Source organism: Rattus norvegicus, chromosome 3, assembly GCF_021556685.1.
Source record: "Rattus norvegicus strain SHRSP/BbbUtx chromosome 3, alternate assembly SHRSP_T2T, whole genome shotgun sequence".
Lineage (NCBI taxonomy): Eukaryota > Metazoa > Chordata > Mammalia > Rodentia > Muridae > Rattus > Rattus norvegicus.
Window position 1 is genome coordinate 136796164 of NC_141536.1, and position 118870 is coordinate 136915033.

Consider the following 118870-nt stretch of genomic DNA (forward strand, 5'->3'; position numbering starts at 1 on the left):
AGGTGTTCCTTCAGCCTCTGTTCAAAACTTTGTGCCCCTATTCCCTCCCAAGGGTATTCTCTTTCCCTTTTAAAGAAGGAGTGAAGCATTCGCATTTTGGTCATCCCTCTTGAGTTTCATGTGTTCTGCGTATCTAGGGCAATTCAAGAATTTGGGCTAATAGCCACTTATCAATGAGTGCATACCATGTGTGTTTTTCTGTGATTGGGTTACCTCACACCAGGATGATATTTTCCACTTCCATCCATTTGCCTATGAATTTCATAAAGTAATTTTTTTGATAGCTGAGTAATATTCCATTGTGTAGATGTACCACATTTTCTGTATCCATTCCTCTGTTGAAGGGCATTTGGGTTCTTTACAGCTTCTGGCTATTATTAATAAGGCTGTTATGAACATAGTGGAACATGAGTCTTTGTTATATCTTGGGGCATCTTTTGGGTATATTCCCAAGAAATGTACAGCTGGGTCCTCAGGTAGTTCAACGTCCAATTTTCTGAGCAACCTCCAGACTGATTTCCTGAATTGTACCAGTCTGCAATCCCAGCAACAATGGCAGAGAGTTCCTCTTTCTCTACATCTTCACCAGCATCTGCTGTCTCCAGAGATTTTGATCTTAGCAATTCTGACTGGTGTGAGGTAGAATCTCAGGGTTGTTTTGGTTTGCACTTCCCTTATGACTAAAGATATTGAACATTCCTTAGGTGCTTCTCAGCCATTCTGTATTCATCAGATTTGAATTCTTTGTTTAGCTCTGAATCCTATTTTTAATACCATTATTTGTCTCTCTACAGTTTAATTTTGTGAGTTCTTTGTATATTTTGGATATAAACCCTCTATCAGTTGTAGGACTAGTAAATATCTTTTCACAATCTGTTGGTTTTCATTTTACCCCAACAACAGTTTCCTTTGTCTTACAGAATCTTTGCAGATTTATGAGATCCCATTTGTCGATTCTTTTTCTTTTTTATCTTTATTAAGTTGAGTTTTTCTTATTTACATTCTGTTTGTTATTCTCTTTTCAGGTTTCCGGGCCAACATCCCCCTAAGCCCTTCCCTCCCTTCCATATGGGTGTTCCCCTCCCTATCCTCGCCCCATTACCGTGCTCCCCTCAACAATTTCGTTCACTGGGGGTTCAGTCTTGGCAGGACCAAGGACTTCCCCTTCCACTGGTGCTCTTGGTAGGTTATTCATTGCTACTTATGAGGTTGGAGCACAGGGTCAGTCCATGTATAGTTTTTGGGTAGTGGATTAGTCCCTGGAAGCTCTGGTTGCTTGGCATTGTTGTTCATATGGGGTCTCAAGCCCCTTCAAGCTCTTCCAGTCCTTTCTCGGATTCCTTCAATGGGGGGCACCATTCTCCATTCAGTGGTTTGCTGCTGGCATTTGCCAATGCATTTGCTGTATTCTGGCTGTGTCCCTCAGGAGAGATCTACATATGGTTCCTATTGGCCTGCACTTCTTTGCTTCATCCATCTTATCAAATTGGGTGGCTGTATAAATATGGGCCACATGTGGGGCAGGCTCTGAATGGGTGTTCCTTCTGCCTCTGTTTTAAACTTTGCCTCCCTATTCCCCCCCAAGGGTATTCTGTGCCCCTTTAAAAAGAAGGAGTGAAGCATTAGCATTCTGGTCATCCCTCTTGAGTTTCATGTGTTCTGTGTATATAGGGCAATTCAAGCATTTGGGCTAATAGCCACTTATCATTGAGTACATACCATGTGTGTTTTTCTATGATTGGGTTACCTCACTCAGGATGATATTTTCCAGTTTCATCCATTTGCCTATGAATTTCATAAAGTCATTGTTTTTGATAGCTGAGTAATATTCCATTGTGTAGATATACCACACTTTCTGTATCCATTCCTCTGTTGAAGGGCATCTGGGTTCTTTTCAGCTTCTGGCTATTATTAATAAGGCTGCTATGAACATAGGGGAACATGGTCTTTGTTATTTTGTGGCATCTTTTGGGTATATACCCAAGAGAGGTATAGCTGGGTCCTCAGGTAGTTTAATGTCCAATTTTCTGAGGAACCTCCACACTGTATTCCAGAATGGTTGGACCAGTCTGCAATCCCAGCAACAATTTAGGAGTGTTCCTCTTTCTTCACATCCTTGTCAGCATTCGCTGTCACCTGAGTTTTTGATCTTAGCCATTCTCACTGGTCTGAGGTGAAATCTCAGTGTTGTTTTGATTTGCATTTCCCTTATGACTAAAGATGTTGAACATTTCTTTAGGTGTTTCTCAGCCATTCGACATTCCTCAGCTCTGAATTCTTAGTTTAGATCTGAACTCCATTTTAATAGGATTATTTTTCTCCCTGCAGTCTAACTTCTTGAGTTCTTTGTATATTTTGGATAAAAGCCCTCTATCTGTTGTAGGGATCCCAATCTGTTGGTTGTCATTTTGTCCTAACAACAGTGTCCTTTGCCTTACAGAAGTTTTGTAGTTTTATGAGATCCCATTTGTTGATTCTTGATCTTAGAGCATAATCCATTGGTGTTTTGTTCAGGAAATTTTCTCCAGTGTCCATGGGTTTGAGATGCTTCCCACTTTTTTTTCTATTAGTTTGAGTGTATCTGTTCTGATGTGGAGGCCCTTGATCCACTTGGACTTAAGCTTTGTACAGGGTGATAAGCATGGATCAGTCTGCATTCTTCTACATGCTGACCTGCGGTTGAACCAGTACCATTTGCTGAGAATGCTATCTTTTTTCCATTGGATGTCAAAAATCACATGAGAATATGTGTGTGGGAGTTTCTTCTTTCTTAATTTAATTATATTTTTACTTATTTAATTTACATTCCACTGTCTGCCCCTGTCCCTCAGAGTTGTTTTGATTTTCAATTTCCTGAAGACTAAGGATATTGAACATTTCTTCAGATGCTACTTGGCCATTCCATATTCCTGAGTAGAGAATTCTTTCTTTAGTTTTCTACCCCATTTTTAAAAGTGTTATTTGATGACCCGAGTATTGCAAATCAAAATGACCCAGAGAGTCCACCCTACACCTGTCAGAAGGACTTAGGTCAAAACCTCAGGTGACAACACATTTTGGCAAGGATGTGGAGAAAGGGGAAGACACCTACAGTGCTGTTGGGATTTTAAACTGGTACCACCAGTATGGAAATCAATTTGGAGATTCCTCAAAAAATTGGAAAGAGACCTACCTAAAGACGAAAACATTCATTCTTGGGATTATACCGAAAAGATTCCTCAGCATTCCACAGGGGCACATGTTCGACTATGTTCATAATGGCCTTGTTTGTGATAGACAGAAACAGTATTACAACAGAAGAATAGATATAGAAAATGTTCATTTACACAATGGAATCCTACTCAGGTATTAAGAAAGAGGACATTCTGTGATTTGCAGGCAAATGGATGGATCTAGAAAATATCCTGAGTTTGGCGACTCAGGCCCAAAAGGACATGCATGTTACGTTCTCCCCAATGAGTGGATATTAACCAATAAAAAAAAAAATACCGAGCAATAGCTCCCTGCTCCCAAACCCCGTGGGAGGGAGACCTCACCTCCTAGACAGGTGTGCACTCCTGAGACTGCAGAGAGGGACAGACCACCAATACTGGCCACCCCTGCCCACATCCCTGGCCCAAAAGGAAAATAAGTAGGGCCGCTGAGAACAGGAAGATAGGGGCACTAAAACGGCTGGTCCCCTGTGGGAAAGACACCACCCGGATGTAAAGGGACCTGGTCAACAGCTTCCTGCACTCAAATCCCTTGGGAGGAAGAGCTAAACCTTCAGAGGGGCAGACATGCCTGGGAAGCCATAAGAGACTACATTCTGCCCACATTTCTGACTCCAGAGGAAAACACCTAATGCCATCTGGGACCCCGGTGCATCAGGGCCTCGTTAAAAGGCAAGTCAGGCCCTTCTGGTTGCTGCCCTCAGGGAGAGCTCAAAAACAGTCTGCCAGGAGCAACTTCAGCACCAGGATCAGAGGTAAGACCAACTATTCCCCTCCAAGTGACCTGACTGGTGGACTCAGGACATACACTCATAGGAACAGCTGAAGACCAGTAGACAGGAAAGACTACACGCCCGAAAGCAGAATGCTCTGTTCCCATAACTGGCTGAAAGAAAACAGGAAAACAGTTATACAGCACTCCAGACACACAGGCTTATAGGATGGTCTAACCACTGCCAGAAGTAACAGAACAAGGTAACACCAGAGACAACCTGAGAGTGAGAGGCAAGCTCAGGAACCCAAGCAACAGAAACAAAGACTATATGGCATCATCAGAGCCCAATTCTCCTATCAAAGCGAACACTGAATATCCAAACACAGCAGAAATGCAAGATCTTGATTTAAAATCACATTTGATCATGATGATGGAGGACTTCAAGAAAGACATAAAGATCTCCCTTAGAGAAATGCAGGAAAACATAAATAAACAAGTAGAAGCCTATAGAGAGGAATCACAAAAATCCCTGAAAGAATTCCAGGAAAACACAATCAAACGGGTGAAGGAAATCAAAATGGAGATAGAAGCAACAAAGAAAGAACAAAGGGAAACAACCCTGGATATAGAAAACCAAAGGAAGAGACAAGGAGCCGTAGATACAAGCATCACCAACAGAATACAAGAGGTAGAAGAGAGAATCTCAGGAGCAGAAGATTCCATAGAAATCATCGACACAACTGTCAAAGATAAGGTAAATCAGAAAAAGCTACTGGTCCAAAACATACAGGAAATCCAGTATTCAGGGAGAAAATCAAACCTAAGGATAATAGGTATAGAAGAGAGTGAGGACTCCCAGCTCAAAGGACCAGTAAATATCTTCAACAAAATCATAGAAGAAAACTTCCCGAACCTAAAGAAAGACATGCCCATAAACATACAGGAAGCCTCCAAATAGATTGGACCAGAAAAGAAACACCTCCCATCACATAATAGTCAAAACACCAAATGCACAAAATAAATAAAGAATATTAAAAGCAGTAAGGGAAAATGGTCAAGTAATATATAAAGGCAGACCTATCAAAATTACACCAGACTTCTCACCAGAGACTAAGAAGGCCAGAAGATCCTGAACAGATGTCATACAGACCCTAAGAGAACACAAATGCCAGCCCAGGTTACTATATCGAGCAAAACTCTCTACTAACATAGATGGAGAAACCAAGATATTCCATGACAAAACCAAATTTAAACAATATCTTTCTAAAATACAGCCCTACAAAGGATAATAAATGGTAAAGCCCAACATAAAGAGGCAAGTTATACCCTACAAAAAGCAAGAAGCTAATTGTCTTCTCAACAAAACAAAGAAAAGCACACAAACATAATATCACATCCAAATACGAATATAACAGGAAGCAACAATCAGTATTCCTTAATATCTCTCAACATCAATGAACTCAACACCTCAATAAAAAGATATAGATAAACTAACTGGACACACAATGAGGACCCTGCATTCTGCTGCCTACAGGAAACACACCTCAGAGACAAGGACAGACACTACCTCAGATTGAAAGGCTGGAAAACAACGTTCTAAGCAAATGGTCTGAAGAAGCCAGCTGAAATAGCCATTCTAATATCGAATAAAATCGATTTCCAGGGAAGTCCCACACCCGCGGATCCCGGCCCACAGCAGCTCTCTGCCCCCAGACCCTGGGAGAGAGAGACCCAACCGCCTGGTCAGGTGGGCACTCCTGAGGCTGCAGAGCGGAAGAGACCACCAACACTGCTCACCCCTGCCCACATCCCTGGCCCAAGAGGAAACTGTATAAGGCCTCTGGGCTCCCGTTGGGGAGGGCCCAGGAGCGGCAGGACCCCTGCCTGAGACACCACCAGAACCTGAAGGAAACAGACCGGATAAACAGTTCTCTGCACCCAAATCCCGTGGGAGGGAGAGCTGAACCTTCAGAGAGGCAGACAAGCCTGGGAAACCAGAAGAGACTGCTCTCTGCACACACATCTCGGACGCCAGAGGAAAAAGCCAAAGACCATCTGGAACCCTGGTGCACTGAAGCTCCTGGAAACGGCGCCACAAGTCTTCCTGGTTGCTGCCACTGCAGAGAGCCCGTGAGCAGCACCCCACGAGCGAACTTGAGCCTCGGGACCACAGGTAAGACCAAATTTTCTGCTGTAAGAAAGCTGCCTGGTGAACTCAAGACACAGGCCCACAGGAACAGCTGAAGACCTGTAGAGAGGAAAAACTACACGCCGGAAAGCAGAACACTCTGTCCCCATAACTGACTGAAAGAGAGGAAAACAGGTCTACAGCACTCCTGACACACAGGCTTATAGGACAGTCTAGCCACTGTCAGAAATAGCAGAACAAAGTAACACTAGAGATAATCTGATGGCGAGAGGCAAGTGCAGGAACCCAAGCAACAGAAACCAAGACTACATGGCACCATCGGAGCCCAATTCTCCCATCAAAACAAACATGGAATATCCAAACACACCAGAAAAGCAAGATCTAGTTTCAAAATCATTTTTGATCATGATGCTGGAGGACTTCAAGAAAGACGTGAAGAACTCCCTTAGAGAACAAGTAGAAGCCTACAGAGAGGAATCGCAAAAATGCCTGAAAGAATCGCAAAAATCCCTGAAAGAATTCCAGGAAAACATAAATAAACAAGTAGAAGCCCATAGAGAGGAGACACAAAAATCCCTGAAAGAATTCCAGGAAAACATAAATAAACAAGTAGAAGCCCATAGAGAGGAGACACAAAAATCCCTGAAAGAATTCCAGGAAAACACAATCAAACAGTTGAAGGAATTAAAAATGGAAATAGAAGCAATCAAGGAAGAACACATGGAAACAACCCTGGATATAGAAAACCAAAAGAAGAGACAAGGAGCTGTAGATAGAAGCTTCACCAACAGAATACAAGAGATGGAAGAGAGAATCTCAGGAGCAGAAGATTCCATAGAAATAATAGACTCAACTGTCAAAGATAATGTAAAGCGGAAAAAGCTACTGGTCCAAAACATACAGGAAATCCAGGACTCAATGAGAAGATCAAACCTAAGGATAATAGGTAGAGAAGAGAGTGAAAACTCCCAGCTCAAAGGACCAGTAAATATCTTCAACAAAATCATAGAAGAAAACTTCCCTAACCTAAAAAAAGAGATACCCATAGACATACAAGAAGCCTACAGAACTCCAAATAGATTGGACCAGAAAAGAAACACCTCCCGTCACATAATTGTCAAAACACCAAACGCACAAAATAAAGAAAGAATATTAAAAGCAGTAAGGGAAAAAGGTCAAGTAACATATAAAGGGAGACCTATCAGAATCACACCAGACTTCTCGCCAGAAACTATGAAGGCCAGAAGATCCTGGACTGATGTCATACAGACCCTAAGAGAACACAAATGCCAGCCCAGGTTACTGTATCCAGCAAAACTCTCAATTAACATTGATGGAGAAACCAAGATCTTCCATGACAAAACCAAATTTACACAATATATTTCTACAAATCCAGCACTACAAAGGATAATAAATGGTAAAGCCCAACATAAGGAGGCAAGCTATACCCTAGAAGAAGCAAGAAACTAATCGTCTTGGCAACAAAACAAAGAGAATGAAAGCACACAAACATAACCTCACATCCAAATATGAATATAACGGGAAGCAATAATCACTATTCCTTAATATCTCTCAATATCAATGGCCTCAACTCCCCAATAAAAAGACATAGATTAACAAACTGGATACGCAACGAGGACCCTGCATTCTGCTGCCTACAGGAAACACACCTCAGAGACAAAGACAGACACTACCTCAGAGTGAAAGGCTGGAAAACAACTTTCCAAGCAAATGGTCAGAAGAAGCAAGCTGGAGTAGCCATTCTAATATCAAATAAAATCAATTTCCAACTAAAAGTCATCAAAAAAGATAAGGAAGGACACTTCATATTCATCAAAGGAAAAATCCACCAAGATGAACTCTCAATCCTAAATATCTATGCCCCAAATACAAGGGCACCTACATACGTAAAAGAAACCTTACTAAAGCTCAAAACACACATTGCACCTCACACAATAATAGTGGGAGATTTCAACACCCCACTCTCATCAATGGACAGATCATGGAAACAGAAATTAAACAGTGATGTCGACAGACTAAGAGAAGTCATGAGCCAAATGGACTTAACGGATATTTATAGAACATTCTATCCTAAAGCAAAAGGATATATCTTCTTCTCAGCTCCTCATGGTACTTTCTCCAAAATTGACCATATAATTGGTCAAAAAACGGGCCTCAACAGGTACAGAAAGATAGAAATAAACCCATGCGTGCTATCGGACCACCACGGCCTAAAACTGGTCTTCAATCACAATAAGGGAAGAATGCCCACATATACGTGGAAATTGAACAACGCTCTACTCAATGATAACCTGGTCAAGGAAGAAATAAAGAAAGAAATTAAAGACTTTTTAGAATTTAATGAAAATGAAGGTATAACATACCCAAACTTATGGGGCACAATGAAAGCTGTGCTAAGAAGAAAACTCATAGCGCTGAGTGCCTGCAGAAAGAAACAGGAAAGAGCATATGTCAGCAGCTTGACAGCACACCTAAAAGCTCTAGAACAAAAAGAAGCAAATACACCCAGGAGGAGTAGAAGGCAGGAAATAATCAAACTCAGAGCTGAAATCAACCAAGTAGAAACAAAAAGGACCATAGAAAGAATCAACAGAACCAAAAGTTGGTTCTTTGAGAAAATCAACAAGATAGATAAACCCTTATCCAGACTAATGAGAGGACACAGAGAGTGCGTCCAAATTAACAAAATCAGAAATGAAAAGGGAGACATAACTACAGATTCAGAGGAAATTCAAAAAATCATCAGATATTACTATAAAAGCCTATATTCAACAAAACTTGAAAATGTTCAGGAAATGGACAATTTCCTAGACAGATACCAGGTATCGAAGTTAAATCAGGAACAGATAAACCAGTTAAACAACCCCATAACTCCTAAGGAAATAGAAGCAGTCATTAAAGGTCTCCCAACCAAAAAGAGCCCAGGTCCACACGGGTTTAGTGCAGAATTCTATCAAACCTTCATAGAAGACCTCATACCAATATTATCCAAACTATTCCACAAAATTGAAACAGATGGAGCACTACCGAATTCCTTCTACGAAGCCACAATTACTCTTATACCTAAACCACACAAAGACACAACAAAGAAAGAGAACTTCAGACCAATTTCCCTTATGAATATCGACGCAAAAATACTCAATAAAATTCTGGCAAACCGAATCCAAGAGCACATCAAAACAATCATCCAACATGATCAAGTAGGCTTCATCCCAGGCATGCAGGGATGGTTTAATATAAGGAAAACCATCAACGTGATCCATTATATAAACAAACTGAAAGAACAGAACCACATGATAATTTCATTAGATGCTGAGAAAGCATTTGACAAAATTCAACACCCCTTCATGATAAAAGACCTGGAAAGAATAGGAATTTAAGGCCCATACCTAAACATAGTAAAAGCCATATACAGCAAATCAGTTGCTAACATTAAACTAAATGGAGAGAAACTTGAAGCAATCCCACTAAAATCAGGGACTAGACAAGGCTGCCCACTCTCTCCCTACTCATTCAATATAGTTCTTGAAGTTCTAGCCAGAGCAATCAGACAACAAAAGGAGATCAAGGGGATACAGATCGGAAAAGAAGAAGTCAAAATATCACTATTTGCAGATGACATGATAGTATATTTAAGTGATCCCAAAAGTTCCACCAGAGAACTACTAAAGCTGATAAACAACTTCACCAAAGTGGCTGGGTATAAAATTAACTCAAATAAATCATTTGCCTTCCTCTATACAAAAGAGAAACACGCTGAGAAAGAAATTAGAGAAATGACACCCTTCATAATAGACCCAAATAATATAAAGTACCTCGGTGTGACTTTAACCAAGCAAGTAAAAGATCTGTACAATAAGAACTTCAAGACACTGAGGAAAGAAATTGAAGAAGACCTCCGAAGATGGAAAGATCTCCCATGCTCATGGATTGGCAGGATTAATATAGTAAAAATGGCCATTTTACCAAAAGCAATCTACAGATTCAATGCAATCCCCATCAAAATACCAATCCAATTCTTCAAAGAGTTAGACAGATCAATTTGCAAATTCATCTGGAATAACAAAAAACCCAGGATAGCTAAAGCTATCCTCAACAATAAAAGGACTTCAGGGGGAATCACTATCCCTGAACTCAAGCAGTATTACAGAGCAATAGTGATAAAAACTGCATGGTATTGGTACAGAGACAGACAGATAGACCAATGGAATAGAATTGAAGACCCAGAAATGAACCCACATACCTATGGTCACTTGATTTTTGACAAAGGAGCCAAAACCATCCAATGGAAAAAAGATAGCATTTTCAGCAAATGGTGCTGGTTCAACTGGAGGGCAACATGTAGAAGAATGCAGATCGATCCATCCTTATCACCCTGTACAAAGCTTAAGTCCAAGTGGATCAAGGACCTCCACATCAAACCAGACACACTCAAACTAATAGAAGAAAAACTAGGGAAGCATCTGGAACACATGGGCACTGGAAAAAATTTCCTGAACAAAACACCAATGGCTTATGCTCTAAGATCAAGAATCGACAAATGGGATCTCATAAAACTGCAAAGCTTCTGTAAGGCAAAGGACACGGTGGTTAGGACAAAACGGCAACCAACAGATTGGGAAAAGATCTTTACCAATCCTACAACAGATAGAGGCCTTATATCCAAAATATACAAAGAACTCAAGAAGTTAGACCGCAGGGAAACAAATAACCCTATTAAAAAATGGGGCTCAGAGATAAACAAAGAATTCACAGCTGAGGAATGCCGAATGGCTGAGAAACACCTAAAGAAATGTTCAACATCTTTAGTCATAAGGGAAATGCAAATCAAAACAACCCTGAGATTTCACCTCACACCAGTGAGAATGGCTAAGATCAAAAACTCAGGTGACAGCAGATGCTGGCGAGGATGTGGAGAAAGAGGAACACTCCTCCATTGTTGGTGGGATTGCAGACTGGTAAAACCATTCTGGAAATCAGTCTGGAGGTTCCTCAGAAAATTGGACATTGAACTGCCTGAGGATCCAGCTATACCTCTCTTGGGCATATACCCAAAAGGTGCCTCAACATATAAAAGAGACACGTGCTCCACTATGTTCATCGCAGCCTTATTTATAATAGCCAGAAAATGGAAAGAACCCAGATGCCCTTCAACAGAGGAATGGATACAGAAAATGTGTTACTTCTACACAATGGAATATTACTCAGCTATCAAAAACAACGAGGTTATGAAATTTGTAGGCAAATGGTTGGAACTGGAAAATATCATCCTGAGTGAGCTAACCCAATCACAGAAAGACATACATGGTATGCACTCATTGATAAGTGGCTTTTAGCTCAAATGGTTGAATTACCCTAGATCCCTAGAACAAATGAAACTCAAGACGGATGATCAAAATGTGAATGCTTCACTCCTTCTTTAAATGACGAAAAAGAATACCCTTGGCAGGGAAGGGAGAGGCAAAGATTAAAACAGAGACTGAAGGAACACCCATTTGGAGCCTGCCCCACATGTGGCCCATACATATACAGCCACCCAATTAGACAAGATGGATGAAGCAAAGAAGTGCAGACCGACAGGAGCCGGATGTAGATCGCTCCTGAGAGACACAGCCAGAATACAGCAAATACAGAGGCGAATGCCAGCAGCAAACCACTGAACTGAGAATAGGTCCCCCGTTGAAGGAATCAGAGAAAGAACTGGAAGAGCTTGAAGGGGCTCGAGACCCCAAAAGTACAACAATGTCAAGCAACCAGAGCTTCCAGGGACTAAGCCACTACCTAAATACTATACATGGACTGACCCTGGACTCTGACCCCATAGGTAGCAATGAATATTCTAGTAAGAGCACCAGTGGAAGGGGAAGCCCTGGGTCCTGCTAAGACTGAACCCCCAGTGAACTAGACTATGGGGGGAGGGCGGCAATGGGGGGAGGGTTGGGAGGGGAACACCCATAAGGAAGGGGAGGGGGGAGGGGGATGTTTGCCCGGAAACCGGGAAAGGGAATAACACTTGAAATGTATATAAGAAATACTCAAGTTAATAAAAAAAAAAAAAAAAAAAAAAAAAAAAAACACACCCGGCAAAGAGCAGCTCAAAAAAAAAATCGATTTCCAACCAAAAGTCATCAAAAAAGATAAGGAAAGACACTTCATATTCATTAAAGGACAAATCCACCAAGATGAAATCTCAATCCTAATTGTCTATGCTCCAAATACAAGGGCACCTACATATATAAAAGAAACCTTACTAAATATCAATGCACACATTGCACCTCACAGAATAATGGTAGGAGATTTCAACACCCAACTCTCATCAATGGACAGAACATGGAAACAAAAATTAAACAGAGACATAGGCAGACTAAGAGAAGTCATGAACCAAATGGACTTAACAGATAATTATAGAACATTCTATCCTAAAACAAAAGGATATACATTCTTCTCAGCACCTCATTGTACTTTCTCCAAAATTGACCATATAATTAGTCATAAAACAAGCCTCAATAGATACAGAAAGATTGAAATAATGCAATGTGTCCTATCTCTCCACCACGTGCTAAAGCTGATCTTCGATAACAATAAGGGAAGAACACCCACATATGCATGGAAGTTGAACAACGCACTACTCAATGATAACCTGGTCAGGGAAGAAATAAGGAAAGAAATTAAAGATGTCTTAGAATTTAATGAAAATGAAGGTATGAAATACCCAAATTTATGGGACACAATGAAAGCTGTGCTAAGAAGAACACTCATAGCTCTGAGTGCCTGCATAAAGAAACAGGAGAGAGCACATAACAACAGCTTGACATCACACCTAAAAGTACTAGAACAAAAAGAAGCAAATGCACCCAGGAGGAGTAGAAGGCAGGAAATAATCAAACTCAGAGCTGAAATCAACCAAGTAGAAACAAAACGGACTATACAAAGAAACAAAGGAACCAAGAGTTGGTTCTTTGAGAAAATCAACAAGATAGATAAACACTTAGCCAGACTAATGAGAGGACACAGAGAGTTTGTCCAAATTAACAAAATCAGAATGAAAAGGTAGATATAACTACAGGATCAGAGGATATTCAAAAAATCATTAGATCCTACTACAAAACCTATATTCAACAAAACTTGAAAATCTGCAGGAAATGGACAATTTTTTAGACAGATACCAGGTACCAAAGTTAAATTAGGAACAGATAAACAATTTAAACAACCCCATAACTCCTAAAGAAATAGAAGCAGTCACTAAAGATCTCCCAACCACAAAAAGCCCAGGTCCAGATAGGTTCAGGGCAGAATTCTTTCAGACCTTCATAGAAGACTTCATACCAATACTATCCAAACTATTCCACAAAATTGAAACAGATGGAGAGCTACCAAATTCCTTCTATGAAGCTACAATTACTGCTATGCACACAGAGACCCAACAAAGAAAGAGACTTCAGACAAATTTCTCTTATTAATATCGTTGCAAATATACTCAATAAAATTCTTGCAAACCGAATCCAAGAGCATATCAAAACAATCATTGACCATGATCAAGTATGCTTCATCCCACGTATGCAGGGATGGTTTAATATATGGAATACCATCAACGTTACCCAATTTAAAAGAAACTGAAAGATTAAAACCACATGGTCATTTCATTAGATGCTGAGAAAGAATTTGACACAATTCAACGCCCCTGCATGATAAAAGTCCTGGAAAGAATAGGAATTAAAAGCCCATACATAAACATAGTAAAAGCCATATGCAGCAAACCAGTAGCTAATCCAAAACCAAATGGAAAGAAACTTCAAGCAATCCCGCTAAAATCAGGGACTAGACAAGGCTTCCCACTCTCTCCCTACTTATTCAATATAGTTCTTGAAGTTCTAGCCAGTGCAATCAGACAACAGAAGGAGATCAAATGGGTACAATTGGAAAAGAAGAAGTCAAAATATCAATATTCGCAGATGATGTGATAGTTTATTTAAGTGATCCCAAAAGTTCCACCAGAGAACTACTAAATTTGATAAACACCTTCAGCAAAGTGGCAGGGTATAAAATTAAATCAAATAAATCAGTAGCCTTCCTCTGTACAAAAGAGAAACAGGCCGAAAAGAAATTAGTGAAACAACACCCTTCATAATAGTCCCAAATAATGTAAAATACCTCAGAGTGACTCTAACCAAGCAAGTGAAATATCTGTATGATAAGAACTTCAAGCCTCTGAAGAAATTGAAGAAGATCTCAGAAGATGGAAAGATTTCCCATGCTCATGGATTTGTAGGATTAATATAGTAAAAATGGCCATTTCACCAAAAGCGATGTACAGATTCAATGAACTCCCCATCAAAATACCAATCCAATTCTTAAGAGAGTTAGACAGAACAATTTGCAAATTCATCTGGAATAACAAAAAACCTATGATAGCTACAACTATCCTCAACAATAAAAGGACTTCCTGGGGAATCACTAACCCTGAACACAAGCAATATCACAGAGCAATAGTGATAAAAAACTGCATGGTATTGGTACTGAGACAGACAGATAGAGTAGTGGATTAGAATTGAAGACCCAGAAATGAACTCACACACCTATGGTCACTCGATTTTTTACAAAGGAGCCAAAACCGTACAAAGTAAAAAAGATATCTTTTTCAGCAAATGGTGCTGTTTCAACAGAAGATCAGCATGTAGAAGAATGAAGATCAATCCATGCTTATCACCCTGTACAAAGCTTAAGTCCAAGTTGATCAAGGACCTCCACATCAAACCAGATAACTAATAAAAGGAAAAGTGAGGAAGAATCTGGAACACATGGGCACTGGAGAAAATTTCCTGAACAAAACACCAATGGCTCATGCTCTAAGATCAAGAATCTACAAATGGGATCAAATAAAACTGCAAAGCTTCTGTAAGGCAAAGGACACTGTTGTTAGGACAAAACAGCAACCAACAGATTGGGAAAAGATCTTTACTAATCCTATAATTGATAGAGGGCTTATATCCAAAATATACAAAGATCTCATGAAGTTAGACTGCAGGGAGACAAATAACCCTATTAAAAATGGGGTGCAGAACTAAATAAAGAATAAACAGCAGAGGAATGCAGAATGACTGAGAAGGACCTAAAGAAATGTTCAACATCCTTAGTCACAAGGGAAATGCAAACTGAAACAACCCTGAGATTTTACCTCATACTACTGGGAATGGATAAGATCAAAAACTCCTGAGACTGCAAATGCTGGGGAGGATGTGGAGAAAGAGGTACATTCCTCCATTGTTGGTGGGATTGCAGACTGGTACAACCATTCTAGAAAGCAGACTGGAGGGTCCTCAGAAAATTGGACATTGAACTACCTGAGGACCCAGCTATACCTCTCTTTGGCATATACCCAGTAGATGCCCCAAAATAAAACAAAGCACATGGTCCACTATGTTCATTGCAGCTTTATTTATAACAAACAGAACTGGAAAGAACCCAGATGCCCTTCAACAGAGGAATTGATAAAGAAAATGTGGTACATCTACACAATGGAATATTACTCAGCTATCAAAAAATGACTTTATGAAATTCATAGTCAAATGGATGGAACTGGAAAATATCATCCTGGTGTGAGGTAAACTAATCACAGAAAAACACATATGGTATACACTCATTGATAAGTGGATATTAGCCCAAATGCTCTAATCACCCTAATGCACAGAACACATGGAACTCAAGAAGGATGACGAAAATGGGAATGCTTCACTCCTTCTTTAAAAGTGGAACAAGAATACCCTTGTGAGGGAATAGGGAGGCAAAGTTTAGAACAGAGGCAAAAGGAACGCCCATTCAGAGGCTACCCTGCATGTAGCCCATAAATATACAGCCACCACACTAGATAAGATGGATTGCGCAAAGAAGCACAGTTTGACAGGAACTGGATGTAGATCTCTCCTGAGAGACACAGGCAGAGTACAGCAAATACATAGGCAAATGCCATCATTAAACTACTGAACTGAGAACGGGACCCCCGTTGAAGGAAAATAGAAAGGACTGAAAGAGCTTGAAGGGGCGTGAGACCTCATATGAACAACAATGTCAACCAACCAGAGCTTCCAGGGACTAAGCCAGTACCCAAAGCATATACCTGGAGTGACCCTGGGCTGCAACCTCATAGGTATCAATGAATAGTCTAGTAAGAGCACCAGTAGAAGGGGAAGCCCTTGATCTTGCCAAGACTGAACCCCCAGTGAACGTGATTGTTGGGGGGAGGATTGTAATGGGTGGAGGATGGGGAGTGGAACACCCGAAGAGAAGGGGAGTCGGAGGATTAGGGGGATGTTGGCCCGGAAACCAGAAAAGTGAATAAAAATCGAAATAAGAAATACCCAAATTAATAAAGATGAAAAATATACAGAATATTCCAGATATAGTACAAGCTTGCAATCCCACGAACAATGGAGGAGTGTTCCTCTTTCTCCACATCCTCACCAGCATCTTTTCTCACCTGAGTTTTTTATCTTAACCATCATGATTGGTGTGAGGTGTAATCCCAGGTTTCTATTGATTTGCATTTCCCTGATAAATAAGGATGTTGAACAATTCTTTAGGTGCTTTTTGGCCATTGGATATTCTTTGGTTGAAAATTCTTTGTTTAGGTCATCCCCCATTTTTAATAGGTTGATTTGATTGTCTGGAATGTGACCTCTTGTGTTCCTTGTATATATCGGATGTTAGTCTTCTATTGGATGTAGGATTGGTTAAGATATTTTCCTAATCTGTTGGTTGCCATTTTGTCCTAATGACAGTGTACTTTGCCTTATAGAAGCTGTGCAATTTTATGAAGTTCCATTTGTTTATTTTTGATCTAAGAGCATAAGCCATCGGTGTTCTCTTTGGGAATTTTCTCCAGTGCCCAAGTGTTCAAGATTCTTCCCCACTTTTTCTTCTATTAGTTTGAGTGTATCTGGTTTTATTTGGATGTCCTTGATGCATGTGGACTTGAGATTTGTACTGCATGGTTTTAGCACATTTGTGAAAGATCAACTGACTGTAGGTTTGTGAACTCATTTCTGGGCCTTAAATTTCTTTTCTTGTCCAATCTATTTGGAGTTCTGTTGGCTTTTTGTATGTTTGTGGGAATTACTTTCTTTAGCTTAGGGAAGTTTTCTTCTATAATTTTGTTGAACATATTTTTCTGTCCCTTTAATATGGGAGTCTTCTCTCTTTTCTTTACCACTTATCCTATTGTTTGATCTTCTCATTGTGTCCTGGATTTCCTTTTTGTTTTGGGTAATGTGCTTTTTAACTTTTACATTTTCTTTGCCAGTTGTTTCAATGTTTTCTCTGGTTTCTTTTGCCTCTGAGATTCTCTGTTCTATCTCTTGTATTCTGTTGTTAATGGTTGTATCTATGACTCCTGATCTCTTTCCTAGTTTTTCTAATTCCAAGGTTGTCTGTCTATGTGATTTCTTTATTGTTTCTATTTCCATTTTTGATTCCTGGACTGTTTGTTCAGTTCCTTCATGTTTTTTGATTGGGTTTGTGTTTTGTCCTTAAGATGTTATTATGTGTTCTCTTTAAGGATTTCATTTGTTTACCTATGTTCCCCTGTATTTCTTAGAGGGGACTATTTATGTCCTTCTTACAGTCCTCTATCATCCTCATGAGATGTGAATATAAACACAAATCTTGGTTTTCTTGTTGTATTGGGATATACAGCATTTGGTTTAGTTGGAGAACTGGTCTCTGATGGTGCCAAGTAGCCTTGGTTTTGTTACTTAGGTTCCTACTCTGACCTCTCAGCATCTCGTTATATCTGGTGTTAGCTGTTCTTGCTGTTTCTGACAGTTGCTTGACCCTCCTGTAAGCCTGTGTGTGAGCACTCTTGGAGACCACCTTTCTTCCAGTGGCATCCGGGTACAGAGAGCTCTGTCACAGGGTCAACGTTGTCAGAAGCAGAAAGTTCTCCCTCACTGGATCTGGGTACAGAAAGCTGTGGAAATGGGTGAGTTCCAGGCAGAGGCAGAAAACATAAGGCTCCACAATCTCTTCTTTTAGCATCAGTGTATCTGGTTTTATGTGGAGGTCTTTGAGCCACTTGGTCTTAAGCTTTGTACAAAGCAATAAAAATGGATCAATTTGCAGTATTCTACATGTTTAGTTCTAGTTGAAACACTCCATTTGTTAAATGCTGTCTTTTCCTCACTGGATGCATTTAGCTCCTTTTTTGTTGTCTATATGCTCTTTCTAGAAATTTGAGCCCTATATTGGGTAAGTAGGGAGAGAGGGGGAATCCTTGTCTACTCCCTGATTTTAGTGGATTCCTTCAAGTTTCTCTTCATTTAGTTTGGTGTGGGCTACTGTTTTGGTGTATATTGCTTTTACTATATTTAGATATGGGCTTGCGTTACTGTTCTTTCCAAAACTTTGATCATGAATGGGTGTTGAATTTTATCAAATGCTTTCTCAGCATCTAATGAGAGGAGTATTTAGTTTTTTTACTAAGAGTTTGTTTATATAGTGGATAGTGTTGATGGATTTCCACATGTAGAATCATCCCTACATCCCTGGGAAGAAGCTTAATTGATCGTTATGTATGTTCTCAGAATAGGTTTTTTAGAACTTTATTGAATATTTTTTGCATTGATATTCATATGAAAAATTGGTCTGTAGTTCTTCTTCTTTGTTGGTTCTTGTGTATTTATGGTGACATCATGAATTGAACTGGGTATTGTTCCCTATCTTTCTATTTTGTGGACTAGTTTGATATATATTGGTATTCTTTGAAGGTCTGATAGAATTCTTTATCACATCTGACTGGTCCTTGGATTTTTTTGGTTAGGAGACTTTTCATTACTGCTTCTATTTCTTTAGGGCTTGTGTGAATATTTAGATTGTTTATCTGTTCTGTTTTAACTTTGGTACTTGGTATCTGTTTACAAAATTGTGCATTCATCCAGATTTTCTTATTTTGTTCAGTATAGGCTTTTATCTATTATCGGAAAGTTAATTTGTGGAGTTAGAAAAAAAACATGCTTAAAGAGATTTAGGTAATATTCAATTTACAGCCATCTATATCTAGGTTCTTTATAGGGAAGGGTATTTTCTTAATATTAGTAACCATTTGAGTTACTTTATTGGTATATATGCTCAAATTAATGTCCTTGTTCAACAGTTAGGTCAGATACTCAGCTGTGCCTTCAATGTAGTTTTCGGAAACATTTCTAAAGGCCAGATTCATTCCATCATGATGAACCTGCCCTTTCCTACACTTTTATGTGAAGATAGTTGTGTTGCTGTTCACAGAGAAGGATCTGTTTTGATAAGTGACATATAAAAATATCAATACTGCTTGTAAGGTTGCTATACGATCCAATCCATTATAAAAAACCAAAAGATGTCTTAATATATTTATTCATATGCAGATATCATACCATTTTTGAAAGTACTGGTCTTTCTACTGACATTTAAAGTCTTGGCTCATCAATAAATATTGCAGAGGCATCATGGTTAATATACTTGGGTGTATTTATGTATGTGTATTTGTGGGTGTTTCCCTTGTTTTCCATGGTATGGAGTTGCTTATTTCCTGTGTTTCCTTGAATCTCTGCGTCACGGAAAAACAAAGAAAGAAATTAAGTCTTTCTAGAACTCACTGAAAAGGAAGGCACAACATACCCAATTTTATGGGGCACAGTAATAGTAGTACTAAGAGGAAGTTCCTAAAATTAGTTGCCTTCTTAAAGAAATTGTCTTCCTTGGGTTGTACTTTTTTCTAATTTTTATGTGGGACTTGGATTGTGGATAGTTATTGTTTGAATTTGTACTTGTCTTTAAATTTCTCATTTTCTCCATCTATGGTGATTGAGAATTTGATTAGGAATATTAGTCTCTGTGGCATCTGTGTTTTTGTTTTGTTTTGTTTTGTATTGTATTAAGAGGATGTAAGGTGTCTGACCAGACCCTTTAGCATTTAGAATATTTGTAAAATTAGCTGTAATTCTTATTGGCCTCCTTTTTGATGTTACTTTAAAATTATCCCTCACTTCTTTTAATATTCTTTCTTTTTTCCTCAGATTTTCCATTTTGATTATGATGTGGCAGAAGGATTTTCTTTTCTGACCCAGTCTAAACGTGTTTGTATGCTTATGGGCATTTTTCTTTATATTGAGAAACTTTTCTTGTATGGTTTTGTTGAAAACATTTTCTGTGCCTTGCGACTGGAATACTTCACTTTTGCCAACTTCTATCACTTTTAAGTTAGGTCTTTCCATGGTATTCCAGACTTCCTGCTTAGTTTGTGTAATGGCTTTTAGATTCAACATTTATAGGTTTTTTCTATTTTATCTTCTATGCCTGAATATCTCTCTTCCATCTATTGTATTATATTCCTGAAAGCTTGCATTTTTTGTTCCTGTTCAATTCCCTAGGATTGCTGTCATTAGGATTCCCTCAGTTTTTGTTTTCATTATTGCTTCTATTTTCATTTTCACATCGCTTACAGTTTCATGCACTTATTTCCTTTTTATTGTTTCTCCTATATATATTTAAGGGCTTCGTGTGTTGCTTTTCAAAGACTTTTACAAGCTCCTCAATTTCTTTAAGGGATTAATACATCTGCTTTTAAGAGGCATATATCATCTTTGTTGGATTGCATTTAATGTCATTTTCTTTTGCTTCAGTTGTATTAGGTTATTCAGGGAGGCTGCAGTAGAATAGCTTTGCACTGAAGTAATTATATTGCCATAGTTGTTACAGATTGTCTTGTTTTCAGGGCTTTTTGCCATATATATCACTGTTGTCGCTGAATGTTCCTATTGTAGTAGGTATTGGGAGGGGAGTTAGCCCAGTAGTCCAAGTGTGACCTTCCTCAGATGGATATCCTAACACTGTGTCATTCCTAAATACCATGTTTCTATGGTTTAGATTCTGCCTGTCTGATGAAATTGTTCATAGCAATGGTTGCAGAAAGAAAGAAAGTCCTACTTGGAGAGTAGACTACTCAGAGCCACTTAGGGTGTACCAGAAGCCTGAAAGGAAAAGATAGCCTTGTGATGAAAGAAAAGCTACCATCAAAAGTTAAGCCTCCCAGATCTGATAAAGGTTGAGTGGTGATAAGAGGAACATGGATGTTTACAGGTGTCAGCAGACTGCTGAAGGCAACTTGGAGAGTACAAAATTATTCAGAGAGCAGGTGAGATGGGTGGTAGAAGGGAAGATAATCTGTATGAGTCAGAATCACATATCACATGTTTAATGAATGAGGAATGAGATGTGGCTGGAGAATGAAGGTTCTGCCGAGATATCAGGCTTCTCAGGGAAACTTGGCATTTCCTAATGATTTCAGTGAGTAGTTATTATGAATGAGGAAAGGGAAGCTTTTCTATATGTTTCAGGATCTTCATATCTGATCAAGTTTGTTGGTGAGAGAACTGAAATCCAGCAAGCAGAATATAGCAGATTGCTGAGGACAGATTCTACATTAATTTAATAATAACAGGAATGGCATATAAACAGGAGGAATCAAATTAGAAAATGTAATTTCTTGATCCATTCCAGGAAAATTGCATTCTTCATAGCCAGCATTCCTTTGTGAAAGTATGTCAGGAAAATCACCTGCTAGCCTTTTCCTCTCCTAGATTGCCCTTGACAATTTACTTTCTCATGTGTTACAGATTATACTTAAGAGGTTATGTTCAGTAACATCTGAATTTCTTTTCCTTCACCATCTTACATTTACCATGTGTACCAATTTGCATATTTTTATTGAGTCTTTTCTCTAGATATAATATGGGCACTTTTTCATGTTTAGCCTTTTTCTATAGAAAATGACAATTGTTTGTCAAGATGATTGGTACTTCTGGGTAAATCATGCTAATTATTGGCTAGTTTTCTTCAGTGTGTTTTCTTAGTCTTATATTTTTGATACACCAGTCACTGTGGTCTAGAGAATAGCCTGATTTTCTCCTGTATCCTGGCTTTTCTCAGTACTGGTATTCATGGGTCTATATTATTCAGTTCTGGCTGCAAAATTTCAAAGCCAGAGCAAGGCATCCAACAATAACAGTGATATTCGCAGTATTTTTGTCATAATTTGCACACACAGCTGGAGCTTCAGTAGAACAACAGACTGAAGGTCCAAGAAAAGCAAGAATGGTCATTCTGTACCAGATCCTGCTGGGCAAGCCTGGCTCCATCCTGCAAATATACTTTTCTTTCTTGTTCTCCTACATTGTGTCTTTATTTTTTCTACATATCCATCAGTATCCAAAGAACCCTTCCTTTAAAGTTGTTCCTTGGAATATTCCTGGATTTTTTTTCTGATTCCTCAGTTTAGGCTTTCCTGTAAATATTAAGTCTATTCTCAATATGCCATTGTCAAGTAACTGGGCTTCCTAAAACATGACAACTTTATTTTTTCCACAAATACTTATAACTTTGCTGTGTGTTCCTCCTGAAAACATATGCCCAGAGTTATCTTTATTGTGTAGGTTCCTGAATTTTTAGATTTGACATCTGACTCTGGCTTTAAGATAACCTGTCTCACAGTGCAGTTATTTTGTGCTGGGGGAGTTCCAGTCTCCATTGTCACAGAAATTTCCTTTTCAAATCAACTGAGATCATCTATGGTAGAAAAAGACACCATGTTCCACTTTCATGCATCATGAGCAATGTTCAATCCATTCAGTCAAAACTTCTCAGTGTTTGTCTAGACTATAATCCTAAGAAATTGCAGATGGAGAATAAGTATTTGTGCTTCAAATAACGTTCTATCAGTAAAAAAATATAGATTTTACCTGAAACAATATGTACTTAAATATTTACCGGCATGCAATGAACATTTCAAACTCTCAGCTACTTAAATACTGTAAGTTTGTAATGACATTGGTAAAAGTTTATCACTAATATTAAATGCCAGATAAAGCTCTCAATATTGCTTATCCTTAGATATTTCCCAATGCTTGTCAATACAATGTGAATTTTTGCCAAATATTTTGCTGATGGAAGAAGTCACATATTAGTGAATCTTATTTTTTTGGTGCTTGGTCTAACCTACATAGAGAGGAACCAATAATCATCTAAATGGCAGATACAAATTCTGTCTAATCTACATGATGAAATGATGATCATGGGAGAAAACCTCTTTTTATGTTTCTGATTTTGCTTTTTTTAACCATAGTTAGGAATTTTTGGCCTTTTCTTCACATATTAATAACAGTCTTCTAGGCTCTCTAGTTTATCTATTTAATTCCTCTCTGAAATAACACCAAAATATTTGAGTTGTATATCTTTCATGTCTTTATAGCTAGCAACACTTGTGCTTTCTCCTCTCTGACTCTTTGGGTCAAAGCGGCAGTATTATCTCTGTTCTTTGGCTCTGAATCATTGGAAATATTTTTGTAGGTATTTGTTTGAGAAAGAAACCTATGCAGCTGAATTCCCAGTTTCACCTCTTTCATCTCTATCATTTCTAAGACATGCACACTTTCCCCATTAAAGTCCTTGTTTAGTGAGTCCTCTGAAAAGCTAGCATGGATCCAGCTGCAGATTATGGCGTTTTGTTGGAGTACTTGTCACTTATCTTTGAGAACACGCTTTGATTATACATTACCACACTCTTGAAAATTTCAAACAAAAGCACAAATCATCTCATATTTTATGGTTCAACCTCTTCTAGTTGCTTCTCAGTGTAGAATTCAAGGATAATGGTGACAGACAAATACCATGCTACAGAATTAATGCTGTTTTATAGGAACATTTTCTCTGCCTAACACATTAATTCATTACGTGTAATATCAATTTCTTTAAAGTTCCTAGGACCTAGAAAAATGGAGCAATATTTTTTGTCAGAATATTCCTGCCATTGTGGCCTCTAAAATATTTCTCAATATTAGCCTGTTTGTGCTTTGATATTCTGTGAGCCAGTCTTAAACTGTTTATAATTGTCTGACAAGTCAGATTTTACAAAGTGCTTCCAGGATGAACTATATAGTTCACCTTACAACATCTGAGGGCTTTTCTATTCTTCAGCTCAAAACTCCTTCAGATATCGTCAATAGACAACATTTTAAAGACTGAGAATCAAGTACTCATATTTATCATTCCAATGTAACTACAACTTCTATCTCACTATTTATTTTCTACCTTAGTTTCTTCCCTCATTGTTAAGACAAAATCACAGAGAAATTAGAGAAGGAAATGCTTATTATTACCTTCAGGTACAGGTCTTAGTTGTCAATAGATGAAAATTACATAAATGTCATACTGTATCTGACTGACCATTTCATATAAGAGTATAAATGAAACAATATGGAGTGTTCATGGAAAACATATGCATATTATTGTTCCAGAGTTGTAAAGTCTGAAAATCTTTCCTGTGTTGTTAATTCCATCTTATATTTTGATGTACATTGCAGATAAGTTTGCCTCTAGACTCTGTAAGCAAATTTATTTTACAAGTAACCCTAAATTTACTCTGGAGATTTCAAGACACACACTCACAAGCAGAAATCTTTCCATTTATTCATATAATCAGGTCTTGGATATGGAAAATTTTCTCAAATCAATTTTTTCTCTCACAATTATCTTCATGTATGTTTATTATTCATGTATGTTTATTACTCATGTTCTTCCATTTTTCAAAAAATTAATTGAATTCTATTTATGATTGTTTCTCTTTCTAGTACATGATTCAAGGTACTATTAGTAGGTTAAACCATAATCTTTAAATTACTCTGTATTAAGGTTCTATGTGAACTGTATCCTTTCTTACATCTGAGATTCTCTATCTGAACACTCTGATTTTCCTCATGGAATTTAGCCACAGATCAAATAAAGGCTATCATTTATTTGTGGGTTCTCAACCAAATCAAATGTAAAGCTTGTGCTGCCATCTCATCATTGATTTTATTTAATTTAATTGCAAATCAGAGGTTAAATTAACATATTCTGCTCTATGATTTTTTTCTCACAATGCTTCCTATTTTTACAGAAGCAAGATTGTTCAGAGCAACTTACCAGCTTATATTGAATATCTCGAGTCATAGAATTTTGTTATGCCTTAAATCTAAGCCCCCTGCTACCTTTGAGATTATCATGTTAGTGTGTGTGTGTGTGTGTGTGTGTGTGTGTGTGTATGTGTGTGTGTGTGTGTGTGTGTGTGATGTGTGTTGGGGCATTTGTTTAATCAGTATAGCTGAGCCAGATAGTTAGCAAAATATGAACTCCACATATCCCATGGAGATACACTAGTAAACAACATATTTTTAATAAAAGAGAAAGAAAATATCATGTGTTCAGAAGTTTCCATGAAGTTTGACACTCAAGCATCAGTGTAAGGGGACTAAAAATTTGTGCTAAAGGAAGAAGGTTTTAAATATAAGCTCAGAAAGATCTTTCTGGATCTGTCTCTTGATTTTCATCTCACACATGGGATGAATTATGACAAAATTCTCACATTCAGGAGCTAAGTGTCATAAACTGAATTTACGAATGTAATGTGTGTTTGACCAGATGGCTGGCAAACCCCAACAGACTCCTCTTATAACTTGCCTAAATTATGTGTGTATTATTTTAATATATTTTTGTTGGCAAGATAAAACAAAGTAAAATAGAACAAACCAAACCACACCAGGAAACCAAACAACGAAACAAGAACAAGGAAAAGAAGTACAACAAACAAATGAACAAAGAACAACAACAACAACAACAACAATAAACTTGCCATGATCTACAGAATGCTCTCCAACTTCTCTTCCTGGCATTTGTGCACAGTTCTAATTTTTATGTGAATCCGGGTGCTACTGGTAACAATTCTGCCCTATATCTTGCTGGACAACATAGCTACATTTTCTAAATGCACTACTCTTACATGTCCTATTCTCACTTCTTTACATATGCTTCCATATGTAAAGAAATAATCAAATCAAGTAATCTATCATCTTATGTCCACCTCCTTCTGAATTCTGACAATTTTTCCATTTCCTCTTCTCAGAACCTGCCTTGCATAAACGGGTCATTTTTTCCTTGCCAAGTTCTGGTCACCTTGACTTTTTTATTTTTAACATGGCAAACATATCTTTTACCCATACATCTAACTTCACTCTTTTCCTCGAAAATCATATGAAGAGTGAGCATTAATGCCTAGGGTCCTCCTTGTCCAGAATTGAGGTTTGCACATGGTTCATTATCTGGAGTCCTTCACATTTTATTATATCATTTGATGGAGAGAATTCCATGCAGCATTTCCTGAGAAGTTTATTTGGCAAATTTAAGAGGTGAGACTTTATTCTGAAAAAGATACAGTATTCCATTTTCAGGACCCATGAACACAGTACAACAATTCTCTCAACACTTTCCAGAATTATTTGTTGGTTTAATCCCCAGGACCTTGAGAAACAGAACAGGTGAAGATATCTACAGTAACATTGAAACTGAGAGGTGATCATATGTAGTTCTTGAAAGCTTTTTTGTATTAAAATATATTAATACACTCTTAGCATTCCAAAAGCATTCAATTGTTTTAATATTTTGCACTGGATATGGGCATCAATGATGTTGGTAATATTTTACTCTTAATAGTGAATGTCAGCAATACCTCTGGCTCTTGATTATTTTGTTGAAAAAATTTAATGCTTTTCATTAAGTTCTGGTGTTTCCAGAAATGTACCATGTGCTAATGAGTAAACATATGTTGGATCTCCTTTTCAGAGCTTCGTCTACAATTGATAGGTAAATAGACAAATCCATATAGGATAAAGGGACTAATCCTTCACATCTGCACTAATATGACATGAAGAATTTGTTTTCTGTTTCTGACTTGTCCTTGCATCACAGGTAGGAACTATTTAATGAACATTTTTAGTCTTATTCATCCTAACTTTGAAGAGTTTTTCATTTCATAGATTACCAAGAAAATGTTCTTCACTTTCCATGAGGGAATATTTGTACCAAAAAATCTAAAAGTCATATCCTCTGTTGAAGAAGAGAGTTCTTATAGATCCTCATAGGCTGTGTGTCTGCTGCTATACTTAGAGCGATACGCAACCTAGGTTCATAATTCTGCTGGAGTGATTTTGCTTGTGTAAGGTTTCCAGTGGGTCACCAAAGGTTCCTGATTTCAAGAGAGGAGTGTGTCCAACATGCACCAAATAAGGAATTCTATAGTTATTTTAATCCATCACTATGTATCTTTTTATCCGGTGGGTTTCCTATCAACAACCTATTAGTTTTCTGTGTCTGCTTTATTTAATGAAGCCCAACATCAGGTAACATTTGACACCCCAAGGTAGTAAAGTTGTCTGAGTATACTCTGAGATTTCAAAATGTTCCTATAGTAGCAAATCACTATATTCCATGACAAAGGAAGAGAGCAGACTGAGTTCATATTGAGAACAATCGGAACCCCTGTTAGCATATCTACCCTATCTATCAACATCCAGACATATACATCAAAGTAGGCTTTCTGATAGTAATATGAAACCAAGAGAAACAGTTTCCATTATCTCCTATTTCTACAAATATATTTGAAGAACAGATGGTCAGGCCTAGCAATCTAAATACTACATAAACTGACTTTTGTGTATTATTGTTTTTTAACTTCTCTTCAACTTCAAATTCCTGTCACCATTCTAACCTATATACAAGTCAACATTCATGGATTTTTCTTATTATTCATATATGCTTAGCCTTTTACTTTGATTGTCTTATCATTAACAGGTTACAGTTTATTCATTGAAACTAGGTGGGGCTTACTTGATAGACACACAATCAAACTCCATCTGTATCTCTCACAAGAATCTGACAATTACCCCAAGAAAGGATAAAATAGTATGGTCATTGAGCCTATCTGCAATTAATTAATAATTAAGAAAACTCTTGTATGGTGGCCTCGGCTTGTGAGGCTGTGTTAGACATCCTTGTCACATCTGATCATTCCCTTCTTCACCATCTGACTTTGCTAATTGGTTTCAAGTTGTCCCCTATCTCCAGGATCAGAATCAGAAGTCCTTCGCAGGGCTTTCATATCTGGCCTGAAGCGAGTTACCACTGACCTTTTCTGAGATGGATCTTTGTCAAATATACAGAATGACCCTATGCTGTGGAAAAGAAGACAAGATGTTCCCTTTTTGGAATGAAGAGAACTAGTTAATCTATTCAGTCAACCAACCACCCAGAGATTATTCCAGGCCTAACACCCAGATTTGGAAATAGAGAATAAATGAATGGGTATTGAGTGAAATTTTACCAGGCAATCCATCAGAGAAATCACTTGAAAAAGCCTGTACTTAAATATTCATCTCTGCACACTTAGTCCTCCAAAATACACAACCATTATTACAGTATATTTTTGCATTGGTATTAAAAATGTTGATAATATCTGAATAGTAATGTTTAATGTGACCATCAGGACTGCAGAGCTCATCTGCTTTATCTTTTGAAACAGTCCTCATTAATATTAATATTAATATTTCTGGAAACAAGCTGTATTTAAATAAGAATTTATATAGATTACATAACATTGAAAGTGGAAGGGAAAAGAAAACCAAAAGATCAGATTGTTCCTTTACATGGAACTGGGCTGCAGCTCATTTTGAGCTGACAGTTAGCCACAAGTCCAATGGCACCAGCTTGAGTTTTGTTCCCTCATTGTACGTTTAACTGATTCCAGGCTGGTCTCATCCTTCATGTATCAGCATCCCCTCACTGGTATACATCTGCCTAAAAAGAGTGGCCTAGTGGTGAGCTAATGTCCATGACTTCTCTGGAAATGTGGCCCTTTCTGAATTCTGTCTACCTGGTCAGACACCAGGGGTTCTTTTTATGGCCAGAGACTCCATCTAATGACATAGATGGGGCAGGTACCCATACTCTTGTTCACCTGGGCTGTTCAAATGGTGATACTCTTCGAGGGCAGGGGTCCCTCTGTCAAGGGAGTCCCAAGGAACTTTTGGTCAGACATAGCCTCTGGGGGTTCTTGTCTTGTTTGAAACCCAGTTATTGCTTTGTTTCAGGGTAGGAACTGTCAGGGATTACTGATTCAAGACATGGCTTTTTTCAGTTTATTGCATGAAGGAGTTACACTAATCCAAGTTAAAAGTGGACCATAAATTATTACATTATACAAGCTGTGAGGTTTCTAAACTTGTTACAAGGGACAAAAGGGAAATTATACTCATTGCAAGGAAACCCTCACTTAAGCTTCAGAGAGCCACAAGCAGTTCAAATCCATGATTCTTCAGCTGATCGTCCTTAGCCAGTCCAATTTCTATCAGGAACTGGCATATATTATTGGACTGGTCATCTCGTAGCTTAATTATTTCTCTATATTCTGCATGTTTAATTACAGTACCATTGCAAGCAAATTTCTTCTAAAATGCCCTCAGTAGTTTTTTTTAATTTTATTAGATATATCTCTTTACTTACATTTCAAATGTTATTCCCTCTCTGAGTTTTCTATCAATAAGCCCCCATCTCCTCCCCTCCCCTCCCCTATAAGGGCATTCCCTCTATACATCGTCCTTATTGCCCACACCCTCATATTCCCCTGCACTGAGGTTCCCACATTGCCAGAACCAAGGACTTCCCCTTCCCCTGGCGCCCAAACAAGGTTATTCTCTACTACATATGCAGTTGGAGCCCTGGTTCAGTCCATATATAGTTTTTTGGTAGTGGTTTAGACACTGGAAGCTCTGGTGCATTGGCATTATTGTTCTTATTGGGGTGTAGGCTTCTTCAACTCTTTCAATCCTTCCTCTAAATTCCCCCAAGGGCATCCTGCTCTCATTACAGTGGTTTGCTGCTTGCATTGACCCCTGTATTGAACATGCTCTTGATATGTGTCTCAGGAGAGATCTATATCTGGCCCCTTTCAGCATGAATTTTTTAGCTTCATCAATCTTACCTAGTTTTGGTAGCTGTAAATATATGGGACACATGTTGGGCAGGCTCTGAATGGCCATTCCTTCAGTCACTGCTCTACACTTTACTTCCACATACCCTCCTATGGATAATTTGTTCCCCGTTTTAAGAAGGAGGAGGAACATCCATATTTTGGTCATCCTTCTTCTTGAGCTATCCTGTTGCATCTTGGATAATTCGAGATTTTTGGCTAATATCCATTTAACAATGCTTGCATACCAAGTGTGATTTTCTGTGATGAAGGTACCTCACTCAGAATGATACTTTCTAGTTCATTCCATTTGCCTATGAATTTCATAAAGTCATTGGAGCTTAAGTAGTACTCCATTGTGTAGATGTACCATATTTTTTAATTAATTCTCTATTGAAGGGCTTCTGGCTTCTTTCCAGCTTCTGCCTGTTATAAATAAGGCTGCTATGAACATAGTGGAGCATGAGACTTTGTTGTATATTAGAGCATGTTTTAAGAATATGCCCAAGGGAAGTATAGCTGGGTCCTCAATAAGTGAAATGTCCAACCTCCAGAATGATTTCCAGAGTGTTTATATCAGTTTGCAATCCTACCAACAATGAAGGAGTGCTCCTCTTTCTCCACATCTTGGCCAGCATCTGCTGTCATCTGAGTTTTTGATCTTAGACACTGACAGGTGTGAGGTGGAATCTCAGGGTTGTTATGATTTGCAGTTCCCTGATGACTAAGGATGTTGAATGCTTCTTTAGGAGATTTTTGGCCATTTGATAATCCTCAGCTGAGAATGTTTTCTTTAGGTGTGTACCATTTTAATAGTTTTTTTGGCTCTCTTGAGTCTAATTTCTTGAGTTCTTTGTATATTTTGGATGTGAGCCATCTATCAGATGTAGGATTGGTAAAGATCCTTTCCCAATCTATTGGCTGCCATTTTGTCCTAACAACAGTGTCTTTTGCCTTACTGAAGCTTTGCAGTTTTCTGAGGTCACATTTGTCAATTATTGATCTTAGAAGATAAGCCATTGGTGTTTTGTTCAGGAAATATTCCCCAGTGCCCATGTGTTCAAGAATGTTCCCCACTTTTTCTTCTAATAGTTTGAGACTATCTGGTTTGATATGTAGTTCCTTGATCCACTTGGACTGAAGTTTTGCACCTGGTGATATGAATGAATCAATTTGCAATCTCCTACATGCTGTCCCTCAGTTAACCAGCACCATTTGTTGAAAATGCTATCTTTCTTCCATTGGATGGTTTTAGCTTCTTTTTCAAAGATCAAGTGACCATAGGTGTGTGGGTTGATTTCTGGGTCTTCAATTATCTTATACTTATCTATCTGTATGTTGCTGTACCAATACCATGCAGGTTTTATGACTATTGCTCTGTAATACTGCCTAAAGTCAGGGATGTTGAGTCCCTCAGAAGTTCTTTTATTACTGAGGATAATGTTCACTCTCCTGCTTTTTTTTTTATTCCAGATGAATTTGCATTACTCTTTCTATCTATATAAAGAATACATATAAATCACACTGATCTTTCACTTGCTTGGTTAAAGTCACATCAAGATATTTTATATTATTTGGGACTATTGTGAACGGTGTCATTTCCCTAATTTCTTTCTCAGCCTTTTTATCCTTTGAGTAGAGTAGAGGAAGGCTAGTGATTTCTTTGAGTCAATTTTATACCCTGACACTTTGGAGAAATTGTTTAACTAGTTTCTTTTCGTTGTAATCATCAGTGACCCCTTGGACAGGTATAAGGGTCTTTTTGTTTCTCTGTTGAATTCTAATGTGGAAATCATCCTCAGTGCCAGCAGGTAGCAGGTCATCACCCTTACTTGCATCATCAAACGGGTCGAAAGAGTGGAGGTTATGGATAGCAGACATACAATATGATTTCTTTTCCTTTGTGGAAATGGCCCGCTGAAAGCAGTTGTGGGAGAAGGCAGACTGGGGTAGAGGTTGGCGGGTGGGGCATAGAGTTGGGAAGCAGGGTATTTGAGGGGCAGGCATCTGAGTCCTCTGCAGCAGCTCAGTGACTAGGACCCATAATTATTATTGATAAAATTGAGGTTTTGTAGACTCCCAACATAGGTAGATACTGTTTTCTGACTCTTGTCTATTTTTCATAAAGTTATCAAAATACACATTTAAGAGTGGAAGACAAACACTTTACATCTGCTTGGTCATAGAGTCACTGGAAAACACTTTTTGGTATTTCTTTTTTCTTTTTGAAATAAGTCTGTGCCTTTCTTCCTTCCTTCCTTCCTTCCTTCCTTCCTTCCTTTCTTGATGATTTTCTATAGATACTGTTTTTAAAATTTTTTTTAAATATAGTTTTATTTTAATTAATATTTCAAACGTTATTCCCTTTCCTGGTTACCTAATCCATATCCTACCTGCTACCCATCTCATTTTTCATCCACCTTCTTCTATGAGGCTATTCCCACTTTCAAAAACCCCAAACCCTTCCGTCCTCTCAATCCTGACATTCCTCTGCATTGGGACTTACAACTTTGGCAGGACCAAGGGATTCTCCTCCCATTGGTGCCCAAAAGTCATAAAGAATTCCAAATAGATAGGACCAGAAAAGAAAATCCTCACATCACAAAATAGTCAAAACCCTAACTGCACAAAACAAAGAAAAATATTTAAAGCAGTAAGGGAAATTTGTAAAGTAGCCTTCAAAGGCAGACCTATAAGAATTACACCAGACTTCTCACCAGAGACTATGAAAGCCATGACATCCTAGGCAGATGTGATCCAGAGGCTAAGAAAAAACAAATGCCAGCCCAGGCAAAGCTCTCAATTAACATAGATAGAGAAAACAAGATATTCCAAGAGAAAACCAAATATGCACCATAACTTTCTACAAATCCAGCCCTACTAAAGGTAATAGATGGAAAACTCCAACACAGGGAGGAAAACTACACCCTAGAAGAAGCAATAAACTAATCTTCTTGCAACAAAACCATAAGAAGAGAGTCACACAAACATATTTCCACCTCTAACAAGGAAAATAACAGGAAGGAACAATGACTATTTCTTAATATTTCCTAAGATCAATGGACCAATTCCCCAGTAAAACGATATAGACTAACAGACAGGATATGTAAAGAAGACCCAGCATTTTGCTGAATACAGGAAACTACCTGAGAGTAAAAGACTGGAAACAACTTTCCACACAAATGGTCCAAAGAAACAAGCTGGAGTAGCCTTTCCAATATCAAATAAAATCGAGGTCCAACCAAAAGAAATGAATGACATTTCATATTAATCAAAAAAATTCACCAAGTTGAACTCTCAGTCTTGAATATGTTCCATATGCAAGGCCACCTACATTCATAAAGGAAACCTTAATAAACCTCTTACCAACCATTATACCTCACACCATAATAGAGGGAGACTTCAACATCCTACTCTCATCAATGGTGAGATAATGGAAACAGAGGCTAAACAGAAACATATAGAAATTAAGAAGTGATGAACCAAATGAATTTAAAAGATATCTATAGAACATTTCATTCTAAAATAAAATAATATACTATTTTCTCAGTCCGTCATAGTACCTTCTCCAGAATAGCCCATATACAAAAAAGGACTCAAAATATACAGGAAGACATACATAATCACATGCACACTGTAAGATCACCATGGACTAAGGCTGGTTTTCATAAACAACAAAAATGACAGAAAGCCCACATATACATGGAAGTTGAACAAAGCTCCACTCAATGATAATTTTGTCAGGGAAGAAATAATGAAAGAAATTAAAGATGTTTTGGAAATTAATGAACAGGAAGAAACAGCATACCCAAACTTATGGAACATTATGAAAACAGTGCTAGGAGAAAAACTCATAGATCTGAGTGCCTTGAAATAGGAACATGAGAGAGCAAACATTAGCAGCTTGACAGCACATCTAAAAACTCTAGTACAAATAGAAACAGATACACCCCAGAGGAGTAGAAAGCAAGAATTAATCAAATTCATGGCAGACATCAACCAAGTAGAAACAAAAAGTACTATACAAAGAATCAACATAATCAGTAGCTAGCTCTTTGAGAAAATCAACAAGATAGATAAACCCTTAGTCAGCCTAACCAGAGGGCACAGAGAGTGTATCCAAATTAACAAAATCAGAAATGAAGAGGGAGACATATCAACACAATCTGAGGGAATTCAGAAAACCGTCAGATCATACTACAAAAACCTATATTCACCAAACTGGAAAATATGAATGAAATGGCTAATTTTCTAGACAGATTCCAGGTCCCAAAGTTAAATCAGGTTTAGATAAACCATCTAAGCTGTCTGATAATTTCTAAAGAGCTTCCAGGGACTAAGCCACTACCTAAAGACTATACATGGACTGACCCTGGACTCTGACCCCATAGGTAGCAATGAATATCCTAGTAAGAGCACCAGTGGAAGGGGAAGCCCTGGGTCCTGCTAAGACTGAACCCCCAGTGAACTAGTCTATGGGGGGAGGGCGGCAATGGGGGGAGGGTTGGGAGGGGAACACCCATAAGGAAGGGGAGGGGGGAGGGGGATGTTTGCCCGGAAACCGGGAAAGGGAATAACACTCGAAATGTATATAAGAAATACCCAAGTTAATAAAAAAAAAAAAAAAGAAACCTATCATGACTAAAAGAAGGCTGTCTAATCTCGGTAAGATACAAGGCCAGTTCTTGTTTTCTGCCATCAGCTTTAATAAACTCATTAACCCGTGTGATGATAAAAAAAAAAGAATAAAGATAAAAGTACCTTAAAATATACTAAATTTATTTAATGATGCTAATCTTGAATTTAAATTATATGAGCAAGAATCGAAGGTCAATGAGATAGGACACATTTATAATGAGAAATTTTGTATATATAGAATATATACAATGCACATAGTTTCATTAACTCACATCAATAAACCTTAGAAGAATGCTCCTTAAGATCAGCTATTAGGGATCTAATATGTTGTGGTCCCATACCCGGCCTGATATTCCCCTGTCTTTTTCACAGTTAATGTAATGTGAATATAGTGATACACACATATAATCAAAGAATTTAGGAGGATCACACATTTGAGATGATTTGTGACCTGTATATGTGCATTTATATGTCTAATGTTTTTTATATATTAACATTATATACATGTATATACTCCTACTTATAAAATATATTTAACATATTTATAAATTATGTAAGCCTTTATAAAAATTTTGTTCTGGTCTGACATTGAATCTAACAAATACTAAAAATCTACGAATGATCTTCTAAGAAAAAGGGAATGCCTGTTTGACTCATTCCCAGTTGTTTTTCTGTTGCACAGTTGCACGCTGTATCCTGTTGGGATGTTGGCTGTGGTCCATAAGTTCTTTCAGTACTCATGTTAGAAAGTGCTCTGTGAGATGTGAAACCTGGGGAAAAAAAAGAAATATAAGCACTTATTTAAATCTTCCAACCAAAAGAAGCACAGGACCAGATGGGTTTAGGGCAGAATTCTAATAGACTTTCTGGAAACCCTCATACCAATACCGCCCAAACTATTACACAAAATAGAAACAAAAGAATCACCACCCAATTCCTTCATTCAAGCCACAATTATGCTTATACTTAAACCAGAGAAAGACTCATAAATGAAAGAGATCTTCAGACAAATTCCCCTTACGAGTATTCATGCAAAAATACTCCATAAAATTCTTGCAAACTGAATCCCAGAAAACAGCCCAATCTTATTGATTACTCCCCAAACGTAGGGTAGCCCTTGTCTAGTGATTTTATTCTATTTAAAGTTAAAATACAGTGAATTAGAACATAGGAAAATGTAGTTAGTTCACATATGACCATTCTATCTTAAATATAGTGCATAGGTCTAGCTATGTTCTACAAATTTTCGCATGACATCAGTAAATAAGGAAATTTACTGTATTTACATGGTTGTTCTCTCATTCTAGAGTGCTACTTTTTAAACAATATTGTTGTTTGCCTTTTTAGACTGTATTAACATTCATTGACTTTATTTCATCACATTCAATACATTTTTTCTCTTGCTTCTCTTCATGTGCTTTTATTATACTTGTTCTTTCAAATTTAATTTCTTTCATATTCAGTCAAGTAATCAGTAGATCCCTCTTATCAACTTTCCTCATAATAGTCCACTATTCAGGTAACTATCTACAGGCTGATTCAGAAAATTTCTATCTCTGTGTATTAAAGTTAGACCTGAAGTTTTTCCTCTGTTATATCAAACTTTCTTCAGCAATTTACATTTATATACTTTTTATATCTTTGAATGGGAAATTTCTCACAATTATAACATGTTTTCTTTTTCAAGCTTAGTCTCTTTGCAACAACATAGTCAAAGTTAGTGATGACATGTAATCTTTTGTTTGAATCAATTTAACTGTAAGTCTGAGGTTCATAGATCCTGGCTCTTTGCCGTAAGAAAAGGTGATACTTTTTTCTTAAATAAGCTTTCTCCAGGGAGCCTTATCAGATTACACTGCATAAATTACACTTAGCAAGATGCAGACAACCAGGGAGATGTCTTAATCCCCTTCTTTTTCAGGCTTCCTTTGTTAGTGTATATTTACAAGTGTGCTGTGTCCAAAGACAAGAGTGAAGTCCATAAAGCCTAGAGTTATGAGATAGCAACAAAGGTAAGAAAGTCAGTCCTTTGTTTATAGAAGGAGTTTCTAGAAAATAAGATACTTTTGTCTAGAAAATAAGACCATGTGCCCATGGGCTAAAGATGATGGTAAAGATAAAAGGTTTGAATTGCAAACTCAGTGACCTCTTCTTCATCCCAGGCTTGGATTTGTAGCTATCACATGGCATCAGTTATTCCAAAGTCATTTCGGAGCTAACTTTCAGAAAAAGTTAAGTTTTATTTTGTAATATTTGGTTGTGCCTATGCTGGAACTTCTGAGTCAGGACTGTTCTGTCTGAATCTCATTTTGCTATTGATATAGCAACCATCTTCTACGATCTATAGAATATCCTGCTTCTCTTATTAATTAAAGGTTTTCCAAGTACTCTTGTTCATAGGTGTCTATTGATAAATTTTAGTTGTACGGTTTATGTTCAAGACCAGAGTAATAAATATAAAAATAGCAGGGATCTATAATATACTTTAGTAATGATATCCTCAGAACTGTATCTGGAGCTTTGGCAGAATAGAGGACAATACATGTAAGGGCATTAAAACTCTCTATGTTGTACTACAGTTTTCTAGGTAATGGTAGCTACACCTACCAAATATACCCCTGTTTTCTGTTGTTTTCCTTTCCTGTCCCCACATTGTCTGCAGATATCCATTCATTACAAATGATCCTACCTTTCATGTTATTCCTTAGAGGACTCCTAAAACGTATTCTGGTTTCTCAGCTTGTGCCTTTCCCAAATCCCCTTGCCATTCTTCCCTACATGCAAAGTTCACATTAAAATGCTTCTGTAAACAAAGGACCTGATCATCCTCAAAGGCTTATAACCTCACATTGTTTCTAGGGAAAATAATTGAAGACTTGGATTTAACACCTGGGGTCCTGATTTTTCATATCTAACCCCTGAACACCTGATTCAAAAAGTTCAGCCCCTCACAGTGCTATTATATCAGGAGGTGTAGGATGTACTAACTTGCTGTGTCAGAATTTTCTTTTCAAATTAACTGAGAGTTCATCTATAGTAGAAAATGAAGTGTTACCATTCAGTATTCATGAGCACCAATCTCTTTAGTCAAACTTGTGTAGAGTTTTTCCAGAGCCTAACCCCTCAGGGCCCAGATACAAAGGAAAGTAATTGGGGTTTTGTAAAACCTCTTCAGGGAAGTCAGAAGATATTTTAAGTGAAACAATATATACTTAATATTTACTAGTAAATGATGAATATTTCAAACTCTCAAATCTCTTAGTCCCGTACATTTTGTATTGATATTCATAGCATTCATGGTATTTTAGTATTATTTTTTTCTGTCAGATAAAACACTCAATGTGCATTATCCATACTTACACTCTTAATAGTTGTATTTTAGTTTTGTGATTTCTAAATATTTCCTGGTGGTAGGGATACACATTTAAGGGGAGTAGATAAACTCTTTGTATATACGTGGCGATACATTCAAGAAATTAAAATTCAGAGCTGACCTGGTCCCACAGCTCAGTATACTCAGATTCCATGTGAGAGAGTATTGGACTCTCAGAAGTGCACAGGGGAGATGACCACTTCTGCTCACATTCCTGGCCCAAGAGGAAGTAGCATGAATCTTTCTGGATACAGGAACCTAGGAGCAATTAGGCACAGGTTGTCTCCAGTTAATGCCTGTGCCTGGTTCTGAAAGCCAGTCTCCAGGAGTACTGACAAGCCTGAAAGCAGAGGTAGGACCACCACTTCTTCTCTGAGGGACCAGCCTGGACACCTCAGAACACAGAAATTGAAAATCAGTCTGGAAAAGGAACCCTCCACATTTTGCTTTCTCTAAGAGCTGACGTTGTTACACATCTCTGTACACAGATCCTCTGGGGAGAGAGCTGACTCTTCAAAGTGGGAACAATCCTGAGAGCACAGGTGACACCACCACTTTTACCCCCTTTTCTGGACCTAGAGGAATCAGCCTGGAGGCATTTGGACAGAGGCTCCAAACAACAGTCTTGGACAAGATACTTCTGGTTTCTGCCTGAGCCCAGATCTGACACTGACACAATTCTCTATACCCAGATCTCACTGGATAAAGTCAGTCTACAGGAGTGCTAAAATAGAGGCTTACATGAGTGTCAAGCTATATTAAGAGATAACAAGATCAGCTAACATCAGAGATAACCAGATGGCATGAGGCGGGTTAGTAACCTAAAGAACACAAATGAATATTACTTGAGAACATCAGAACACAGTTCTCCCACCAGAGCAAATATTAGATAACCCAACACACCAGAAAAGCAAGATTTGTATTTAAAATCACATCTCATGATGAAGATAGAGGACTTTAAGTAGAACAGAAATGACTCTCATAAAAATAAAAATACAGGACAACACAGGTAAACAAGTAGAAGCCCTTAAAGAGAAAACACAAAAATCCTTTAAGGAATAGGAAAACAGCCAAACAGGTGAAGGAACTGAAGAAAACCATACAGGATTTATAAATAGAAATAGAAACAATAAAGAAAACACCCAGGAGACAATCCTGGATGTAGAAATCCTAGGAAAGAGATCAGGACACATAGGTGCAAACATCAGGAACAGAATTCAAGATAGAAGACAGAATCTCAGGGGCAGAATATACCTTAGAAAACATTGACACAACCTTCAAAGATAATGTAAAATACTAAATCTACTAACCCAAAACATCCCGGAAATTCAGGACATAATAATAAGAGCCACAAGTGTCTTTAACAAAAGTATAGGAAAAATCTTTCCTAAACTAAAGAAAGATGTCCATAAACATACAAGAAGACAACAGAACTCCAAATAGATTGGACCAGAAAAGAAATTCCTCTCTTCACATAATAATCAAAACAGCGAATGCACAAAACAAAGAAACATTAAAAGCAGTAAGGCAATAAGGTCAAGTAACATATGAAGGCAGACCTATCAGAATTACACCAGACATCTCAGTAGTGATTATGAAAGCCAGAAGTTCCTGGGCATATATCATGCAGACCCTAAGAGAAGACAAAAGCCAGATCTGGCTACTTTTTCCAGAAAAATTTTCAATTATCATAGATTGAGAAACCAAAATATTCCAAGAGAAAACCAAATTTATTCAATATCTATCCACAAATCACACTCTACAAAGAATAATAGCTGGAAAACTCTGACACAAGGTGGGAAACTTCATCCTCGGGAAATCTAGAGAATAAACTCCTTGCAACATACCCAAAAGAAGAGAGTCACACAAACATAATTCCACTTCTAACAACACACATAACAGGAGACAGCAATCTTTATTTTATAATATCTCTGAACATAAATGGACTAAATTTCCCAATAAAAAGACATAGACTAACCATCTGCATATTAAGAGACACAACATTCTGATGCATACAGAAAACATACCTCAGTGACAAAGACATATAGTACCTCAGAGTAAAAGGCAGGCAAACAATTTTCCTAGCAAGTAATCCCAAGAAACAAGCTGGAGTAGCCATTCTAATATTCAATAAAATATAATTTCAACCAAAGTTATCAGAAAAGATAAGGAAGGACCCTTCATATTCATCAAAGGAAAAATCCACTAAGATAAACTCTAAGTCCTGAATATCTTTGCTCCAGACGAAAGGGCATCTATATTCATAAAAGAAAACTTTGTAAAGCTTAAAGCACACGTTGCCCACATTGTGAGGACAAAAAATAGTTTGAGACTTCAACACACCACTCCCAGCAATGGACAGATCATGGAAACAGAAACTAAACAGAGAGATAGAAAAACTAACAAAAGTTATGAAGCAAATGGATTCAAAAGATATCTACAACACTTTTCATCCTAACAGAAAATGATATCCTTTTTTTCTTAGCACCTCATAGTACCTTCTCCAAAATTGATCATATAATTGGTGATAAAACAGGACTCAACTGATACAAGATGATTGAAGTAATGCCATGCATCCTTTCAAATAACCATGGATTAAGAATTTTTTAAATAACAACAAAAACAACAGAAAGCCTACGTTCACATGGAACCTGAGTAATGTTATACTCAATGATAACTTTGTGAAGAAATTATAAACTTTTTAGAATTTAATGAAAATGAATGTACAACATACCCAAACATGGGACACAATGAAAGAAGTAAAAAGAGGAAAACTCATAGCTCAATGTGCCTCTAAAAAATAGAAAAAGTGGGGTTGGGGATTTAGCCCAGTGGTAGAGCACTTGCCTAGCAAGCACAAGACCCTGATTTCAGTCCCCAACTCTGAAAAAGAGAAAAAAAATACAAAAAGTTTACACTAGTGGCTTGACAGAACACATAAAAGCTCTAGAACAAAAAGAAGTCAATACACCCAAGAAGAGTAGAAGGCAGGTAATAATCATCATCAGTTTCAAATACACCAAGTAGAAGCACAAAGGACTTTACAAAGAATCAACAAAACCAGGAGCTGGTTCTTTGAGAAAATGAACAAGAGAGATAAACCCTTAGCCAGACTAACCAGAGCTCAAAGAGAGAGTATCCAAATTAACAAAATCAGAAATGAAAGTGAGACTTAACAGAAACTGAAGAAATTTATAAATCATCAGATCCTACTGCAAAAGCCTATATTCAACAAAATTGGAAACTCTGGATGAAATTGACAATATTCTACACAGATACAAGATACCAAAGTTAAATCAGGATCAAATAAAGCATCTAAGCAGTTCCATAACTAAGAAAGTAATAGAAGCAGGTATTAAGAATGTCCCAACAGAAAAGCCCAGGACCAGGTATGCTTAGTGCAAAATACTCTCAGACCTTCATTGAATAACTCATACCAATACTGTTCGAACTACTCCAAAAAATAGAAACTGAAGCAACATTATATATTCATACTATGAAGCCACAATTACGCTTATAACTAAAACACACAAAGACACAAGAACTTCAGGCCAATTTGCTTTATGAATACTGATGTAAAAGTACTCAAATAATTTCATAGGCAAATGGAATGAACTCTAAAATATCATCCTGAGTGAGGTTACTCAATCACAAATCACAATCAGTATTAATTCTCAGTACTGGTGTTCATGTGTGACTGTTGATAAGTTTTGGCTGTATGGTTTAAGTGATCTACAAAACACTTTATTTGTGATTTGCTCAAAAATGAAGCTGGAGCTTTGGCAGAACCAAGGACACTCTATCTAAGGGGATTAAAATTGTCTTCTCTGTGCTATAGTTTTCTGGGAAATGCTAAATACACCTACCAAATATACCCCTGATTTCTGTTGTTTTTTTTCCTTTCCTGTCTTCCTACCATCTCCAGATCTCCTTCCATACCCAAACAATCTTTCCTTCCTTTTTCTTTTTTTCCATCTTTATTAACTTGAGTATTTCTTATTTACATTTTGATTGTTATTCCCCTTCCCTGTTTCCAGGCCAACATCCACCTAACCCCTCCCACTCGCTTCTGTATGGGTGTTCCCCTCCCTACCTTCCCCCATTACCACAGTCCCCCAAACACTCACGTTCACTGGGGTCCAGTCTTGGCAAGACCAAGGGCTTCCCCTTCCACTGGTGCTCTTACTAGGCTATTCATTGCTACCTATGAGGTTGGAGCCCAGGGTCAGTCCATGTATAGTCTTTGGGTAGTGGCTTAGACCTGGCAGCTCTGGTTGGTTGGTCTTGTTGTTCTTATGGGGTCTCAAGCCTCTTCATGCTCTTTCAGTCCATTCTAAGATTCCTTCAACGAGGGTCCTGTTCTCATTTCAGTGGTTTGCTGCTGCCATTAGCCTATGTATTTGCTGTATTCCGGCTGTGTCTCTCAGGAGAGATCGACATCCGGTTCCTGTCGGCCTGCACTTCTTTGATATAACAATCTTATGTCATTGGGTGGCTGTATATGTATGGGCCACATGTGGGTCAGGCTCTGAATGGATGTTCCTTCTGCCTCTGTTTTAAAGTTTGCCTGCCTATTCCCTCCCAAGGGTATTCGTTTTCCCCTTTTAAAGAAAGAGTGAATCATTTGCATTTTGGTCATCCTTCTTGATGTTCATGTGTTTAGTGTATATAGGGTAATTCAAGTATTTGGGCTAATAGCCACTTATCAATGAGTATATACAATATCTGTTTTTCTGTGATTGAATTACCTCACTCAGGATATTTTCCAGTTCCATCCATTTACCTATGAATTTCATAACGTAATTTTTTTTCTGATAGCTGAGTAATATTCCATTGTGTAGATGTATCATATATTCTGTATCTATTCCTCTGTTAAGGGCATCTGGGTTCTTTCTAGATTCTGGCTATTATAAATAAGGATTCTATGAACATAGTGGAGCATGTGTCTCTCTTCTATGTTCCACCATCTTTTGGGTATATGCCCAAGTGTAGTATAGCTAGGTCCTCAGGAAGTTCAATGTCCAATTTTCTGAGGAACCTCCAGACTGTTTTCCAGAATGGTTGTACCAGTATGCAATCCCACCAACAATGGAGGAGTGTTCCTCTTTCAGCACATCCTTGCCAGAATTTGGTGTCACCTGTGTTTTCAATGGTTTGCTGCTGCCATTAGCCTATGAATTTGCTGTATTCCAGCTGTGTCTCTCAGGAGAGATCTACTTCCGGTTCCTTAGCCATTCTCACTGGTGTGAGGTGAAATCTCAGGGTTGTTTTGATTTGCATTTCCATTATGACTAAAGATGTTGAACATTTCTTTAGATGTTTCTCAGCCATTCGGTTTTCCTCAGCTGTGAATTCTTTGTTTAGCACTGAACACCATCTTTTAATAGGGTTAGTTTTCTCCTTGTGTTCTTTGTATATTTTGAATATAAGCCCTCTGTCAGTTGTAGGATTGGTAAAGATCTTTCTGAATCCGTTGGTTGTCGTTCTGTCCCAACAACAGTGTCCTTTGTTTTATAGAAGCTTTGCAATTTTATTAGATCACATTTGTTGATTATTGATCTTAGAGCATAAGCCTTTGGTGTTCTGTTCAGGAAATTTTCTCCAGTGCCCAGATGTTCGAGATGCTTCCCCACATTTTCTTCTATTAGTTTGAGTGTATCTGGTTTGATATGGAGTCCCTTCATCCACTTGTACTTAAGCTTTGTACAGGGTGATGAGTATGGATCAATCTGCATTCTTCTACATGCTGACCTCCAGTTGAAAAAGCACCATTTGCTGAAAATGCTATCTTTTTTCCATTGGATGATTTTGGACCCTTTGTCAAAAATCATGTGACCATAGGTGTGTGTGTGTGTGTGTGTGTTTATTTCTGGGTCTTCAATTCTATTCCACTGGTCTATCTGTCTGTCTCTGTACAAATACCATGCAGTTTTTATCACTATTGCTCTGTAATACTGCTTGAGTTCAGGGATATTGATTTCCCCAGAGGTCCTTTTATTGTTGAGGATTGTTTTAGCTATCCTGGGTTTTTTGATATCCCAGATGAATTTGCAAATTGTTCTGTCTAACACTTTGAAGAATTGTTTTGGTATTTCGATGGGGATTGCATTGAATCTGTAGATCTCTTTTGTTAAAATGCTCATTCTTACTACATTATTCTAGCCAATCCCTGAGCATTGAAGTTCTTTCCATCTTCTGAGATCTTCTTCAATTTCTTTCTCCATAGGCTTGAAGTTCTTATCATTTAGATCTTTCACTTGCTTGGTTAAAGTCACACCAAGTTATTCTATATTATTTGGGACTATTATGGAGGGTGTCATTTACCTAATTTCTTTTTCGGCTTGTTTCTCTTTTGTGTAGAAGAAGGCTACTGAATTATTTGAGTTAAATGTATACCCAGCCACTTTGCTGAAGGTGTTTATCAGGTTTAGAACTTCTCTGGTGGAACTTTTGAGATCACTTAAATATACTATCATTTCATCTGCAAATAGGCTTATTTTGACTTCTTCTTTTACAATCTGTATCCCCTTGATCTCCTTTTGTTGTCTGATTGCTCTGGCTAGAACTTCAAGAACTATATTGAATAACTAGGGAGACCTTGGGCAACCTTTTCTTTTTTTTTTTTTTTAAGATACCAAGTAGTGCTAATCTTTTTTTTAAAGATTTATTTATTTATCATATACAAGTACACTGTAGCTGTCTTCAGATACACCAGAAGAGGGCATCAGATCCCATTACAGATGGTTGTGAGCCACCATGTGGTTGCTGGGAATTGAACTCATGACCTCTGGAAGAGCAGTCGGTGCTCTTAACCGCTGAGCCATCTCTCCAGCCCCTTGGGCAACCTTTTCTAGTCCCTGATATTCATGGGATTGTTTCAAGTTTCTCTCCATTTAGTTAAATGTTAGCTACTGGTTTGCTGTATATGGCTTTTGTTATGTTTAGGTATTGGACTTGAATTCCTATGCTTTCCAGGACTTTAATCATGAAGAGCTTTTGAATTTTGTCAAATGCTTTCTCAACATCTAATGAAATGATCATGTGGTTTTTATCTTTCAGTTTGTTTATATAATGGATTATGTTGATGGTTTTCTGTATATTAAGCCATCCCTGCATACCTGGGATGAAGTCTACTTGATCATGGTGGGTGATTGTTTTGATGTGCTCTTGGATTCGGTTTGCCAGAATTATATTGGGTATATTTGCATCAATATTCATAAGAAAATTGTCTGAAATTCTCTTACATTGTTGGGTCTTTGTGAGGTTTAGGTATAAGAGTAATTGTGACTTCATAGAAGGAATTGGTAGCACTCAGTCTTTTTCAATTTTCTGGAATAGTTTGGATATTATTGGTATGAGGTCTTCTATGAAAGTCTGAAAAAATTCTGCATTGAACCCATCTGGACCTGGGCTCATTTTGATTGGGAGACATTTCATGCCTGCTTCTTTTTCTTTAGGAGTTATGGGGTTGTTTAAATGGTTTATCTGTTCCTGATTTAACGTTGGTACCTGGTATCTGTCTAGGAAATTGTCCATTTCCTGCACATTTTCAAGTTTTGTTGAATATAGGCTTTTGTAGTAGGATCTGATGATTTTTTTAATGTCCTCTGATTCTGTAGTTATACCTCCCTTTTCATTTTGTATTTTCTTAATTTGTACACACTTTCTGTGTCCTCTCGTTAGTCTGGCTAAGGGTTTGTCTATCATGTTGATTTTCTCAAAAAACCAACTTCTGTTTCTATTGATTCTTTGTATGGTCCTTTTTGTTTCTATTTGGTTTATTTCAGCTCTAAGTTTGATTATTTCCTGCCTTCTACTCCTCCTGGATGTATTTGCTTCTTTTTGGTCTAGAGCTTTTATGTATGCTGTCAAGCTGCTGACATATGCTCTCTCTTGTTTCTTTCTGAAGGCACTCAGAGATATGAGATTTCCTCTTACCACAGCTTTCATTGCGTCCCATAAGTTTGAGTATGCTGTACCTTTATTTTCACTAAATTCTAAGAAGTCTTTAATTTCTTTCGTTATTTCTTCCTTGACAAGGTTATCATTGAGTAGAGCATTGTTCAACTTCCATGTATATGCGGGCTTTTTTCCCTTATTGTTATTGAAGAACAGATTTAGGCCGTGGTGGTCTGATAGGACACATGGGATTATTTCTATTTTTCTCTATTTGTTGAGACCTGTTTTATGACCAATTATATGGTCAATTTTGGAGAAAGTACCATGAGGTGGTGAGAAGAAGATATATACTCTTGTTATAGGATAGAATGTTCTATAAATATCTGTTAAATCCATTTGTTTCATGACTTCTCTTAGTCTGTCTATGTCTCTGTTTAATTTCTGTTTCCATGATCTGTCCATTGATGAGAGTGGGGTGTTGAAATCTCCTACTATTATTGTGAGAGGTGAAATGTGTGTTTTGAGTGATAGTAATATTTCTCTTACGTATGTAGGTGCCTTTCATTTGAGCATAGATATTTAAGATTGAGATTTCATCTTGGTGTATTTTTCCTTTGATGAATATGAAGTGTCCTTCCTTATCTTTTTTGATGACTTTTAATTAAAAATCGATTTTTTTCCATATTTGAATGGCTACTCCAGCTTGCTTCTTCAGACCATTTGCTTGGAAAGTTGTTTTCCAGCCTTTCACTCTGAGGTGGTGTCTGTCTTTGTGTCTGAGGTCTGTTTCCTGTAGGCAGAGGAATGCACGGTCCTCATTGCATAACCAGTTCATTAATCTATGTCTTTTTATTGGGGATTTGAGACCATTGATGTTGAGAGATATTAAGGAATAGTGATTAATGCTTCCAATAGTGATTATTGGATGTGAGGTTATGTTTGTGTTATTTTCTTCTCTTTGTTTTGTTGCCAAGACAATTAGTTTCTTGCTTTTTCTAGGGTGTAGCTTGCCTTCTTATGTTGGGCTTTGCCATTTATTATCTTTGTAGTGCTGGACTTGTAAAAAGATATTTTGTAAATTCGTTTTTTTTATAGAATATATTGGTATCTCCTTCTGTGTTAATTGAGAGTTTTGCTGGATACAGTAATCTGGGCTGTCATTTGTGTTCTCTTAGGGTCTGTATGACATCTCTCCAGGATCTTCTGCTTTCATATGCTCAGGTGAGAAGTCTGGTGTGGTTCTGATAGGTCTGCCTTTATATGTTACTTGACCTTTTTCCCTTACTGCTTTTAATATTCTTTCTTTATTTTGTGCATTTGGTGTTTTGACTATTATGTGACAGGAGGAGTTTCTTTTCTGGTCCAATCTATTTGGTGGTCTGTAGGCTTCTTGTATGTTCATGGGCATATCTTTCTTTAGGTTAGGGAAGTTTTCTTCTATGATGTTGTTGAAGATATTTACTGGTCCTTTGATCTGAGATTCTTCACTCTCTTCTATATATATTATCTTAGGTTTGATCTTCTCATTGAGTCCTGGATTTCCTGTATGTTTTGGACCAGTAGCTTTTTCCGTTTTACATTATCTTTGACAGTTGTATCGATGATTTTTATGGAATCTTCTACTCCTGAGATTCTCTCTTCTATCTCTTGTATTCTGTTCTGATGCTTGTATCTGCGGCTCCTTGTCTCTTCTTTTGGTTTTCTATGTCCAACGTTGTTTCCCCTTGTGCTTTCTTTATTGCTTTTTTTTCCATTTCTAATTCCTTCACCTTTTTGATTTTGTTTTCCTGGAATTCTTTCAGGGATATTTGAGATTCCTCTCTATAGGCTTTCACTTGTTTATTTATGTTTTCCTGCATTTCTCTAAGGTAGTTCTTCATGTCTTTCTTGAAGTCCTTTAGCATCTTGATCAAATGTGGTTTTAAATCTAGATCTTGCTTTTCTGGTGTGTTTGGATATTCAGTGTTTGCTTTGGTGGGAGAATTGGGCTCTGATGGTGCCATGTAGTCTTGGTTTCTGTTGCTTGGGTTCCTGCCCTTGCCTCTCAGGCCTGTGCTGCCTTTTCCCTGAACCACCGTGCACCGGGGTCCCAGATGGCGTTAGGTGTTTTCCTCTAGAGTCAGAAATGTGTACAGAGTGTAGTCTCTTCTGACTTCCCAGGCTTCTCTGCTCCTGTGATGGTTTAGCTCTCTCTCCCATGGGATTTGGGTGTAGAGAACTGTTGATAGGGTCCCCTCAGTTCTGGGCAGTGTCTAGAGCATGGGGGACCTTTTGCTCAAGTGCCCCTATCTTCCGGTTCCCAGAGGCCCTTTACAGTTTCCTCTTGTGCCAGTGATGTGGGCAGGGTTGGTGGTCTCTTCCACTCTGCAGTCTCAGGTGTGCCCACCTGTCCAGGCGGTGAGCTCTCTCTCCCAACAGGTTTGGGAGCAGGGAGCTGTGGTTTGGAATCAACAAGTTTGGGACTGCAGACACTGAAAATGTCCGGTCCCAGAAGAATTTTGCCTTTGTGTGTCCTGAGTCCACCAGGCATGTCTCTTGGAGAAAAAAAGTTTGTCTTATCTGTTCCCGTGTCTCAAGTTGCTTGTGGGGGGCTGCTGTTCAATAATCTTTCCTTTCATGTCATTTCTTAATGGATTCCTAGCTCTTATTCTGGTTTCTCAGCCTGAGCACTGTCCCAAATGTGCATGCCATTCTTTGCAACATGTGAAGTTCAAGTTAAAATGTTTCTGTAAATACAGCAAACTAATGTCTATCCTCTAAGGTTTATAACCTCACTTTGTTTCTAAGGAAAACATTTGAAGACTTGGATTTAATGCCTAGGGTCCTAATTGTTTAGTCTATCTCCTTGACACCTGGATCAAAAATTCTTGTCCCTTGCAGTGATCTTATATCAGGGGCTAGTGGAAGACTCATCTTACTCTTTTATTTTTGTGAAATCAACTGGGGAATTTATCTATGGTAGAAAATGAAAACCTGTTCCCCTTTCAGTACTCATGAGCACCAATCCCTTTAGTCAACATTGCCTAAATTTCTTACAATGTCTAACTCCTCAGGGCCAAGATGTATAGGACAGATAATTGGGCTTTTGGTGATATCTCATCAGTGAAGTCAGAAGATATATTACATGAAACTTAAACATTTACTAGTACACGATGAATATTTCAAACTCTCAAATATCTTAATCCTGTACTTTTTGTATTGGTATCTATGGCATTGAAGTATTTTTAGCACTAATTTTGAGCTCTGTATCTGCATTATCCATACATACAATTCAATACATGTCTTTACGTTGTGTGCTTTGCTAAATATTTCTTGGAGTTAGGGATTCTCATTTAAGGGGAGGAATTAAACTCTTTATATATACATGATGATACATAGAAAATTTTATACATTAGTCAAAAAGGGAAATCTAACAATTCCTTACACAAAACATGCACGAAATCTGGAATACCACAAAAAAAACTAATGTAAGAATAAAAGGAGTTGGCAGAAGTGAATCATTTCAGCTACAAGGCACACAAAATATTTTCAACAAAGAAGAAAATTTTCTCAAAGTAAAGAAAAAGATGCCAGTAAACATACACAAAGTTTATTGAACACCAATTAGACTAAGCCAGAAAAGAAAATCCTCCTGCCACATAATAATCAAAACAGAAAAACGTCTGGAGAACAAAGAAAGAATATTAAAAGCAGTGAGGAATTATGGTAAGGTGGCATCAAAAAGAAGACCTATAGGAGTTACAGTTATTTTATAAAGAAAGCCTCTAAAAGATTGTTGGCTTTTTGTATGTTTGTGGCCATCACTTCTTTACCTTAGGGAATGTTTCTTCTATAATTTTGTTGAAGATATTTTCTGATCCTTTAATTTGGAGTCTTGGCTCTCTTCTATACCACTTATCCTATTGTTTGATCTTCTCATTGTGTCCTGGATTTCCTCTTTGTTTTTGGTAAGGTGCTTTTTGACTTTTACATTTTCTTTGACAGTTGTTTCAATGTTTTATATTTTATCTTTTACCCCTGAGATTCTCTGTTCTATCTCTTGGATTCTGTTGGTAATGATAGTATCTATGACTCCTGATCTCTTTCCTAGGTTTTCTAATTCCAAGGTTGTCTCCCTTTGCCATTTTTTATTGTTTCTATTTCCATTCTTGGATCCTGGATTGTTTGTTCAGTTCCTTCATGTTTTTTGGTTGTGTTTGAGTTTTGTCCTTTAGATGTTCTTATGCATTCTCTTTAAGGATTTCTATATTTTTAACTGTGTTCTACTGTATTTCTTAGAGGGGACTATTTATGTCCTTCTTACAGTCCTCTATCATCATCAAGAGGTGTGAGTATAAACACAAATCTTGCTTTTCTTATTGTGTTGGGATATCCAACATTTGATTTAGTTGGAGAACTGGGCTCTGATGATGCCAAGTAGTCTTGGATTCTGTTGCTTAGGTTCCTACTCTGACCTCTCACCATTTGGTTATATCTGGTGTTAGCTGGTCTTGCTATCTCTGACAGTTGCTTGACCCTCCTGTAAGCATGTGTGTCAGCACTTTTGAAGACCACCTTTCTTCCAGCAGGATCTGGGTACAGAGAGCTCTGTCACAGAGTCAACTCTTGTCACAAGCTGAAAGTACTCCCTCAGTGAATATGGGTACAGAAAGCTGTGGGACTGGGTCAGCTCCAGGGAGAGGCAGAAACTGGAAGGCCCCACAATCTCTTCTTTTATTTTCAGTGTATCTGTTGGAGGTCATTGAGCCACTTGGCCCTGAGCTTTGTACAAAGCAATAAGAATGGATCAATTTGTAGTATTCTACATGTTTACCTCTCTTGAACCACACCATTTGTTAAATGCTGTCTTTTCCCCACTGGATTCTTTTAGATCCTTTTGTTGCCTAAATGCTCTGCCTAAAAATTTGAGCCCTATATTGGATAAGTAGGGAGAGAGGGGGAATCCTTTTCTACTCCCTGATTTTACTGGGATTCTTTCAAGTTTCTCTCCATTTAGTTTGTTGTTGGCTATTGTTTTAGTATATATTGTTTTTACTATGTTTAGATATGGGCTTGCATTACTGGTTTTCCCAAAACTTTCATCATCAATGGGTGTTCAATTTTGTCAAATGCTTTCTCAGCATCTAATGAGATGAGTATTTAGTTTTCAGTGCGAGTTTGTTTATATAGTGGATAGTGTTGATGTATTTCCAGATGTGGAACCATTCCTACATCCCTGGGATGAAGCTTACTTGATCATTGTGTATGTTCTCAGAGTTTTTTTGAGAATTTTATTAAGTAATTTTGCATTGATATTCATATGAAAATTGGTCCGAAGTTCTTCTTCTTTGTTGGTTCTTGTGTGTTTAAGGTGTAGGCCTAAATGTGAGTTCATGGATTGAATTGGGTATTGTTCCCTCTCTATTTTGTGGACTAGCTTGATATATATATATATATTGGTATTAGGTGTTCTTTGAAGATCTGATAGAATCCTGCACCAAACCTGACTGGTCCTTGGATTCTTTTGGTTTGGAGACTTCATGACTGCTTGTACTTCTTTACGGGTTATGTGAATATTTAGATTGTTTATCTGATCCTGATTTAACTTTGGTAATTCGTATCTGTTTAGAAAGTTGTGCATTCATCCAGATTTTCTTGTTTTATTCAGTATAGGCTTTTATCTATTATGGAAAAGTTTAATTTTTGAGTTCAAAGAACCATGCTTAAAGGGATTTAGGTAATATGTAATTTATAGCCATCCATATCTAGAGAGTTTTTAGGGAAGGATATTTTGCTTATATTAGTAACCATTTGAGTTACTTTATTGGTATATATGCTCAAATTAATGTCCTTGTTCAAGAGTTATGTCAGAGACTCCACCGTGCCTTCCCTGCAGTGTTCAGAAACATTTCTAAAGCCCAGATTCATTCTATCATGATGAGCCTGCCCTTTCCTACAGTTTTATGTGAAGATGTGTTGCTCTTCACAGAGAAGGATCTGTTTTGATAACTGACATATAAAAATATCAATACTGCTTGTAAGGTTGCTTTTGATCCATTATAAAAAATCAAAAAAAATTTATATATTTATTCATATGCAGATATCATACCATTTTTAAAGCACTGGCCATTCTACCGGCCTTTAATCGATTGTCTCATCAATAAATACTGCAGATGCATCAGAGTTAATGTATTTGGCTATATTTATGTATATGTGTTTGTGGGTATTTCCCATAATATGGAATTGTTTATTTCCTGTGTTTGCTTGAATCTCTGCATCAGGGAGAAACAAAGAAAGAAATTAAAATCTTTCTAGAATTCACAGAAAAGGAAGGCACAACATAGCCAATTTCATGGGGCATAGTAATAGCAGTGCTAAGAGGAAAGTTCCTAAAATTAGGTGCCTTGTTAAAGTAATTATCCTCCTTGGTTTGTAGTTTTATCTAATATTTAATGTGGGGCTTGGATTGTGGATATATATTGTTTGAACTTTTACTTGTCTTTAAATTTCTCATTTTCTCTATCTATGGTGAATGAGAATTTGGTTCAGCATATCAGTCTATGTGGCATCTGTGTTTTTGTTTTGTTTTGTATTAAGAGGATGCAAGATATCTGACGGGACCTTTTAGCTTTTAGAATATTTGTGAAATCAGCTGTAATTCTTATAGGCCTTATTTTTGATGCTACCTTAATAATATCCCTCACTGCTTTTAATATTCTGACTTTGTTCTTCAGATTTTCTGTTTTGATTATTATGTGGCAGGAGGATTTCCTTTTCTGGTCTAACTGGTGTTCTATAAGCTTTCTGTATGCTTATAGGCATTTTTTTCTTTACAGTGACAAAACTTTCTTGTATGGTTTTGTCGAAAACATTTTATGTGCCTTGGGACTGGAATACTTCACTTTTGCCAACTTCTATCATTTTTAAGTTAGGTCTTTCCATGGTATTCCAGATTTCCTGATTAGTTTGTGTAATGGTATTTATGTTCAATATGTATAGTTTTTTTCTATTTTATCTTCTATGCTTGAATATCTCTCTTCCATATATTGTATTATATTACTGATGCTTGCTTTCTTTTTCATGTTCACTTTCCTAGGATTGCTATCTTTAGGAATCCCTCAGTTTTGGTTTTCTTTATTGCCTCTGTTTCCATTTTCACATCACTTACAGTTTTATACACTTGTTTCCTTTTTATTGCTTTTCATATATATATATATATATATATATATATATATATATATATATATATATATATATTTAAGGGATTTGTGTGTTGCTTTTTAAAGACCTTTACATGCTCCTCAATTTTCTTAACGGATTAATACATCTGCTCTTAAGAGGCATATATCATCTTTGTTAGATTGCATTTAATGTCATTTTCTTGTGCTTCAGTTGTATTATGTTATTCATGGATGCTATAGTAGAATAGCTTTGCACTGAAGTAGTTATACTGCCATAGATGTTATAGATTGTGTTGTATTCAGGGCCTTTTGCCATGTATATCACCGTTGCCCCTGAATGTTCCTATTGTAGTATGTATTGGGAGGGGATTTAGCCCAGAACTCCATGTGTGGCCTTCCTTGGATGGATATCCTTATACTGTGTCATTCCTAATTACCATGTTTCTATGGTTCAGGTTCTGCAGGTCTGATGAACATGTTCAGAGCAATGGTGGTAGAAGAAAGTCCTACTTGGAAAGTAGACTACTCAGAGCCACTTAGGGTGTACCAGAAGCCTGAAAGAAAAAGAGAGCTTTGTGATGAAAGAAAAGCTAACATCAAAAGTTAAGACTCCCAGGTCTGATAAAGTTAGAGAGGTGATAAGAGGAACATGGATGTCGACTGGTGTCAGCAGACTGCTGAAGGCAACTTGGTGAGTACAAAATTATTCAGAGAGCAGGTGAGATGGGTGGCAGAAAGGAAGATAATCTACATGAGTCAGAATCACAGGTTTAATGAATGAGGGGTGAGATGTAGCTGGAAAATGAAGGTCCCCCTGGGATATCAGGCTTTTCAGGGAAACTTGGCATGTCCTAATGATTTCAGTAAGTAGTTATTATGAATGAGGGAAGGGAAGGTTTCTTATATGCTTCACGATCCACAGGTCTGATCAAGGTTGGTGGAGAGAGAATTGAATTCCAGCAAGCAGAATATAGCTGATTGCTGAGGAGAGATTCTACATTTAATTTAGTATTGACAGGATTGGCATAAAGTAGCAGGAATCAAATTAGGCAATGTCATTTCTTGATCCATTCCAGGAAAATTGCATTCTTCATAGCCACATTCCATGGTGAAAGTATATCAGGAAAATCACCTGCTAGCCTTTATTCTCACCTAGATGGCCGTGACAATTTACCTTCCCATGTGTTATAGATTATACTCAAGTGGTTATGTTCAGTAACATCTGAATTTCTTTTTCTTCACCATCTTACATTTCCCATGAGTACCAATTCGCATAGGTTTATTCAGTCTTTTCTCTAGATATAATATGGGCTCTTTTTCATGTCTAGCCTCTTTTTAAAGAAAATGACAAGATGGGATTATATGATATATTACCTTTGATTTGACTAAATTTAACTGTAAGTCAGAGGATAATTTAGGAGATCATGGCTCTGAACCCTGTTCTTTTGGTACTATTATTTCCTTACAAAGGTAGCTACCTCGGAAGAGCCTTATCAGTTTCCATTAGATACATTTTTTGAATATTCCATTATTTAATTTAAAATATTTTACATATTCACTTTATATCTTTCTCACTGCCCCCTTCCAGGTCAACTTCTCCTACAGTCCTTCCCCTATAGATTGCCTATCTTATACAAAGCAATGCCCACTTGAATGTCTTAAGACCCCTTCCCTTATATAGGCTATACTCATTAGTGTATTCATATAACTGTGATCATGTCCAACAGACAAACAAAGATGGAGTCTCTTGGTGTTAGAGAGATGAAGTAGCAAATGAGGTAGGTAGAAAAATGTTCTATGTTTAGAAGGAATTGCCAGATCAGTAGGAATTTAAATGTTTGTATACAGCGTCTAAGACATGATGCTAAAAGAAAAATGTGAATGCAACATTTTTGAAATCTTCCTGGGCCCAGGGTCTTGATATTCATCTATTACATGGTGTGAATTAATATAAGGTTACTTGGGCTCTAAGTTTCACAATTTTTTTTATTGAAGTAATATCTGTTTCTCATGATGATTGGTATTCTTGCGTAAAAATCATACTTATTATTGTCTAGTTTTCTTCAATGTGTTTTCTTAGTTTTATCTTTTTGTCTCAATGGTGTAGAGAATATCCTGTTTTTGTCCTTCATTCTGGCTTTTCTCAGTTCTGGTATTCATGGGTCTGAACTCTTCAGTTCTGGCTGCAAAATTTCAAAACCAGAGCAAGGCATCCAACAATAACAGTGATATTCAAAATATTTTTGCCATAGTTAGCACACACACCGAGCAGTAGCTTCAGAAGATCTAGAAGACTGAAGATCCAAGAAAAGCAAGAATGGTCGTTCTATACAATATCCTGCTGGGCCAGCCTGGGTCCATCCTGGAAATATACTTTTCTTTCTTGTTCTCCTACACTGTGTCTTTATCCTTTCTACATATCCTTCAATACCCAAAGAACCATTCCTTTAATGTTGTTCCTTGGAATATTCCTGGCTTTTTTTCCCGATTCCTCAGTTTAGATTTTCCTGTAAATATTAAGGTTATTCTCAATATGCCATTGTCAAGTAACTGGACTTCCTAAAACATGACAATTTTATCTTTTTCCACAAACACACATAGCTTTGCTGTGTTTCTCCTGAATACATACGCCCAGATTATCTTTAACATGTAGGGTTCTGAATTTTTCGATCTAACATCTGACTCTGGGATTAAGATAACCCGTCCGTCGCAGTGCTGTTATTTCAGTGCTGGAGGGAGTTCCATTCTCCATTGTCACAGAAATTTCTTTTTCAAATTACCTGAGATCATCTATGATAGAAAAAGACACAATGTTCCACTTTCATGCATCATGAGCAATGTTCAGTGCATTTAGTCAACAGTTCTCAGTGTTTGTCTAGAGTATAATCCTAAGAACTTGGAGACAGAGAATATGTATTTGTGCTTCAAATAACATTCTACCAGGAAATTAATATAGATTTTACATGAAAGTATATGTACTTAATATGTGCATATTGTACCAGCACAGCATGAACATTTCAAACTCTCAGCTATTTAAATACTGAAATTTTGTATTGACATTAATGACATTAGTAAAATCTTATCATTAATATTGAAAGTCAGATAAAGCTCTCATATTGCTTATCCTTAGATATATCCCAATGCTTGTCAATACAATGTGTAATTTTGCCAAATATTTTGCTGTTGGAAGAAGTCACACCTTAGTGAAATTTATTATTTGGAGCTTGGTCTAACTTTCATATAGAGGAAATAATTTTTATCTAAATGGAGGAGAAAAACTGCATAATCTTCATGATGAAATGATGATCATGGGAGAAAACCTCTTTTTATGTTTCTGATCTTGCTTCTTTTAACCATTGTTAGGTAATTTTTTGGCCTCTTCTTCACATATTAATAACAGTTTTCTAGGCTCTAGTTTATCTATTTAATTCCTCCCTGAAATAACACCAAATATTTGAATTGTATATCTTTCATGTCTTTATATCTAGCAACACTTGTGCTTCTACTTTCTGACTGTTTTGCGCCAAAGTGGCAGTATTATCTCTTTCCTTTGGATATGAATCATTGGAAATCTTTTTTATAGGTATTTGTTTGAAAAAGAAACCTATGCAGCTGAATTTCCAGTTTCATTTCTCTCCTTTCTAAGACATGCAAACTTTCCTCATTAAAGTCCTTTTTTAATGAGCCCTCTTTAAAGCTAACATGGTTACAGCTGCAGAATATGTGTTTTTGTTGGTGTACTTGTCTCTTATCTTCAAGAACACTCATTGGTTTTACTTTACCACACTCATGAAAATTAAAAAAAAAGCACAAATCATCTCATATTTTACGGTTCAACCTCTTCTTGTTCCTTCTCAGTTTAGAATTCAAGGATAATGGTGACCGACAAATACCATGCTTCAGAATTAATGTTATTTTATATGAACATTTTCTCTGCGTAGCACATTTAATGCTATCTTATATGAACATTTTCTCTGCCTAACACATTAAATCATTACATGTAATATCAATCACTTTAAAGTTCTTAGGAGCTAGGAAAATGGAGCAATAGTTTTTGTCACAATATAACTGCCATTGTGGCCTCTAAAATATTTCTCAATATTAGCATGTTTGTGCTTTAATATTCCATGAGCCAGTCTTAAAGTGTTCATAATTCTCTGACAATTCAGATTTTACAAAGTGCTTCTAGGATGACCCATTTAGTTCACCTTACAGCATCTGAGGACTTTTCTATTCTTCAGCTCAAAACACCTTCAGATATCATCAATAGACAACATTTAAAAGACTGAGAATCAGGTACTCATATTTATCATACCAATGTACCTACAGCTTCTATCTTACTACTTATTTTCTACCTTAGTTTCTTCCCTCACTGTTAAGACAAAACCACAGAGAAATAAGAGAAGGAAAGGCTTATTATTACCTTCAGGTGCATGTTTTAGTTGTCAATAGAAGAAAATTACATAAATCTCATAGAGTATCTGACTGACCATTTCATATATGTGTATAAATGAAACAATATGGAATGTTCATGAAAAACATATATATATATATATATATATATATATATATATATATATATATATATATATGTTATTTTTCCAGAGTTGTAAAGTCTGAAAAATCTCATGTGTTGTTAATTCCATCTTATACTTTGAATTTCATTGCACATAAACTTGCTTCTATACTCTGTAAGCAAATTAATTTTACAGGTAATCCTAAATTTACTATGGAGATCTCAGTACACACAATCACAAACATAAATCTCTTTCCATTTTTTCATATACTCAGGTCTTTGATAGGGAAATTTTCTCAAATCATTTTTCTCTCATAATTATCTTCATGTATGTTTATTATTCATGTATGTTTATTATTCATGTTCTTCCTTTTTAAAAAAATTAATCTAATTCTATTTATGATTGTTTCTCTTTCTAGAACATGATTCAAGGTGCTATCAGTAGGTTAAATCATAAACTTTACATTACTCTGTATTAAAGATTCTATAAGAAGTGTATCCTCTGTTACATCTGACTTTCTCTATCTGAACATCTGACTTTCCTCATGGGATTTAGCCACACATCAAATAAAAGCTATCATTTATTTTTGGGTTCTCAACCAAATCAAATGCCAAGCTTGTTCTGCCATCTCATCATTGATTTAATTTAATTTAATTTAATTAATTCCATATTCTGTTCCATGATTTTTTTCTCATATAGATTCCTATTTTTACACAAGCAAGTTTGCTCTGAGCAATTTACCAGCTTATATTGAATGTCTTGAGCCACAGAATTTTTGGTTTGCCTTAAATCTCTTCAGCCCCTACTACTTTTGAGATTATCTTTGTTAGTGTGTGTGTGTGTGTGTGTGTGTGTGTGTGTGTGTGTGTGTGTGTTGGGGCATTTGTTTAATCAGTATAGTTGAGCCAGATATGTAGCAAAATATGACCTTCACACATCCCATTGAGATATATCACCAAACAACACACTTTTAATAAAAGACGAAGGAAAATGTCATGTGTTCAGAAGTTTCCATGAAGGTTGACACTCAAGCATCAGTTTAAGGGGACTAATGAATTGTGCTAAAGGAACAAGGTTTGAAGTATAAGCTTAGCAAGACCTTCCTGGATCTGTCTCTTGATTTACATCTCACACATGGGATGAATTATTATAAAGTTCTCATATTCAATAGCTAAGTATCATAAACTGAATTTATTTCTGTAATGTGTGTTTGACAAGATGGCTGGCAAACCCCAGTATACTCCCCTTATAGCTTGGATAAATTATTTGTGTCCTATTTTAATAAAATTTTTTGGCAAGATCAAACAAAATAAAATAGAACAAACCAAACCAAACCAAGAAACCAAACAACCAAACAAGAACAAGGACAACAAGTACAACAAATAATCAAACCACCACCACTAACAACAATAAACTCTCCATGATCTACAGAATGCTCTTCAACTTCTATTCCTTGCATTTGTACACAGTTCTAATTTTCATGTGTATCTTTGTGCTATGTGTCACAATACGGCACTATATCTTGCTGGGCAAATGGCTACATTTTCTAAATGCACTACTCTTACATGTCCTATTCTCTCTTCTTTACATATGCCTCCATATGTAAAGAAATAATAAAATCAAATAATCTCATCTCATGTCCACCTCTTTATGAATTCTGACAATTTTTCTGTTTCCTCTTCTCAGACTCTGCCTTGCCTAAATGGGTCATTCTTTACTTGCCAAGTTCTGGTCACCTTGACTTTCATATTTATCACATGGCAAACATATCTCTCACCGCAAACATCTAACTTCACTCTTTTTCTCAAAAATCATATGCAGAGTGAGCATAATGCCTAGGGTCCTCCTAGTCCAGTATTGAGGTTTGCACATGGTTCATTATCTGGAGTCCTTCACATTTTATTATATCATTTGATGGAGAGAATTCCATGCAACATTTCCTGAGAAGTTTATTTGACAAATTTAAGAGGTGAGACTTTATTCTGAAAAAGATACAGTATTCCATTTTCAGGACCCATGAACACAGTACAACAATTCTCTACACTTTCCAGAATTATTTGTTGGTTTAATCCCCAGGACCCTGAGAAACAGAACATGTGAAGGTACTTACAGTGACTTTGCAACTGGAAGTTGATCATATATAGATCTTGAAAGCTTTTTTGTATTGAATTATATCAATATAAGTTTAGCATTCTAAAAGCACTCAATTGTTTTAATATTTTGCACTGGATATTGGTATCAATGATGTTGGTAATATTTCACTCTTAATAGTGAATGTCAGCAAACCTCTGGTGTTTGATTATTTTTTCGTAAAAATTCTAATGCTTTTCATTAAGTACTGGTGTTTCCAGAAATGTACCATGTGCTAATGAGTAAACATATAGTTGGATCTCCTTTTCAGAACATTTTATGCAATTGATAGGTACATAGAAAAATCCATATAGAAGAAAGGGACTAATCCTCCACATCTGCATTAATATGACATGAAGAATTTGTTTTCTGTTTCTGACTTGTCCTTTCATCACAGCTAGGAAATGTTTATTGAACTTCCTTAGTCATATTCATCCTAACTTTGGAGAGTTTTTCAGTTCATAGTTTACCAAGAAAATGTTCTTCTCTTTCCATGATGGTATATTTGTACCAAAAAAATCTAAAAGTCATATCCTGTGTTGAAGAAGAGAGCTCTTATAGGCTGTGTGTCTGCTGCTGTACTTAAAGTGATATGCAACCTAGGCTCATAAGTCTGCTCGAGTGAATTTGCTATTGTAAGAGCTCCAGTGGGTCACAAAATTTTCCTGATTTCAAGACAGGAGTGTGTCAGTCATGTAACAAATGAAGAATTCTACAGTTATTTTCACCCATCACTATGTATCTTTTTATCAGGTGGGTCTCCTATCAACAACCTAATAGTTTTCTATGTCTGCCTTATCGACTGAAGCCCGACATCAGGTAACTTTTGACACACAAAGGTAGTAAAGTTTTCTGAGTATCCTGTGGAATTTAAAAATGATCCTATAAAACCAATTCACTATATTCCATGACAAAGGACAAAGGAAGAGAGCAGACTGAGTTCAGTTGAGAAGAATCAGAACCCCTATCGGCATATCTACCCTATCTACCAACATCCAGACATATACATCAAAGCAAGGTTTGTTTTCTGTGTGTTTTGTTAGAGTAGGCTTTCTGATGGTAACCAAGAGAAACAATTTCCTTTATCTCACATTTCTACAATTATATTTGAAGAACAGATGGTCAGGCCTAGCAATCTAGACACTACATAAACAGACTTTTGTATATTATTGTTTTCTAATTTCTCTTCGACTTTAAATTCCCTTTACCTTTCTAACCTATATACAAGTACCCTTCAACATTCCTGGAATTTTCTTATTATTAATATATGCTTAACCTTTTAATTTTGATTGTTTTATTATTCACAGGTTACAAATTATTCATTGAAACTTGATAGACACACAATAAAACTTCATCTATATCTCTCACAAGAATCTGCCAATTACCCATGAAAGGCTTGAAGAGTATTGTCATTGAGCCTATCTGCACTTCACTAATGATTGTTAAGAACACTCTCGTATGGTGGCCTTGAGTTGTGAGGCTGTGTTAGATTTCCCCTGTCACATCTGATTGTTCCCTTCTTCACCATCTGACTTTGTTAATTGGTTTCAAGTTGTCCCCTATCTTCTCGATCAGAATCAGAAGTCCTTCACAGAGCTCTCATATCTGGCCTGAAGTGAGTTACCCCTGACCTTTTCTAAGAGATGGTTCTTTGTCAAATATACAGAATGACTCTATACTGTGCAAAAGAAGACAAGATGTTCCCTTTTTAGGACTCAAGAGAACTAGTTAATCTATTCAGTCAACAAACCACCCAGAGATTACTCCCCAATACCCAGATTTGGAAATAGAGAATAAGTGAATGGGTATTGAGTGAAATTTTATCAGGCAATCCATCAGAGAAATCACTTGAAAAAGCATGTAATTAAATATTCATCTGTACACTCTTAGCCCTCCAAAATACACAACCATTATTACAGTATATTTTTGCATTGGTATTAGTAATGTTGATAATATCTGAATAGTAATGTTTAACGTGACTAGCAGGAATGCAGAACTGCATCTTTATCATTTGAAACAGTCCTTATTATTATCATCATCATTATTATTATCATCATCATCATCATCATCATCATCATCATCATTATTATTTCTGAAAACAAGCTGTATTTAAATAAGAATTTAAATACATTACATAACATTGAAACTGGAAGGGAAAAGTAAACCAATAGACCAGTTTGTTCCTTTACATGGAACTGGGCTGCAACTCATTTTGAGTTGAAGTCTCTACAGTTAGCCACAAGGTCAATGGGACCAGCTTGATTTTTGCTCCCTTGTAAGTTTAACTGATATCAGGCTGATCTTACCCTTCATGTTTCATCATCCCTTCGTTAGTATAGATCTGCCTAAAAAGAATGCCCTAGTGTTGAGGTAATGTCCATGACTTCTCTAGGAAGTTGGCCCTTCCTGATTTCTGCCTACCTGATCAGACACCAGGGGTTATTTTTATGGCCACAGACTCCATCTTGTGACATGGTTGGGGCAGTTACCCATACTCTTGGTCAACTGAGCTGTTCAAATGGTGATACTCTTCTAGGGTAGGGGTCTCTATCAAGGGAGTCCCAAGGAACTTTTCGTCAGACAGCCTCTGGGCAGTTCTTGTCTTTCCTGAAACCCTGTTATTGCTTTTTTTCAGGGTAGAAACTGTCAGGGATTGCTGCTTAACCTGTGTAAATGAGGGACTTCAAGACCTGGCTTTTTTCAGTTTATTGCATGAAGGAGTTATACTAGTCCAAATTAAAAGTGGACCCTAAATGAATACATTAGACAAGCTGTGAGGTTTCTAAACTCGTGACAAGGGACAGAAGGGAAGTTCTACTCATTGCAAGGAAATCTTCACTTAAGCTTCAGAGAGCCACAAGCACTTAAAATCCATAAATCTTCAGCTGATTGTCCTTAGCCAGTCCAATTTCTATCAGGAACTGTCATATATTCTTGTTCTGGTCATCTTGTAACTGAATTATTTCTCCATATTCTGCATGTTCAATTACAGTACCATTGCCAGCAAATTTCTTCTTAGATGCCTTCACTAGTTTCTTTCTTTAAATTTTTTATTAGATATATTTCTTTTCTTATATTTCAAATGTTATTCCCTGTCTGAGTTTCCTGTCCACAGCCCTCTTCTCCTCCACTCCCCCTCACCCATAGAGATATTCACTCTATACATTGTCCTTATTGCCCTCACCCTCATATTCCCCTGCACTGGGGTTCCCACCTTGACAGGACCTATGGCTTCCCCTTCGCCTGATGTCCCAACAAGGCTATTCTCTGCTAAATATAAAGTTGGAGCCCTGGGTCAGTCCATGTATAGTCTTTCTGTAGTTGTTTAGTCCCTGGAAGCTCTGGTGTATTGGCATTGTGGTTTTTATGGGGTTGCAAGCTCCTTCAACTCTTTCAATACTTCCTCTAAATTCCCGAAGGGTGTCCTGTTCTCAGTTCACTGGTGTGCTGCTAGTACTTACCTTTGCATTGGACATGCTCTTGAAATGTATCTCAGGAGAGATCTATATCCGGTCCCTTTCAGCATGTACTGTTTAGCTTCATCAATCGTACCTAGATTTGGTGGCTGTAAATATATGGTCCACATGTGGGGTAGGTTTGAATGGCCATTCCTTCTGTCACTGCTCTACACTTTGCTTCCACAACCCCTCCCATGGATAATTTGTTCCCCTTCTAAGGAGTATGATCATCCGTATTTTTGTCCTCCTTCTTGAGCTTCCTGTGGTCTGTGGATTGCATCTTGGGTAATTCGAGATTTTTGGCTAATATCCACTTAACAATGTTTGCATACCAAGTGTGACTTTTTGTGATTGAGTTACCTCACTCAGGATGATATTTTTTTTTCTTCATCATTATTAACTTCAGTATTTCAATATTTTCATTTCAATTGTTATTCCCTTTCCTGGTTTCTGGGCCAACATCCCCCTAACCCTTTCTCCTCCCCTTATCTATGTGTGTTCCCCTCCCCATCCTCAGCCCATTACCATCTTCCCCCAACAATCACGTTCACTGGGGGTTCAGTCTTGGCAGGACCAAGGGCTTCCCTTTCCACTGGTGCTCTTACTAGGCTATTCATTGCTACCTATGAGGTTGGAGCCCAGGGTCAGTCCATGTATAGTCTTTGGGTAGTGGCTTAGTCCCTGGAAGCTCTGGTTGGTTGGCATTTTTGTTCATATGGAGTATCAAGCCCCTTCAAGCTTTTTCAGGCCTTTCTAAGATTCCTTCAACGGGGGTCCCGTTCTCAGTTCAGTGGTTTAATGATTGCATTCGCCTATGTATTTGCTGTATTCTGGCTGTGTCTCTCAGGAGAGATCTACATCCGGTTCCTGTTGGCCTGTACTTCTTTGCTTCATCCATCTTACATAGTTTGGTGGTTGTAAATTTATGGGCCACATGTGGGGCTGACTCTAAATGGGTGTTCCTTTTGCCTCTGTTAACTTTGGCTCCCTATTCCCGCCCAAGGGTATTCTTGTTCCCCTTTTGAAGAAGAGTGAATCATTCACATTTTGTTCATCCTTCTTGAGTTTCATGTGTTCTGTGCATCTAGGGTAATTGGAGCATTTGGGCTAATATCCACTTACCAATGGGTTCATACCATGTGTGTTTTTCTGTGATTGGTTTACCTCACTCGGGATGGCACTTTCTAGTTCATTACATTTGTCTATGAATTTCATGATGTCATTGTTTTCGATTGCTAATTAGTACTCCATTTTGTAGATGTACCACATTTTTAATCAATTCCTCTGTTGAATGGCATCTGGCTTCTTTCCAGCTTCTGCCTGTTATAAATAATGCTACTATGAACATCGTGGAGCAGCATGAGTCTTTGTTGTTTATTGGAGCATCTTTTAGGAATATGTCCATGAGAAGTATAGCTGGGTTCTGAGTAACTGAAATGTCCTATTCTGAGGAACATCCAGAATGATTGGCAGACTGGTTGTACCAGTTTGTAATCCCACCAACAATGAAGGAGTGCTCCCCCTTCTCCACATCCTCCATAGCATCTGCTGTCTTCTTAGTTTTTGATCCTAGCCACTCTGTCTGGTGTGAGGTGGAATCTCAGGGTATTTGATTTGCATTTCCCTGATGACTAAGGATGTTGAATGTTTCTTAAGGTACCTTTTGGCCTTTGATAATGCTCAGCTGAGAATGTTTTGTTTAGCCCTGTACTGCATTTTTAATAGGGCTATTTGATTCTCTGGAGTCTATCTTCTTGAGTTCTTTGTATATTTTGGACGTTAGCTGTCTATCAGATGTAGTAGCATTGATAAAGATTTTTTCCCAATCTATTGGTTGCCATTTTGTCCTTATAATAGTGTCTTTTGCCTTACAGAAGCTTTGCAGTTTCATGAGGTCCCATTTGTTGATTCTTAATCTTACAACATAATTCCTTGGTGGTTTTTTCAGGAAATATTCCCCAGTGCCCACGTGTTCAAGACTCTTTCCCAATTTTTCTCTTAGTTTGAGTGTATCTGGTTTGATGTGTAGGTACTTGATCCACTTGGACATAAGCTTTGTACATGGTGATAAGAACGGTTAGATTTGCAATCTTCTACATGTTGACTCTCATTTAACCAGCACCATTTGTTGAAACTGCTATCTTTCTCCCATTGGATGGTTTTAGCTTCTTTTTCAAAGATCAAGTGACCATAGGTTTGTGGGTTCATTTCTGTGTCTTCAATTCTCTTCCACTGATCTATCTGCCTGTTGCTGTGCCAATAACATACCGTTTTTATGACGACTGCTCTGTAATACTGCTTGAAGTCAGGGATGTTGAGTCCTCGAGAAGTCCTTTTATTATTGATGATAGTATTCATTCTCCTGGGTTTTTTTTTTTAATTCCAGATGAATTTGCAAATTGCTCTTTCTATCGCTATAGAGAATTGATTAAGACTTTTGATGGGGATTGCATTGAATCTGCATATTGTTTTTGGCAAAATGGTCACCTTTACTATATTAGTCCTATCTATCCATGAGCATGGAAGCTTTTCCATCTTCGGATATCTTCCTCAATTTCTTTCTTCAGTTGTTTTAAGTTCTTGTCATACAGATCTTTCCCTCGCTTGAAATTTTTTATTATTGGGGACTATTATGAAGTATGTCATTTCCCTAATTTCTTTCTCAGCCTGTTTATCCTTTGAGTAGAGGAAGGCTACTGATTTGTTTGCATCAATTTTATACCCTGACAGTTTGGTGAGGTTGTTTAACTAGTTTCTTTTTATTGTAATCATCAGTGAACCCTTGGACCATTGTAAGGGTCTTCCTGTTTCTCTGTTGAATTCTTATAAGGAAATAATCCTCAGTTCCAGCAGGAAACAGATCATCACCCTTACTTGCATCATCAAACGGGTTTAAAGAGGGGAGGTTCTGTATAGCAGACCTACAATATGATTCCTTTCCTTTGTGGAAATTACCTGCTGAAGGCAGCTGTGGGAGAAGGCAGGTTGGGGTGGGGGTTTAGGGGTGGGGCTTAGTGTTGGGAAGCAGGGGGTTTGAGGGAGAGGCAGCTGAGTCCTCTGCATCACCTCAGTGACTAGGGTCCATAATTATTATTTTTAAGGTCTGGGTATTGACAAATTTGAAGTGTTGTAGACCCCAAATATATGTAGATACTTTTTTTTGACTCTTGTCTAATTTCATAAAGGTATCAAAATACACACTCAAGAGTGGAAGACACTGGTGAACTCAGGACACACAGAGGCAGAATTCCTCTAGGACCGGGCACTCCCTGTGTTTACCAGGAGTCCCACACCCGTGGATCCCGGCCCGCAGCAGCTCTCTGCTCCCAGACCCCATGGGAGAGAGACCTCACCGCCTGGTCAGGTGGGCACTCCTGAGGCTGCAGAGCAGAAGAGAACACCAAAACTGCCCACAACTGCCCACATCCCTGGCCCAAGAGGAAACTGTATAAGGCCTCTGGGTTCCCATAGGGGAGGGCCCAGGAGCGGCAGGACCCCTGCGCCTGAGACACCGCCGCCAGAACCTGAAGGAACAGACCGGATAAACAGTTCTCTGCACCCAAATCCCGTGGGAGGGAGAGCTAAACCTTCAGAGAGGCAGACACGCCTGGGAAGCCAGAAGAAACTGCACACTGCACACATTGCTGATTCCAGAGGAAAACACCAAACTCCATCTGGAACCCTGGTGCACTGAAGCTCCCAGAAACGTCAGCGCAGATCTTCTTGGTTGCTGCCGCTGCAGAGAGCTCGTGGGCAGTATCCCGCGAGCAAAATTGAGCCTTGGGACCACAGGTAAGACCAACTTTTCTGCTGCAAGTGGCCTGCCTGGTGAACTCAAGACACAGGCCCACAGGAACAGCTGAAGACCTGTAGAGAGGAAAAACTACACGCCCGAAAGCAGAACACTCTGTCCCCATAACAGGCTAAAAGAAAACAGGAAAACAGGTCTACAGCACTCCTGACACACAGGCTTATAGGACAGTCTAGCCACTGTCAGAAATAGCAGAACAAAGCAACACTAGAGATAATCTGATTGTGAGAAGCACAGGAACCCAAGCAACAGAAACCAAGACTACATGGCACCATCGGAGCCCAGTTCTCCCATCAAAACAAACATGGAATATCCAAACACACCAGAAAAGCAAGATCTAGTTTCAAAATCATATTTGATCATGACGCTGGAGGACTTCAAGAAAGACATGAAGAACTCCCCTAGAGAACAAGTAGAAGCCTACAGAGAGGAATCTCAAAAATCCCTGTAAGAATTCCAGGAAATCATAAATAAACAAGTAGAAGCCCATAGAGAGGAGTCACAAAAATCCCTGAAAGAATTCCAGGAAAACACAATCAAACAGCTGAAGGAATTAAAAATGGAAATAGAAGCAATCAAGAAAGAACACATGGAAACAACCCTGGATATAGAAAACCAAAAGAAGTGACAAGGAGCTGTAGATACGAACTTCACCAACAGAATACAAGAGATGGAAGAGAGAATCTCAGGCGCAGAAGATTCCATAGAAATCATTGACTCAACTGTCAAAGATAATGTAAAGTGGAAAAAGCTACTGGTCCAAAACATACAGGAAATCCAGGACCCAATGAGAAGATCAAACCTAAGGATAATAGGTATAGAAAAGAGTGAAGACTCCCAGCTCAAAGGACCAGTAAATATCTTCAACAAAATCATAGAAGAAAACTTCCCTAACCTAAAAAAAGAGATACCCATAGGCATACAAGAAGCCTACAGAACTCCAAATAGATTGGACCAGAAAAGAAACACCTCCCATCACATAATAGTCAAAACACCAAACGCACAAAATAAAGAAAGAATATTAAAAGCAGTAAGGGGAAAAAGGTCAAGTAACATATAAAGGAAGACCCATCAGAATCACACCAGACTTTTCTCCAGAAACTATGAAGGCCAGAAGATCCTGGACTGATGTCATACAGCCCCTAAGAGAACACAAATGCCAGCCCAGGTTACTGTATCCTGCAAAACTCTCAATTAACATAGATGGAGAAACCAAGATATTCCATGACAAAACCAAATTTACACAATATCTTTCTACAAATCCAGCACTACAAAGGATAATAAATGGTAAAGCCGAACATAAGGAGGTAGGCTATACCCTAGAAGAAGCAGGAAACTAATCGTCTTGGCAACAAAACAATGAGAAGAAAAGCACACAAACATAACCACACATCCAAATATGAATATAACAGGAAGCAATAATCACTATTCCTTAATATCTCTCAACATCAATGGCCTCAACTCCCCAATAAAAAGACATAGATTAACAAACTGGATACGCAAAGAGGACCCTGCATTCTGCTGCCTACAGGAAACACACCTCAGAGAGAAAGACAGACACTACCTCAGAGTGAAAGGTTGGAAAACAAATTTCCAAGCAAATGGTCAGAAGAAGCAAGCTGGAGTAGCCATTCTAATATCAAATAAAATCAATTTTCAACTAAAAGTCATCAAAAAAGATAAGGAAGGACACTTCATATTCATCAAAGGAAAAATCCACAAACATGAACTCTCAATCCTAAATATATATGCCCCAAATACAAGGGCACCTACATACGTAAAAGAAACCTTACTAAAGCTCAAAACACACATTGCACCCCACACAATAATAGTAGGAGATTTCAACACCCCACTCTCATCAATGGACAGATCATGGAAACAGAAATTAAACAGAGACGTAGACAGACTAAGAGAAGTCATGAGCCAAATGGACTTAACAGATATTTATAGAACATTCTATCCTAAAGCAAAAGGATATACCTTCTTCTCAGCTCCTCATGGTACTTTCTCCAAAATTGACCATATAATTGGTCCAAAAACGGGCCTCAACAGGTACAGAAAGATAGAAATAATCCCATGCGTGCTATCGGACCACCACAGCCTAAAACTGGTCTTCAATAACAATAAGGGAAGAATGCCCACATATACGTGGAAATTGAACAATGCTCTACTCAATGATAACCTGGTCAAGGAAGAAATAAAGAAAGACATTAAAGACTTTAGAATTTAATGAAAATGAAGGTACAACATACCCAAACTTATGGGACACAATGAAAGCTGTGCTACGAGGAAAACTCATAGCTCTGAGTGTCTACAGAAAGAAACAGGAGAGAGCATATGTCACCAGCTTGACAGCACACCTAAAAGCTCTAGAACAAAAAGAAGCAAATACACCCAGGAGGAGTAGAAGGCAGGAAATAATCAAACTCAGAGCTGAAATCAACCAAGAAGAAACAAAAACGACCATAGGAAGAATCAACAGAACCAAAAGTTGCTTCTTTGAGAAAATCAACAAGATAGATAAACCCTTAGCCAGACTAATGAGAAGACACAGAGAGTGTGTCCAAATTAACAAAATCAGAAATGAAAAGGGAGACATAACTACAGATTCAGAGGAAATTCAAAAAATCATCAGATATTACTATAAAAGCCTATATTCAACAAAACTTGAAAATCTGCAGGAAATGGACAATTTCCTAGACAGATACCAGGTACCGAAGTTAAATCAGGAACAGATAAACCAGTTAAACAACCCCATAACTCCTAAGGAAATAGAAACAGTCATTAAAGGTCTCCCAACCAAAAAGAGCCCAGGTCCACACGGGTTTAGTGCAGAATTCTATCAGACCTTCATAGAAGACCTCATACCAATATTATCCAATCTATTCCACAAAATTGAAACAGATGGAGCACTACCGAATTCCTTCTATGAAGCCACAATTACTCTTATACCTAAACCTCACAAAGACCCAACAAAGAAAGAGAACTTCAGACCAATTTCCCTTATGAATATCGACGCAAAAATACTCAATAAAATTCTAGCAAACCGAATCCAAGAGCACATCAAGACAATCATCCACCATGATCAAGTAGGCTTCATCCCAGGCATGCAGGGATGGTTTAATATACGGAAAAACCATCAACGTGATTCATTATATAAACAAACTGAAAGAACAAAACCACATGATCACTTCATTAGATGCTGAGAAAGCATTTGACAAAATTCAACACCCCTTCATGATAAAAGTCCTGGAAAGAATAGGAATTAAAGCCCATACCTAAACATAGTAAAAGCCATATACAGCAAACCAGTTGCTAACATTAAACTAAATGGAGAGAAACTTGAAGCAATCCCACTAAAATCAGGGACTAGACAAGGCTGCCCACTCTCTCCCTACTTATTCAATATAGTTCTTGAAGTTCTAGCCAGAGCAATCAGACAACGAAAAAAGATCAAAGGGATACAGATCGGAAAAGAAGAGGTCAAAATATCACTATTTGCAGATGATATGATAGTATATTTAAGTGATCCCAAAAGTTCCACCAGAGAACTACTAAAGCTGATAAACAACTTCAGCAAAGTGGCTGTGTATAAAATTAACTCAAATAAATCAGTTGCCTTCCTCTATACAAAAGAGAAACAAGCCGAGAAAGAAATTAGGGAAACGACACCCTTCATAATAGACCCAAATAATATAAAGTACCTCGGTGTGACTTTAACCAAGCAAGTAAAAGATCTGTACAATAAGAACTTCAAGACACTGAGGAAAGAAATTGAAGAAGACCTCAGAAGATGGAAAGATCTCCCATGCTCATGGATTGGCAGGATTAATATAGTAAAAATGGCCATTTTACCAAAAGCAATCTACAGATTCAATGCAATCCCCATCAAAATACCAATCCAATTCTTCAAAGAGTTAGACAGAACAATTTGCAAATTCATCTGGAATAACAAAAAACCCAGGATAGCTAAAGCTATCCTCAACAATAAAAGGACTTCAGGGGGAATCACTATCCCTGAACTCAAGCAGTATTACAGAGCAATAGTGATAAAAACTGCATGGTATTGGTACAGAGACAGACAGATAGACCAATGGAATAGAATTGAAGACCCAGAAATGAACCCACACACCTATGGTCACTTGATTTTTGACAAAGGAGCCAAAACCATCCAATGGAAAAAAGATAGCATTTTCAGCAAATGGTGCTGGTTCAACTGGAGGGCAACATGTAGAAGAATGCAGATCGATCCATGCTTATCACCCTGTACAAAGCTTAAGTCCAAGTGGATCAAGGACCTCCACATCAAACCAGACACACTCAAACTAATAGAAGAAAAACTAGGGAAGCATCTGGAACACATGGGCACTGGAAAAAATTTCCTAAACAAAACACCAATGGCTTATGCTCTAAGATCAAGAATCGACAAATGGGATCTCATAAAACTGCAAAGCTTCTGTAAGGCAAAGGACACTGTGGTTAGGACAGAACGGCAACCAACAGATTGGGAAAAGATCTTTACCAACCTACAACAGATAGAGGCCTTATACAAAGAACTCAAGAAGTTAGACCACAAGGTGACAAATCACCCTATTAAAAAATGGGGTTCATAGCTAAACAAAGAATTTACAGCTGAGGAATGCCGAATTTCTGAAAAAAACCTAAAGAAATGTTCAACATCTTTAGTCATAAGGGAAATGCAAATTAAAACAACCCTGAGATTTCACCTCATGCCAGTTAGAATGGCTAAGATCAAAAACTCAGGTGACAGCAAATGCTGGTGAGGATGCGGAGAAAGAGGAACAATTCCTCCATTGTTGGTGGGGTTGCAGACTGGTACAACCATTCTGGAAATCAGTCTGGAGGATCCTCAGACAATTGGACATTGAACTGCCTGAGGATCCAGCTATACCTCTCTTGGGCATATACCCAAAAGATGCCCCAACATATAAAAAAGACACGTGCTCCACTATGTTCATCACAGCCTTATTTATAATAGCCAGAAGCTGGAAAAGACCCAGATCCCCTTCAACAGAGGAATGGATACAGAAAATGTGGTACATCTACACAATGGATTATTACTCAGCTATCAAAAACAACGAGTTTATGAAATTCGTAGGCAAATGGTTGGAACTGGAAAATATCATCCTGAGTGAGCTAACCCAATCACAGAAAGACATACATGGTATGCACTCATTGATACGTGGCTATTAGCCCAAATGCTTGAATTACCCTAGATGCCTAGAACAAATGAAACTCAAGACGGATGATCAAATTGTGAATGCTTCACTCCTTCTTTAAAAGGGGAACAAGAATACCCTTGGCAGGGAATAGAGAGGCAAAGATTAAAACAGAGACTGAAAGAACACCTATTCAGAGCCTGCCCCACATGTGGCCCATACATATACAGCCACCCATATAGACAAGATCGATGAAGCAAAGAAGTGCAGACCGACAGGAGCCGGATGTAGATCGCTCCTGAGAGACACAGCCAGAATACAGCAAATACAGAGGCGAATGCCAGCAGCAAACACTGAACTGAGAATAGGACCCCCGTTGAAGGAATCAGAGAACGAACTGGAAGAGCTTGAAGGGGCTCAAGACCCCACATGTACAACAATGCCAAGCAACCAGAGCTTCCAGGGACTAAGCCACTACCTAAAGACTATACATGGACTGACCGTGGACTCTGACCTCATAGGTAACAATGAATATCGTAGTAAGAGCACCAGTGGAAGGTGAAGCCCTGGGTCCTGCTAAGACTGAACCCCCAGTGAACTAGACTGTTGGGGGGAGGGCGGCAATGGGGGGAGGGTGGGGAGGGGAACACCCATAAGGAAGGGGAGGGAGGAGGGGGATGTTTGCCCGGAAACCGGGAAAGCGAATAACACTCGAAATGTATATAAGAAATACTCAAGTTAATAAAAAAAAAAAAGGAGTGGAAGACAAACACTTTACATCTGATTGGTCATCGAGTCATTGCAAAACATCTTTTGGTGTTTCCTTTTCTTTTTAAAATAACTCTGTGCCTGTCTTTCCTTCCTTCTTTCTTTCTTTCTTTCTTTCTTTCTTTCTTTCTTTCTTTCTTTCTTCCTTTCTTGATGCTTTTCCATAGATACTGTTTTTCTTTTTTGGATTTTTTAAAAAATATTTTTATTCAAATTTTGATATCTATTTCAAATGTTATTCCCTTTCTTGGTTTGCCATCCATAGTCCCCTTGTCCCCCCTCTCATCTTCCATCCCACTTCTTCTATGAGGTTATTCCTGCTTTTGAAAACCCCAGTCCCTTCCAGCCTCCCAATCCTGACATTCCCCTACATTGGGGAATACAGCCCTGGCAGGACCAAGGGCTTCTCCTCACATTGGTGCCCAACAAGGCATACAGAACTTCAAATAGGAACAAAAAATAAATTCCTCACATCACAAAATGGTCAAAACCCTAAATGCACAAAACAAAGAAAGATATTTAAACAGTAAGGGATGACAGTAAATTAACGTACAAAGGCAGACCTATAAGAATTACACCAGACTTCTCACAGTGGCTATGAGAGCCAGAAAATCCTAGGCAGATGTCATCCAGATGCTAAGAGAAGGCAAATGCCAGCACAGGCTACTATGTCTAGCAAAACTCTCAAATAACCTTGATGGAGAAACCAAGATAATCCAAGAGTAAAGCAAATTGTCACCATAACATTCTTCAAATCCAGCCCACAAAATATAATAGATGGAAAACTCCAACACAGTGAGGAAAACTACACACTAGAAGAAGCAGGAAAGTAATCTTCTTGCAAGAAAACCAAAAGAAGAGAGTCACACAAACATAATTCTACCTCTAACAAGGAAAATAACAGGAAGGAACAATAACTATTCCTTAATATTTCTTAAGATCAATCAACCCAATTCCCCAAGAAAAAGATATCGACTACCATACATGGTATGTAAAAAGACCCAGCATTTTGCTGCATACAGGAAACAACCTCAAACACAAAGAGAGGTACTAACTCAGAGTAAAAGACTGGAAAACCAATTTCCACAGAAATGGTTCAAAGAAACAAGCTAGTGTATCCATTCTAATATCAAATAAAATTGAGGTTCAACCAAAAGAAAATGAATGACATTTCATATTCATCAAAAAATTCCACCAGGTTGAACTCTCAGTCTTGAATATGTTCCAAATGCAAGGTCACCTACATTCATAAAGGAAACCTTAATAAAGCTCTTAGCACCCATTGTACCTTACACCATAATAGAGGGAGACTTCAATATACTACTCTCATCAATGGTCAGATCATGGAGGCTAAATGGAAACATATAGAAACTAAGAGATGATGAACCAAATGTATTTAACAGATATCTATAGAACACTTCATCCTAAAGGAAAATACCTTTTCTCAGTACGTCATGGTACCTTCTCTAAAATAGTCCATAAAATTGGACACAAAACAGGACTCAACAGATACAGGAAGATTCTAACGATTACATTCACACTGTGAGATCACCACGGACTAAGGCTGCTTTTCAAAAACAACAAAAATGACAGAAAGCCCTCATATACATGGAAGTTGAACAAAGATCTACTCAATGATAATTTGGTCAGGGAAGAAATAATGAAAGAAATAAAAGACGTTTTGGAAATTAATGGACAGGAAGAAACAACATACCCAAACTTATGGGACATGATGAAAGCAGTGCTAAGAGAAAAACTCATAGGTCTGAGTGCCTTCAAAAAGGAAAATGAGCAAGCAAACATTAGCAGTTTAACAGTACACCTAAAAGCTCTAGCACAAATAGAAACCAATACACCCAAGAGGAGTAGAAGGCAGGAATTAATCAAATTCATGGCAGACAACAACCAAGTAGAAACAAAAAGTAATATCTAAATAATCAACAAACCCAGTAGCTGGTTCTTTGAGAAAATCGACAATATAGATAAACCCTTAGTCAGCCTAACCAAAAGGCACAGAGTGTGTATCCAATTTAATAAAATCAGAAACGAAGAGGGAGACATAACAACACAATCTGAGGAAATTCAGAAAACCATCAAATTGTACTACAAAACCCTATAATCACCAAACTGGAAAATATGGATGAAATGGTAATTTTCTAGACAGATTCCAGTTTCCAAAGTTAAATCAGGATTAGATAAATTATCTAGGCTGTCCGATAATTCCTAAAGAAATATAAGCACTTCTTAAAATCTTCTGACCCAAGAAAGCACAGGGCCAGATGGGTTTAGGGCAGAATTCTCATAGACTTTCTGGAAGACCTCATACCAATATTGCCCAAACTATTACATAAAATAGAAACAGAAGAATCACCACCCAATTCCTTCGTTAAAGCCACAATTACGCTTATAGTTAAACCAAAGAAAGACCCAACACAGAAAGAGAACTTCAGACAAATTCCCTTTATGAGTACCCATGCAAAAAATACTCAATAAAATCTTGCAAACTGAATCCAAGAAAACAGCCCAATCTTATTGATTACTCCTGAAAGGTAAGCTAGCCTTTCTCTATCGATTTTATTCTATTTCAAGTTAAAATACAGTGAATTAGAACACCAGAAAATGTAGATTTTTTTCGCATATGACCATTCTATCTTAAATACAGTGCATAGGTCTATCTATGTTCTACAAATTTTTGCATGGCATCATTAAATAAGGAAATTTACTGTATTTACATGGTTCGTCTCTCCCTCTAGATTGATGCTTTTTAAATAATATTGTTGTATTTGCCTTTTAATCTGTATTAACATTCATTGACTTTATTTCGTCGCATTCAATTAATTTTTCTCTCTTGCTTCTCTTCATGTGCTTTTATTACACTTGTTCTTTCAAATTGAGTTTCTTTGATATTCAGTCAAGTAATCAGTAGATCCCTCTTATCACCTTTCCTCGTACTAGTCCACCATTCAGGTAACTATCTACAGGCTGATTCAGAAAACTTTTATCTCTGTGTATTGAAGTTAGACCTGAGGTTTTTCCTCTGTCACATCAAACTTTCTTTCTTCAGCAATTTATATTTCTTTTAATTTTTATGTCTTTGAATGGGATATTTTTCACAGTTATAATACGTTTTCTTTCTCAAACTTAGTCTCTTTGGAACAACATATTCAAAGTTAGTGATGACATGTAATCTTTCATTTGAATCAATTTAACTGTAAGTCTGAGGTTCATAGATCCTGGCTCTTTGTCATAAGAAAAGGTGATACTTTTTCCTTAAATAAGCTTTCTCTGGAGAGCCTTATCAGCTTACACTGCATACCTTAGACTTAGCAAGAGGCAGACAACCAGGGAGATGTCTTAATCCCCCTCCTTTTCAGGCTTTCTTTGTTTGTGTATAGTTACAAGTGTGATTGTGTCCCAAAGACAAGAGTGAAGTCCATAGACCCTCGAGTTATGAGACAGCAACCAAAGTAGAAAAGACAATGCTCTGGTTAAAGAAGGAGTTTTTAGACAATAAGATGCTTTTGTCTAGAAAATAAGACCATGTGCCCATGGGCTAAAAATGATGGTAAAGATAAAAGATTTGAATTGCAAACTTAGCGACCTCTTCTTCATCCCAGGCTTGGAATTGTATCTATCACGTAACATCATTTATTCCAATGTCAATTGGGAGTTAACTTTCAGAAAAAGTTAAGTTTATGATGTAATATTTGGTTGTGCCTATGGCTGGAACTTCTGATTCAGGACTGTCCTGTCTGAATCTCATTTTGCTGTAGATATTGCTACCATCTCCTATGATCTATAGAATATCCTGATTCTCTTATTAATTAAGTGTTTTCCAAGTACTGTTGTTCAAAGGTGTCTATTGATAAATTTTAGTTGTATGGTTTATGTTCAGGATCAGAGCAAGAAATATAAAAAATGGCAAGGATCTATAATATACTTTAGTCATGACTTCCTCAGAACTGAATCTGGAACTTTGCAGAATAGAGGACAATACATGTAAGGCAATTAAAACTGTCTGCTCTGTACTATAGTTTTCTAGGTAATGCTAGCTACACCTACCAAATATATGCCGGTTTCTATTATTTTTATTTCCTGTCTCCCCATCATCTCCATTCCAAAGAATCCTTCCTTTCATTTCACTCCATAGAGGACTCCTAACATGTATTCTGGTTTCTCAGATTGTGCCTTTCCCAAATACCCTTGCCTTTCTTTCCTACATGCAAAGTTCACATTAAAATGCTTCTGTAAACAGAGGACTTGATCATCCTCAAAGGCTTATAACTTCACATTATTTGTAGGGAAAAAATTGAAGGCTTGGAATTAAGACATGTGGTCCTGATTTTTCAGATCTAACCCCTTGACACCTGGATCAAAAATTTCAGTCCCTCACACTACTATTATATCAGGAGCAGTAGGAAGTACCAACTTGCTCTGTCCAAATTTTCTTGTCAAATAAACTGAGAGTTTGTCTATCATAGAAAATGTAATGTTCCCATTCAGTATTCATGAGTGCCAATCTCTTTAGTCAACCTTGCCTAGAGTTCTTCCACAGCCTAACCCCTCAGGACCCAGATACAAAGGAAAGATAATTGGGCTTTTGTAATACCTCATCAGGGAAGTCAGAAGATATTTTAAGTGAAACAATTATACTTAATATTTACTAATTAATGATGAATATTTCAAACTCTCAAATCTCTTAGTCCTGTATTTTTGTATTCATATTTATAGCATTGATAGTATTTTAGTACTAATTTTTTATGTCAGATAAAGCACTAAATGTGCATTATCCATACTTACAGTCTTAATAGTTGTCTTTAAGTTGTGTGATTTCTAAATATTTCCTGGTATTGATACACATTTAAGGGGAGTATACAAACTCTTTGTATGCACAAGATGATACATTCAAGTAGGTAAAATTTGGAACTGACCTTGCCCCACAGGTCACTATACTCAGATTTCTTGGGGGAGAGAGATGGACTCTAAGAAGTGCACAGGGGTGATGACCACTTCTGTTCACATTACTGGCCCAAGAGGAACCAGCCAGAAGCAGTTTGGATGTTGGAACCTAGGAACAATCAGGAACAGGTTTTCTCTGGTTTCTGCCTGTGCCTGGAGCTGAAAGCTGGTCCAGGAGCACTGACAAAGGTTAGATCAGAAGTAAGACCACCACTTCTGCTCTGAGGGACCATCCTGGATACCTCAGAACATAGGAATTGTAAAGCAGTCTGGGAAATGTTCCCTCCACATTGTGGTTTCTCTCAGAGCTGACCTTGTTACACATCTCCGCTGGGGAGAGAGCTGGACTCTGAAATGATGATAATCCTGAGAGCACACGTCAAACCACCACTTTTGCCCCCCCCCCCCTTTCTGGGCCTAGGGGAATCAGACTGGAGACATTTGGACAGAGGCACCAAACAACAGTCTTGGACAGGATACTTTTGGTTTCTGCCTGGGCCCAGATCTGACATTGTGACACAGCTCTCTATACCCAGATCTCAGTGGAAATAGTCAGTCTCCAGGAGTGCTAAAATAGAGGCTTACATGAGTGTCAAGCTATATTAAGAGATAGCAAGACCAGCTAACAGCAGAGATAACCAGATGGCAAGAGGCGTGTGTAGTACCATAAAGAACAGAAATCAACACTACTTGGGAACATCAGAACACAGTTCTCCCACCAGAGCAAATATTGGATATCCCAACGCACCAGAAAAGCAAGATTTGTATTTAAAAATCATATCTCATGAAGAAGATAGAGGACTTTAAGTAGGGCATAAATAACTCTCATAAAGATATACAGGACAACACAGGTGAACTAGTAGAAGTCCTTAAAGGAAACACAAAAATCCTTTAAGAAATGATAGGAAAGCAACCAAGCTGGTGAAGGAATTGAACAATACCATACAGGATTTAAAATAATAATAGAAACAATAAAGAAAACACAAAGGAGACAACCCTGGATATATAAAACCTAGGAAAGAGATCAGGAGACATAGGTGCAAACATCAGCAACAGAATTCAAGATAGAAGACAGAAGCTCAGGGGCAGAATATACCTTAGAAAACATTGACATTACCATCAAAGATAATGTAAATTGCAATAACTAACCCAAAACATGCAGGAAATTCAGGACACATTAAGAAGGACCAGGAAGTATCCTTAACAAAATTATAGGAAAAAAACTTCCCTAACCTAAAGAAAGATGCCCACAGACATACAAGATACCAACAGCACTCCAAATAGATTGGACCAGAAAAGAAATTCCTCCCTTCACATAATAATCAAAACAGCGAATGCACAAAACAAAGAAACATATTAAAAGCAGTAAGGAATAACGTCAAGTAACATATGAAGGCAGACCTAACAGAATTACACCAGACATCTCAGTGGAGATTATGAAAGTCAGAAGTTCCTGGGCAGATGTCATGCAGACCCCAAGAGAAGACAAAAGCCAGCCCAGGCTACTATGTCCAGAAAAACTCTCAACTAACATAGATGGAGAAATCAAAATATTCTAAGAGAAAACCAAATTTGCTCAATATCTATCCACAAATCCGGCTCTACAAAGAATAATAGATGGAAAACTCTGACACCAGGTGGGAAACTACATTCTAGGAAAATCCAGAGAATAATCTTGCAACATACCCAAAAGAAGTGAGCCACACAAACATAATTCCGCTTCTAACAACACACATAACCGGAGACAACAATCTCTATTTAATAATATCCCTGAACATAAATGGACTCAATTTCATAAAAAAAGACATAGATTAACTGTCCGGATATTTAATGAGATATTTTGATGCAACATTTTGATGCATAGATAAAACACACCTCAGTGACAAAGACAGACGCTATTCAGAGTAAAAGGCAGGAGAACAATTTTCCTAGCAAGTAGTCCCAAGACACAAGCAGGAGTAGCCATTCTAATATTCAATAAAATATACTTTCTATCAAAGTTATCATAAAAGATAAGGAAGGACACTTCATATTCATATCATTAGAGGAAAAATCCTCTAAGATAAACTCTTAATACTGAATATTTATGTTTCAGATGAAAGGGCATCTATAATCACAATAGAAATCTTAATAAAGTTCAAAGCACACATTGTACACATTGTAAGGGCAAAAAATAGTTTGAGACTTCAACACACCATTCCCTGCAATGGACTGATCGCGGAATGAGAATCTAAACAGAGACATAGAGAAACTAACAAAAGTTATGAAACAAATGGATTCAAAAGATATCTATAACACTTTTCATCCTAACAGAAAAGGATATCCTTTTTTCCTCAGCAAATCATAATATCTTCTTTAAACCTGACCTTATAATTGGTGATAAAACAGGCTTCAACTGATACAAGACGATTGAAGTAATGCCATGCATCATTTCAAATCACCACGGACTGAATTATTTTTTTTAAATAACAACAAGAACAACAGAAAGCTCATGATCACATGCAAGCTGAGCAATGTTACATTCAATGATAACTTTGGGAAGACATTATAAACTTTTTAGAATTTAATGCAAATGAATGTACAACATACCCAAACTTATGGGTCACAATAAAAGGATTAAAAAGAGGAAAGTTTATAGCTCTATGTGCCTCTAAAAAATAGAGAAAGCTTACACTAGTGGCTTGACAGAACATATAAAAGCTCTAGAAGAAAAGAAGCCAATACACCCAAGAAAAGTAGAAGGCAGGAAATAATCAAAATCACTGTTAAACCAAGTAGAAGCAAAAAGGACTATACAAAGAACAACAAAATGAGAAGGTTTTTCTTTGAGAAAATGAAGAAGATAGATAAACCCTCAGCCAGACTAACCAGAGCTCACAGAGGGAATCCAAATTAACAAAATAAGAAATGAAAGGGAGATTTAACAGAAACTGAAGAAATTTATAAATCATCAGATCCTACTGCAAAAGCCTATATTCAACAAAACTGGAAACTCTGGATGAAATGGACAATATTCTACACAGATACGAGATTTCAAAATTAAATCAGGATCAGATAAAGCATCTAAACAGTTCCATAACTAAGAAAGTAATAGAAGCAGTTATTAAGAATGTCTCAACAAAAAAGCAGAGGACCAGGTATGCTTAGTGCCAAATACTCTCAGACCTTCATAGAATACCTCATACCAACTATTCCATAGAATAGAAATAGAAGGAACATTATATATTCCTACTATGAAGCCACAATTAAAATTATACCTAAACTACACAAAGAAATAATAACTTCAGGCCAATTTCCTTTATGAATTCTTAAAAAAAAGTACTTAATAAAGTACTTAATAAAAAGTACTTAATAAAATTCATAGGCAGATGGAATGAACTATAAAATATCATCCTGAATGTGGTTACTCAACCACAGAAAAACACACTTGGTATGCACTCATTGATAAGTGAATATTATCCAAAAAGTTCAAATTACCCAAGATGCAATCTAAAGACCACAGGAAGCTCAAGAAGAAAGATGACAAAATGCAGATGTTCTCAATCCTTCTTAAAAGGGGGAAAATATTCATAAGAAGGGACATGGAAGCAAAGTTTAGAGCAGTGACTCATGGAATGGCCACTCAGAGCCTGAGATATATATGTATATATATATATATATGTATATATATATATGTATATATATATATGTATATATATATATAAAATTTAAAAAAAACTAGTTAAGATTGATGAAGCTAAAAAAGGCATTAGGAAAGGGAATGGATATAGGCCTCTCCTGAGAGACACATCCAGAGCATGTCCAATACAGAGGTCAATACTAGCAGCAAACAACCGATTAGAGAATAGGACCCCCTTGGCAGGAATTAGAGGAAGTATTGAAAGAGTTGAAGGAGCTTGCAACCCCATAAAAACAACAATGCCAACCAAACAGAACTTGCAAAGACTAAACAATTACCAAAAGTCTATACATGGTCTGATCCAGGGCTCCAACTAGAGATGTTGCAGAGAATAGCCTTGTTGGGCACCAGTGGAAGGGAAAGCCCTTGGTCTTGCCAAGGTTGGACCCCTAGTGCATGGGAAAATTGGGTAGGGCAATAAGGGGTTTTTATAGGGGAAATACCCATATGGGGGAGGGTGATGGGGGGGGGAATGGGGGCTTTTGGACAGGAAACCTGGAGGGGGAATAATCTTTGAAATGTAAGTAAAGATATATATGTTAAAAAAATTTTAAAAAATTCTCACAAACAGAATCCAAGAACATATCAAAATGATCATGCATCATGATGAAATAGGCTTCATCCCATGGATGCACATATGTTAAAATACAGAAATCCATCAAAGTAATCCAGTATATAAACAAATTCAAATGAAAAAACACATGACCATCTCATTAGATGCTGAGAAAGCATTTGAAAAAATTCAACACCCCTTCATTTTAAAAGTCTTGGAAATATAAGGAGAATAAGGATTATACCTAAACATAGTAAAAGCGATATATAGCAAACCTGAAGGCAACATCAAACTAAATGGAGAGAAACTTGAAGCAATCCCACTAACATCAGGAACTAGACAAGGCTGCCTACACTCTCCCTACCTATTCATCATAGTACTAGATGTCCTATTCTGAGGAATCAGAGAACGAACTCAGGTCAACTGACACAAATATGAAAGGAAGGAGTTAAAAAAAATCACTATTTGCAGATGACATGATAGTATACATAAGTGTTCAGAAAAGTTCTACTAGAGACCTCTTAAGCTTAATATACAACTTCAGCAAATTAGCTGGATATAATATTTGCTCAAAAATGTGTAGCCTTCATTACTCAAAGGATTAACAAGCTGTAAAAGAAATTAGAGAAAAGACACCCTCACAGTATTCATAAATAATATGAAATTCCTTGGTGTGACCCTAACCAATCACGTGAAAGATATGTATGACAAAACTTTAAGTCTCTGAAGAAAGGAATTGAAGAAGATCTCAGAAAATGGATAGATCTCCAATGTTCATGGATTGGGAGGAATAATATTTTGTAAATGGACATTTGGCAAAAAAAAATCTGCAGTTTCAATGCAGTGTCCATCAAAATTCCAAATCAAGTTTTCATAGTGTTAGAAAGAGCAATTTGCATATTCATTTTGAATAACAAAATAGCAACAACCAAAAAAAAAAAAAGCGAGAATAGCTATAACTATCATTAACAGTAGAACAACTTCTGGGGAAATCAAAATCCTCAATCTCAATCTGCATTATAGACCAATAGTGATAATAACTTTAAAGAACTGGTACAGAGACAGGCTGTTAGATCATTGGAATAGATTTGAAGACCCAGAAATGAACCCACAAACTTATGGTCACTTGATCTTCAACAAAGAGCTAAATCCATCTAGTGGATAAAAGATAGCACTTTTTGTATGGTGCTGGTTCAACTGACTCTCAGCATGGAAAAAATGCACATTGGTCCATCCCTATCTCCATGTTCAACTCTTAACTATATGTGGACCTAGGACCTCCACATAAGACAGATACACTCAAATAAACACAGTAAATTGGGGAAGGGCCTTGACCACATGTACCCTGGTGAAAAAGTTCTTGAAGAGAACAATAGTGACTCATGTTCTAAGATCAGAATTGAGAAATGGTATTTCCTAAAATTGCAAAGCTTATGTTAGGCAAAGGAAAATGTCTCTAGGACAAAATGGCAACCAAAAGATTGGGAAAATATCTTCACCAATCCTACACCTGATAGTGGGCTAAGATCCCACTAGACAAGGCTGCCTACCCTCTCCCTACCTATTCATAATAGTGGGCTGATAGTGGGCTAAAAAATAAAGAAGGTAAACACCAGAGAATCAAATAACACTAATAAAAATGGAGTACAGAGTTAAACAAAGAATTCTCAGCAAAGGAATATGGAATGACTGAAAAGTATTAAAGGGAATGTTCAACATCAGGGAAATGCAATTCAAAACAACAGTAAGATTCTACTTCACACCAGACATAATGGTTAGATCAAAATGTCAGGTGACAACAGATGCTGGAAAGGATGTGGAAAAAGAGGATCACTCCTCCATTGTTGGGATTCTAGAAAATAAGACACATTAGCATGGTGTCCATCTGCTAAAGATGATGCTAAAGGAAAAGGGTTTGAATTGCCAACTCAGTGACATCTTTCATGGCTGAAGATTTGATTTGTATCTATAACATGTGATAAGTTATTCTAAAGACAGTTGGGGGATAATTTTCAAAAAATATCTGGTGTAATATCTGGTTGTGCTGATGGCTGGAACTTCTTAGTCAGGACTGTCCTGTCTGAATCTCATTTTGTTGTTGATATGAAAACAATCTTTAATGATCTATAGAATATCCTGCTTCTGCTATTAATTCAGTACTGGTGTTCAGTATTAATTTTCAGTACTGCTGTCCCTGTGTGTCTGTTGATAGGTTTTGGTTGTATGGTTTATGTGAACTACAAAATACTTTAGTCATGTTTTGTTCAGAAAGCTTTGGCTGAACCGAGGACACTACATCTAAGGGAATTAAAATTGTCTCCTCAGTACTATAGATATCTGGGCAATGTTAGATACCCCTACCAAATATAACTCTGATTTATGTTATTTTACTATCCTGTCTTCCCATCATCTCCCGATATCCTTCCACAACCAAAGAATCTTTCCTTTCATGTCATTCCTTAAAGGGTTCCTAGCACATAGTCTGGTTTCTCATCCTGGGCACTTTCCCAAATATGCATGCCATTCTTTGTTACATACAAAATTCAAATTAAAATGCTTCTGTAAATACAGCAACTGGATGTCTATCCTCTATGGCTTATAATCTCAATTTGTTTCTAGGGAAAACATTTGAAGACTTAGATTTAATGACTAGGGTCCTAATTGTTTAGATCTATCCAATTGACACATGGATCAAAAATTCTAGTCCTTTGTAGTGCTATTATATCTGGGGTAGCGGAAGTCCCATCTTGTTCTGTAATTCTTGTCACATCAACTGAGAATTTATCTATGGTAGAAAAATAAGAAGTGTTCCCATTTCAGTACTCATGAGCACCAATCCCTTTAGTCAACATTGTCTAAAGTTCTTCCAAAGCATAACTCCTTAGGTCCCAGATATATAGGGCAGATACTTGGGCTTTTGGTGATACCTCATCAGTGAAGTCAGAAGATATTTTAACTGATAATTAAATATTTACTAGTACAAGGTGAATATTTCAAACTCTCAAATATCTTAATCCTGTACTTTTTGTATTGATATCTATGGTATTAACAGTATTTTTGTACTAATTTTGAGCTCTGGATCTCCATTATCTATCCGTACAGTCTCAATACATGTCTTTACATTATCTGCTTTGCTAAATATTTCCTGGAGTTAGGGATTCTCATTTAAGGGGAGGAGTTAAACTCTTTATATGTACGTGATAAGTTTGAGGGGATACAATTCTTTTCCTCTTTCTGACTTTGTTTTCTTCTAACCATACTTAGGAAATATTTGTTGGCCTTTCTTTCTCATATTAATCATTGCTATAGAGAGTTGTCCAGGCCATTGTTTTCCTATTCATCTGTCTCCGAAATAATAGAATAAATTTCTAAAATGTCCAAATTTGTACATATTACATATCCCTAAATCTAGCTTGATTCATGCTTTTCCATTCTGTTGCCATCTGTGTATTGAGACTTGACTCCTCTTGTCAAGTGATAGTGTTATCTCTGTTCTTGGGTTTGGATCATTGGAACAATTTCCCTCATGCTCCTTTGAGAAAGAAAGACATACATCTTTATTTTAAATCTCAGCTGTCTTTTTTCTAAGACATGCCCATTTTATCCTAGAAGCTTTTTGGAAAACAAGAACTGCCAGAGAATCATGAACATTGGAAATCTTGTCTTGGTGGAGACTTGATCTCTGAGTATTTTCAGAATGTTTCCATACAGAATATGCGATTTCTTGGAGCAATTGTTTTCTAAAATATGCCTTCATTAGACAGTAGATGTGGTTTGCAGATTTCCTACAAACTTCACATATTATTTCATATTTTAGTATTGAACAACTTTTCCCTTTTCAGTTTAGACCTCAAAGATAATTGTGGCAAGTAATAAGTATGTTATTGATGTATTTGTATTGTGTATGGATTTTTCTGCCAAATAAATTAAGTTATCACACCCACAATTAATCTCATTGAAGTTCTTAGTACTCAGAACAAACACAGCAGTATTCTTTGCCAGAATATAACTGCAGTGGCCACTAAAACATTTCTTATTGTTAGCATTTTTCTCTTCTGACATTCCATGAGTCAGGCTTTGACTGTTCAAAACTCTTACTCAAATCTTCAATAGACAACATAGAAAGGAGTGTTCTACTTTCTGGATTTATCAATATCAGTCCAAACATTCTTTTAACATTGTTCAGAGTTCGTCATAGTTCTAACCCCCATGGGCCTTGAGATGTCATAGGACCTTGGGTAACATTGTATCAGGAAGGCTAGAAAAGATATTTCCTGAATATGTTTTGTACTAGAATATACTTCAATGTATTCTGCAAATTCTGAAGCATATAACTCTTTTAATACTGGCTTGAATGATGTTAATATTTTAATGTTAATATATAATGTCAGCAACAACACTGTCTGTGGCTTATTTTGAAGAAGAATTCCTAATGCTTCTGAGTTTATAGACTTCTGACTTTATAGACATATAGCTGTATTTGTGAATCATACATAATTGGATGTCTTTCTAAATACATTCTGCAATTGATACATAGGTAAGATCATGTGAGAGACGTTGTCCAACTCTATCTGCATCATCAGAACTTCACGTAGAAAACTTCTTTTACTGTTTCTGTGTATGTTTTCCTTTAGTCACAGTTAAGATCTACTTGATGTACAAAGATTCTTTGGTTTATTAATCCTTACACTGGGCAGATTATCAGTTTATATATTACCAAATGAATTCTCTTGGCTCTTGATGAGCAAATGTTTGTGGGCATATCTCATTAAAATCTCCACTGGTTAGCCACAGGTTTCTGATTTTAAGGCAGGAATTTACAGATAAACAAATTCAACAATTATTTTCATTCATTACCTGTAACCTTGTATTAGGAGTGTGCCCTATCTATAAACCTAGTAGCTTTCAGTGACTGCTTTGATTACTGATGATGTCCAGCAAATTATAAACTTTAATATCCAAGGTAATAACATTTTACATGATTTCTTTGTAATTTCAAACTGTTCCTTTAGAATCAATATACTATTCTCAACGGCAAAGTAAGAGAAGTTAGTCTGAAGAAGTATTAGAACCCACAAGAGTGCCATATTTATCCCATCAGTCAACAACACCCAGACATGACCTGCAAGCCAAGTTGTGAAAGCTATTGCAGTGGATATTGTCAGTGCGTTGTTTCCTATAGTGTCACAGTGGTAATTTTGACAGAAATACTAGGCCAAGATATACTACTTTCTTAGGCTCCCTTTTCTTCAAATGCATGTGCAGAGCAGGTAGTCAAGGCTGGTACACTAGTTAACATACAAAGTACCTTCTGTATGTTATCACTGTGTATATTGCTATCAGCATCTTATTGCTCTCCTCTTCAGCGGAATGGTAAATTCTGAAGTTGATCAATGGTTTGATAATTCCAGCTTCTATGGTGATCCATTACACAGAGGGTGTCTCTGTATTATATAATAAAAATTATAGTGTATTCTGAATTATTCTTGGGTCATTGTGTACCTAAACAATAATCACAATAATAACAATGATGAGAATAACAACAAAGTGCTTCCAATTTCTATATTCAGATCTTGTGTACAAGAAACTTTCTGAAATCAAGTGTTTCAGGAATTATTTCTTTTGATATTGGCTGATGTTCCAGATACTAATGTTCTTATTTACAGCTACTATTGCTATGGTGAATGAACTAGATCAAAAGCGACTTGAGGAGAAAAGGCTTTATTTGATGTATACTTTGATAGTATCATCCACCACTGTCAGAAAAGCAAAACAGGAACACAAACAGTAAAGGTACATGGATACAAGAGGTTATGAATAGGCTATGGAGAGTTGATGCTTTCTAACTTGCAACCAATGGCTTGCTTTATCTTCTTCTTATAGAATCCATGATTCTGCAGGTAGTTGTGGGCACATCCTCAAAGGGATAGTTCTTTCTCTTCATGCTGTTATAAATAAAATATCCTGCAAATTTTCATTTAGCTTGATCTTATTAAAGAGATATTTTTCTGTACTGGGACTTCCCTCTCTCCAATAAAATTAATTTGTTCCAAGTTTCAGTAAAATTAACCAGCAGACATATTGCTTTCTCAAGGAATCATTTTCACGTGTATTTATCACAACAACCTTCTCTTTTGTGTACACTGTATGTAAGAGCTATGTTTCGTGAATTCTCCAATGAGTTTGCCATAGTCTTTTACCTATCATTAAAGTTATTTTCTGTTTCAGACACATCTTCTCTAACACATCATTAGTGTTTTCTTTATGGCATTTTTGTTTTTCTCTATGTAATCTTCATTAAACATGGCTATTGCATCACACTCTATTCAGTGTCCCTCAAATCCACTTTTCTGTTTACAACACTTGCCCTTCCAAATGTATCATACTATGGTTGTTTACACCACTCTGCACTTCATGTTAATATCTGCAAGCTGAGTCAGACAATTTTGAATTCCTCTGTGTAAGAGGTTAGCATCTGTTCTGCCTTCTGTCACATCCAAACATCTCTATCTTTACAGTTTGATTTTTCTCATGTATCTTAAGTTGTTTGGATTCTAGTATGGGATCTTTACCACAGATTTAATATGAGCTGTCTTTTAAACTTTCAGATGGGAAACTACTGTATGCGTCTAATCTTTCATTCAATTTAGCTTCATGTCAGAAGATAGAAGAAGAAGATGAATATCCCTCTTCTGTTCCTGTGACTCCCTACACAAGCAAACTCCTTTTGATCAAAATTACCCACCTAAGTTAAATATCATATTATAAATGCCTGCAGCCATATAACATGTAATGTGTCTTAGGTGTCCTTTTTCAACACATTTTATGTATTTTAGGAGTTTGTTACAACTGGGCTAATACTCTCCCACAGATGTATATGAGTGAAGTCTAGAGACTTCAGAGAGATTCACTACCATCCAAAACATTTTATTCAATAGAAAAGAAGGTAGAATGGACTGCTGTTTGTTTGTTTCTGGGGAACAATTGTTGTATAATGGCTTCAGCACAAAGCCAAGCTGAAGGCATCTAGAAATAGCAGAGCTCTGCTAAGAAAATTTTCTTGATTTGTTCAGACATGATGGTGGAGCTTCACCAGAGGTATTAACATACTTAGCAAGCAAAAGGTGCCACTCTTTATAATGCTGAGCAAGGCTAGAAACATGATCCAAATGTTCCCGTCGTATCTTTTCTTTTTTCTATTTCTTATAGCCATCATCATCAAATCTCTGTCCATACCAAAACTACTCCTCATCTCAGGTTATCCTCTAAAGTAACCTACCACATCTTCAGGTTCCTCAGATCTGCCACTTCCTGCTTGTCCAGAGCTTTCTTCTTGGCTTACCATTTTCAGGTCTTTTGATTTGGCAGTAGATTTAGCTTATAAAACAATAACTGGATAAACTTCAATCTTTTTTCTTCTTATTTACCTTCTTCCTCATTTAGATCAAACACTGATAACATACTGGGTATTTCAAGTTGGATACTGAATGAACTAGGGAATAAAATCTAAATGTGGCAGCAATATATAGCAATAGTAGAAGACAACCTAGGATGCCATTAAAAAGAAGGATTGGATAGAGCAGCTGGAATTAATTCATTAGACACTTACTTTCTAAATAGCATTTTCTATTTCTATAAATGCTTAGTTTCATCTTATATTTCACTTTTATATCTACAAAGCACTTAGAATTTTATTTTACCTTAATTAAAAACAATAATTTGTCCTTACTTTCTTGATGGTTCTGCAAATTTTAGATATGGAAAGATGAAGGTGAATGTTTTAAAACAGTGTGGTACCATGATTGCCATGTTAGTTTATGTTGACTTGTGTTGTATATTTTATTATAAAAATTTTTAGATGCCTGGCACAAAGTTAAATCTATGTAGTTCAGTAGCCCTATAACCATGTCTGTCTACCCCAAACATACTGTTGAGCACAAAATAGAAAAATATTTAGGAAATTGGTATAAAGGCTCTGAGGGCTAGGAATCCGCTTCATTGCTTCAATTGTATTTGCTTCATTATTTTATTTCTTCCTTCAGAAGGATAAATTTTATTTTTGCTGTTGCATTTATGAGGTTACTTGGTTCTTACTCATTTAAATGTTCCCCATCTCTTTTTTCATGTAGTATTATTAAATCACCCACTAAACCTTTTTAACTTTCATTTGGGTCTCCCTAGTTGTACTGATCCTCACGTAAAACATTTTACAGTGAAAATTTAATTTGTTCTTTCATTTGTCATCATTATAATTGATTTTCGGGCAAAGAGTGTGGGAAGATACCTCATGAATTTCTCAGTTTCAGGTCTTTCACAAGCTGAAATGTAATAATGTTTATCAGCCTATCTTGTTTAATGCAAGTAAACAATCCATGTTGGAAGTTCCATGATTTTGGTCCCACTCATTGTTTTATTGTGTCCCTGTAAGGACGTCTTGTGTCATAGATCCTGTTCCAAGTTGGTATAGTTTTGCAGAGACTTAGTTAGTTAAAGGGTTTATCTATTATGGGAACGTCAATTTGTGGAGTGCAAAAATCCTGCTTAAAGATATTTAGGTAATATTCAGTTTACAGGCATCATTGTATACGTCTTTGTAGGGAAGGATATTTTGCTAATATTAGTAACCAATTGAGTTACTTGATTTGTGTATATGCTAAATTAATGTCCTTCATCAACAATTATGGCAGAGACATAGCCTTTCTTTCAATCTAGTGTTCTAGGCAAATGGATGTATCTAGAAAATATCATCCTGTGTGAGGTAACCCAATCACAAAATAACACAATTTATGCACTCACTGATAAGTGGATATTAGCTCATAAGCTTGAACTAACCAAGATACAATTCATAGAACACATGAAGCTTAAGGAGAAGGATGACCAAAGTGTGGATGCTTCAGTTCTTCTTAGAAGGTAGAACAAAAATATCCATAGGAGGAGATATGGACACAAAGTATGGAGCAGAACATGAAAGAATGGCCATTCAAAAACTGCCCTACCTGGGAATTCATCCCATGTACAAACCGCCACCAAACCCAGATAATATTGGTGATGCCAGGAAGAGCATGCTGACAAGAACCTGATATAGCAATCTCCTGAGAGGCTGTATCAGAATATGACAATTGCAGAGGTGAATGCTAGCAGAAGACCATTAAACTGAGAATGGGGTCTTCATTGGAGGAGATAGAGAAATAATTGAAGGAGCTGAAGGATCTTGTAGCTCCATAAGAACAACAAACAACTAGAGCTTCCAGGGACTAAACCACTACCCAAAGAGTACCAAAGAGTACATGGACAGTTCCATGACTCCAGGTGCCTATGTAGCAGGTGATTGCCTTTTTGGGTACCAATGGGAGGAGAAGCACCTGGTCCATTAAAGGCTGCACCCTCCCCTCAGTGTAGGGGAATGCCTGGGTGGGGAGGCAGGAAGGGGTGGGTGGTTGAAGAGGGGGAATATCCTCATAAAAGTAGGGTGAGGGATGATGGCCTAGGAGGTTTACAGATTGGAAAACAGGAAAGGGTATAACATTTGAAATGTAAATGAAAAATATCCAAACCCTCCCTCATATTGTCTTGAGCACACGGTACTGCTGGCAGACATTTTCCCTTTACTAAAAGTGTTAGACTGGCTTAAAATATATCTGAACATCTGCAATAGGATTTCAAAACCTCAAGAGATATTAGAAATCATCCAGCTTCTTCAATTTTATGTATAGAAACTATGACCCTCGATGCTGACGATAAGTTTTGCTTACTGAACCGTGTTAAATCAGAAGGGAGATTGCAAAATTGGTAAGCAAGGACATCAGTGTTCAAAACCACCCACACTTTATAAATGTGAAATATTAAGAAATTACTGAGCCCTCAACAATAGTTTGGGACATATCTAAACCTCACTAATCTGTTTGTTGAAATTAAGTTTCTTTATCTGGAAAAATGGAGATGATAAGAAGCTTTCCAGTCAGCCTGAAGATACAAGTATTATGTATTACTGTACTTTAAAAATAGATTTGGTGCTATTTTCACTTACTAGCAGAGGTTTTTGTAACCCTCGATCTTGCTCTTTCTTACAGATTATGATGTCTAAGTGAGCTTTTTGCGCTCTTACAATTTCTTTACTTAACAAATACCTGCTCTTGCCATTACCCTTCAATGGTGTCCTTATGAGGCCTACATACATGATTAAGCCATAGTGCGGGCCTCAACACTGAACTTGATATGCTATTAGCAACTCACAGCAAAGAATTCAGGAAATTCCAGTCTATGGCTTTGGATTTGAGAGGTAGAGTTTATGAATATAGAAAAGTCTTTTAGAGAAAGCATTAAAGGATTTTAAGGGGTTTGCAACCCCAGAAGAAAAATACCAACCAACCAAAGCTCTCAGGGACTAATCAAGCCCCCCGAAGAGTACACATGGACAGACCCATTGGTCCAGCTGCATATGTATCAGAGGGTGATCCTGTTGGTGCACACATGGGAGAAGCCCTTGGTTCTGCCAAGTCTGTACTACCCAATGTAGGGGAATGTCAGTTTGGGGTGGCGGGAAGAGGTGGTTAGTTGGGGAGATAATACCCTCATAGAAGAAGTGGAAGAGGGTAAGTATTGGGATAGGAATTTATGTACAGGAAACTGGGAAAGGGGATAACATTCGAAATGTAAAGCAAAATAGAAGTAATTTGATGCTTCAAAACAAAAAAATTAGTAAAAAAGAAAAGACTTCTACAAAGCTCTGTAATAATAATCAGAACAACACCAGATGCATTCCATTATGGCAGGTCCACTATTTCATACACTTTTATGGGAAGATAGTTGCATTGCTGTTGATAGAAAAACATCTGTTCTTACAAGTGACATTTGAAAATTCCAACATTGCATGTCAGGTTACTATATGAGCCATTATAAAAACAAAGTATTTCTGAATTTTTTAATTTGTATTCAGCTATCACACAATCCTATTTGAAAGCACTGGACATTGCCCTGGCCTTTCAAGGATTGGCTCATTAATAAATATTGCAAATGCATCAGGGATAGTGTGTGTGTGTGTGTGTGTGTGTGTGTGTGTGTGTGTGTGTGTTTCTGTTTGTTTCCCTTGTTTTTCATGGTGTGGAATTGCTTATTTCCAAGTGTTTTCTTGGATCTCTGAGTCAAAGAAGAAATAAAGAAAGAAATAAAGACTTTCTAGAATTCAGTGAAAATGAAGGCACAACATACTCCTTTTAATGGGGCATAGTAATAGCAATACTAAGAGCAAAGTTCATAAAATTATGTCCCTCCTTTATGAAATTATCCTCCTTAGACAGTAATTTTTTAAATTTTATTTCTCTTGGATAATGTAAGTATTACCATTTTAAATGTTATTCCTCTTTCCCCGTTACCCTGCTTCTATGTGGTTGCTTCAATTCCTAGCACCCAATTTTCTGTGTGGCTTGGTTTGTGAATAGATATTGTTTGAATTTTTATTTGTCTTTTAATATCTCATTTTCTCAATATATGGTGACTGAGAATTTGTCTGGTTATAGTAGTCTAGGAGGGATACGTTTTTCATTTTTAAGAGGATGCAAGATATCTGACAAGGATCTTTTATTTTTTAGAGTCTTTGTTGATAAAATAACTGTAACTCCTATAGGTCTTCTTTTTGATGCCACCTTACCACAATCCCTCACTGCTTTTAATATTCTTTCTTTGTTCTCCAGATGTTTTTCTGTTTTGCTTATTATGGGGCAGGAGGATTTTCTTTACTGGTCAAGTCTAATTGGTGGTCAATAAACTTTTTGTATGTTTACTGGCATCTTTTTCTTTACTTTAAGAACATTTTCTTTTTTGTTTAAAATATTTTGTGTGCCCTGGGGCTGGAATGATTCACTTCTGAAAATTTCTTTCATTCTTACGTTAGGTCTTGTTGTGGTATTCTAGATTTTCTGCATGTTTTGAGTAAGGGAAATTTAGATTTACCTTTTTTGACTAATGTATAATTTTTTCTATTGTATCTTCTATGCCTGAATTTCTCTTTTCCATTTCTCTTCCTATACTCATCATGCTTGTATCTCTTCTTGTTGTTTTTCACTTCCCTAGGACTTCCTTCTTTAGGATTCCTGCAGTTTTTGTTTTCCTTATCGCTTCTATTTCTATTATGACATATGACTAGTTTTATTTATTGCTTCATTTTTATTGAATTTTCCAATATACATTTATTGGATTTGAGTCCTTCTTCTTTGAAGACCTTTACAAGTTTGATTGTATTTTCCTCTATTTCTTTAAGGGATTCATGCATCTACTCTTAAGAGGCCTACATCATCTTTGTTATATTGTATTTAACATCATTTTCTTGTGTTTCAGTTGTGTTGGGTTATTCAGGGCTGCTGTAGTAGATTAGCTTTGCTATGAAGTTTTTATATTGCCATAGCTCTTATTGATTGTGCTGTTCTCAAGGCCTTTATCCAATCAGATGGCCTTTTTTTCCTGAATGTTCCTGTTGTAGTAGGTATTGGCAAGAGAGTTAGCCTCAGTAGTCCATATGGGGTAGGCCCTGAATGGGTATCCTTACAATGTGATTCCTAAGTAGTATGTTTCTATAGTTTAGGTTCTATTGGTCTGATGAAGGCAGTCAGAGGGATGGTCAAAAACGAAAGTCATACTTGGAGGGCAGACTGCTCAGGGCATCATAGGGTGTGCCAGAGGTCTCACAGAGAATGGGAAGTAGGTGAGGGAAGGAAAGCTGTCATGAATGGTTCAGGCTCCCAGGTCTGATAAAGGTGGAGTGTTTATAGGAGGAACATGTGGATCTACTGGGGACAGCAGAATGCTGAAGTCAGCTTGGAGTGTACCACAGAACTCACAGAGCAGGGGAGATTGGTGGCAGAAGGAAAGGTAATATGTATTATTCAGAATCACATGTTTGATGAATATGGGGTGAGATATGGCTGGAGAATGAAAGTCGCACTGGGATAGCAGGGTGGTCAGGGGAAATTTGGCTTGGTCTAAAGTTTTCAGTGAGTAGAGATTATGAGTGTGGCAAAGGAAGCTTTCCTGTATGTTTCAGCAAACACAGGTCTCATGAAATTTGCTGGAGAGAACTGAGTTCCAGAAAGTATAGCAGACTGCAGATGATGGATTGTATATTAATTTCATAATGCCAGGAATGCCATAGAAATAGCAGGAATCAAGTCAGTAAATGTCATTTCTTGATCCTTGCCAGTAGAAGATCATTCTTCACAGCCCACATTAATTGGTAAAACTATTTCAGGAAGATCACTTGTTAGCATTTTAGCCTCTCCTAGATGGTCTTGACATTTTATCTTCCCTGGTAGTATAGATTATACTCAAGAGGTTATGTTGAGTATCACCTGAATTTCTTTTCCTTCATCATCTTACATTTCTCATGAGTACCAATTTTTTTGCACAGTTGCTTTAAATCTTATCTCTTGATATAATATGGGCTCATGAATGGGTACTGACTTTTGTCAATGCTTTTTCAGCCTCTAATGAGATGATCATGTGGAGGGTTTTTTGTTTGTTTTTTGAGTTTGTTTATATCGTGAACCACATTGACAGATTTCTATATATTGAACAATTCTTACATCAATGTGTTGAAGCCTACTTGACCATGGTGAATGATCATTTTGATGTGTTCTTGGTTTTGGTTTGTGAGAATTTTGTTTAGTATTTTTGCATCAATATTCATGAGGGACATTGGTTAGAAGCCCTCTTTCTTCATAGGTACTTTGTGTGGTTTAGGCATGAGGGTAATCGTGGCTTCATAGAACAATTGTGTAAAGTTCCTTCTGTTTATTTTTCATGGATTAGGTTGAAGAGTATTGGTGTTAGGTCTTCTTGAAGGTCTGATAGAACTCTGTACTGAATTCATCTGGTCATGGGCTTTTATTGGTTGGGAGACTTTTCCCCCAATTTTTATTAAATTGGGTATTTCTTATTTACATTTGAAATGTTATTCCTTTCCCGGTTTCCTGTACATCAGCCCCCTCCTCTTCCCCTCCCCTTCTCTATGGGTGTTCCCCTCACCATGCACCCCCCATTACTGTACCCCAAAAATCCTACACACTGGGGGGTCCAACCTTGGCAGGACCAAGGTATTCACCTTCCACTGGTGCCACAACAAGGGTATTCACTGATAAACATGTAGTTGGAGCCCAGGGTCATTCCATGTATAGACTTTTGGTAGTGGTTTAGTCCTTGGAAGCTCTGGTTGTTGACATTGTTGCTCTTATGGCATTGCAAGCCCCTTCTTTTAGTCCATTCTCTAATTCCTCCAAAGGGGATCCTGTTCTCAGTTCAGTGGTTTGCTGCTGGCGATGGCCTCTGTATTTGATATGTTCTGACTATGTCTCTCAGGATAGACTTTTATCTGGTTCCTGTCACCGTGCGCTTCTTAGCTTCCTCCATCTTATTTAGTTTTGGTGGATACACACACACACACACACACACACACACACACATATATATATGGACCACATGTGGGGCAGGCTTTGAATAGCCATTCCTTCAGTTTCTGCTCTAAATTTTGCCTAGTCTCTGCTTTAAATTTTGCCTGGTTGGGTGACTTTTAATGACTGATTCTATTTCTTCAGGGGTTATGGGACTGTTTAGATGCTTTATCGGATCCTGATGTAGCATTGGTACCTGGTATCAGTCTAGAAAATTTTTAATTTCCTCCAGATTTTCCAATTTTGTTGCAGACAGGCTTTTTAGTAGGATCTGTTAGCTTTCTGAATTTCTTCATGTTTTGTTATGTTGGCCTTTTCATTTTTGCTTTCTGATTTTGTTAATTTGGATTCTATCTCTGTGTGTTGATCTACCTTGTTGATATTCTCACAGAACCATCTCCTGGTTTGGGGGATGCTTTGTATAGTTCTCTTTTTATCTGTTTGGTTGAGTTCAGCCTGTATTTGATATTTTCCTGCCTGCTAATTCTCTTTGGTATCTTTGCTTTTTTTTTTTTTTTTTTTTTGTTCTGGAGTTTTCAGATGTGCTGTCAAGTTCCTGGTGTATGCTCTTTCCTGTTTCTTTTTGGAGGCACTCATAGATATGTGTTTTCCTCTTTGCACTGCTTTCATTGCTTCCCATAAGTTTTGGTATGTTGTGCCTCTTTTCATTAAATTCTAAACAGTCTGTAATTTTTTTTATTTCTTCCCTGTTCAAGTTATCATTGAGTAGAGTGCTGTTTAATTTTCATGTGTATGTGGGCTTTCTCATGTTTTTACATTGTTGTTCTCATTGAAGATCAACCTTAGTCCAGGCTGATATGACATGATGCTTGGGATTATTCAGACTTCTTGTATCTATTGAGGCCTGTTTGTGACTGATTATATGATCAATTTTGGGGAAGGTTTCATGACCTGTGCAGAAGAAGTTATATTCTTTTATTTTATCATGAAATGTTCATACATATCTGTTAAACTCATTTGGTTATAACTTCTGATAATTTCAGTGTGCTCTGTTTAGTTTCTGTTTTTATGATCTCTCCTTTCATAGTAGTGGGGTTCTGAAGTCTCCTATTATTATTCTCTTTGTTGCAATATATGCTTTGAGCTTTCGTAAAATTTCTTTGATGATTTTGGGTGTCTGCCATTGTATACGGAGCATAGATTTTCAGAACTGACAGTTCATCTTGGTAGATTTTCCTTCAATGAGTATGAAGTGTACTTCCTTACCTTTATTGATATCTTTTAGTTGAAAGCTGATTTTATTTGATATTAGAATGAGTACTCCAGCTTGTTTCTTGGAACCCTTAGTTTGGAAACTTTTTTCTCAGCCTTTTACTCTTAGGTAGTGTCTGTCTTTGTCACTGATGTGTATTTCCACTATGCAGCAAAATTGTGGGTCCTCTCTACCTATCTCATGGGTTATTCTATTTTTTTTAATTGGGGAATTGAGTCCATTGATATTGAAATATATTAGGGGCAAATGATTGTTGTTTCCTTCTATTTTTGTTGTTAGAGGTGGAATTATGTTTATGTGGCTATCTTCTTTTAGGTGAGTTGCAGTTAGATTAGTTTCATGCTTTCTTAAGCATGTAGTTTCTCTCCTTGTGTTGTAGTTTTATATCTATTATCCTTTTTATGGATGGGTTTGTGAAAAGATGCTATGTAAATTTGGTTTTGTCATGAAATATCTTGGTTTCTCCATGGATGTTAATTGTGAGTTTTGTTGGGTATAGTAGCCTGGGCTGGCATTTCTGTTCTCTTAGTGTCTAAATGATGTCTTCCCAGGATCTTCTTGCTTTCACACTCTCTGGTGAGAAGTCTGGTGTAATTGTGATAGAACTGCCTTTATGTGTTGTTTCACATTTTCCCCTTTGTGCTTTTAATATTCTTTATTTTGTGCATTTGGTGTTTTGATTATTATGTGACAGAAGGAGTTTCTTTTCAGGTACAGTCTACTTGGAATTCTGTAGGCTTCTTCTATGTTCATGGTCATCTCTTTTCTAAGGTTAGGTAAGTTTTCTTCTATAATTTTGTGGAAGGTATTAACTATCCCTTTAAGTTGGGAATCTTTGCTCTCTTCTATACCTATTACCATTTGGTTTGGTCTTCTTATTGTTTCCTGGGTTTCCTGGATGTGTCAGGTAAGGAGTGTTTTACTTTTTGCATTTTCTTTTACTACTGTGTTACTAATGGTTTTTATGGTATCTTTTGCCACTGGGATTCTTTCCTCTATGAATCGTATTCTATTGGTGATGCTTGCATTTATGACTCCTGATCTTTTTCCTAGGTTTTCTGTCTCTATGATTGTCTCCCATTGTGATTTCTTTGTTGTTTTTATTTCCAGTTTTAAATCCTGTTTTGTTTTGTTGAATCCTTCACCTGTTTGGTTGTGTGATTTTAAATCCAAATCTTGCTTTTCTTGTGTGGCTCTCTATGACTTCTTGTACTGGGAGAACTGGGTTTTGATGATGCCAAGGAGCTTTTGTTTCTGTTGCTTATGTTCATCTGCTTTCCTTTTGCCACCTGATTATCTCTCATTCTACCTGCCCTTGCTGTCTCTGACAAGAGAGTGTCCATTCTCTGATTCTGGTTGTGTCACAACTCATCAGCATTCAGCTGTCTCTGTGATACCTCTGATTCTGTTATCCTGTGATCCTGAGATCCTTTTGTATCAGAGTTATTGATAATGAAGCTTTCTTAGGGTGTTGCAAGGGTGGGTGGGGAGCCAGAGCCCTGGCTTTGCTCCAGGCACAGTTGCAAGCTGTAGTGAATTGGTGTCTCTGACTGGGCAGTTGTTTGTGTTTTCCTGGTTTCTGTGGTATTCCCAGTTATGTTGGTTGTTCAGAAAGATGTTGTGGCCTCAGCTGTGATCTTGAGAGTGTCAGAGCTTCAGTGCTTCTAGTTCTGTCTTGTCTCCGGGGAGTCAAGCTTCCTCTATGATCCTGTTATGCTGGGCATTTCAGAGCAGCTGTAAGTCAAGCCTCTTCTGGGTATTGTAGGACTCTATTCCTGGGCATGTTAGAGCACATGGGAGTAGAGCTTCCTCTGGGTGTTTTGAGACTGGGTGCCGAAATTGTCCCCAAGGTCTGTTCAGTGGAGTAATTCAAACTGGAAGGGACCCGTAACCCTGGCTGGGTAAGGGTTCCTGCATCCCTGGATCCTGTGGGACCTAAATACTCTGGGTGTTGGGACAGTTGTTGTAGCCTCCTTACCTGAGATCCTGGGTATGTTACAGCACCTGGGTTTTGAACTTCATCTGGATGTTGTGGACTGGGTGTGAAGCCAGCGCCCAAGGTCTACAAAGAGCCCTGTATCCTTTATTAAATGTAGAGTTATTAGACCCCTTATCATGAGAATTTAAGTAGAGATTACTAACTCTCAAGTAATTAGTTATTGAGTTAAGCTGTGCTTTTCATTTCTCTCCAAACTGCCACAATATTTTTTAAGTTATGGTGATTTAATAACCTTTTAAGAGCTTTCAACATCTGTTTTGTATTATGCTCAAAATATCTATGCAAGTAAAGATTTGATGGTGTTAGGAAACTTTTGTTGACTTTGGAGATACGGACAGCCCTTGGAAACTCAGACACAAGTTTGAAAAAATGAAAAGGAGAAGGGAAAGTATTGAGGGCCAGCATAATCCAAGGAGGATTTTCATATCCCAATGTATGGATAAGGAACTTAGTTCCTTCTTTAAAACCAGAAATATGTTTGGCAAAAGTAGTTATGGTCAGGAAACAGGTCTTTAGAAAACCTATGCCTGCACATCTTGATAACCCAACATGCCTTAACCTAATGTGCTATACATACCAGTTTCAAGAGAAAATTTTCCCACACTGCAAACATGCTATGTTCTACTTGTTCAATGTTGATTGTTTAGTCTCATATTCTTGTGTCACACTTTTCTATTTATTTACTTTTATTTACCCCTAATGAATCAATCTAACAAGCTAAATTATCTATCTATCTATCTATCTATCTATCTATCTATCTATCTATCTATCTATCTATCTATCCAATCATGTATCATGTACTTATATAATGCTGTGCTTCATAATAAATTTACTTGGGGTAAGTTATCAGTGGGTGCAAGATTTTCTGCCATAAATATTTTATCTACATGTCCTTACCACATCACTCTTTCATTTTAGTTATTACCACTGAAAAATGACCTGCTCCTATAGTCAAATATAGTTAAAGTGTGCTTATGTATTTATTTTTAATTTTTATTAGATGTACTTTTTTACTTACATTTCAAACGTTATTTCACTTCTTAGTTTCCTGTCCATAAGCCCCTTTCCCCTTATACATCCCCCTTATTGCAAAACATATTCCTCTGTACTGGGAGTCCAACCTTGGCAGGACCAAGAACTTTCCCTTCCACTGGTGGCCCAACAAGTCTATTCTCTGCTGCATATGCATTTGGAGCCCTGGGTCAATCCATGTATAGTCTTTCAGTAGTGGTTTAGTCCCTGGAAGCTCTGGTTGGTTGGTATTGCTGTTTTTATGGGGTTGCAAGCTCCTTCAATCTTTCAATATTTCCTCTAATTCCCCCCAAGGGGTCCTATTCTAAGTTTGGGGTTTGGGGTTGGCATTGATCTCTGTATTGGACGTGCTCTGGATGTATCTTTCAGGAAACATCTATATCCAGTCCCTTTCAGCATGATTTTTCTAGCTTTATCAATCGTATCTAGTTTTATTGGCTGTATATATATATATATATATATATATATATATATGGGCCACATGTGGGTCGGGATCTGAATGGACATTCCTTGTGTTGCTGCTCTAAACTTTGCTTCCATATCCCCACCTATGGATTTTTCCCCCTTTAAGAAGAACTGGTAACTTCCTACTTTTGATCTTCCTTCTTCTAGATCTTCCTGTGGTCTGTGGATTGCATCTTGTGTAATTCGAACAGTTTCGCTAATATCCCTTTTTCGTGACTGCATACCAAGTGTTTTTTTTTTTCTATGATTGAGTAACCTCACTCAGGGAGATACTTTCTAGTTCATTCCATCTGCATATGGATTTCATGAAGTAATTGTTTTGGATAGCTGACTAGTACACCATTGTGTAGATGTACCACATTTTTTGAATCCATTCATCTGTTGAAGGGCATCTGGGTTTTTTCCAGCTTCTGGCTATTATACATAAGGCTGCTATGAACATAGTGGAGCATGTGTCTTTGCTGTATGTTGGACATCTTTTCAGTATATGCACAGGAGAGCTATAGCTGGGTCCTCAGATAGAAGAATGTCCAATTTTCTAAGGAACCTCAAGACTGATTTCCAGAGAGTTTGTACCAGTTTGCCATCCCACCAACACTGGGGAAGTGTTCCTCTTTCTCCACATCCTCACTAGCATTTGCTGCCACCTGAATTTTTGATCTTAGCCATTCTGACACTTGTGAGGTGGAATCTCAGGCTTGTTTTGATTTGCATTTCTGTTGACTAAGGATGTTGAACATTTATTTAGGTGCTTTCTGGACATCAAAAAATCCTCAGCTGAGAATGTTTTGTTTAACTGTGTACCCCATTTTTAATAGTGTTATTTGGCTCTCCAGAGTCTAACTTCTTGAGTTATTTGTATATTTTGGATAATAGACCTCTATCAGATGTAGGATTATTGAAGATCTTTTCCCAATCTGTCGGATGCTGTTTTGTCCTAATGACTGTCTTTTGCTTTACTAAAGCTTTGCAGTTTTGTGATGTCCCATTTGTTGATTCTTGATCTTAGAGCATGAGACATTCGTGTTTTCTTCCAGAAAATTTCCCAAGGACCCATGTATTTGAGACTCTTCCCATTTTTTATTCTATTAGTTTGAGTGTATCTGGTTTGATGTGGACGTCCTTGATCTACTTGGACTTAAGCTTTGTACATGTTGATAAGAACAGGTCGTTTTGCATTTTTTTAAAGTCTGACATCCAATTGAACCAGCACCATTTGTTGAAAGTGCTATCTTTCTTCCATTGGATGGTTTTAGCTTCTTTGTTAAAGATCAAATTGACATAGGTGTGTGGGTTCATTTCTGGGTGTTCAATTCTGTTCCACTGATCTATCTGCCTGTCTCTGCACCAATACCATACAGTTTTTATGACTAATGCTCTGTAGTACTGCTTGAAGTCATGGATGATGAGTCCGCCAGTAATTCTTTTATTCTTGAGGGTAGTTTTCGCTATCCTGTTTTTTTTTTTTTAATTCCAGATGAATTTGGAAATTGCTTTTCCTCTCTATATAAAGAATCGAGTAGGACTTTTTATGGGGACTGCATTGAATCTGTATTTGCTTTTGCAAAATAGTCATCTTTACTATATGAATCCTGCCTATCCATGATCATGTAAAATCTTTCTGTCTTCTGAGATCTTTCTTAGTTTCTTTCTTCAAAGACTTGTAGTTCTTGTTATACATATTGTTCACTTGCTTGGTTAAAGTCACACCAAGATGATTTATATTATTTAAGACTATTGTGAATGGTGTTCTTTCCCTATTTTCTTTCTCAGCCTGTTTATCCTTTGAGTAGAGCAAGGCTACTGATTTGTTTGAAATAATTTTGTGCCCAACACTTTTCTGAAGTTGTTTATCAGGCTATTTCTCTGGTGGAACATTTGGGGTCATTTAAGTACACTGTCAAATCATATGCAACGCGTAATATTTGGATATCTTCCTTTCCAATTTTTATCCCTTTGACCTCCTTTCAGAGACTGATTGCTCTGGCTAGGACTTCGAGTATTATATTGAATAAGCAGGAAGAGAGTGGGCAGCCTTTTATAGTCCATGATTTTAGTGGGATTGCTTCAAGTATCTCTCCATTAAATTTGTTGTTAGATACTGGTTTGCCGTATATTGCTTTTACTAATGTTTGATATAGGCTTTAGATTTCTGATCTTTCCAGGACTTTTATCATGAAGGGTTTGTCAAATGCTTTGTCAGCATCTATTGAAATGAACATCTGGTCCTTATCTTTGAGTGTGTTTATATAGTTGATTACATAGATGGATTTTTGTTTATTAAACCATCCCTGCATCCCTGGGATGAAGCCTACCTACTTGATCATGAGGGATGATTGATTTGATGTCTTCTTGGATTCGGTTTGTAAGAATTTTATTGAGTATTTTTGCATTAATATTCATAAGGGAAATTGGCCTGAAATTCTATTTCTTTTTTGAGTCTTTCTGTGGTTTCGGTAAAGGAATAATTGTGGTTTAATAGAAGGAATTTCTTAGTGCTTTGTCTGTTTCTATTTTGTGGAATAGTATGGTCAGTGTTAGTATGAGTTCTTCTATGAAGGTCTGATAGTATTCTGTACTGAACCCATCTGGACCTGGGCTAATATTGGTTGGGAGACTTTAATAACTGCTTCTATTTCTTTAGGAATTATGGGATTGTTTAGGTGGTAACTTCATTACCTAGTATCTATCTAAAAAATTGTCCATTTCCTCCAGGTTTTCCAGTTTTTTTGGATATAGGCTTTTGTAGTAGGATCTGATGATTTTTTTTATTTCTTCAGATTCTCTTGTTATGTCTCCCTATTCATTTCTGATTTTGCGAAATTGGATACACTCTCTGTGACCTCTGGTTAGTCTGGCTAAGGGTTTATCTACCTTGTTGACTTTCTCAAAGAATCAGCTCCTGGTTAGTTGGTTCTTTGTATAGTCTTTTTCCTTTCTACTTGGTTGATTCCTGTCCTGGGTTTGATTATTTCCTGCCTTCTACTCTGCTTGTGTTTATTTTTTTCTTTTTGTTCTAGAGCTTTTAGGTGTGATGTCAAGCTGCTGACATTGGCTCTCTCCTGTTTCTTTTTGCAGGCTCTCAGAACTACAAGTTTCCCCCTTAGCACCGCTTTCCTTGTGTGACATAAGATTGGGAATGTTTTATCTTCATTTTCATTAAATTCTAAGAAGTCTTTAATTTCTTTCTTTCTTCCCTGACCAAGTTGTCACTGAGTAGAGCATTGTTCAACTTCAATATATCTGTGGGGTTTCTCTAATTATTGTTGTTATTGAAGACAGACTTAGAGCGTGATGATCTGGTAGGATGTATGGAATCATTTCTATGTTTCTGTATTTGTTGAGACTTGTTTCATGACCAATTATATGGTCAATTTTCGAGAAGATTCTATGAGGTGCTGAGCAGAATGTACATCCCTTTGTTTTAGGACTGAATGTTCTCTAAATATCTGTTAAATCCAATTTTTTTTATAACTTCTGTTAGCTTCTATACGTCTCTGTTTAATTTCTGTCCCCATGATCTGTCCAGGGATGAGAGTGGGGTGTTGAAATCTCCTACTATTATCATGTGACATGTATTGTGTGCTCTGAGCTTTAGTTAGTTTTGTTTTATGAATATTGGTGCCCTTACATTTGGAGCATAGATATTTAGGATTGAGAGTTCATCTTGGTTGTTTTCTACTTTGATGAATATGAAATGACCTTTCTTATATTTTTAATAACTTTTTGGTGAAAGTCAATTTTATTTGATATTAGAAAGGCAACTCCAGCTTATTTCTTCAGGCCATTTGCTTGGAAATTTGTTTTCCAGTCATTAACTCTGGGGTAGTGTCTGTCTTTGTGTGTTTCCTGCATGCTGCAAAATTCTTGCTCCTCTATCCAGGAGGAGCATTTTACATATCCAGTCTGTTAACCTATATCTTTTTATTGGGGATTTGAGACCGTTGATATCGAGAGATATTAAGGAATAGGGATTGTCGCTTCCTGTTAGTTTCATTGTTAGAGGTGGAATTATGTTTGTCTGTTGCTCTTTTGGTTTCTTTGGAAGTAAATCATATTCTTGCTTTCTGCATAGTGTAGGTTCACTCCTTGTGTTAGAGTTTTCCATCTATGATCCTTTGTAGGGCTGGATTTGTAGAAAGATATTGTGTAAATTTGGTTTTGTAATGGAATATCTTGGTTTCACCATCTACTCTAATTGAAGGTTTTGCTGGATACAGTAACTTGGGCTGGAGTTTGTGTTTTCTTAGGGTCTGTATGACATCTGTCCAAGATCTTCTGACTTCCATTGTCTCTTGTGAGAAGTCTGGTGTAATTCTGATAGGTATGCCTTTATATGTTCCTTGACTCTTTTCCCTTACTATTTTAATGTTTTTTCTTTGTTTTGTGCATTTGGTGTTTTAACTATTATGTAACGTGAGGAATTTCTCTTTCGATCCAATCTATTTGGAGTTCTGGAGGCTTCTTGTAAGTTTATGAGCATCTCTTTCTTTAGGTTACAGAAGTATTCTTCTATAATTTTGTTGAATATATTTACTGGCCCTTTAAATTGGAAGTCTTCTCTGTCTTCTATACCTATTAACCTTAGGTTTGATCTTCTCCTTTTGTCCTGCAGTTCCTGTATGTTTTGGGCTAGGAGATTTTGTGTTTTATATTAACTTTGACAGTTCTGTCAATGTTTTCTATAGTATCTTCTGCTCCAGAGATCTCCTATCTCTTGTGTTTTGTTGGTGATGCTTGTATCTATGGTTCCTTGATTCTTCCTTAGGTTTTCTTTTTTTTTTTTTTTTTTTTTTTTTTTTTTTTTTTTTTTTACAAAACCAAAATGTCCTTTATTTTTATTTATTTTTTTTTACATTTTTTTTATTAACTTGAGTATTTCTTATATACATTTCAATTGTTATTCCCTTTCACGGTTTCTGGGCAAACATCCCCCTCCCCCCTCCCCTTCCTTATGGGTGTTCCCCTCCCAACCATCCCCCCATTGCCGCCCTCCCCCCATAGTCTAGTTCACTGGGGGTTCAGTCTTAGCAGGACCCAGGGCTTCCCCTTCCACTGGTGCTCTTACTAGGATATTCATTGCTACCTATGGGGTCAGAGTCCAGGGTCAGTCCATGTATAGTCTTTAGGTAGTGGCTTAGTCCCTGGAAGCTCTGGTTGCTTGGCATTGTTGTACTTTTGGGGTCTCGAGCCCCTTCAAGCTCTTCCAGTTCTTTCTCTGATTCCTTCAACAGGGGACCTATTCTCAGTTCAGTGGTTTGCTGCTGGCATTCGCCTCTGTATTTGCTGTATTCTGGCTGTGTCTCTCAGGAGCGATCTACATCCGGCTCCTGTCGGTCTGCATTTCTTTGCTTCATCCAACTTGTCTCATTGGGTGGCTGTATATGTATGGGCCATATGTGGGGCAGGCTCTGAATGGGTGTTCCTTCAGTCTCTGTTTTAATCGTTGCCTCTCCCTTCCCTGCCAAGGGTATTCTTTTTCCTCATTTAAAGAAGGAGTGAAGCATTCACATTTTGATCATCCGTCTTGAGTTTCGTTTGTTCTAGGGATCTAGGGTAATTCAAGCATTTGGGCTAATAGCCACTTATCAATGAGTGCAAACCATGTATGTCTTTCTGTGATTGGGTTAGCTCACTCAGGATGATATTTTCCAGTTCCAACCATTTGCCTACGAATTTCATAAACTCGTTGTTTTTGATAGCTGAGTAATATTCCATTGTATAGATGTACCACATTTTCTGTATCCATTCCTCTGTTGAAGGGCATCTGGGTTCTTTCCAGTTTCTGGCTATTATAAATAAGGCTGCGATGAACATAGTGGAGCACGTGTCTCTCTCTGTCTCTCTCTTTTTTTTTTTTATATTTATCTCCCTTCTTACTAACAGGAAGTTCAGAACTCTCAGTTGTTTTTTTTTCTTTTTTTTTCTTTTTCTTTTTTTTAATTAACTTGAGTATTTCTTATATACATTTCAATTGTTATTCCCTTTCCCGGTTTCCAGGCAAACATCCCCCTCCCCCCTCCCCTTCCTTATGGGTGTTCCCTTCCCACCCCTCCCCCCATTGCCGCCCTCCCCCCATAGATTAGTTCACTGGGGGTTCAGTCTTTGCAGGACCCAGGGCTTCCCCTTCCTCTGGTGCTCTTCTTAGGATATTCATTGCTACCTATGGGGTCAGAGTCCAGGGTCAGTCCATGTATAGTCTTTAGGTAGTGGCTTAGTCCCTGGAAGCTCTGGTTGCTTGGCATTGTTGTACTTTTGGGGTCTCGAGCCCCTTCAAGCTCTTCCAGTTCTTTCTCTGATTCCTTCAATAGGGGACCTATTCTCAGTTCAGTGGTTTGCTGCTGGCATTCGCCTCTGTATTTGCTGTATTCTGGCTGTGTCTCTCAGGAGCGATCTACATCCGGCTCCTGTCGGTCTGCACTTCTTTGCTTCATCCATCTTGTCTAATTGGGTGGCTGTATATGTATGGGCCACATGTGGGGCAGGCTCTGAATGGGTGTTCCTTCAGTCTCTGTTTTAATCGTTGCCTCTCCCTTCCCTGCCAAGGGTATTCTTTTTCCTCATTTAAAGAAGGAGTGAAGCATTCACATTTTGATCATCCGTCTTGAGTTTCGTTTGTTCTAGGGATCTAGGGTAATTCAAGCATTTGGGCTAATAGCCACTTATCAATGAGTGCATACCATGTATGTCTTTCTGTGATTGGGTTAGCTCACTCAGGATGATATTTTCCAGTTCCAACCATTTGCCTACGAATTTCATAAACTCGTTGTTTTTGATAGCTGAGTAATATTCCATTGTGTAGATGTACCACATTTTCTGTATCCATTCCTCTGTTGAAGGGCATCTGGGTTCGTTCCATTTTCTGGCTATTATAAATAAGGCTGCGATGAACATAGTGGAGCACGTGTCTCTTTTATATGTTGAGGCATCTTTTGGGTATATGCCCAAGAGAGGTATAGCTGGATCCTCAGGCAGTTCAATGTCCAATTTTCTGAGGAACCTCCAGACTGATTTCCAGAATGGTTTTACCAGTCTGCAATCCCACCAACAATGGAGGAGTGTTCCTCTTTCTCCACATCCTTGCCAGCATCTGCTGTCACCTGAGTTTTTGATCTTAGCCATTCTCACTGGTGTGAGGTGAAATCTCAGGGTTGTTTTGATTTGCATTTCCCTTATGACTAAAGATGTTGAACATTTCTTTAGGTGTTTCTCAGCCATTCGGCATTTCTCAGCTGTGAATTCTTTGTTTAGCTCTTAACCCCATTTTTTAATAGGGTTATTTGTTTCCCTGCGGTCTAACTACTTGAGTTCTTTGTATATTTTGGATATAAGGCCTCTATCTGTTGTAGGATTGGTAAAGATCTTTTCCCAAACTGTTGGTTGCCGTTTTGTCCTAACCACAGTGTCCTTTGCCTTACAGAAGCTTTGCAGTTTTATGAGATCCCATTTGTCGATTCTTGATCTTAGAGTGTAAGCCATTGGTGTTTTGTTCAGGAAATTTTTTCCAGTGCCCATGTGTTCCAGATGCTTCCCTAGTTTTTCTTCTATTAGTTTTAGTGTGTGTGCTTTGATGTGGAGGTCCTTGATCCACTTGGACTTAAGCTTTGTACAGGGTGATAAGGATGGATCGATCTGCATTCTTCTACATGTTGCCCTCCAGTTGAACAAGTACCATTTGCTGAAAATGCTATCTTTTTTCCATTGGATGGTTTTGGCTCCTTTGTCAAAAATCAAGTGACCATAGGTGTGTGGGTTCATTTCTGGGTCTTCAATTCTATTCCATTGGTCTATCTGTCTGTCTCTGTACCAATACCATGCAGTTTTTATCACTATTGCTCTGTAATACTGCTTGAGTTCAGGGATAGTGATTCCCCCTGAAGTCCTTTTATTGTTGAGGATAGCTTTAGCTATCCTGGGTTTTTTGTTATTCCAGATGAATTTGCAAATTGTTCTGTCTAACTCTTTGAAGAATTGGATTGGTATTGTGATGGGTATTGCATTGAATCTGTAGATTGCTTTTGGTAAAATGGCCATTTTTAATATATTAATCCTGCCAATCCATGAGCATGGGAGATCTTTCCATCTTCTGAGGTCTTCTTCAATTTCTTTCCTCAGTGTCTTGAAGTTCTTATTGTAGAGATCTTTTACTTGCTTGGTTAAAGTCACACCGAGGTACTTTATATTATTTGGGTCTATTATGAAGGGTGTCGTTTCCCTAATTTCTTTCTCGGCTTGTTTCTCTTTTGTATAGAGGAAGGCAACTGATTTACTTGAGTTAATTTTATACCCAGCCACTTTGCTGAAGTTGTTTATCAGCTTTAGTAGTTCTCCGGTGGAACTTTTGGGATCACTTAAATATACTATCATGTCATCTGAAAATAGTGATATTTTGACCTCTTCTTTTCCGATCTGTATCCCCTTGATCTACTTTTGTTGTCTGATTGCTCTGGCTAGAACTTCAAGAACTATATTGAATAAGTAGGGAGAGAGTGGGCAGCCTGGTCTAGTCCCTGATTTTAGTGGGATTGCTTCAAGTTTCTCTCCATTTAGTTTAATGTTAGCAACTGGTTTGCTGTATATGGCTTTTACTATGTTTAGGTATGGGCCTTGAATTCCTATTCTTTCCAGGACTTTTATCATGAAGGGGTGTTGAATTTTGTCAAATGCTTTCTCAGTATCTAATGAAAAGATCATGTGGTTCTGTTCTTTCAGTTTGTTTATATAATGGATCACGTTGATGGTTTTCCGTATATTAAACCATCCCTGCATGCCTGGGATGAAGCCTACTTGATCATGGTGGATGATTGTTTTGATGTGCTCTTGAATTTGGTTTGCCAGAATTTTATTGAGTATTTTTGCGTCGATATTCGTAAGGGAAATTGGTCTGAAGTTCTCTTTCTTTGTTGTGTCTTTGTGTGGTTTAGTTAAAAGAGTAATTGTGGCTTCGTAGAAGGAATTCGGTAGGGCTCCATCTGTTTCAATTTTGTGGAATAGTTTGGATAATATTGGTATGAGGTCTTCTATGAAGGTTTGATAGAATTCTGCACTAAACCCATCTGGACCTGGGCTCTTTTTGGTTGGGAGACCTTTAATGACTGCTTCTATTTCCTTAGGAGTTATGGGGTTGTTTAACTGGTTTATCTGTTCCTGATTTAACTTCGATACCTGGTATCTGTCTAGGAAATTGTCCATTTCCTGAAGATTTTCAAATATTGTTGAATATAGGTTTTTATAGTAAGATCTGATGATTTTTGAATTTCCTCTGAATCTGTAGTTATGTCTCCCTTTTCATTTCTGATTTTGTAAATTTGGACGCACTCTCTATGCCCTCTCGTTAGTCTGGCTAAGGGTTTATCTATCTTGTTGATTTTCTCAAAGAACCAACTTTTGGTTCTGTTGATTCTTTCTATGGTCCTTTTTGTTTCTACTTGGTTGATTTCAGCTCTGAGTTTGATTATTTCCTGCCTTCTACTCCTCCTGGGTGTATTTGCTTCTTTTTGTTCTAGAGCTTTTAGGTGTGCTGTCAAGCTGCTGACATATGCTCTTTCCTGTTTCTTTCTGCAGGCACTCAGCGCTATGAGTTTTCCTCTTAGCACAGCTTTCATTGTGTCCCATAAGTTTGGGTATGTTGTATCTTCATTTTCATTAAATTCTAAAAAGTTTTTAATTTCTTTCTTTATTTCTTCCTTGACCAGGTTATCATTGAGTAGAGCATTGTTCAATTTCCACGTATATGTGGGCATTCTTCCCTTATTGTTATTGAAGACCAGTTTTAGGCCGTGGTGGTCCGATAGCACGCATGGGATTATTTCTATCTTTCTGTACCTGTTGAGGCCTGTTTTTTGACCAATTATATGGTCAATTTTGGAGAAAGTACCATGAGGAGCTGAGAAGAAGTTATATCCTTTTGCTTTAGGATGGAATGTTCTATAAATATCCGTTAAGTCCATTTGGCTCATGACTTCTCTTAGTCTGTCGACATCACTGTTTAATTTCTGTTTCCATGATCTGTCCATTGATGAGAGTGGGGTGTTGAAATCTCCCACTATTATTGTGTGAGGTGCAATGTGTGTTTTGAGCTTTAGTAAGGTTTCTTTTACGTATGTAGGTGCCCTTGTATTTGAGGCATAGATATTTAGGATTGAGAGTTCATCTTGGTGGATTTTTCCTTTGATGAATATGAAGTGTCCTTCCTTATCTTTTTTGATGACTTTTAGTTGGAAATTGATTTTATTTGATATTAGAATGGCTACTCCAGCTTGCTTCTTCTGACCATTTGCTTGGAAAGTTGTTTTCCAGCCTTTCACTCTGAGGTAGTGTCTGTCTTTGTCTCTGAGGTGTGTTTCCTGTAGGCAGCAGAATGCAGGGTCCTCGTTGGGTATCCAGTTTGTTAATCTATGTCTTTTTATCGGGGAGTTGAGGCCATTGATATTGAGAGATATTAAGGAATAGTGATTATTGCTTCCCGTTATATTCATATTTGGATGTGAGGTTATGTTTGTGTGCTTTCATTCTCTTTGTTTTGTTGCCAAGACGATTAGTTTCTTGCTTCTTCTAGGGTATAGCTTGCCTCCTTATGTTGGGCTTTACCATTTATTATCCTTTGTAGTGCTGGATTTGTAGAAATATATTGTGTAAATTTGGTTTTGTCATGGAATATCTTGGTTTCTCCATCAATGTTAATTGAGAGTTTTGCTGAATACAGTAACCTGGGCTGGCAGTTGTGTTCTCTTAGGTTCTGTATGACATCAGTCCAGGATCTTCTGGCCTTCATAGTTTCTGGCGAGAAGTCTGGTGTGATTCTCATAGGTCTCCCTTTATATGTTACTTGAACTTTTTCCCTTACTGCTTTTAATATTCTTTCTTTATTTTGTGTGTTTGGTGTTTTGACAATTATGTGACGGGAGGTGTTTCTTCTCTGGTCCAATCTATTTGGAGTTCTGTAGGCTTCTTCTATGTGTATGGGTATCTCTTTTTTTAGGTTAGGGAAGTTTTCTTCTATGATTTTGTTGAAGATATTTACTGGTCCTTTGAGCTGGGAGTCTTCACTTTCTTCTATACCTATTATCCTTAGGTTTGATCTTCTCATTGAGTCCTGGATTTCCTGTATGTTTTGGACCAGTAGCTTTTTCCGCTTTACATTATCTTTGACAGTTGAGTCAATGATTTCTATGGAATCTTCTGCTCCTGAGATTCTCCCTTCCATCTCTTGTATTCTGTTGGTGAAGCTTGTATCTACAGCTCCTTGTCTCTTCTTTTGGGTTTCTATATCCAGGGTTGTTTCCATGTGTTCTTTCTTGATTGCTTCTATTTCCATTTTTAATTCCTTCAACTATTTGATTGTGTTTTCCTGGAATTCTTTCAGGGATTTTTGTGTCTCCTCTCTATGGGCTTCTACTTGTTTATTTATGTTTTCCTGGAATTCTTTCAGGGATTTTTGTGTCTCCTCTCTATGGGCTTCTACTTGTTTATTTATGTTTTCCTGGAATTCTTTCAGGGATTTTTGCGATTCTTTCAGGCATTTTTGCGATTCCTCTCTGTAGGCTTCTACTTGTTCTCTAAGGGAGTTCTTCATGTCTTTCTTGAAGTCCTCCAGCATCATGATCAAAAATGATTTTGAAACTAGATCTTGCTTTTCTGGTGTGTTTGGATATTCCATGTTTGTTTTGATGGGAGAATTGGGCTCCGATGGTGCCATGTAGTCTTGGTTTCTGTTGCTTGGGTTCCTGCGCTTGCCTCTTGCCATCAGATTATCTCTAGTGTTACTTTGTTCTGCTATTTCTGACAGTGGCTAGACTGTCCTATAAGCCTGTGTGTCAGGAGTGCTGTAGACCTGTTTTCCTCTCTTTCAGTCAGTTATGGGGACAGAGTGTTCTGCTTTCCGGCGTGTAGTTTTTCCTCTCTACAGGTCTTCAGCTGTTCCTGTGGGCCTGTGTCTTGAGTTCCTCAGGCAGCTTTCTTGCAGCAGAAAATTTGGTCTTACCTGTGGTCCCGAGGCTCAAGTTCGCTCGTGGGGTGCTGCCCACGGGCTCTCTGCAGCGGCAGCAACCAGGAAGACTTGTGCCGCCGTTTCCGGGAGCTTCAGTGCACCAGGGTTCCAGATGGTCTTTGGCTTTTTCCTCTGGCGTCCGAGATGTGTGTGCAGAGAGCAGTCTCTTCTGGTTTCCCAGGTTTGTCTGCCTCTCTAAAGTTTCAGCTCTCCCTCCCACGGGATTTGGGTGCAGAGAACTGTTTATCCGGTCTGTTTCCCCTTAGGTTTTCTATATCCAGGTTTGTCTACCTTTGTGCGTACTTTATTCTTTCTATCCCTATTTTCAATTGCTTCACCTGTTTGATTGAGTTTTCTTATAATTCTTTCCTGGATTTTTGTGTTTCCTCTCTAAAGGCTTCTACTTGTTTACTTGTGTTTTCCTGCATTTCTCCAAGGAATTTCTTTACGTCTTTCTTAAAGTCCTTCATCATTATAAAAAAAATGTGATTTTAAATCTAAATCTTGCTTTTCTGGTTTGTTTTGATATCCAGTATTTTCTTTGGTGAAAGAACTGGGTTCTGCTGATGGCAAATAGTCTTGGTTCCTGTTGCTTTAGGTTCCTGCACTTGCCTCTAGCTATTGAGTTGTCTCTGGTGTGTGCTACCTTGCTGTTTCTGAGAGTGACTTGACCCTGCTGTATGCCTCTGTGTCATCACTCCTGTAGAACTGTTTCCTTATTTTCTTTCAGCCTTTCCTGAGAACAGGGGCTCTGATTTCAGGTGTGTTGGCATTCCTTGAGACTATCTTTCAGCTCTAGGAGTGGGCAGGAATCAAAGGGTCCTGTGCCCGGGTAAATTGAGCATTTGGGCTAATAGCAACTTATCAATGCATGCATACCATTCATTGTATGCTTTCTGGGAGTAGGTTACCTCACTCAGGATGATATTTTCCAGTTTCATCGATTTTCCTATAAATTTCATATAGTCATTGTTTCTGATAGCTGAGTAATATTCCACTGTGTAGATGTACCACATTTTCTGTATCCATTCCTCTGTTGAAGGGCATCTGGGTTCTTTCCAGCTTCTGGCTCTTATAAATAAGGCTGCTATGAACATAGTGGAACACCTATCATTGTTATATGTTGGGGCATCTTTTGGGTATATGCCCAAGAGAGGTATAGCTGGGTCCTCAGGTAGTTCAATGTCCAATTTTCGGAGGAAAATCCAGACTGATTTCCAGAATGGTTGTGTCAGTCTGCAATCCCACCAACAATGCAGGAGTGTTCCTTCTCCACATCCTCACCAGCATTTGCTGTCACCTGAGATTTTGATCTTAGACATTCTCACTGTTGTGAGGTGAAATCTCAGGGTTGTTTTGATTTGCATTTCCCTCATGACTAAAGATATTTAACATTTCTTTAGGTGTTTTTCAGACATTCGTCATTCCTCAGCTGTGATTCTTTGCTTAGTTCTAAATCCCATTTTTTAATAGTGTTATTTGCCTCCCTGCTGTCTGACATTTTGAGTTCTTTGTATATTTTGGATATAAGCCCTCTATCAGTTGTAGGATTGGTAAAGATCTTTTCCCAATATGTTGGTTGCCGTTTTGTCCTAACAAAAATGTCCTTACAGAAGCTTTGCAGTTTTATGAGACCCCATCTATCCATTCATGATCTTAGAGCATAAGCTATTGATGTTTTCTGCAGGAATTTTCTCCAGTGCTCATGGGTTCGAGATGCTTCCTCACTTTTTCTTCTATCAGTTTGAGTGTATTTGGTTTGCTGTGGAGATCCTTGATCCATGTGGACTTAAGTTTTGTACAGGGTTATAAGCTTGGATCGATCTGCATTCTTCTACATGCTGACCTCCAGTTAAACCAGGACAATTGGCTGAAAATGGTATCTTTTTTCCATTGGAAGGTTTTCTCTCCTTTGTCAAAAATCACATGACCATAGGTGTGTGGGTTCATTTCTGGGTCTTCAATTTTTTTCCACTGGTCTATCCGTCTGTCTCTGAACCAATACCATGCATTTATCACAATTTTATCACTATTTTATCACTATTGCTCTGTAATACTGCTTGAGTTCAGGGAGAGTGATTCCCCTGGAAGTACTTTCAATATTGAGGATAGCTTTAGCTATCCTGGTTTTTTTGTTATTCCAGATGAATTGCAAATTGTTCTGTCTGACTCTCTGAAGAATTGGATTGGTATATTGATGGAGATTGCAGTGAGTCTGTAGACTACTTTTGGTAAAATAGCCATTTTTACTATATTATTCCTGCCAATCCATGAACATGGGAGATCTTTCCATCTCCTGAGATCCTCTTCAATTTCTTTCTTCAGAGGCTTGAAGTTCTTATCATATAGATCTTTTACTTGCTTTGTTAAAGTCACACAGAGGTATTTTATATTATTTGGGACTATTATGAAGTGTGTCGTTTCTCTAATTTCTTTCTTGGCTTGTTTCTCTTTTGTGTAGAGGAGGGCTACTGATTTACTTGAGTTAATTTTATACCGAGCCACTTTGCTGAGGTGTGAATCAGGTTTAGTAGTTCTCTGGTGGAAATTTTGGGATCACTTAAATATACTATCACATCATCTTCAGATAGTGGTATTTTGACTTCTTCTTTTCCAATCTGTACCATTTGATTGCCTTTTGTTGTCTGATTGCTCTGGCTAGAACTTCAAGAACTATATTAAGTAAGTACGGTGAGCATGGGTAGCCTTTTCTAGTTCATGATTTTAGTGGGAATGCTTCAAGTTTCTCTCCATTTAGTTTAATGTTAGCTACTGGTTTGCTGTATGTTGCTTTCACTATGTTTTTGTATGGGCCTTGAATTCCTATTCATTCCAGGACTTTTATCATGAAGGTTGTTGAATTTTGTCAAATGCTTTCTCAGCATCTAATGAAATGATCATCTGGTTTTTATATTTCTGTTTGTTTATATAATGGATTATGTTGATGGTTTTCTGTACATTAAACCATCCTTGCATGCCTGGGATGATGCCTACTTGATCATGGTGGATGATTGTTTTGATGTACTCTTGGATTCAGTTTCCCAGAATTTTATTGAGTATGTTTTCGTCGATATTCATAAGGGAAACTGTTCTGAAGTTCTCTTTCTTTGTTGGGTCTTTGTGTGGTTTATGTACAAGAATAATTGTGGCTTCATAGAAGGAATTCGGTAGCACACCCTATGTTTAGTTTTGTGGAATAGTTTGGATAGTATTGGTATGACGTCTTCCATGAAGTTCTGATAGAATTCTGCACTAAACCCTTATGGACCTGGGCTCTCTTTTGTTGGGAGACCTTTAATGACTGCTTCTATTTCATTAGGAGTTTGGGGTTGTTTAAATGGCTTATCTGTTCCTGATTGAACTTCGGTACCTGGTATCTGTCTAGGAAATTGTCCATTTCCTGAAGATTTTCAAGTTTTGTTGAATATAGGCTTTTGTAGTAGTATCTGATAATTTTTTTTTAATTTCCTCTGATTCTGTAGTTATGTCTTCCTTCTCATTTCTGATTTTGTTAATTTGGACAGACTCTCTGTGTCCTCTCATTGGTCTGGCTAAGGGTTTATCTATCCTGTTGATTTTCTCAAAGAACCAACTTTTGGTCCTGTTGATTCTTTCTATGGTCCTTTTTGTTTCTACTTGGTTGATTTCAGCTCTGAATTTGATCATTTCCTGCCTTCTACTCCTCCTGGGTGTATTTGCTTTTTTGTTCTAGAGCTTTAGGTGTGCTGTCAAGCTGCTGATATATGCTCTCTCTTGTTTTTTTCCGCAGGCACTCAGAGCTATGTGTTTTCCTTTTAGCACAGCTTTCATTGTGTCCCATAAGTTTAGGTATGTTGTACCTTCATTTTCATTAAATTTAAAAAAAAATCTTTAATTTCTTTCTTTATTCCTTCCTTGACTGGGTTATCATTGAGTAGAGCATTGTTCCACCCCCATGTATGGGTAGGCGGTCTTCCATTATTGCTATTGATGACCAGCTTTAGCTGATAGGATACATGGGATTATTTCTATCTTTCTGTATCTATTGAAGCCTGTTTTATGACTGATTATATGGTCAATTTTGGAGAAAATGCCATGAGGTTGTGAGAAGAAAGTATATCATTTCGTTTTAGGATAGAATATACTCTAAATATCTGTTAAGTCCATTTGGTTCATGACTTCTCTTAGTCTGTCTATGTCTCTGTTTACTTTCTGTTCCATGATCTGTCCATTGATGAGAGTGGGGTGTTGAAATCTCCTACTATTATTGTGTGAGGTACAACATGTGCTTTGAGCTTTAGTAAGGTTTCTTTTATGTATGTAGGTGCCCTTGTGTTTGAAGCATAGATATTTAGGATTGAGCGTTCACCATGGTCAATTTTTACTTTGATGAATATCAAGTGACCTTCCTTATCTTTTTTCATGACTTTTAGTTGAAAATCAATTTTATTCGATATTAGAATGGCTACTCCAGCTTGCTTCTTCTGACCATTTGCTTGGAAAGTTGTTTTCCAGCCTTTCACTCTGAGGTAGTGTCTGTCTTTGTCTCTGAGGTGTGTTTCCTGTAGGCAGCAGAATACAGGGTCATCATTGTTTATCCAGTTCATATATCTATGTCTTTTTATTGGGGAGTTGAGTCCGTTGATGTTGAAAGATATTAAGGAATGGTGATTGTTGTTTCCTGTTATATGCATATTTGGATGTGAGATTCTGTTTGTGTGCTTTTCCTCTCTTTGTTTTGTTGCCAAGACAATTAGTTTCTTGCTTTTTCTAAGGTGTAGCTTACCCCCTTACGTTCCGCTTAACATTTATTGTCCTTTGTAAGGCTGGATTTATAGAAAGATATTGTGTAAATTTGTTTTTGTCATGGAATATCTTTGTTTCTCCATCTATATTTTGGTTGTGAGCCTAGCCTTTAACGGCTGAGCCATCTCTCCAGCCCTCTCCATCTATATTAATTGAGAGTTTTGCTGGATACAATAATCTGGGCTGGCATTTGTGCTGTCTTTGGGTCTGTATTACATCTGTCCAGGATCTTCTGGCTTTCATAGTCTCTGGTGAGAAGTCAGGTGTGATTCTGACTTTATATGTTACTTGACCATTATCCCTTACTGATTTTAATATTCTTTCTTTGTTTTGTTCATTTTATGTTTTGACTATTATGTGATGGGAGAAGTCTCTTTTCTGGCACAGTCTATTTGAAGTTCTGTTGACTTCTTGTATGTTTATGGGCATCTCTTTCTTTAGGTAAGGAAGTTTTCTTTTATGATTTTGTTGAAGATACTTACTGGTCCTTGGAGCTGGGAGTCTTCACTCTCTTTTATACCTATCATCCTTAGGTTTGATATTTTCATTGAATCCTGGATTTCCTGTATGTTTTGGACCTGTAGCTTTTTCTGTTTTACATTATCTTTGACAATTGTGTTGGTGATTTCTATGGAATCTTCTGCTCCTGATATTCTCTCTTCTATCTCTTGTATTCTCTTAGTGATGGTCATATCTACGGTACCTTGTCTCTTACTTTTGTTTTATATATCCAGGTTTTTCTCTTTTTGTGCTTTCTTCATTTCTTCTATTTCCATTTTTAATTCCTCCACCTGTTTAATTGTGTTTTCCTGGAATTCTTTCAGGAATTTTTGTGATTCCTCTTTA

At 37.5% G+C, this 118870-nt stretch overlaps 2 pseudogenes; both read right to left on the reverse strand.

Moving 5' to 3' along the window:
• Positions 1-29303: 29303 nt before the first annotated feature.
• On the reverse strand, positions 29304-31838 carry LOC134486325 (eukaryotic translation initiation factor 1-like; annotated as a pseudogene).
• A 30700-nt stretch (positions 31839-62538) lies between these two features.
• Positions 62539-89427, reverse strand: LOC148006559 (eukaryotic translation initiation factor 1 pseudogene; annotated as a pseudogene).
• Between the last annotated feature and the right edge of the window lie 29443 nt (positions 89428-118870).